Source organism: Grus americana, chromosome 1, assembly GCF_028858705.1.
Source record: "Grus americana isolate bGruAme1 chromosome 1, bGruAme1.mat, whole genome shotgun sequence".
NCBI classification, from domain to species: domain Eukaryota; kingdom Metazoa; phylum Chordata; class Aves; order Gruiformes; family Gruidae; genus Grus; species Grus americana.
In genome coordinates, this window is record NC_072852.1 from 4,477,580 (window position 1) to 4,621,758 (window position 144,179).

A 144,179-nucleotide genomic window follows, 5' to 3' on the forward strand; every position below is an offset into this window, starting at 1 on the left:
GTTTCAGCCTGTTTTAAAATAGACTACATGCAAAAGAGCTTTTACCCTAGGCCACTGATATGGTACAATGAGGTTAATTAATGACTCTATTTCAGATTTGCATATTTGAATAGATCCCCCAAATATCTTCCCCCAAGTTTGTAACCTCTGTGTATCTCCTGCCTCCAGGTTCCCCATAGGTAGGATTAAGTCTCACTCATTTGCAAAGCATCACAAAGACATGTCGGTTTTGATGTACCAAATCACATTGTAGGCATCTCTGTATGATGATGGAGGGGTGACGGAGAAAGGGAGGGACTGAGATGTGTGCAGGAAAACAGGAGAACACGAGGAGTAAGCAGAAAGCAAGTACCTCCTTGGGGTGTGAGATTTCACCCATCTGGTCAAAGAGATTCTCAATATCACCTAAGTGTTTTGATCACCGGGCTGTTAGAGAAAAGGACTTAGGGGAAATGGTGGTAGGAAAGATGGATTCACCTTAATCACAGAGAAAGAGTGCATAATTTCTTAGGTGTCTGGAAAAAGTCTGCAGGAGAATAAGTGTGCAAAGCCTGGGTACGTCCACATAACACACCGTACGCTGATGTGAAGTGATAGCTGGGCAGGGCTCACTACAAGGTCCATAGCCTTTAGGTGCCCCTGCTCAAAGGCACTTCCCCAGGCTCAGCCTGGTGCTGGGGCTCTGTTTCCCCATGCCCTGGCCTCACACCCCACTATCTTCTGCGCTGGAAAAGTACCTCCAGGAAAAAGCCAAGTATGTACCAGCTGGCCAGAAAAGTAATTTCTATCATGTTGTCACCTAGGTGCCTGGTTTTGGACCTAGACCTGCACTTGACATTTGCAAGAGAAACCAGGTGACATTTGGCCAGATTTGAAGCAATGACAGATTTGCTGCTGGTTACAAAATATGTATGTCATAACTGTTGTTTGTGAAAATTGCGAGATTAGAGACCATGGTTTTGAAACAGTGATAAGATTGCCCCTGTACTATTATTTTGTTTGTTATGGGATCTGTTTTAAGGTGTAACTAGGAATTCCCACTTTGGATCAGGTCCCACCGGACATACCTGCACCAGTATAGATACGCACTCCATGTATAGCTATGTAGATAGAAATTGGTCAAGGGTGCTGGGAACATTGTTGGCCACTCTCCATGTTTGTGAAATGTTAGAACATTCCCTGGCACAAATTTGGCCCATTTCTACTAAGTCACCCCCACCCCCGAACCATTCCCACATTTGGCAATTAGTCCAGCCCAGGGACCATTTCCAGCTGGCAGTTTGCTCACAGCCTTACTTTGGCAGTTGCGGGTCAGCAGAGCCAAACCACGACATGCAAGGTGGTCCCAGTCCATGGAAGCATCCCGTGGCATATTTAGATTATTAGTGTGGATGGTTTTAACCCCAGTGCACTGGAAAGATGGGAAGTTTTATAATCCAAATGGAAAACAGGAGAGGAGAGGTTGAAACAGGAACAGGGGAAATGCAAAAACTAGCAGCCCTGTTTTGGGAATGACCTTATATCCATCCTCCTTTCTTTGCATAATTTCAGGCTTTCTAATGTGTCTCTCATTCTTTGCCCAGAAATCTTATCTTATGAGAAACCTGTGATAAACTGATCCATTTTCCTAACGAACGTTTGCTGGTGCAATCTGGTTTCACCACCACATCTGCAGGCAGTTTTGCTCATTGCACCCATGCAGAGTTTTGCCCTGCTTGCAGGCACCTTGCGCGGCAGGGTGGTGATGGGAAACCATGCTTATTTCTGCAGAGCTCACCCACCAAGTAGCAAGGCAAAAATCCCCCCCTCTGATGAGTGGAAAAGAGGTTTTGCAGTTGGAGAGCATTTGTAAACCCCTCTGCTTTCATTCCCAGCCACATGGTTTGGGCACTGGTTTGAAATGACCCTGAATTATTTCTAACCTAGGGACAGGGCAGGTTGCAATTTCACCTCTTTAAAAAAAGGTTTTGCTTCAGCTGAGATTTTTCCAACCTGCTTTGCTGAAGAGCTGCCACCAAATTCCCAGAACAGGGTTAACAACTGTTGGATGAGTTTGGGCCTAATGAAGTTTGGTCTAGTAGAGGGTGTCCCTGCCTGTGGCAGGGGGGTTGGAATCTTGATCTTTGAGGTCCCTTCCAACCCAAACCACTCTATGATTCTATGATTAATGAGGGAATTCAGGGGTGCAAGCTGGGGATGAGCAGATATATCCATGAGGTGTTTGATGTCACAAGGGCCTCAAGGAGAGGGATAAAGGGGTTTGGAAAGTTGTTGAGGGTAATGCTATGTGAACTGGGAAGGATGAGCAGAAAAGGGACTGGCTGCTGGAAGACAAGGGTGCATCCGACCACCTAATGCTGATGGGGCTGGGACTTAGGGCAGTATAGCTAAACTTGAAGGTTTTGCTTCCAACCTGCCCAGTGCCCCTCATTTATCACTAGTCTTACCACTGGCTTGGGCTGAAGCCAGGCTTTCCTGGTCATTTGAAGTCTGCAGGACAGAGATGATAGCCTTTTCCCGTGCTGTGACCCCTGGTGTCGTGCTCACCTGTGATATTAGCAGCTAGGAAAAAGGAGGAAGAGGCAGTGTTTTATGGTCTGGGAGTGTGTGATGTTGCTAGATAGGGCTGTAATATAAATGAATTGTAGTATTCCCCATCCATGCAGTCAGTTGTGGCCCTCCTTTATTAGAGTGCATCATCAGTTCAAAGGGGTGTGAGTACCCGGATGTCCTGCCCTGAGCAGGGGTGGATGCATGATTCCCACACCATGGGACTGAGGAACGATCACCCTGACTCATCCAGCTTCAGGTTTCTCTATGGGGAATGATGTTAGGGTTGGCAATTATTGGTATGGCCTCTCAGCAGCAGGAAATTAGCTATGATTGCCAGCTCATTTTATTTAAACTATCAAATGGGTGTCAGTTGGAAACAACTTTCTGTCACATGCAACCTCAACTGGATTCAGCATCTGTGCAAGTGAAGTGGATGTATATACCAGACTCAGACACCTTCAGTACTCGGGAATCACGGTTCCAGGCATAAAAACTCCCTCAGATTTGCTACATCATGGAAATGACTGTCAAATAAGTACCACGGATATTCACTCTAATTTCAAGACACACTCACAATTGATATTGTTTTGCATTTACCTTCCATGAGTATTTTAGCAAATGAGTTTGCTGGCAGAAAACTCCACTCAAATAGCTAATTAAAGCAACTCATTAGGAAGGTAGATTTACAAGCACAAAATACAGCATGCCGGGAGCATGTCACCCAGGTGGGCACAATTAAAAAATGGTGTGGCCTACCTCAACTAGGCTCACAGTCCCACAAGGATGGCCACCCAGCAATCACAAATCAGCAGGCTTGGTCACCCAGAGCAACAAAATATCCCCTTAACTTCCTCCTTTTCTCAGCAAAAAACTTTGCTAAAAAGCTTTACCGGAAGGTTATGAAGTTAGAGCTATTTCCATCCGAACGGCATCAGATCACAATTCATGTGATCTACGCCTGCAGTCAGCTTGAGTTTGTGACAGTTGGAAAGTGTTGCTTGTGGAAGAACTACAAATGATTCAAGGGAATCAGGCAATAAGTGACCATCAGCTGGGATCCGCGTTTGAAGAAAAATCACCATCTGCTGAGTCCAAGAGCATGGGCAAACAGGGAAAGAAGCCATTTGAGAAGATTATTGGTCACATGTTCTCTGTGTAGCTACTGCTGTCCTCCACATTAGAGCACTTTGCAAAGGACCAGCTTCTTTCAGAAAAGCTCTCCTCTTCCCTCTTCAGTATTCTGTGAACCTTTGAGGCTCTCATTGGCCAAAAGCAGAGATATGGAGTAATCTGGCAATAATACAAATACGCTTATTGACTTACCAGCCCATATTTGCCAGTTGGTTGCTGCAAAACAAAACTTGCCATAGCTGAGCTCATACTGCCTTTGTCATGAGTGGGCACATTTCATCATGTCTGTGTGGCTGTGTCCATACTAAGAAATTAAACAGCTAAAGACCTTCCTGGGCACTGGACTTCAATCTTCAATAGTTCAGTTACTAGAATGATTTTTTTTTTCAATTTTTTAAACCCTTGCTGACTGCCATTCTTCTAGACAACTTCCATCATCCAAAACTTAGCATGGATCAAAGGGTGATTCAAAAGTCAGTATTGATGGGACCTTTCTTGAGGGGGAAAGAGTTGAGCTTGGTGGAGATTAACAGATAGTCTCATGGGTCCTCAGGACCATAAGAAGGGCCCTGACCATGGTGACTTTCCTTGTAGGCACTCTTTTCCTTCTGTCTATTAATTTTGTTTTAAATGGGCCCAGAAGTTGAACGGAGCAAAAAGAAAGAAATAAGGAGAGAAGCAATCAGAGAACAGAACTGTAAGCCTTATTTAGCTAGAAAAGGAGGAGGAAAATGAAGACTGAAATCCTTCCTCTGCTCAAATTGGTTTCAATATAGTATCTGGGGTGCTAATTTTATGGGCACATTTCATTTCATGAAGTCTACCGAACATTTCTGCAAAACCATCCTGTTTAACGATTGGACTTGATGATCTTAAAGGTCTTTTCAAACCTAAATGATTATATGATTATATGAATCTGAGGAGTCCTTAAGTTTGGGCTACATCCTGACTTCAGCTCAGGTGCCTGAACTTTAATTACTTTTTTTCTCTCGACTGCACAGGATGGCAGATTCTGCCAGACTTGTGTTTTAGGTGGCTGTAATCACTTACCAGTGCTTTCACACTGGAAGTATAGAAGTCATGTTAATAGAGTTGGATCACAGTGTTTAATTTTAGAAGATAGGTAATTATCCAAGTGACTGAAGTTAGGCTTGGGATCAGGCTGCTGTCCTGAACTGGAGTCATAGTCCCTGCAAGTCATCATGAGTTTAAGTCTCATGCCTAGCTGGGACTTTTCTATTTCTTTCTGCCTTGCATGGGAGCTGCTATGGGTTGTGCCAGGAGGACTGAAAGCAACAACTTTGTCAAAACTTTGTCTTGTAGATTTATTCTGATAAAGAAGAAATAAACTGGGGGGAGGGGGGGGAAGGAGTTCCCCTTGTGAGTCAGAAAGCAACAGCCTTGAAGGAAAGGACATGATTTGTTTCCTTGGGGAGGTGTGACAGGAGTGCAAAGTAAAAGGTGGCAAACTGAGGCAACACTTGCTCTTTTTCTGTGGGCACATCCCTTGAACCACCAGCATTTGCTGGGCTTGGCCTGTCTCCTCACATCATTTTAAGCACATGTATTGCTTTCTCATCAAAGGGCTTCATCTGGACATTTCAACCTTGTGTGCTGTAACCACACCAATGACCAAGGTGCTTCTTCTTCCCCAAATAAATGGGACCCTCTGGGATTGGAGAGGTGCACTTACAATGGTGTTATATTAGAATTATAATGTGACATCGTGGGCAAAGATCAGCCACCACCCCTGTCCTGGTTGCTATCTGTTGGCCTCTTCTTTGTCATGCAGGCACTGACACAGCAGTGTTTTGAGGAGGAGAAGACAGTAGATGGGTATTGCTGGATCTGTCCTTTTCTATGCAAAGGGGTTAAGAAGGGAGCTGTTCAGAGCCAGTACAGTAGCACCTAATATGGTTGAGATTAGTCTCCTTGAAGACTTCCTCTGAAATTCTACTGAAAATGGATTGATTATGAGCCAACTTTGTCGTGGAGAGCCTTCTTTCATGCCATTGTTTCGTTTTTAACTTGTCTGTTCTTTTTGAATCTGACTCAACTACACCCAAGGGTGATTTACTTGCAATGTGTTTTGTGTTTTTCTGTTTCAGAGAAAAAAATATCTCTGAACTATGAAAAAAAAAAGCTGGTGCCGTTGCCATGTGAAGAAGTATTTGTAGTTATTAGGAAGCAGAGTTCTGAGAAGAGAGGACATTTCTCTGGCACATGAGAACCAGAAAGTTCATAAGAAGTTATCTGCAAGACTAGACTTGAACTGCAGGAACCTTCCTCTGTTTACATTCTTAGACTGACAATGAGCAACTCTCTGCATTTTTAGCTTGTTGAATACTTCTTTTGATTTCATTCTGTTCTCAGTCTGAGGAGAACAACTTCAGGAGAGACAAAGTCCATAGATGAAAGCACACCTGTACCAAGTCTCAAACCACCATCCACCAGAACACTATGCGGAAGCTTACAGTGGACATGAGTCTCAAATTTAGGTTTACTTCTGTGCTCAGGCAGGGCTGTAAATGAAACCAAGTTTTTAATAGCTGAACACTGGGAATTCATTATATGAAGATATAATAGTACATAGTTATTCCTGTAAATGGAGTGTTCCCTTTAACTAGAAGAGTTGTTCAAGTTGCTGGCCAAATAGGGATGCCTAGAAGCCAAGTGGGTTATGGACCCAGAACCAGTGGATGAAGGGAAGATTTACAGTGAGACCACCACCCAACCAGGCTAATAATGTGCAAATGAAGACATCTGTTGCAAAAGAATAGGGTACAGAGATAAATGATGTGATGGCTGCACAAAGCACTCCTCAAATAACTGTGACTGACAAACGAGTTGGTGACAATTAAAAGTCTGCACACAGACAATTCTTGAACAGAAGATGCTGCGGTTTTTTACCTCCACAGTATTTTGATATTTTAACTGGATCCACAGCTCCAACAACCAGATGCTGGACATGTAGCTCTGGAGCTTCTGTCCTTGCATAGGACAGAAGTTACCATGTATGGAAAAGTGAAAAATATTATTTCTTAAGTTCCAGTTATGTCTAGAGAGTGAGTTTTTCTAGATGTACATGGAGACACATTTTGCCATATCATCTAAGGTGTCTTCAGGTTTTCAGCTTCCACTTAAAGGAAATTAAGCATCTCAATATCCTGGAAAAACAAGGAAATGAGTTACAGTCTGAAAGCTAAATTCTACCTAATTCCATGAAACTAGTTTTTCTGACCAGATAGCATCTCTGAAGGCTTTGAAACACCCCTGGGAAACACTAGACACATGGGCCGAAGAGGACTTCAGGCTAATTCTGGCTTGAATGATTCAATCCTATTTTAACCTGGGGGCCTGGGTATCTAGAGAATTCAGTGATGGGTTTTGTAGGTCAGAGGCTCTTCCATTGTCTAAACACTACTGGAATCACAACTGCAACAAGCCAGCCATGCACAGGGAAGGCAAGAGACATGATTCACAAGAAGTCAGATGGCATTCTGAGCCCTCATGTACATTACCTTGGTTGGGTTAAAATCTGGCTGTGCCCTTTTGTGGGTCCATAAGGTGTCTGTCCTATTGCTTTTCCCTCATTGCACATGGTTTTTGCTAGTCTTTGATTTTCTCTGCATCTTCAGAATTTGTTTACAGACATCCACATTTAATGAGAATAAAAGAAAATACTGAATAATTCATTTGAATGAATAATTGAACTGCAGTGACCTTTATGTTAATAAAAGTGCCACTTTCCTCTGTGCAAACACTTTAGCCTTTGCAAAGCAGGGAATTCACTGCATCTGTTGAATTCACAAGTGGCTTTTTTTGTTTCTGTTTGTTTTGTTTTAAATAACTGCATAATAGCTGGAACTGGTATTGTGTTCCTCCTGCTGACTCACTGGTTTCCAAAAGCTCTGCAATGAGTGTGACATCTTTAAACACCACAGAATATACTGTTTCCTTTCAACCGGGCATAATCTGCAATGATTCAACTCACGTAAAAGAACCATGTGGTTACAAGTATCGCAACTGAACACGTCAACCTCCATACCTCCAGCCTCTATGACTTGCACCCAATGTGCTACGCTATTCAAATACTATTTACTATGACAATCCATAAAAAGACTTTGCCTTTGTTTCAAATATCATGTAATGAACGTAGAATTTGGCTGAGGTAAAATAGTCCATGCTCAATAAAGTGAGTAATTCCAGTTCTTGCCTCCATTAGGATATGAAGTGTATTGACAGTAACTATAAAGTAGTTATATCAGGTACCCTGTATAGTGTAGCATTTTGCTTGGAGTTATGAAGGAGTGTAAGGCCAAAAATCCATACAAAAAAGGATGGATTTTAGGGCCAAAAGTCCCTAAATCACTGCCTGGTAAAAAGTATCTAGATCTCAGCATTGTGCAAGGATGGGAATTCAAAAAGAGTCGAGGTTAACTCTGTGATTCTGCCATTTGCTATCTAATTTAGGGCAAACGTCTCCATTGCTGTCAACATCAGTTCCTCGTCTGTAAAACAAGGACAGTATGATGTCATTTTTTGTGCACTTAGACCAAGCTCTTCAGGAAGGAGGTAATTTTTCATGTGTGCATCTAAGGAGTTGAACACAAGAGGGCTTTTCTTCTGGGTGAGATTTCCAGATAGTGCTGCAAAATAAATAATCTGTGAGCGTTCTTGTGTTTATGTGCAAAAGCTTTTTATTTGCTTTTTTGAGACTGTTTGAGTGTTTACTCGTAAGAATGTCTGCAGAAAGTTAAGTTGTTAGGAGAATTGGTGAGAATAAATATTCATGAGAATACTCTCCTTGCAAACACTTTTGTGGCCATCTGTAAAAGCTTTTTATTATTCAAACAACGCTAAGCTTTTTTTCAGATAATTTGCCAAAAAAAAAAAAAAAAGGAAAGTTTTTTTTTCCCCCTCCTTTTTGTTTTTTTAGAGACAGCTGATGCTGTAGTGGCACAGTCATCATTGCTGGTGTGTGATTTAATATCCAACATGTGGCACAAATAGCCAGGAAGGAGTAATGAGAACACCACTGCCCCGCTATCAGAGAGACAAAAATATGTTTACATCAACTACTTTGAATAAAGAACAAATTAGTAGAACTACCACCTGTTTGTGAATAATTAAGGCAAACAAACAAAGGATTCTCAGTTTATCAAATAACTTGTTTATAGCAGCGATTCCCTTTAATGTTGGTGTGATGCCTTAGTGTTGATACACAGCATCCTTCTGCTCAAAAGCAAAATTCTTCATTGCACGAATTTCCCTCTTTTTTGAACATGGATCAGGAGTAACATGACTTAACTTTTCCTCTATTGGTCTTTTCATCTAGATGTCTGTGGTTTTTAACACCATATTAGCAGAGCATGTCCAAAGAGTTATGGCTCTATACTTACACCACCTCCTTTTTAAAGAAGATTTGTCATCTCTGTTTTATAGGAAGGCAAATGTGGTGCAGAAGGAATATTCACCTTTTGTTAAGATCACCCCAGAAATCTCTGGCAAATCTGGGAAATGGAATTTTACCCAAACCCTTCCTGTATTGACATTATCACCAAAAAAACCCCCAAACCCCAAACCAAAAAAAACCCCCCAAAAACCCAAAAAAACTCTCTGTTGATTGTCCAGTTCCTTCTTTACTTTATGCTTTGGAGCTGAAAGGGAGGAAATGTGGTGAGGATCACTCTCTTTTTAGAATTTTTTCCTGCGCAGGGACTTCTCACCATGGTTGGAGAGATTTTTGTGCACCATGAGGGCTATAGATTTGACCCAGCTGTGAGTTTTCTCATTTTTTTTTTCCTATTCCACAAGTGTTTCACCAAAAATGACTAAAACATTTGGTGTGTTGTTAAACTTCTTACTATCCTTCAGCAGTGTGTTCCACAAGTTAGTTATTAATTGCATGCAAAGTTATTTCAAATGTTTTAATTGAATTTTGGTTTTGCTTATGAGAATGTGTAGGAATTTTTGCTTCACTGCACTGATCTGTATTCCAGCTTGTCCTTATCTCAGATTCCTAGGTTGTGGCTTCTGCTTAAAGTCCTGGGTCCAGATATTACCTCTGCATTGAAAGAGTAAATCTGCTTGAACAGGCAGTTTTTGGGATCTCTTTTACTTTTTCTTTAAATGGGGACTTTTCCAAAACACCTTGAATCTGTCAGAAATTTCAGCTGAAAAGATCTCAACAGAATCTATGGTATTTCAGTTTCTCTGAAACCAGTCATTGAAAGGTTTCAAAATGCCATAGGAGCAGAGGATAGACTTTCCTCCTAGGTCTTTGCATCAAGGTGGGAAAAAAGAGGGGTCTTCTTCATGGTGTCCAACCACACATCGTGGATGAAAATCAGGGCTCAGGACAAATGGCTCAGATTGTTCAGCAATTAAGGGAATCCCTTAAGCTTTGAATCCCTGCAGTTGTTTCTGGAGAGATGAAGGCAGTATGATCCCAGCGTATTTCCTTCTGCAGCAGCAGTGATAAACACTTGAGGGAAGCAACATCCTTCTGGAGGAGGCATCTCCAGCATTTCAGGGGGAAGGGCCAGCCCTGCCATCAGTGTGGGTGCATGGGTGCATCTCCATGGGTGCACATCCTTGTGCACCTGCTGGAGCGTCTGTGAACGTGGCTGTGCTGCTGAACCGTCTCTTGGTTATTGGTTGAGCTGGAACTAAAATAGGTTAATGTGAACACAACAGGGAATTGGTCCCTAGGAAAAACCTGTCTTCTCCCAAATACATAGTATGCAAGTCCCCCTTTTTGTAAAAAAATATCCTGTTCCCAACCTTGAGCTATCATTATCATTCTGAACACTCCTCATGGATTGATTCAGTCTCTACAGCAGCCTTTGTCCTGATTCTGACTGATCGGCATAGACGTAAATCAGGAAAGCATTGCATTTACACCAGTGGTAATAGCACCCCAACCTCAAAATCATTTTTCGTTCTCCAAATCTCCTCTTTGTTGCCTAATCTTAAAATTTTAATCTATTTTATACCTAACACCACCATTCGGAGTCATGACCATTTGGAGTGCCCAGGTACTGTGTGGTTAGTGGATGGAGGGACAGAGGGACTTTGAACATGGACTTCACAATGCTCTCAGTTCAGAAGGACTTGACGCATATCAAACTTGAACCAAAACCACTAAGGATACATTTGCTCCGTGGCTTTATACCATGCCCTGCCTTAGACCCCAATTTGAATGTCACACACAACAGAGTGAGTTTGGGCTCAGACTGAATTTATGACAAAAAAATAAATTTCCCTCTCTACACTGAACAAAACTTGCTCTGCAGCTCCTGTCCTCCTGCTCTCTCTCCCTCATCAGTTCTCTTTTCCTTTCACACATCAGCTGCAAACATCTTATTTGGCTGGGATGTTGAAGGCAGGCTCATCTCTAGCAGTTCCAGACTGTTAATTCAATCAGCTCTTATATCAGCAGTAACATAAGTAAGTGAAAAAGGCTCTTGAATTTCATCATCTCATTAAAAACTCGGATAGATTTCTGGAAGGATTATTTTATTTGCTTCACTAGGTTTTATAAAGGTTTGTACACAGCATTTAAACTATTATTATTTACTTTTAACAAGCTATTTATGTCCTACTCTCAACTGCATAATCAATACCGCTCTCCCATCTGTTCAGAGATCCTGACATCAGCAAATTTCAATTCTCCGCTGACTGAGTAAAAAGGAAGGAATAATTTAAACACAGTGAGTGAATGAGGGAAAAAGAGCCCGAGAGAACTAAATCTCCATGTCCAAAGATGGCTTGGCATTCAGGAGTTGTGGATCCAAGTCCTAAACTTGCTGAGGACATCACTGAGAGCATTGAAGGAAGATGCTATGCCTGGGAGTAGATTGAAGTGATTTCTATCCCTGACAAGAATAATATTTTGATAGCCGTTAAAGCTGCTTGAATGAGTTTTCTTTTGAATTAATTTATTGTGACTTCTGGAGCTTTTTTAACTTTGTCCTGGAGCAGACCAAGGGTCCCTCACCTGAGCATTTCCAGCCCCTCTGCTGCATGGCTGGCATAAAGTAACTTCTGAAACTGTTTTGGCTAGATGAAATCACCCCTCTGTATGGCGAAAGGTGAGAGGAGGATGAACATCTGTGTGTGCAGAGAGATGAAGAAGCACAGATGGGAGATGCAAAAAGAAGAGGTCCCGGTCCGTTGCTGCCCCACCATTGTGAATGCCTCAGGTCAGGAGATACCCGAAATTATAGGGACCCAAGGATTCTGGCTTAATTTACAGTGGTATAAATCTGGAATAACAATACTGAAGTTTTTGGATGTCATCACTTGAGGACGGGCTGATTTCTGCTTATTCAGAGATTGCAGGCCTAGGAAGTAAGGGATTGGGGGTGATACCTTCAGCCTGTTGGCATTATCACCAGAAACCTAGCCAGAGATCACAGCAGCTGGGTTTACTTCACAGCATTTTTGGTGGTTGTTATGTAGCTAATAAATACTTAGCACTCTAGGAGGAGGCTTATTCAGTCCACATGGACTGTAAAACGCATGCAATCACTCCGCTGCCTCTACAGCTTACAGTTTAATTAGGGCCAGTTGTGATCTTCTTGTTCTGATCTCACCTGCAAGGGGATCCTTCTAACACAAAGTGACTTGACTTTAGGTGCCTACGCAGGAGACAACTCTCCTCGTCCTGTGATAGTCCATGGAGACTTCCAGCTGATGAAGTTTAGGATACAAATTATGCAGGTTATCTACTTAAAGATTAATTGACTTGTGTTATAAGTCAATATAATTAGTCCTTAGTGACTGTAGAGGGAGCTGAGGTTGTACTTATTCAGGTACAAATATCCTGTAGTGATTTAACTCCAGCTGGCAACTAAGCACCACACAGCAGCGCGCTCACTCCCCCCACGGTGGGATGGGGGAGAGAATCAGAAGGGTAAGAGTGAGAAAACTCGTGGGTTGAGATAAAGACAATTTAATAAGTAAAGCAAAATCCATGCATGCAAGCAAGGCAAAACAAGGAATTCATTCCCCACTTCCCATGGGCAGGGAGGTGTTCAGCCATCCCCAGGAAAGCAGGGCTCCATCACATGTAATGGTTACTTGGGAAGACAAACACCATCACTCTGAGCATCCTCCACTTCCTTCTTTTTCCCTCAGCTTTATATGCTGAGCATGACATCATATGGTATGGAATATCCCTTTGGTCAGTTGGGGTCAGCTGTCCCAGCTGTGTCCCCTCCCAACTCCTTGTGCACCCCCAGCCCACTCACTGGTGGGGTGGTGTGAGGAGCAGAAAAGGCCCTGACCCTGTGTAAGCACTGCTCAGCAGTAACAAAAACATCTCTATATTAACACTGTTTTCAGCACAAATCCAAAACACAGCCCCATGCCAGCTACTCTGAAGAAAATTAACTTTATCCTAGCCAGAACCAGCACACATCTATACTATATACCCTTGTACATGTATAAATCACAGATCTGATTTCTATGGCACCTATTTTCATGTTACCTGGACTGCAAGTGTGTCACAGACGCAGACAGTCTTGCCTAACTCTTGGTGCTCGAAAGACTTTTAGCATCTGTTAGCTTTACAGGAATCTGGAGAGTGTTTCATTCAACTTGTTTGTTGATGCCCCATTTGGGATGGGATAAACCTCCCTCTACATATGCCTCCACTGATCATGGGCAGAACCTATCTGAACTGCCAGACTAGACCATAACATCTGATAGATAAAGCCAGATGAGAGAAATATGGTTTGTGCTGTCATGGAAAATGGATTCCAAGGACATAAAATTAAACTCAGATCTACGGACCCTGAAGAAAAGGGATAAGCAAGGTTTGCATTGCCTGCAGAGTCACACTCAGATAAAATCACTTTCCAGACTGCTCTTCCTCCTTTCTGTTTTAGTGTCTGGCCAAGGTCACTCTGTAGAAGCAATCTCAATTGAAGAAGCATAAGATTAATCCAAAATCTCTAATCAAAGGAAGATGCAGATGTTTGGGTTTGATTCCCTGGTGTAAAACAGCCATTGTACTAGGGACTCTAAGAGCAATACCTGTGGTAAGACATGGTAGAAAGCTGCCTCGTTCTGAATGCTTAGTTATTTCTTCCAAAACTGAAGAGTTTGATCACAGTTTCACCACTATTCAGGGTCAGTGTTTGGTTGAGCACTCAACAACTTTGTTGTTTCTCCATACCAAGAACAAATGCATCTTTCCTCTTGCAATGGTCCTCTGCAGTCCCAGCCTGTATCTTGAACTGTCCTAGTCACCTTCTCAGCTATGTCTAGACCCAACATTTTGGCAGACTTCGGGTGAAAGAGATCTTGTTCTTCTGTATGCTCCTGTGCTGATAAAGAACCACATCACAGTTCTCAAGAGGTCCATCGAAGACCCTCCATTTGGAATATGGGAAGTGGTTCAAGGTGGTTACTGCTGCTAAAAATAGTAGCTTGAGCTGATATAGTTGGTTCCCTTTAGTGGCTAGTCCACATAAGTTTGTGAAAGTGTTGCTGCTTTTCAGCCAAGGCATTTAATTGAAATCCTAAGGCAATGGCTCATATTAGCAGGTTCAAGCCCTGATTTTGGCCCAAAGATGGCTGGTTTTCAGCTAAATCTGCTGTGATGTTTCGTGGAGACTTTCTATTTACTTCTTTCTTTTTATTCCACCCAAAGAAAGAGAAGCAACTGTATGATTTGGTGTGGAGACAGCCCAGCACAAAGAAACAGCTCATGTTCCTCTTCCCATCTGAATTCCAGTGTCAACAGATCTCCTGCAAAACTAAAATGCATTATTAAGAAGTTTTAACATCATCTTTTTCAAGAAAGGTCCCTTTGTGTCACTGCTGACTCCTACCTCACTGTCTCAAAAATGCCACTGTGGTCTGGGATTTATTATCCTCATGATAACAGCATAGTTCATTTTCCCCATTTTGTCAGGTTTATTACTCTTTTCATTATGCCTCAGTATGACCAGAACTGAGTTGATTTGCTGGGTGGATTATTGTTTCTTTTGAATGAGGGTTCCTATTCTGTCCCTTTTTCTCCACTAATTTGGCCCCATGAAATTTTGAGGGTGAAGGAGGGAGGCAGTGAGAGGTTATATCTTGAAGAATTTCACCCTGGTGGAAAATACCAATGATTTAAAATAAATATACTCTCTGAGATACCACATTACCTAGCCGAGCTCATGCACAGCAGAGATAAAATGGCTTTTTTAGAACTGAATTTTCTTTCCTACTAGCTGAATGGAATATCAAAGTACACAATTTAAAGTAACTGTTAGAAAAAAGGTTATACACAATGCTATCAACAGAAAGAACCTGAAAATTAAATGGAAAGGATTACCGGAGAACTCATTTTCTTTGCTACTGGGAGGCTAACAACAATAACAAAAAAGAATTTTGAAGTGAAAACTGAGATTCTCCCTTTGATGTCTGAATATTTTCTGTTTATGTTCCTTTAAAATAAAGGGCTACATCATAAATTAAATGTAATGCTTAATTTTTATTTTCTCTCCACTCAAACAGCATGTTTTTCTCTAGGTAATTACTAAAATAATGGTTCACCTCTCCAGCTGCTGTATACTGGCAGGTTTTTTGTTTAGGCAGTGGCGCAGCATGGGTTGAGTGATAGCTGGGTCCCAGACAGATAGATCCCAGGTGCCTCTTGGAACAGAGATTAAAGGTTTTTTGTTTTTTTTTTTTTTTTTATTTAACGTGTGAAAAAGTAGAATGAGGAAGAGCCTGTGCCCTTAAGCATTCTTGTACGTTCTTCTTAACTGAGCATCTTCTGTCATACCTACGTTATTTAATGAAGCTTTCAACCCACTTGAGCTTTGGAGGCAACATCATTGCTTCAGTGAGAAATCTCAGGCTAAGTGACTGACCATACCTCAGGATGCTACATATCAGTTACACCGGGGTCCTGGATGGCTTTGAAGACCAGTGCATCACCCAAGAGAGTGGAGACCTCAAGCACACTCACCATGTTAGCATAGACCCAGGCTCTGTTCAGGCAAGGCAGATATGGGCAGAGTCTTGCTAGATCCCAACCCACCAGTGGCTGTTGCAGGTCGCAAGTATTCCTAAAAGGGCTTCAGCTTCTCTGCGACAATGGACTGTGGGAAATTTCTGTGGCTTAGTAGCTGGGGCTTTTTAAGCTAAGCTGCAGGGCAGAGCAGTTGATGCTGTTTATCTTCAGTTTAGTGAGACAAAATTATGAAGTCTAGACTAGCTAGGTGGATGGTGAGGTGGACCAGCTCCTTGACTGTTCCTAGTTCTAGTTACCAAACCAGGGTGCCACAACAGAGACCTGAATACCATGACACTCCCAGCATATTCATTCAGCACAAGTCCTGGGAGAACATAGCCTCAGTCACAGCCAGCTGAGGCATTTTTATATTCTCCGTATTTACTCAATGGCACTACTATATCTGCCTGAGAGTAAGGCCCCACTGAATCCTAGAATCATAGAATGGGTTGGAAGGGACCTTAAAGACCATCTAGTTCCAACCCCCTGCCATGGGCAGGGACACCCTCCACTAGACCAGGTTGCCCAAAGCCCCATCCAACCTGGCCTTGAACACTTCCAGGGATGGGGCATCCACAGCTTCTCTGGGCAACCTCTGCCAGGGCCTCACCACCCTCACAGTAAATAATTTCTTCCTAAAATCTAATTTAAATCTACCCTCTTTTAGTTTAAACCATTACCCCTTGTCCTATCACTCCATGCCCTTGTAAACAGTCCCTTTCCAGCTTTCCTGTAGCCACTTTAGGTACTGGAAGGTGCTGTAAGGTCTCCCCGGAGCCTTCTCTTCTCCAGGCTGAACAACCCCAACTCTCTCAGCCTGTCTTGTGATGCACAAGTACACACAGGGCAGGACTTGCCTACTTTTCTAGAAAGTGAAGGGAGAGAAAGTTCAGTGGACAAATCTGGGTATCTGTCTTAGAACGGAATGAATCATACTCTTAGGCTCTTTCCACTGATAATGCAGGAAACCTAGATGATTACTTTGGATGAAGCTAGTTAAATTTTAATGAACTTTAAAGATGACAAACTTTTAGGCAACTCCGGTTAGTTGAGCTTGAATCCCATTTCAAGTGCCTCTGCCCTGAACAACTCAGAGCATCAGAGTATGAACTATGTCCATTCAGAGGAAGAAAAGTCAAAGCCTAGCAAGATAGCTTGCGCCAGGTCACAGGAGATATGTACAGCAGAACTTGGAAATAAATTTATGTTTACAAAGACTTAATAGCACCTTAACCACAGGATTGTCTTCTCCCTAAGACATCTCTCTCTGCAAAGTTGTGTTGAATATTGTTAGTTTAGTTTTGCTCCAACTTAATGCCACTAAGAGATTAGCTAGGCTTTGTTGATCTTTTGAGGAAATCTCAAAAGGTGTTAAGGGTTTGCAATGAGCTTCTGCATGATTTTCATGGAGGTAGACAAAGATCTATGGCAGAGTTTTACTTTGAATTTTTGACTCACCAGATCCTCAGATTCAAAATGAAAATGAAAGTCCTTGTGGAGATTGAAAACAAAGACAGTTCTCAAAAAGACCATAAACAAAAAGACATAAAACAGCTTTATGCCTATATGGTTGTCACTGCTTTAGTGTGGGAGAATGGAAGATGTTTGTCAATGGGAATGCAGTGTCCTCTTGTGCCTCCTTAATAAGGATATACCAGGACGATCAAGAATTTCCTTCATGAAGTTTCTTTAGCAATTACAGAAAACATGTTGATGATTAATTTTTGATGTCTCTTCTTGCAAGGCTCTTCCTCGACAGGGTCGAAACATGATGCCATTGCCAGCCTCTCGTTCAGGCTGTTTCAGTAGCGCAGTGCCAGCAAACGTCTCACAAGCAGCCACCACATGGGTGTAGATCCAGTCTGCTTCCCATGGGGCTCACACTGTTTGCTGCCAGCAGCTGCAGATTTCCTCTGGCTGAGAGACTGGTGAGCACCATGGCAAAGAGTATTTGTTTCTGGTGCTTTTCAGCACATGAGTCAAGGAGATGGTATTTTTGCAAAAGAAAAACAAAAACAAAACCAAAACAGTTGTATGTGTTGAGCTGTTATGTGGTCTCACCACCACAAGAAGTGATGCAGCTGGTTGAGTGCAAGTGCCTGCTGTAGGGTGAACTCAATGATCGGGCTTGATTCAGCTGCTTGTGCAGAGGTGTCCACTGTTATTGGAGATGCTTTGGGGTAATCGGGCTGGGGATATGGGGATATGCCACAGGTTGTAGGAGAAACCCATGTTCAGTGGAAGTCCTCTGGAATACCCCAGGGTGTCTCAGTGATGCTAGATGGTGAAGAGCTAAACTGCATTCCTGTGCTGTAGACAGATGACTCAATTATTTGAATCAGAACCTGAATCCTGATGCAGGACAGAAATACTTGGGATTTCTGGAGGAGATATCAGGGTAGGAGTGGCTGCACTGTGTCACCCAGGAGGCCAGATTAGAGCCATTCATCTGTTCTAGGTTCATGCTGCCCCATCCTCTGAAATATCTGAAAATGCTGTGCTTCAGCTACCAGAACAACTCTAGGATGGTACTGGTGGCTTTGAAGAAAAACAGCAGAGCTGTAATTGAAACCATTGAATGAAGGGAAGTGTTGCATAAGATTATACCAACCTGTATCTCTCTTTTCTTTCCTACTTTCCTTTTCGGTGCTTCATCTTCCTCAACTCAATGATGTTTTTTCATTGTTTTACTTTTATTTTTCAATTATTTCATAACCTTGTGTATATAAACATTAAGGTAATATAGAGGATAAAGGACTCCATTGTTCCTGTTACCAGACAGTAGACTGGACCCTGGAATGTCAGGTATAGTCCTTGAGCTGTACAGAACCACTGGTTTGCAACTAGTGCCAGTCACAGAAGAGCCAGAAATACATGAATGCTTGTATTGCACCAGCTCTGCATGCACTGTCTTGGCTGCTGTGATACAGCAAAGATAAAACTTCTTTGAAAGTAAGGAAGGTAGATAAGATTGATTATGATCTTAGCCGCTGTAGGTGATATGCTAGGTGAGTTGGCATCTCTTGGAGTGAGAGAGCAGTTTAGATCCCAGCTGTGATCTCTCGCTTGGGTTTTAAGTGTCTAAGGTACAAATACAATAGTAAAGGGAGGAGCATACCTACTTGCAGTACTCATTATTTGGAGCTGTACGGGCAGACAGGGACTTTTGGTGATACCTCTCCACTGCAAGATGTGCCTGGTAACCACCGGGCAAAGTTGCCTTTGTTGTCTGCATGGGCAGGAAAAAGCATGGTGGGGTGCAGGATGGTGCTAGGTCTTCCCTATGGGATAGGCAACCATACCCCTGGGCTGCATGCTGAGGGGCTGTGAGACCAACCAACCTCCTCTGGAATAACCTTGGAGGTCTTTGCAGGGCAGCTGCTCACTGGTGACTCCCACTCTTCCTGACCTATTTATCAGACTGAGGTTTAGTTTGGTGAATGCCAACAAGTAGGAATTTGTGCATCTGTTGAGTAAAGCAGCAAGACTGGGGAGGGAGCAGTTGGGTGGTGAGAACTCCCAAAACTTGAGCTGAAGCAGGTGGTGCCAGAGATCAGACCCTGATGTTTGCAGGTGCTATGCTCCTACAGCAGTGCTGTGATGCCATGGGGCTCCTGAACAGGACTGGGCCTTCAGCGAATGAATAACTAAACCTGGTAAGCCCCATCTACTATGCCATAAAATGAACATTTTACGGAGGAGGGGAGAGAAAAAAAAAAAAGAAAGAATAAAAGACAAGATGGGTCTGGAGGTGCCAGGTTTAGCCAAGGCAAAGGAGCATCTCTGAGTACCTGGGCTCATGCTCATTTCCGTGCGGGTGTTTGGCTTTCAACTCTCACCAGCTCCTATCTCTCAATCGCAGCCACCACAGGAAAACGCTTGCTGCTTACCACGTCACTCTTCGCACACCACAGGCACAGCTGGGAGGGTTTTCAGGCTGTGACACTGGTGAGACACAAGGCATGCACGTTCGTGGTGGCTCGTACCCACCTCTCCGTATGTCCCTCCCCCCATCCTCAATGGGTTTACTGCGTTTGTAAGCTGAAGACTCCTCGCAGAGAGAAGCAGGCATTTCTTGTGGTTTGCATCAAAAGCCCTACAGTAAGCCTAACACCGTGTCTGCTCTAGCAGTTACTCAAATGTGCTCTTTTACAAGTCACTCTTACGTTTGGCTGCTTTAGCTACATGGGACCACAGCTGGAGTGCAGAGCCCTGCCTCTGGTCAGAGAGGTGTTAAACCCTGTTGCTCTTCAGACACTTAACCACAAGAGGTGATTCAGCACCCTGCTTCCTTAGTCTACGCTCTTGGGGTGTCCCTGCATTGGTGTCAAGCACAAACCACTGTGTCGTTGCAAAGAAAACATCTGTAACAGTCACTTAGGGTGGGATACTGCTAAGCTTCAAAGGCTTTGAAATGTAATCTCTAGTCTGGATCAGGCCATCCAGACCCCATCCATAGCATGTGGACAGAGTCAGGCCCTTGCAGGACCTGGCTGATCCAGCCTCATTCAGTTGTTAAAGGAAGGTGACCTGAATTGCTCTCTGATAGTAACGACCTCTCCACATCTGGGTCTGCAACCCCTTTGAGATACCAGATGCCATTTACAGCTGTGTCATCTTCCGGTAATGAAAAGGAACGTTTTGCTCTCTTCTTAGATACCTTTGCACAGCACCAAATCTGCGTTTTAGATACTGATCTGTGGAGTAGTTGCAGTTGTTCAAATGCTTGCTGATTATGTGTATTTATGGGTTGAAATTCCCGTGGGGAACATCTCCCAGAAAGTGCAGAGCCATTTTAATGGCTTTTCTAAGCACCTCTGTTCTTTGTCCCTATTTAATCACTTCAATGCCCCTTTTCCAATTGTACACAACATTTTATTAAACTGTACAAACAGCACTGGCATTTAAAAAATTCATGTTAACCATTCTAATTAAACGTGATGACCAGCTGCACAAACTGTGAGCACAGATGCCCCCTGCGTTTCATACAGCACGAACAAGGATTTCATGAGAGTCAGTGGACTGAAACCTTTTTCCGGACACTCTGCTTTTCTTGTTGACCTTACGCACTTCTGCTCTTGGTCCTGCAGGATTCGGTGCCTGCCGTCACTGCCAGCAGTATCCCACCACTGCCTGCAAGGTTGCATTCATCCTGTTGGAAGGTCCGAGTTGACAGCCTGGTCCAGCAGAGCCAGAAAGGCACCTCTGAAGGGAATCTGATTTTGGGATGACTGACCTTCTACAGCTTCTCTTCTCCATGGACTGGAAGGGTTGATGCAATGAAACTCCAAATGTATACAGTTCAATTAAAGCCTAACACCAACTTGGGTGACTGCCTAAGTCTAAGCTGTAACAGAATCTTCTATTTGGGCTTTGACTTAATTTTGACCTGGTATTTAACCGCTGTCTCAATGACAATCAGTAACCGAGTGGTTCTACATCTCTTCAACCTCAGAAAACAGTGCATCGTTATTTAAAAGGATCCCATGATGAAAGGATCACAGAAAAGATTTTTTTTTTAACCCATCTACATTTCCACAGACTGCAGAGGGATAGAGCACACAGAAAAATGTCAGAAGGAGAAAGAGACTACCACCCTCACCCAGTGTGCTCTCCTGCCCTGTGACCGCTGGGTGCAGCTTGTTGACCTATGTCTGCAATGCATGCCAAAGAGTTGGGACATCATTTAGAGCAACAGAAAGTACATCAGCCTTTCCAAAGACTGATTACTACCTCTCAAGCAAAATATGACAATGCTGTGACTGGAAGGTCAGTTTTATGAAGCTTAAACAATGGTTTGAGGAACCTCTTCCACCTTTCTCATGCAGTTTTCGGATAAAACTCCAGAAAGCCCAGTCCAGATTTTGCTCTGAGACCGGCATGTGCGAGGACAGTTAAAGCTTTAGAACAGGGGTTCTTGAGGCTTTCTGCTGGACTGCAACTTCCCATCCTTCCTGCTCAAGTACGAAGTGTAAACCACTGTTTTTCTGTACTGATCTTGACACTTGCCTAAGTCTAGGCAACGATCTTCCTTTGGGGTTGAGTCCTTAGCTCCAGGACCTCTGATTGAGATGTTTGAATGCTGGAATGAGCACCTGCAAAGTTTCTTTGTCCCATTGGAACAAAATTGAATCCTAACACCTGTGAACATTATTTTTAAAGTGTGTAGGGAGTTAAATTACTTCTTCAAAACTCCTGTGCACACATGCACAATTCTATACATGTACAAGTGGAGGTTACCAAAGAACCCAGCCTGAAGTCTTCCCAGATGCCCTCAGGCTTTGAGCAAACCACTTGTCCTTCAGAAGAAGGTGAGCCTAGGTGAGAATTGTAGAAATGGGCACTGACATCACCAGAAACTCAAATATACTTGTTTTTTTTCCTTACAGAGAAACCCGGTGGCTGTGTGTACAAGTAGTGGGGAACAGGTTTTGGCACCTCCTCATTTTCAGATGCTCTCAACTTCAAGAACGTTGGGAAAAGAGAGAAGAGAGACCAAAAGATACCATGAAGAAACTTCATCATTAGTGAAGAGTGGCTGGCATCTGCTGCAGACTGGAATAAGCTGGAAGCCTTCAGGCATGGTAAAAACTCTCACTGAGGTGTTTTTTCTGGTGGGTTCTTGATAAAAATAGCCATGCACGGTCTTCAGTTAACAAAGTGTTACTCAAACCATTACAGACAATTCCTTCAGTAAGGCAGATCTCAGGAAAATATTTTCTCCATTTTAGGGTTCACAAAAGAAAAGTTGCTGAACATATTTTGGTCCATGCTGTTAATCAGTGCTCTGTCAGCACAGGACAGTCTAGGTTTTTCATTTAGAAATTCCTTGTCGAAGTTGCTACAGTCACTCGGAGATTTCTTCAAGAAAAGGAAAAAAAAAGATTGATGTCAAACCACTAATATTCAGATCTTGATTACAACGGTACTGGCCCTGTCAGGCTGCTTCTTATGGGATCAGCTCAACTAGTTGGGAACAAGCTCAGTGGAGCCAGGGAACCCATAATGCATTTGCTCTTGGCCTTTTGCACAATGATTAGTTACTCCAGCCCAAACAATGCACAGTAACGTGTCAAAATGCAGTGAACTGCTGTCTGAGCTCTTAATATCCAGCAGCCAGTGCTAATCACTTGCTTATTACTATCCTGTTGAAGTAGTAATAGGACTAAATATTACATAGAAGGCACTGAGCCTGTGATTCATTAATTCTGCCAGGCAGGGATGTTACAGCTGTGTAACACGGACCCATCAGTTAAATAAGACTTGTGAAGGACTGTAAAATGAAAGTATTATACACTTGTCATATTAAATTATATTATTATTAATAGGATTTTAATAGCTTAATAGGACTGTTAATTGATAGTCAGGAACATCTGACTTAGCTGACTACCTGGTTACCTGAACTGCTTTTCCTTCTTTACCTTCTGCAGGGCAATGAAAGATAATTCCTACAGAATGGGCTGTACTTGTGTGGTTAAGGAAATATGTTTTAAGTGGCATCCAGACCCCTGCTATGGTAACTGAGAAAGTGATGAGCAATTTATGGTTTCTCAGGTCTGGGCATGCCAGACCTGGGCTTATAGCCATCAGAAAGGAGCAGTCATCATGACCAAGCCAGGTAGACCAGCCAACAGAGGTACATAGTTCACAATTATCTTCCCAATGACTGGATGCTGTGGCATATCCAAACTGCAGATAGTTTCAGCTGCTTGTGTCTGATGTACACAACATACCAGACAGCCTGTGAACAATTCAGTCTGCATTTGGACATCTACGTAAGAGTCAGCACTTTCCATTCTGACTGCCCAAGACCAAGGTACTCCATCTACTTTCAGACAGAGAGCCCACATGTGCAGAGCAACTCCAGAAGATAACCCTGAAAGTTTGAGGGCATTTTGAAAGCCTTAACTTGGTGCCTAAAACTGTTATTTCCAGTGTGAAGCAGACATTTATCCACCATATAATGCTGACTCCGTGAATCTAAACAGGATTTGAAGACTCTGACATTAAAGACTCATGTCTGAAGATTTTGGAAAGTGCCCCTAAATAAATGGGTTTATAACATTACTGTGGATCCTGGCTTTGGTTTATTGCTAGCTTGTGCTGGAGGGTTTAAATATTTGGGGAATGAATCATTCAGGAAAGAAAGACATGAGATGGGTGGAATTGAAAGAAGATGCATTCTTACCACTCTTGGTTTGAAAGGAGGCTCCATCCTTCTTTCTTCTAAAGCCTCCCAGTTTATTTCCCGGAAAAAGGCATGCTGGCGGATGTTCCCTTTTGCTCCCAGTCTCCTCTCAGGTTCTCTCACAAAAAGCTAGAATGTTGAAGAAAGAGAAATACCTTAGTCTTTTATCAATAGCAGTGAATTCATTAGGACAGTCCTACCAGATAGGGCCTCAGACTTCAAACTCAAGCATGGTTGGTGAGAGTGTGAAGACTCTTCTAACTTACTAAATTTCTGACTGGGGAACAAGTTTGGATTCTTAGCCTAACATGCCCAAACTGAGAGACCTTGGCCATATTTTTCCTTTGCAGGAGAAAGAGGATAAATTTGCTTCAGCGGCAACAACATACGTGTCTGAGCATACAAATATGCAACTACAGAGGTGAAATATCTGGATCACACTTACAAGCTTCTGTCTGGACAATTTCTTGCTATCAGAAAAATTTTTAGGGCTAAAATATAAGTTGTGAAAATACTAGTCTGGCCTATGTGGGGTTGCATTCGCCTCCTATACTGTTGGACCCTTTATAATTAATGGAAAAAATCAGTCATCTTAGGTGCCAATCATCTGACCTCCTTTACACACTTAAAGATGAGATAAAAGACACCCTGGAGGTGCTTGTTTCTTTCCCCTGACTAGCTTAGATGCTGACAACTGTCTGCTTTGTCAAAAGACTTCCAATTCAGATAGCTTGTGCTTGCTGCACACTGCAGGCTACAACTCCTGCGGATGAATAATTCTGCTGAAGGTAGGAAAAAGCCAGAACTAGGGGCATATCTTTTCACCATCAGCTACGTGCAGGTCTGAGCCCACACTTCAGTTTAATGTAAACATAGCCTGTTTTCTCATAGATGTTTTTATGGTGATGCAGGAGCCATTTGGCTCTAGAAGCAGCTGAAGTGTTTCTGGGGGAGAGTTTCAGGAGCGCTAAACAATTTGGGGCTCCTCTCAATGTCCGTGAGCAGGATGTAGTGCTGAAATATTGCTGTAATGGTGGTTGTGAATAGTTTAAAATTTATCTTTACGTCTGCAGTAAAATGTTGGGAGCCTCCAGGCCAGCTAGCCCATATAGCGCCTGATCCTAGATCCCTCTGAAGTCAACGGAGAGGAATAGTGGCAACACTTGATAGCAGGTGACCTGAATACAGCCGATCTGTCCTACTTCAGAGGTAAGGGCAAAGTTTCAAAAGCACTTTACTGTTGGAGGTCATCTCAAAATGGACTTGGGTTACATATGGTAGAAGTTTCTTGTTACTCTATTTGGCCAACAGGTACAATAGATACCACTCAGCAAAGAACAAATATAAATATCTAAAGCCAAAAGTGGCAGCAAAAAAATCTGAGGTATGGACACTGAGGGCCTGTTTGAAAAAAAAACAGGCATTGGATTTTGGTGAAAAAAACTCCTGAAGTCTCCTACAGACAACTTATTACACAGCAGTGCAGATTCCATAGGTTAAATTCTATGCTGATAAGACGGGCATTAACCAGGGCGGAATATGTAATTATCCAGAGTCAGTGACAATGATTACACAGATGCTAAAATCTCCTGTACTCCAATTTTTTTTTGTAGTGGAATACTGTATATTGCCCTGTCACCTTGTAAATGCAAAAGTAAAGGTGGGGACTGTAGGACAAATATGACCAAAATCTAGGGATGAACAAGTTACCTCACATCAGCTGAGCCATAATAACCCTCTGTACATGTTCTCTCATCATGCTCCCTCTTGAGGTAAAATGCCTTAGCTCAGATCATGTTCAAAGTCAGTCCGAAGCTTGACTGAGGGGAGGTAACTTATTAGACGAGCTGTGACTTCATTGAATTTTTATCTTGCAACTCTAGAATAATTTGCATCCCAAGCCAGAAAGGTTACAAGGCTGAATGGCATGGGGCTGAGAAGGAGGCAATGAAAAAATCAGTGTATTAATGGAAGAGAACCTAAAAGATGAGGAGGATGCCCATTAGAGGGAAACAGAAGAGTGCTCCACTCAGAAAGCACACTATACATTGCTATGTAGGAGATACAAAGGGCCAAAAATTTAGATGACATGGTGCTGCTAGCTTGAGTAGCTCTGTCACTTCAGGACACAAAGCTCAGGCTTTGTTTTTCCAGCTCTTTAGCTCAGTGCAAAGATGCAAAATAGCTTCTACTGAAAATCAAGCTGAACACCAAAGCAATCTACCCTAGATGTCCTCATATCTCCGAGGCACAAGAACGACTTCAAAGTCATAATTTTCAAGGATGTCAATGTAACCCTTACTTTGAAGCCTGGCAGAATATCTTTTCTGGGAGTTAACATGCCTTGTACCTTAGGGATTGCTCTGCAAAGAAACCGATCTCTGCTGGTAGCTCATACCCTGCGATCCTACTTACTGGATGTGAGCAGCCATCATCACAACTCAGGAGAAAGAAGACACAAAGATGGCCTTACGACTTAGGTCAGGTGTGCTTTGAGGTCCACAGACAAGAAAGTGACTCTCTATGGTCCTATCACACTAAACTTGCTTTTCTAAACAACAGATGAAGATGCACAAATCAAATATGACAGTTCTGGCAAGAAAGACTTTCATTCAATGTGTGGTAATTTTTACCTTCACCAAAATGTCCTTTGCATCCTTGTCAAGCCAGCGAGGGTAGAATGGGTTATCCATACGGATAGACTGGAAAAGCTCTTCTTCATCTTGGCCATGGAAAGGAGATTGGCCAATAAGCATCTCATACAGGAGGACGCCAAAGGACCACCAGTCAACAGAGGTGTTGTACTTCTGCCCCAGCAATATCTGCCCAGAGAGAGGAGTGACAAAGACAGACGTAAAATGTCTGACATCAGTATTTCAACTTCAGAAGGATGGCCAGACCCTGACTTTTCAACAGCCACTTTGCACTGAGCAGGACGGTTGAGGTACTTCCCCCTGCCTGCAGCATTATCATTAGCTCCCTTTGTAGTCAAGGAAGAGAATTAGTCTCATTTTAGACATCCAGTTAAATATCTACCTGCTGTAAAATACAACCCCCTATCTGTCTCCGTTGGTTATCAAGGAGCCTAGATAACTTGCTCCAATATAGATATTTACATTTTAGGTGTCTAAAGGTACACGTGATGGCTATGATGTCTAGGATCCTTATCAGGATTTTAGAGCTGGAGAGGAGAATATTTACAATCTTTACTCCTAAGGCACAATCTTTACTCTTGACCCTACAGCTTGCTTGCAGTGTGACCCTCTATATTATTGCTATGGTGTAGGCACCCATGGCAAGCCCTGGAGATGGCTTAACACCAGTGAAAACAACTATCCAGATCAGTACATATGAAACTGCTGATAGTTGAAAAATTATGATTTAGAGAGGTGATCTTTACTGCTGGCTTTGAGGTACAGTAGAAGCGGGTGAGTAATTTCTTTACTGTTTTCATATCTTGTCTTCATTGCTTGCAAATTGCCACTTGGGTCCAGATTCATCTTATTACCTGAAAGTTATGTGTCTTATTAATTCAGTTATCTAGAATCTCTCTATAGTCAATGGAGGGAAAATAGTGATTTAACTGACTTACACACCTAAGATAGGAAGGGATGACTTGTCTTCTGGGATGCTTGTCCTCCTACAACATTATAAAGTGCCATCTAATGTTTCATTTTAAAATGAATTTTCTTACATTAGGTGAGAAGTATCCCCCTCTGATGTACCTGTGGTAGCTAGCAAAGCAAGACCCTAATATCAGAAGTCTAAACCCAAGCTGATGTAGTGTGCTCATGACTAACATATCTGTCTCCAAAAATGCAAAAAGAGGTGACACAAAAAGGACGAAAAAAAAGCTATTTGAATATAAAACAATATATATGATGTGTGTCGCTCAGAGACAAAAAAAAAAAATAAAAGGAATGAGCAAGACTCCCTAATATATTCCTTCTGGATCACTTATAAACAAAATCATCCCAACCTTTCCTTTTGAAAAGACACATTATTTTTGTAGGGCTGTACCTTTTAAAGTGTAAAATAGCTGGAAATTGAAATTAAATGTTTTATGGCAGTCAAAGAAAAGATTTATTAGCTTTGCAATTCTCTGGAAAAGATAAATGAACTCGGCAATTTCATTTCAGGTTAAGTCTTTTTTTTTTTTTTTTGGTCAAATATTTTTTGAAATAAAAAAAAATTGCTCATCTACTGACCCAAAGCCCCCTTATTTGCACGGCTGTAGCCAAGGTGCTGGGCCTGTAACAAATTACAGTGCTAGCAGCTGCACTGAAATACTGACAAAACGTCCAGTGCTCCTGCCTCTGGCGGGAGAAATGATCCATAAACTCTAGCAGTGCCTTCAATTTAGAGGTAAAATGTTTTATATGCATTCGTTGAATCTGTAAAATAAATGATGGTGCAGAAATAAAACTCTGAGCTATTTAATCTTTCTCTTTTCTATGAAGTAAAATCACACATAATGGATTATCACTTGGCGCTCTTTTTTTTTTTAGGATCAGAAAATAGCAAATTTTTTACAATAAAAGCATATTGAAGTGGAATAAAAGCCAATTGCAGCTTGATTGCAGAGCACATTTACACCTGTTCTTAGGCAATACAAACCCAACTGATTTAAAGAGACCAGGCCTTGTGTCAGCAGTGGTGTAACCTAGATCAGAATCGAGCCCTTGGTGCACAGTAAAAGATCAATGAATTATAGTGGAGGGGAAAAAACCCAAAGCTTTAAAAGCTGTTTGGAAAGTACCAATATCCATCATGGAAACACTAAAATCAGGAAATGGCATCTTGAAAGTCAAATAAATGGATTTCAGAGTTATGTTGGACATGATGCATGGATGACTCGTAGGTTCTTGTCTGAGCTGAAAAATGTTTTCTTTGGCCCCAATTTGCCACCTAATTAATCAAAGACTCTCCATAGTAAGATCTATCATTGTGTGAAGTTACCAGGTTAAGAGAACTTTCTCTTTTCTGGAGGGATCTAGTCCAAAATATCTAAATTTACTAGAAAAACAAAAAAAGAACAAGTTTCTGTCTGGGAAAAAAGTGGAAAGAAATAAGGGGAAGGGCAAAGAATCTCACTATGGGCAAGCTGGAGTCTGGTGTGTATGACCACCCAGTTTTACTGCATGGGCACATGGAGGCCAAGTTCAGCTTTTCTCCACCAAGTATCAGTAGATAGCTGCAGAAAGGGAAGAGGAACTGTTGGTGTGTTTTTGCATGGAGCTTGGAGACTGTCTCCATGCAAGCCCCAGCCTTCCTGAGTCAAGGGGACAGAACAGGACCTTAAAACAAGCTACAAGCTCTGCCTTGCCCTTGTCAGCTCAAGCACAGGTTGGCCCTGCTATAACTCTATCAACTCTAGTTTGAGAGCCACCTTCACCAGGAGGCAACTTGTGGAGGCATGTTCTCCAGGGATGGATTCATGCAGCGACATGAGGTGCTCTGGCACCGTGCACAGCCAAAGCAGAGAAGCAGGTAGTCCAGAGCCCAGAGTTAGCAGGTCGGTCCCAGCTGTCCTCCAGACAGCAACACCTCTCCTCTGACTGCTGCCATTTAGAAGGGAAAAATTAGGATGTGTGACCATTCTCATGTTAATTTCTCCATCCCTTTTAGAAAAAGCTATTGGTTGTTTTTTATCTAGACAGACCTTCAAGACTGCTCAGTTTTAAGGTTATGCCTCTGATGGAAGAGCCTTTTCAGAGCACATAGTGCCTTACTCAGCTCTGGCAGGATGCTCGTGATGCAAGCTGTGTTTACAGCCAGCTAAGAACCTGTCTAAGAGAGAAGTCCAAGCTTATGGGTGCTATCCCTATTCAAACATCAGAGCGTATCCCAGAGGGAAGGTGAACCCCAATCTCTCCTTTATTGTGGACACAGCCTCTCTTCTTTATCAAAAAGGTGGTTAATCAGTGAGGAGGGAGAATCAGCTCAAGGTGGGCATTTTGTCCCACCTTTCTCTATTTTCTCTCTTAGGTTGTGATGAACATCATCCCTTAGAAGTGCCCATAGCTCCCTACTAGTGATCAAGGAGCCTGTACAGCCACGGAAGCCTACTGTTAGCTAGCTGGGGAACATGCTTCCCATTCCTCATGCTGTTTCTGTCCCTGAATTGTAGGACCTACCTCTTGGAGCTTCTTCTGTCATGGCCCAACCTGGATTTCCATTAAGCATTCTGTTTCTTGGATAAACTAAGCAACACTTGCTTCCCAGGCCCATATGCACAAATATGAGTTAACCACAAAAATATGCAATGCCAGACAGCAACGCAGACTCTGAGTCAAACTGGAATCCAGTTTCTAGCCTGGAACTGCTCAAAAGCAGGTTATTACTCTTTGCACCCTCCACCACTGACCAACAGTCATGTCTTAAGACACGTTCTGTGTCACACAACAGCTTGCTGACTTCCCTGGATCCCACACCTACCTCAGGAGCGATATAGTCAGGAGTCCCACAGAAAGTACTTGTCTTCGCATCTCCAAACATGTTCTCCTTGCACATCCCAAAGTCAGCAATTTTGATGTGCCCCTCATTGTCCAAGAGGACGTTGTCTAGCTTCAAGTCTCTGTGGAGGAAGAGAAGAAAACCCCTCCTTTAAAGTGTTACAGAGTCACAAAAGTTATTTTAGCAGGGTACAGTTATTAATTTGCTACCTGCCTCTATGTAGCGCCTACATGTTGCAATTACAAAGGAAGACTGAGGGCTGAATGAGGAGCTGCCTTCTTGGACTTCAATACCCCTCCTCCTCATTCCTCCTGTCCCAGCACTGATTCATTTGCTGGAGAAGACTTTACGCAAGACATCTTCTAAAAGCTGCCTCCTTCAGGGATGCAGAATAGTGAAGCTGAAAGGGCTTTGCTGGTGCTTCTGCCCTAACACAGCCTAGAGAAGGTGAGCAAGAAGGGACCAGCTAATGTTCACTTTCCCCTTCCCTGCGAGTCAGTACTCTCTCTGAAGCTGCTGACAGATGTCCCTCCCAGTGCAGGCTCTGCAAATGTTGGAAGAGGTAAGCACCCGCAAGCCCTTCATGGCTTGCAGAGGGTCAGAATAATCCCAGACATCAGCAGAACACCCACCACCTTTTCACTGCTGGGCTGCACTATCTGAGAACCTGGGGATTTACAAAGCCCTTCACAAATAGGTGTCAGGATGTTGTCAGAGGTTTCAGGCTCTGAGCTACTGTGGGAAGCAAAGAGCCCAGAGAGAGAAAAAAAAAAACAAACCCAAGAAACGCACAGAGAAGGAAATAAAAGCAAGTGAGCTGATGAATCATGCCCATTGACAGAGAACAAAGAGGTCCCCACGTGGGAACAACCTCTGAAAGGAAAGAAAAGCATATAAAGAAAGAAAAAAAAAAAGCAGAAAGAAAGGAACGCTAGTATGACTTCTATGTTAAATTTTTAGTATCTTACCTAAAAGTTTTGTTTTTCATTGAAATAATGACTCAAGGAGATATTTGGATCAGCGATGCTGCACTTCACCTGGGATATAGGTAGAATTTGGGTTACCTGGTCTCAGAGCACCCACATTCCTGCACTGCCTATCCTGTGCTATTGCCGCTCCTTCTCAGGGCTCTCAAAGCGTCCAGACACAACATTTGCTTGTGCCCACAGCAGAGGAGACAATTGGTCTTTTCCAACTTCTGCTGATTCACAGCCTACGCACATTTTCCACATCTCAGGCAAGAGTGCTAACCATGAGGCTGCTATATAGCTACCCTCCCAGTGACAACTGTTTTACAATGTGGGGTTTGGTTTTTTTTTTTTTTTCAGAAATGGCTTTGACTCCCTCAAAGAAGGTAATTTCCCATGCATGATGCTCCTGAGATGATCGTCTACAATTGCAGGAAAGATGGCTGTTCAGCCTCCCTCTGTGCAAAGCTCCTCGTCTTGCTTTGGCCAGGTCCCAATCAGGGTGGGGGACCTTGTAGTGTCTACACATTAAATCGTTGTCATGGGGCACTTGTTCGTTGCTGCTAGAATATGGCCCAAGAAAAAGTGGGAGTCATCAATCAAAAAGAAATATAGAGACAACCGAGGCATTTGCTTTCCAAGTGGCAGACACTCATGTTGTCACAATTTCCAGCTGGAATGACTTATTTTAGTTACACCATTGAGATCAATCTCTGGCTGCAAGCACTGCTTTTATTCATCTGGTAGATCGAAGCAAAACAAAAAACCCATCACCTACAGTTCGCTTTCATTATTTTGATGAGTCTCAAACTCATTGGCTCCAGGGACTGGAGTTTCTGCCAAAAACGCCTCAGCTCATTCATTAAAATTTAAGCCAACATTTCCAAACGTGGGTGCATGAGACAGAACAGCTGGATTCATTATTCTTACTACATTGCAAGTGATGTAGTTTCAAAAATGATTTCTATTCACTTTCCTAAGTGCTTAGTTAGCTCCGACTGATCTACGGATGGCTGCGCGTTCTCAACTGACCTCATTGTCATTGTCTTCAATGAAAAATAGGAAAAAGGAGTAGGACTGGTTAAATCTTGTCTCTCAAAGCCTGATACCGAAAGGAATGCTGCACCGAGTACTGGGAATGAGCTATTTCTTCCTATCACCATGCTACCCAATGTCTAGTTATCCCAATTTGCCCATGTTTTCCAAGGCTCCAGACTGTAACCCTCTCTCTCCTTTCTTGGGGAAACAGGTCCCGAACCCTGACGCCATTGGTGTAGCAACTCCAAATAAAAATGTGAATTATAAACAAAATTTCAGCATTAACAGTCCTGCCACAAACTGACAATGTCCTGTGGGTATTTTTTATCAACTTTTCTGAGAAGTCTGAGTAAAAATGACAGATATGGCTAAGTGATTTGGGTACTTCAGAAAATGTTTTCCTTCAGTCATCCAGAACAATAATTAGAGCCATAAACTTGCTGAGACCCCAGAGATCATCTTAGCTTAATGCCATTGATATTGATCTCATGTTTGTGCAATCACCATCATTGGTCAATAAAGACTGTAAATGTCTCCCACATGAGTACTAATAATGAATAATAAGGCAAGTTTATATGAACGAAAGCTTGTGTTTTAATGGGAGAGTGGATTGCAAACAAGCCATTCACTTCTAGCATTTGTTCTAATGTTCACACTACATGACAAACATTGAAATAAGCTCATTTTGGTTTCAGCAAACATCATTGCTTTAGTGAGCTTTCTCATTTGTTTGTGACAAGCTATTTGCTTCCTGCTTTTATAGTAGGCTGCAATGTAGTAACTAACTTTTCCCATGAAGATGAGTCGGACTAGAGCTCCCCAGAACTTCAGTTCCTCCTTTTGGCCATGGGAAAACAGACTGTGGTCTGATTTCTGCAGCCCTTCTTGCTCCCATCTTGACTCTGTCATTTTATATAGGTCTGAAGCACACCACTTGTGCATCAGATCAAAGCATCCATGCATAACTTTGAGACTCCTAGGGAAATCAAGTAGAAGCTGGAACGGGCAATTTTGTAGTAGAGGACTTCTCCTCCTTGGGATTTGATAGATTGATGCATTGTGGCCTAAGTTTATACTAGTAATTTTGGGAGAGGACTCTTCTGTCTGACTGCAGCTACCTGCAGCATCCCATCGAGCCCCCATCAGCTCCCTGTAGAGCCTGCTGGTAGAAATGGGCACTTATACACAGTCTAACACATGTTTGATGAACCTAAAAAAGCCAACTCCTCTCTGCTTACTACAAGAAGAACTTGGGTGGCTAGCTCAGATTCATGGTAGTAGGTGAGATGAATCCCATCTCCCTATGGAACTGTACACAGCAGACCTGTTAATAACCCCAAAATTAAGGTAAATCACTGTTTCTCTGGTATTGTTACTTGAGCTGAGCTTGTCACCACTGTCCTAAGGTAACCAGCACAGCAGATATAGCAAATTTCTCATGGCTAGCTTGACCTTATATACCTTCATACTCAGAAAGCTTAAACTGGGAGCCTGTGCTGGGTGCTATATGAATGACTCGGAGTAAATGAATCAAAGGGCTTGTTTTAACATTAACTGAAATAGGACTGAATTCTCAAAAAGGGCTCAAAACTGCCTTTTCTATACTATCGCTTCAAAATAAAACAGCCAGACTCTATAAAAAGGAAATCTGCATAGAAATGCAATACCAGTAAATACATCCAAGCAACAGTCTCTCAGTTACCATTAGTGCTTGCAGGGAAAGCAGAAAAAGTTTAGCATATCGGACACTAAAGAGTAAAATTACCTGTATATTATGCCTTTGGAATGGAGGAACTGGAGCCCGCATATGATTTCAGCAGCATAAAACCTGAGTGACAGAAGGCACAAGTTAGAACGGATGCTTCCCAATGGCGCTTTCAACTACACCCAAAAAAACGTAAACTTTGTCTCCATGGAGGCCAAAAGTTCATTAAGTTCCCAGAAGACTTGGAGTGTCTCCAGAAGGCTTGGGGTAACTGGATTTTATAGGTAACTGATGGATGATGTGAGATTCCCAAAAGCATGACACACAGTTAGCAGCCCATCTCCAACCAGAACCACTTTGTGAAATGATAGGGATTCGGAGCCTACTCATCTTCAGGGATTTGGAAGCCACACTGCATAGCTAGTTGCATTTTCTTTAATAGGTAACTGACTCTGAGAACATGTCCTTCAGTGGCCAAGGATGTCTCCAGATTAACTGTGGAGCAAAAAACCACCTTCTAGCTCCTCCTGCGTACCCTGCCTCTCCTCAAGATATGGTCCCTGTCACAAGGAAGGCAGACCAGGCAGTGTCCGTGCCTCTCCCTTATTTACATATTTAAAGGAAATCAATGAGTCACAGTGATGCACCAGACTGCAAACTGCAAATTACAGTTAATGCCTCAGACCTCAAAAGTGCCGCTATAATTTGCCATGTTCAGTAACTGCTGTGCAAACAGTGGAGTGGTCCCAGTAGTGGGACGGGTAGGTGGGCATCTGGGTTTGAGGACCACAGACAGCCTCCTGGGCTTGTCAGACATATTCATTGCTCAGATTTATGACTTGCTTTTGAAATTTTTCAAAGATATGAGCTAGCTAGCAGCTTGGTGGCCTTTCTCTGGAGTCTTTTTGAGTTTGAGATCTCTGTTCTCAACACATTTCTGCCTAAAGAACACCACCGCGTCCTGCTGCAAAGAGGCAGCATAAGGCTGAAGCACCATTGCACAGTGAAAGTGCTCTTCCAGAAGGGAACGTAACCGCAGGATGATGTGCCCCTCCAGTATTGTACTCTGTTCCCTCAGTCTTCAATGCATTGGCTCTTAATTCTGAACATTCAAATGCTTTTAAAAAAATAATCAAATTAAACACTGATTTAAATGAGAGGGTTTTTTCTTTAATTACTAAAGAAAAATTAATTCCTATAGCGGTTTCAATATTGACTTTCAAAATACCTTTTGCTTGCAGAAGGATTAAAAGCACCTTTCATTTATTCTAATTCTTCTATTTACTTTAATCAAAGCTAAATAATTTTTTAATTCTCTGTTGGTGTATTAATTTTTTGTTTAAATTTACCTTTTGATAGGTTTTATCTCTTTTTTTCTCCCCTTGAACCTTAAAGGGGAAAAGGGAAAATCCCATTACTTCTAACAAACAATGGCTTCACCTCTGATCAGTGGACCAGGAACCTCAGCTTTAGCAGGTCCTGCAGCTTGGCTACAGGCCACCTAGTGTTGTAAAGAACAAGATGTTTGGTTCCACAGATAGCTGAAAATGCATCTGTAGAATTTCTTTGATGATAATAAATCTGGGGTGGAGGCTGGGTCCACGATGTCATTACAGGGGCCTCCAATTATGGGCTGAACAAGGACTCAATGAGTGCAACAAAGAGCAACCCCAAGGCTGCTGTAATTCACAGTAGACATCTGCAGCTTGCATTAAAATGTTCCTCATCCATGGGCCACGTAAATAAGATCTTAGTCATGCTTGGGGATGTTTATAGCTGGTAAGGTCCCAGTTGGATTGAATGGTCCCTTTGGAGACCTTCTCTGTCTGAGGGACTGCAGTCCTGGGAAGGGGACTAATCCAGCAAGCAGGGCAGCCTAAGGGAGAGCTTCCATCCAGCTCGGCTCTCGCCTCTGAACAAATGTTTGTGGGACTATGCTGAGATTAGCACAAAATATGGGAGCCAGATCACAGGCTAGAAGCAGGTCCCTGGTTTGCAGGCTAAAGTATAAGCCTGCAGGCAGATGCAATGCTGACGAGGGTGTAACAGCATCTGTAACACTTCCAGACAGAAATAGCTTCCCTGGTTGACCAAGAATGCAAAGCAAGGTCACGTCTGACTGAAATCAACTGTGCGGATGAGCTCTAAAAAGCCTTCTGTGGGAGGGCAAAGAGGACAGGGAGAGGAAGTGAGTTGCTCCAAGTCCATCACTGAGTCAGGGTGATGACCGGCATGACTGTTTTGTTCAGTTTGGAGAGAGCTGGGATAGAGAGTGATGCTGCTTCCAGCACAAGCATTATCCCCACTCTGCAGCTGGGTAAGGTGCAGAGAGGTCAAACGATTTGCCCAAGGTTTCCTCTGCAGGACAGTAGCAGAGCTTGGAATAAAATTAAGATCCCTGGTGTCTCCAGCTGCTGCCTTTGCTTCTACCATGCGTGTGACCTGCAGGCCAAAAGGTTATAATAACATCTTACGTTGCTCTGGGAAGGTCGAACTTATGACAGCTCTGGATATGGAACATGAGGTCTCCTCCATTGAGGTACTCCATCACGAAAAAGAGGTTTTCCTAGAGAATACGACAAGATAACAATAAGGGGTAGGGCAGGGCGAGATAAAAGTAAAAAAACACCCCACCCAGCCAGCACTCAAAAAGAGGAAGGAAAAGATTACAATGAGGGTTTTGGAAAGAAAGCAGTTTCTTTTTCAGATTCCTCATTTCTCCTATTTGTTCTCTACACCCATACTCACCCTCTCTGTTCTGATCTGTATAAACAGCATTAGCAAACATCGCAAATTCACTTAATAACCAGCTGGTGTCACTGACTTTTAGCAGCAGACCTCAAGGCGCACTAGAAGGGGATGAGGAACTCTGCAGTGCCTGTATAACAGCAGGACAGATGGACAAGCTTCCTGGGGGACTGGTGGAAGAGGCAGAAGTAAATCGCAGGTCTCCTCTGGTTCCCAGCCCTGTGCATTGTCCATCCAGTGGAGTGATCTTAAGCTGGTGTTACCTACATTCCTGCACATCTTTTGTGGAGGCACACAGGTCTGAATTTTTCATGTTATCAGAGACACTTGCCAGATGCAGCGATCTGTTTTAAGCACATGATTGATTTTAAGCTTGAAAGCTGCTCTGTTAAACAAGGCAAGATGTAACTTGCTAGTGGGAAGATTCATGAATTAATCATATTTCTGGATGCCCACTGAGTGTTTGCATGTCATAGAAGACTGGAAAAAGATCCAGTCCTCGTCCCCAGTTGCATGCAACCATCAGCTGTTCTACAAGGGCAGTGGAAAACTCTCCTCCTAGAACACAGGAAGGATGGGGGGAATGTCTGTATTGAATAATGAGCAGAACAGATCACCAAGGTTTCCTTTCCAGTCCTTGATGTGCACCACATTGATCCCCTCGCTGCTTCATGAACCATAAATTCACCACCAGGCCCTCACAGAAGCTGGAGGCTCATTCACACCAATCTCTCCCACATTGAATTGTACCTACAAAGCAGGAGGGGCACCTTTTCCTGGAAGAAGAGTATCTGTGCAATGAGTTATGCTCCCAGTTTAAATTTCTGTTTCGGGAATCTCAGCTTTTGTGCATAAATGCATGAATAAAATAAAATGGTTACGGTATTTTTTTTCTCAAAAGCCTCTGTCTGTTTTGCACACATCTGAAGTTAGTCATCTCCAGGCTATGCTAAAGTTTATGAATATCTTCCCTTTGTCGCCTATTGCCCATCATAATTTTTTTTGGAGAAAACAGAGTTCTTTTCACTTACATTTTGCGCAGTTGAAGGAAGATTTTTATCTATAAAATCTAATGTAAGCATTTCTGGCAGGAAGCCAAGAGCTGGCTATTTAAAAAAAACCCAACAGTGTTTGTTCCTTTCAAATAACAGCTGTCTGCTCTAATTTGTGCAATTTCTTTAGCCAGATCCTGTTAATTACAGTACTCTTATTTAAATGGACGTCTGGCTGGAAACCCCACCTGCCATCCAACAAGCACAGGGCCAGATCTGGCCTCCCAGGGAAAGAATACAAATTTTGCCAATAAACCAAACGGGTGCAGGTTTTCAGTTTGAAGGTCTTGCATCTGTAGAGTTCTGCGCACATAAGTCAGTTTAAGCAGGTGAGAAGAACAAATGGAGATGGGCAATTTAGTATAGAAATGCGTAAATCTTGGAAGCAATGTGAGCTCAGGAGCCCGTTGAGGAAAACACTTGAACAGATGCTCTTTGTGAAGGTACACAGGGAGGTGATGAGGTTTAGCCAACAACAGACCGGCAGCCACATGTATCACACTGGGACAGAAGAAACCTCATGGGTCTTCAGATGGGCCAGATTCAGCTTCAGTGGACTGGGAAGGAGAAAATCCCTGGGTTTCCCTGGATCACCTTATCACACATCTTTAAACATAACTTGAAGTCCATGTTTATTCAGCAGGACAAGCAGTCATGCTCTGCTTGCTCACAGATTTTGAGCAATCAACTGATACAGCTATTTAATTGAACTGGGGGCTCTAACTGGAAACTGGGGACTTTGGCAGCATCCCTCTGCCATCTGAGGAAAGAAAAAGGTGGATGACGTCTCAGATTAATTGGCATCTAAAGATCATTGTATGAACTCTGTTGCTCACCTGTCTAAAACTATGAAGCTGAAGACTACAAACTTGACTTAGGCATGATTAATACTAAAGTTCATGGTCTAAAAGTGCTATAGAGTGGTACATAAACACTATTGAAAAGAAAGATGGCATCACTCTGACTTTTCTGCTCTGAGACTTGGATGTTGCCCTTGCTTCTTACAAAGGTCAGTTGTCTGAAATGGCCCATGGAGAAAAATTGCTTGAGATCAGCCCTAAGTATGTCATTATGCGTAGCAAGATATAACTGAGGAGCAGAAGCTGCAACAAGTCATTGGAGACATCTTCCTAAGCCCAAGATCTACAGAGCCGTAGAATGTGTTAAAAATGGGAAGCAGTAAAACACACACTTGAAACCACCAAAAATTCAACAGTGTGCTAGAGGTTAAAGGGTTAGAATGGCATGGAGGATGTGTTTGCAGACAGGCTCCAACCTACACTTCCTCTTGTCCTGGGAAAGTTATCTAATGGCTCCTGTCGCTACTGCCAGGCTCTGAAGTCCATCAGCACCTGGAGCAGGTGAGAGTGGGTTAAGTGGGCATTTCTCAAGACGTGGCAGCTGGGATGGCCTGACTTTATCATGCCCTTATCCCTTGTGATGGTCCTAGCTCAGGGATGCTAAGCAAACAAACAGGAATGTTGTTCCTGAGTGATGAGACCTACACATCTCTGAAGGAGGCTTGGAACGAGCCCCTCACCTTCCCCTACCTGTCTGCCTTGCAGACAGATGATAGATGACTTGCTGACCCCCTGTGAGAGCATCCTCAGGTAGCAAACACTCAAGTCAAACTGCTGGTCATGGTTCTAGACTTGCACAACAGAAGAGAACAAGTCTGGTCTTACAGGAGAGTTTGGGGCCCTCTTCTACAACCACAGAGGTCAAGGAGGACTAAAGGCATTTCCTGCACTCAGTGATGGACACTGCCCCAGGATAGGTGGCACTAGTTGTCTTGAGGACATCCATATGTTAGCCATTTCCTAGTTCTAGATCATCTTCCAGGGGCCTTCTCCATTGTAACAGAGGGAACATGTCAAACCCCTCTGCAGGAGGACAAAACGATACTCCTACAGCAGACAGAATCATGCAACTTGATGTTGTACAACACACAGACACATAGGGGTGTGCATCCTGCACATAAAGTAACATGGTTCCCTAGTCGACTCAGTCCTGCCAGGTGCTGAAAGACGTGATTACTGCAAGAATTCAATTTCTTGCCCCATCAGTCCCTCGGTGCCAGTGCTGAGCTCTTCTCTGCAGAGCCACCTGCTCTCTCTGCCTCTCCAGGACATGGCAGGGACGGAGTTAAACCAACCTGCTTCTGTTCTGCATGCAACTGTTGTGAGAATGAATAGTCACTATCAGAGATGCTTTCAACTTTATAAACAATGAGTATAAAGCAGGCAGCATTTAAATTGATCTTTTGAAGGTACATCCTATAACAGGCTCTTAAAAGCCTCAAACCAGCTGGAAGCCCTCCAGAGCACTTTTCTGCAGACATTTTCAGATTTGTTTTCTTTGCATTTGAAAGCACTTGCATACATACGAACACACAATTTAACACCATTTACTGAAGAGCAAAAATTCTTCCTCCCAGGGCTTCCAGGAGCATGAATATCAGAATAATTAATGCTGCAGGTCAGTGTGGCTTTACCCTTATTTAGACCAGTTACCTTAGCAAATGGCTCCACATGGAGATGCATATTAAGTGACCTAACCCCACTGCATGCCCATTGAATTTGGCCGTTGCCAAGAGAAAGGTTTGACACTGTGCAATTCCTGCAGCTGATTCTTGGCTCACATTTTCATGCAGCTGAGCCCAGCCCAGTCTGGATGCTCATCCATGCTTTGGATCTGTTTTATTTCATGGGATAGATGGGAGCCAAAGGCTTCTCAGCCCTTCTCCACCACATCACCCACTGAGTGTTGCAGTCCCATCACAGCATCCCATCCAGTGGAAAAGCAATCAATGCATGCACCTCTCATTGTGTATCCTCCCACGAGGAACAGATAATGCAGGGTCACTCCTTGCTAGTAGGTGGCCATAGGACGTATTAACATTGCTATCTGCACCATCTGGGGGCTAACAAAGCCAATTTGTTACAGATTAAAGCAAGCCTAGGTTTAAGTTGTTCTTTGCTTTAAAGACTTTTTTCCCTCTTGTGTAATATCAGTCTATCTTCTGGAGATGGCAGCATTTCTTAGACCTGTCAAATAATTCAGTCTGGTCCCTGATCTCATGATTTATTTTTTGTTCTAATCTTCGCACTGTCAGCATTTTTGACTGCATGTTAAACTGCTCATTTGGGATGCTTAGATTTGTGTGCCCATCTACTTGGTACAAAGCATATGAATATATTTATACACATATATAGAAAAAAAAAAGTATACATAAAGGTGTAGACATGGCTGGCAATAGCTCCTTTCACTTGAGTTCTGGGATTCCAGGACCCATCCTCACAGCTCACAGCAAGCAGAGTACATCACTCACAGTAGTAAACTGAGTTACTCTCAGTACTGTCAGTATTGGGTGGGATTTGGGAAAATGAGTCATTTTCTCAAGGCTGGTTAAAAACTTCTGTGAAAATTTGCAGATAAAAATAAATAAATAAATCACCAGATGAAAACCTAAACAAGAAGTAGTCAAATTCATGAAACATAAATATTTTATCAGCTGAAAAATAGGGGGGAAAAAGTAACATTTTTATTTTAAGAAGTCAGCTTTTTTTCAGGGCGAAGAACTGAGCAGATACATTGCAGACTTTTAGAAATCCCAGGCAAGGCTGTACATATTTTGGGCCCATTTTCCTCAGAGCTGGACAAGAGGAAGACAATTAGAATATGAGTATTTACTATGTTGATCTTCTATCACTTAAAAAAACCCCCATGCTTGTGAGCTGGCCCACGCTTTTTCCTTGCCAATACACTCCACCTGTTCACACCACATGGGCTGACACCAGCTAGAAGTGTCTTGTAAAGACTTCATATTTTTGATGTTATAATTACAGCTGCTCACACCTTCTCTGGCAGAACCTTGTTGAAATCCCAAAGCTCTGCTGAGATGCTGCTATTTCTACTGAACCACATTGAAATTTGGGCCAGGATTGAACGAGACCTTGCCAGTTTTCCAGCCTGTTGGTTGCAAGAGACAAAATCCTCAAAGCCTCCCTAAACTTCCCAATTCTTCCCCAGCTTTCCCATCAGCTGGTTCAAATTTGGCCAACTAGCCTTGAATGTTGTTTCCAAGCTGATGTATCCCCCTCAAAATACTTCTAGGATGGAGACCTAAAAACATTCAAGATCATGTCTCCCAAATGGCCGAACGCCAAGGCTTGGACAAGGGAAAAATCACTGCGTTGTCCTGTACTCTCTTCTTTGGCCTTCCTTCCTGGTCCATGCCAAAACTAGGATGCTGGCTAGAAAGACATCTGATATGACCTCACAGGACACCTCATTCTGTGACCAGCACACCATGGTCCATCCAATACTTTGCTGTGCTTCAGTGGTTCATCATGCTGGAAGTCAAGGCTTGCAACCTCACCTCCCTGCAGAATGACTTCTCCTGCAATGCGTTGCCACCCTGCAGCCACGCTGTGGTCAGAGAGGATCCTGCACTACCTGGGGAGGGCACGTGGACCTGATGCAGGGCTGCTCAGAAGGTCCATGGCACAGCCAGGCAATGGAGCTGAACAGTGAATGGGTGTGAACCACGCATGTTCCAACCCACGCGCTCAGGTCAAACAGTTCAGCCCTGTCCCCCTAACGGCAAGACAAAGATAGAATAAAATTGAAATTGCCCTTGGAAATTTTTGCAGGAATTGCAATTTTCTCCAAAGAGCTATTTTAATGAGAAATATCCTGAAAATACTTATGGAAAACACTTCAGAATCTAAGAATTTTTAAATTAGGATCACACTCCTTATTTACAATCCTTTTCTCCTTCCTGCCAATGTAAGAGATTTTGAAGTCAGTATTAAGCACATTAAAACAACAGAGCATGTGAAAATGGCTCACCACCAGGACTCTGAAAAGATACAACACATTAGTAAAGCAGAAAATAAATGTTTCTGTAGTATTTGCTTTTAAATTGCAATAAAGATTATTTCTCTTTTGGGTTGAGATAATCTTCTGTGTTGCTATTTTGTGCTAACAACCCAAAATGCCTCAAGACTTAATTTGCATTTAGGTAAAGGGTGTGAATAAAAACTTGGTCAATGAAGTAAAGAAACAGTTAGACACAAAAGTGGCTTTCAAAAAGGGAAAGCCTTTTTTTTTTTTAATCACATATCAGTGAAATGCAAAAAGAAGAATAAAACATAAGCACTGGAATGCTAGTCACTGTTTTGGCATTACTAATTTTGTGATTTCATAGAACTATAAACATGTTTTTCCTCCTCTTTATCATAACAGTGTCCCTTTAAATCTAATAAAACAGAATAGCTCTCTGAGCTTGTTGCTAAAATTCACACCATATAATTATGTCAGCTGAATATCTGGATACAAAGATTACTGCAGTAAAATAAAACAGACAAGTTCAAAAACAGATTGGGAAAAAAAACCCCTATGCGTTTGAATTTATTCTCATGTAGCAAAACATGACAAGTATTCTGAGTTTTGAAAGCACTGATCATTCAGCCTCCGCAAGAATAAAAAGGAGCATTAGGAGCCTCGTGCCTACAAAAACCTGTCTGAAGGGCTGTCAAGCTTTATGTATTTCAGCATTCACTGATTACCTGGGTTGAGGCCAGGAAGAAACTCATCCCAGAGCTCAGAGAACTGTCGATATATTATATGACTTTTTTTTCCCTCTGGAGACATGGGGACTATTGAGGTTCTTGTTTCAGTGTAGGAATATTCCTGGTTTTACTGTCCTTTGCAGAGACGCTCAGTACCTGAAGCAGCTCAGAAATCTTGCAAGCCAAAGCATTAGAGATTCCAAGGCATTCATTGACACATGCATTTCTGTTTAAAACTACTTATCCATCCAGTGAGGCATTAAAAAAAAATAATCAATTTTTCAATTGAAAATTCAAGTTTTCAATACTAAAGTCCAGAGAGGGACTACATAGCAGTGCCCTGGCTTCTAAAATGATTGCTCTAAAAGATATTACGACTGAACCACGCTGTCCTTTGAGCCGTGAAAGACTGCCCATGGCTTGTCACAGCTCCCCTGCTCTGAATGACTTTCACGCATTGAGTGATTGCTGCTTGGCTTGCAAAGGTCAGAGGAGAAAAACATAAGCTAGAAATCAATCACAGCCCAGAGCGGCTTTGGCCTGGGCAGCCACATTCCAGCTTCGGTATCTGTGCACTTGAGGGCAAAATGGAGAGATCGAATAACTTTAAAGTGGCAATGTTGACTTGGGATGAGATGGATGGAGATGCTTTCTTTATGTCAAGAGAGCAATACTGTGGTGCTGCCCATAAGGCAGTGTAGGAAAAGATCTCTTGGGTTTTTGAGCCTAGCACCCATGTATTTTTCAGGCACTCATTGCTTTTCCATCCTGCAGGTTTTCCTTGCCTCAGCCACAGATGGAAGCACCGTCCCACCCTAAATGGTCAGTAAATACAATCTGGCTTCTGGCATGACTCCATTTGGTCTGTCATCTTTTTGTTACGATCTCATGAGGGAAGCGGACACTTGCATTCATACACTGCCTGAAACCAGAACCGCAGGCCGCCACTGCTGTATCCATCCCAAACCTGACCTCCACCTTCCAGACCAGGGTTGGACCAGGGCTGGACCACAGAACAGATGGTTCTGCTGCCGCACACAAGTCAGCCACTGGCATCAGCCAACATCCCCTTGGGCACCTGGAGTTACAGGCAGCACAAGCAGCTCTCCCTGGAGTACAAGCTCCCTTGTAGAGCTGTGACTGTTGTGAATATTTTATCTTATTAATTAAGTCTTGATTTTCATTGCTTTTGGAGTTGGGTCACTTATATTTTCCTCTGAAATCTAACCCCCCCAAAAAAAGGGAATTAATTCCTTTCCTCTCCAGGCAAGGATCCATTCCCAGGACATGCTGCCCTCACTGAGAGTCCTGAAGGGGTTAAACATGAATGCCTGGGCTTAGTGTTGCATCGCCTACGACGGTTCCCAGACATTCCCTGTTATAAATTTAATCTGTCTTTAAACAGGTGCCGCATCCCACGGGTGACTGGGATATACTGCAGAGGTTATATTTGTTTCTCCTGACCCTGCAGAAGCAGCAAGCCTCTTGCTGAGCAGGTCCTAACCTCACAACAAGGAGTACTTTGTATCACTAAATCCTTGGATTGAGTGGGGACTAGGAGCATCCTAACAAAACCCTGCACAGGCAGCCTTTAGAGAGTGATGTTGTTCTGAATTTGAGCTTTGGGATAGCTAACATCTCTCAGGAGTGGTTTGGGTAGGCTGGACAGACAAGACAATCTCAAATTTCCTTCCATCACTGTTTTCTATGCCTTGTGTGTGCTTTAGTGTTAAGAAGATTGGTTGTGGCTGTAGAAATGGCTCTGGTAAGATAATCAGTTGGTGGTTTGTTGCCATGTAGGGCCATGAAGACATATACATTACTTAAATGCCATTTCAATTTTGGTTTGGAGTCCTAAGCGGGATTCCAGGTTAAGATGCTTTGTGCTGCCCCTCTGAACTGCAGCCGTCACCACCAGTAGTCCTGCAAGAGTTAGGAAGAGTCTGGTGCAACTTAACTGTAACTAGGGGAAAAGAAGATTCCTAAAGTGAAAGAGAGCATTTTTATTCTTCATAACCAGTTTCTTGAGTTAGCTCTGATCCAGGCTGGTCGCTGCAGCATAAAGGTACCGCTTCATGGTCCAAGAGGTTCAGGTAACACCAGTGTGGGCACATCTGCACCCTGGCTGTGGATGTGGCCTTTGCACATCCTCAGCCCGGGGTACTTGACACAGATTTTAATAGCGGGTCTCTGCATAGTCACCTCAGTCAGTCTTGAATGCCATAATCCTCAAATGCACCCCCCCAGTTTGATGTGGGGAAGGTAGATGAAATTTCTGGAGCCACCTTCCCAAGTGGTTAATCTGAAGATCCCTTCTCCTGACAACCTCATGTCCAAGCTGTTCCCTAACACCTAGCAGACTTAAGCACTTCACCAAGTATCCGTACCTCAGCAAAGCATCCTCAGCTTGTGGAGGAAGGTGACAGATCCTTGTCTTACCTTGGTCTGGAACGTACAGAAGACGTGAGTCAGGAATGGGTGCTCCCAAGCTAAGGAGAGGACTCTCTTCTCCACCATCGTACATTCAACGTCATCATCCATCAGCACCACATCCTTCTTCAGCGCTTTCACGGCGAAATACTGGTCTGTGCTTTTCAGCTCGGCGAGGAACACCTACGGTGGAAACAGCTGCTCAGACAAGAGCAATGCTCTTCTCTCTGATCTGGCAAGAGCCATGCAAGGATGGAAGCTGAGCTCTGTGGAATTCACTAGGGTAGACCTTAAAAAAGCTGATGTTTAAGGCCCAGTTCTACCACTAAGACTTTGTAGGCTTTGAGTTTGTTCCCCACACCCAGAATAGTTTTATGAAGCTGAACCCCGGGGAAGGATGAGAAGGTCTTGGTGATGACAAGCGCAGGGGCTACATGCCCATATGGACAGGACATGTCAGAGCTCCCAAACACTTCTGATAACAGAAACCATCTTTATGCAAATGCTCCTGAGATACATTTCCTGTTTTCTGACTTTAAATAATAAAACATAGAATATTGCTTTGTCAACATGTGAAATGCAAATGCCCTGCACCAGATCCTCAGCAGGTGTAAACTGATGTCTACCAGTAGTTAGACCAATCTATATCAGATATGACTTTCTCCCCTTCCTCCCAGTCAGCAGGAGGCCTGAGCAGACAGGTCCCCCGTGCTTCTGCAGGACTTCTCTGAGCAGACCAAAACACATCCCAGAGGAGTTAGGACCTCCGTCTATTTTTATGGGCAGGAAAACTGAGACACGCAGCAGCAGAGAAGGGTTTTCCAGAGACCATAAAGCAAAGAAGTCTCCACTGGAAGGCAGTGCCAGTGCTGATCTTTACACTAACAGCTTGTCAACACTGTTTCCCATAGACTGAATAAATATGTAAGATTCATCAAAGAGGTCTTTGAAGTTCTCTACCAGACACTATTTACTGGGTAAGCTCAGACACGTTTTAGCCCTGACACAAGTTTTTTTTACCCTTTTGGCTACTGTTGCATTTCACTTTGTAGCACTAGACAGAGAGTAGAGCCTCGAGCCTCCCTCTGTCTCTGCAGTGAATGACCAGAAATGCTAACACTGCTGATGCTGCAGGCACCCTTTTTACCCCCGTTTTTGTGCAGACCGCTGCTCTCCTGGGGAAACTGGGGAACGTAGTATATTTGTGACTTGTGCTGTGACTTCCGAGGTGCAGGTAGGCAATGCTAGACCTCGTGCAGAGGGGGCTTCCTCATGGGTCTGGCCCTCAACCTCCCTGGTCCATGCAGAGTTGGAAGGACCCCTCAGGCACTGAGATCTGCGTTCCCTATGCCTTCTATGGGAAGTGAACTCACTCCAAGCAATTAAGGGCACCAGAGGCAACACTTACGCAGGAAACTTGTGGGTGACATTTGTTGCAGAAGGGCACAAAATAGCCCATCCTCTCCACACCCACATGGTGCACAGCAGAGAGCTGCAGACGTTTGCAAGCTTGGAGAGTCTGTGTTAACACAGGAGGCTGAAGCAAGGTACAGAATCTGCTTCCATGGAGGTATTCAAGACTTGAGTAGACAATTCCCTGAGCAACCTCATCTGATTAGACCTGCTTTGAGCAGCAGGTTGGATTAGATGACCTCTAGAGGTCCCTTCCTTCCAATTTAAATGTTTCTATGACATCTATGCTCTTGAGTCCAGGTTAGTTTGGGCTGTGGAGTTTGGGGTGTTTGAGCTTAGTTTTAACTCAGATGTCTCGGCTCTGCTTCCCAGGAAAAGCGTAGACATGCTAAGTGTTTTCAGCATATTTCAGCAAATATTTCATCAGTTTAAGAACTGGCTGCAGCAATTCCTCCAGCTTACTTAGCAGACAAAAAGCAGCCCTTGTTTAAGGCACAGTTTCCACCTTGGAAATGTTTGGGATCTGAGCAATGCGATATATAATGATACTCATTCTCCTTATTGGCTGTGAAAACACAATGGTGAGTTCCTCTGAGATTGCTTCATGCCGCTCTGCACTGGCACTGAATAACACGAGTCCCCTTCCAGGGGACATCTGCAAGAAGGAAGAACAATCCCCAATTCATCAAGATTAATGAATCCACAGAAAACAGGTGGTTCTTGTTTCAAAAGCACAAATTCTTGGCTGTTGCAAAATTTGCTTTACGCTCCAGCGCAGATCGGAGCTGGGAAAGAGCAGTTAGTGTTCCCAGCTGGGGACCTGCTGCTCTGGAGAGGAGAGGTGATCCACACTCAACTGTTCAGCTAATACTTCTCTAAGCTTGCTCAGCTAAACTGGCAGGAGTAGCTGCACGAAGGGGGACAGCACAGGGATCTTTCCCACCAGCTCCTTGCGGATGCCCAGGCCCTGTCAACCTGCACAGAAGGGGAAGTTGCAGCTTTACTCAGCTGCTTTCCTCTCCTGATACGGGCACTCATGAGACAGCAACTAATGGGGCAGAGGGAAGGGCAAGGAGGATCTTAGTCTTAAGCAAGAAGAAGCCAGGTTCAAGACTCAGTCATGCCAGAGCAAGAGTTCTTTGAAGGCTTGGAGATGTTCTTTCCTAAGTGGCCTTCAAACCACATGCTATTTAGTGCCATTGTAAGCAATATGCAGATCTGTGCAGTGGTATCTCAGTCCCCTGATGCTTACCTTGCCAAAACTGCCCTTCCCCAGCATCTTGTGCAGGACAAAATCTTCGATGGTTAATTTTAGCTGCACTTGGTGTTCTTGCTGCTCCTGGGGCTGTTCTTTTCCCAAGTCGGAGTCTATTAGAGACTCCCTCTTAATTGTGCCCTCCACTGGACTCTCCCAGGAGATGCCCTGTGGCTCTGCAACACACACCAAAGCATTCAGATAAACTTCTGGAAATGAACAGAAAATCCCCATAACACACACGCAGGTATTATGCTTAGAGTTTTAAAAGGGTATTTCAAATAAATGGAAATGTGGTGGTCAAATCTACTAAGTAGATTGGCTCTGCTCCCACATTGCTTTCTCTCTGGAGGACATTTTACTCCAGTATAACTCCACCTTCTTCAGTGGCATTACTCCCACTTTACAAACCCCTTCATCTCTCTTTCTGTTTTATGTCAACAAAACATGACCAAATCCTTCATTTCTGGCCACCTGTGCTCTTCATCCCTTCTTGCTGGTTGCCATTAAGATGTGGTCCCATTTTTTCAAGGCCTTTTCAAGACTCTTGGCAAAGCTAACATTTGAAACAGGTGGAACAGCATTTTCACATTGGGTCCCTACTCTGAATGTGAACCTCTGATTAAGTACTCAGGTGTCCTGGAGTGGAAATACTCAGAGTTTCTTCAATACTCCATTCACTTGGATGTACGTGAACTTCTAAGAGATCCTGTCCCTTGCTGGATTTATCCCATGCGCTCAAGTGCACATTTGCTCTATTCTCCTAAACTGCTGAACAGCAAGAACACTACTCAGCAGGCAAACAGACCCACATATAAACCAGATGTGAAACCATTTGAGGCTTTACTGATTCATATCAGCATAGCCAGTTCCACTTGTAGAAATGAAAGAAAAGAAGCACAGATGGGGACATCATTTATTTCGCCTTGGGGGCCAAAGGAAACTTAAACCCCTTAGCTCAGATGGTACCAAAACCAACCTCTGAGACTGGATAGCCTGGTGCTGCACACTATCAAACCCAGAGTACTGGTACAATGTGGCTCTGCCATGCTTTAACTAGTGCCTTCTGATATTCTGTTCTAGGTTCATTTTCCAGGATATTATCTCCACACAGGGCAGTATTAACTTTCATTGAGAAAGTAAATGATGGTGGGCCCTGGGCTCTCAGCTTGACCCTTGGTTAGGGTTGGAGTTGAGGACCCACTGTCCCAGTCCTTGCTAGGTTTAAGTATTGATTCACTTGCATTCTTGGTTTTTCCCTCTCCTTTCTGGTAGATGCATTTTAAAGCTTGTGAGAGGCAGAAAAACATTGTGTCAACATTATCATAGGTCTGATGCAGTTACAGTACAATTCTGGGAAGGGCACCACGAGCCATGAAGATGGAGGGGTCTTGAAATGACCTTTTATGTGGGCCACATGAGTCTAATGAAAGATAGGGACATTTTTGCTCCTAATATTCAGAGTTCTCTGACCCAAGCACAAAGCAGAAAAACAAGGGATCTCCCCAGGAGACTGTAATTTTAATTTCAGGCCCCTGAGCCCCCAGTACCTTTGTCCAAGATCTGTTAATCAACGCTCTTCCCCAATTTCTCCTTCACCTTCCTAAATAAACACATTATTGCCAGTGTAGGTACAGGCTGTGCTGAAGTACTGGGTGAGAAAGAGAGTTTAGGGGTTAGCTGAATGCATGGTGGTTGGTGTCTCATGTCACCAGAGGTTGGGATGGCATGGGGGAGATGCAGGTTTATAGGGAAGAAAGGAACCAGGTTGGGATCCAGGGCATCTGCCATGTCCAAGTGATGGGGCTGGGAAAAGTTGTTGAAATCCTGGGATGAGAAAGGATATGTCTTGCTCTAGGATGGAAAGATGCATGAAAGATTCACTGGCTAATAAATTCCCCACCCTTGTCATGTCCACCTAACCACGTACAAAACAAAAAATTATCAAAGCTTGCTGTTCCATGTCAGTAAGTGAAACTACCTTTTTTTCCTGTTGTAGATGCTGGCAATGCCTGAAGTGGTGTCACCTCCTTCACAGGAACTGGGAAGCCAATTTCAAGAGGTCCATCCCTGGAGATCTGTTCAGTGTCACGCTGACAGCGAGCCTGCATTACAGAAAACAGCAAATTACTTTTGAGCCAAATGTTCTGAGCTTATGGACACTGCTGGTTCCTGAGTGTGACTGCCACACAAGCCAAGAGCTAGAAGAGGTCTTTGATTATGAGAAGAGCATCTCTGTACCTAACGTTTAGGGGTTTGGTAACCTAGAGGAAGGCACAGCCATCTGCGAGGTGCGGGTGGGTGTTAACAGGGGTTTGTACTGCCAATATAGAGATCCCCTATTTCGCACAGGGGTCTGAGTCCCTGGTTATCCACACAAAGGGCATTTTAATTCCTCCTAAGTAACAAGCGATAGGACAAGAGGAAATGGCCTCAAGGGGAGGTTTAGATTGGATATTAGAAAAAAATTATTCACTGAAAGAGTTATCAAACATTGGAACAGGCTGCCCAAGGAAGTGGCTGAGTCACCATCCCTGGAGGTATTTAAAACATGCATAGATGTAGTGCTTAGAGACATGGTTTAGCAGTGGACTTGGCAGTGTTAGGTTAACTGTTGGACTTGATGATCTTAAAGGTCTTTTCCAACCTATATGGTTCTATGATTCTATGAGCCAAAAATGTGGAAGACAAATCCTCTGAGGGCTACCAAGCACTAAGATTCCAGCTATGTCTCAAGAAGTCCCCGAAGCCCAACTTTCTGGAGATTAGAAGAGTATTTGGGGGAAAATATCTAGTGCTTTCCCTCTTCACCTCCCAATGGTGACTCAAAGTACACAGTGCAAGGAGCTGTAGAGAGACAGTAGGTAGGAAATAGAGAAGTAAGAGCAGAAAAAACTCTGCTCTTTGGAGGATTGGCAGCACTATCTGTCACATAAAGGTGAGAAATATGCAGGGCTAATCCTGGTAGAAAGCCCCTCAGGAAGGTATAGACAAAAAAACACCTGCTGTATGGATTAAGATGTTGCCTTAGGATACCTGAAGAACCTAAATACGGAGGACTGGGTACTTAGGGACTTTGTCCCTCTCTAAGGTTACTCAAGAGCTGAGAGGTGTCCTAACAATCCTGATTTTGAACTACTATCTCTAAAATATTTTATGGTTTTGGGCTTGTGACAGGCTATTTTTCCTTCTTTTTAATAAAATTTTCTGTGTTCATTCACTGTTTATATGATAGCAGTATCTAGATCCTCTACCCAGGGCCCACGGCTCTTCATAAGAGTTCCTGTTCTGGGGAGTTTCATTCCAAATAGGTCAGAGAGTCATGGGAGAAACTGCTAAAAGTGACAACCATGGAGCAAGGTAGTGAGAGCAAAAGGACCAAACCAAGTTCCTCTCACTCTGCCTTGGACCTTGTTACACAACTTCCACCATGAACATAATGTAACTACAACTGTACTGAATCAGGGCGAGAGTCCATTCAGGTCCTGTCCTGTCTGCAATGGTGGTCAAGTAGGTACCAGGTAAAGATATAAGAAGAGGGCAGGCAGGCAAAGTCATCTCCTCAGAATATTCTCCCTATCTCCAGAGATATGCAGCTCAGAGATTTCCTGATTCAAAAGCAGTGCTTTTCTATTAACAGAATTAATTATTCTATTAATATTGAATAGATTTCTCTTCCATGAACACTGGAGATTGTCACTTGACCCCGTGAAAACTTTTGGCCTCTAGAAATTGCTATCATGAGTTTAACTGCCTATTCCATGAATGACCCATTTCCTACTCTTTGCTTTGAACTTGTTACCCACAGTGCTCCACTCAACGCCCTTATTTCTTGCACTGAAACAGACATTGAATAATTGATCCTCCTTTCTCCAGGTCACTGGCAGCTTGAAAGTATTTACCTGCTGGGTGCTCTCTATCATTGCCAGAGCTTCAGCCATCAGTTTCTGGTTAACTCCACACAGGTTTGCTACTTTTGTCTGGCACTTGTGATGGACATTCATGCCACATGCTGAAAGAAAGAACAAGAGGTGTCAGGACAACAGAGGATAGCTAGGCTGTGAAGGGTTTGACATTAGGTTGGGCAGGAACATGTGCTGCTGTTGGCCAAGGGGAGAGATCAGCCATATGAACAGCTCAAAGTCTGGGCACCATTTATGTCTTATGAGATGGCACTCAGGCTGTTTTTTGTTTCTATATGGAGACGAAGTTTTTTTATATCTTCTTCTGGGCAAAATGTTGTATTTCCACATCCATCAGCCTTTGCAGCTACAAACTACCCAAAACTCCAGTCTGTCAGCTCACAGATAAACCATAATCAGAGAACAGGATCTCCCCATTGGTATAGGATTATGAAGATGGTGAAATGTCTTGGGTCTGTCTGATAAGGGAAACAGAGAATGAAAGTTGATACTAGGAGTGATTTTGGAAGATCAAAGGTGAGCACTGAGATGTTCTTTGCCTCTCCGGGAAGTGACTCTTCAGTCTCATGGACCACATATATTCCTATATGCTGACAGTGGTCCTCCTCCTTGAAGAATGATTCTCCTTGAAGAATGGTCCCCTTGACCTCTCCTTCACCGCCCCAGATGCCATCTCATACAAGTCTCATAGAGAAATGTGATAAATGAGCTTTGTCTCTTTAGATTGCAACTCTGTAAAGACAGCATCCCACTTTCATGCTCAGCTTGTGCCACATAGACTAGGAACTCACCATCACACTTCAATCCTTGCCGTGCAAGGCCCCAGAGGAGTGTGCCGCAGTGCTCACAGAAAGTTGGGCTCTTGTAGTTGTAGACTTTGAAGCGATGCGGCATGTCGATCTTGAACCGCTCTTTATGGAACTGCAAGAGAAAAGCCTTGTTGGCAATTCACTCCTCTCCACCTCAGCTCTGCATGGAAAACCAACAGCCCCCAGGCTTGTACCACAGAAGATGGGATGTCTGCTGCCCTTTTATCCTTCGGTATGACCATCAAGAAAAAACTATAGCTATCATTCAGATATACAAAGCCAAATACCGATATAGATAATATCTGTGCAATTCAGTGGGACCTGGGTAATTTAATCCCTGGGTTTGATTTATCTGACCAGATAGCTGCTTGCATCTCAGCTATGCATCCAGACTCCCTTAATCCTCAATGGAAAAACAGGAGTACTTGTAAAAATTATTCATCCCATCCTGAAATGGATGTCAACATTTGACATGAATGTCAACATTGTCATGAATCACACTTTGGAAGTGCTTATTTTTCTTCTTTCAGTATATAGGGAGTCAAAGGTGATGACAAAGTTGGATACATCTGCCCTGCAGATGTCAGAAGACAGGTGAGATGAATCTCATCTCAAAAGACTGTAAAAGAAGAACAGGAGCCAGGGTGGGACTGGAAACAAACAGAAGCTGTGGGACACAATTACGAAAAAGGGAATAGTTAAAGTTCCACTTTTGCCCACCAAAAAAGAAGGTTTATTATAAAATTATGTGAGAAAAACAAAATAAATAATAGTGGAGATGCTAGATCTTCTACCGACTGTTTGGAAAACTCAGATAACACAGCGTGGGAGGTTAAAGTACTGCTCTGAAAATTCAGCGTGATGTCCTGCCTAACATCAGATAGTGAAGAATTCCCTCCAGTAAATTTCCACTTCATGTCCCTGACTTCCCTCTGAGCTATACTTCATACATTAGAAAAATGTCAGTCCTGATTCAGCAACTGCTTATTCAGCGGCTGCATTTGAATAAATCACAAGTAGGAGGTAATGAAACCACTGGGAACATAAAAAACAAAGGGCACAGATCAGATCACACAGCTTTTAGTTCAGTAGCACCTTTTGCTTCATCAGAAGTTGTTTTACAGCGATGTAGGAGAGATGTGAATAATGCCCAAGTTTTTTAAAAGCAGCCAAATAATAATACATACCATTGTTTCTCTGCTATTGATTGCTGATCCTGTACACTTGGCTATTACTTTATCAATGCACTTCTTATGAATGGCAGCGTTACATTCTGAAAGAACAAGTGTGTCGTGGTGTTAGTAAAAAAATGCCTTAAGAAAAGATCAAGTAAAAATGATAGCAACCAAAAATCAAAAAAAGTTTCTTACGTCTGCATTGATAGCCTTGTTTATTCAGACCCCTGAAATAAACAGAGAAATGGTTATTCTTGAATTTTCTGAAAGCTTCCACAGAAGAAGGGAGAGCAACATTTATGAAAGAAACAGAATAAAGCAGCTTTGCTTTTTATCAGTCTTTATAGAGCTTCTCTAATCTAAATATCTTCATTCAGTCTAACTGTGGAGTGATTCTCTGTGATTTTCACAGACTTTTCGGCATATATTCACATTCTGAATTTCACAATACACAAATAGCAAACTGGGCTGATGAGAAATGTCTGAGCATTTGGCCAAAGACAAAAATATTTATAAAAAATAAACTAAAAAATGAAAGGAATTTTCAAGTTGGAAGTAAAACTGTGAACCACATCCTTGAAGTGATGCAATGACTCTAACATGTAAGATGCCAAGGGTCCAGTCCTGCTGCCTTTACTGACAGCAGGAGCACAGATATTCACTGGAGAAGCAGAGCTGGTCCCTAGAGTTAGAAGGGGAAAACTCGTAGATCTGTTTTCATTTACCATACAAACTCATGACAGACAGAGCAGAAGGTGGGCTGTGGAAAGAAGGTGGCCGTGAACTCGTGACACTTGACATTATGGATTTTGGCCTGTTTGATGGCTCCCCTGCGCTGGTGCAAGGAGAAAAAGCCTTCGGTCTCACAGTCAGCCAGGTCCTTTGCATCTGGGGGGAAAGGAAACAGAAGATTTATTAGGGTACCCTGTGCTGATCAGGCACCTTGAGAAAATGCAGCTGCCAAAATACTAAGTGACTGAAGCTGATGATTCACTCATGGGAATGAATATTTTTAAGAAATACCGTTTTCTGAAACCCACACAAGGCTTGTTTGGTTGGGTTTTATCTGTCATTACTACAGGGACACTAAAATGACTTTAAACTTGGGACTCTGATCTCCCTCAAACAGTCATAAGGCTGCTTTTGAAATGTAGACCAGAAATTTCCCCAGGAGAGATAATTTGCAGTTAAATATAAAATTCTAACTTTGTATAGCACTGAAGAACCATAAATATATGTGTGTGTGTATATATACATATATATATATGGGGGTATTTAACTGAATCCTTTATCTATGCATGTACGTCTGTGTGAGTAAGCACATACGCATGTTCCCAGGGTATTCTTTTTCTTATTTTTCCATGCCAACAATTGCTTTGCCATTTGCTGTGTTCATGCCATTATTCACAGGTCACATTTAAAATTTTTAGAACAGCAAACAAACCAATTCTGACTGCACATGCATATACGCATGTGCACTTATATATGTGCTTGTGTCTACAAATATAGATATGCACACAATATCTCACTCTCAATCTCTGTTTTGTTTTACTCATGTGTTACACAGCAAGTTACACAGGTATTCCATGGAAATTGGCCCCCTGTGTCATCTGATGCTGATCTTGCTATTTGTAATACAAACACAACTTCATTTTCTATGCTTTGGCCTCTCTGATATCTTATATAAGGAGGCAACAATAGTCTATTCTATATTAAAGGTAGGAATGGATGAAGAAAATATCAGTATGAACGTGATATTAGATGCTTTCAGTACTATGTTTCTATAAATGGAAGGTCCTTCTAGATACCTACACCTTAGAACTTCACACCACATCTGAGGGTGTGAGAATTTTGGCATCAAAGACGGGAGAATAAGACTGAGCATTTGGATTGCAACTCATTTTCTTCAACCAAGCAAAATGTATTTCACATAGACATCAAACTCTGCAGGCGGAATTTGGTTCCTAGTAAAGACATGTAAATGATGGTGTGTCCCCTGTCCCTGGAGGTCTTAGCTGGTGCAGGCAATGGAGCCCAGTGAATGACTCAGCTCACTTTGTAGCAGAAACCTGCATTTGATCAGATGAATCACTCTCTAGGTTCCTTTCCTGTTTTGCCTAGATTGCTCTTGATCTTAAAAGCCCTACTAACAAGTACACTTAGGTGTTGTCAACCGTAAATTGTATCCCAACCTTTACATCTGCACTATAATGCACACCACGGCACATGTTATGTGCACACATATGAGTAGAATGATTTCAGAGGGAGCTGGCTCCTTGTGTATCTATTCTGTCTTGCTTAGCGTAGTGAGAAAATCTACCATTTTATTGGTAAAATGGTGAAAAATCTGCCTTTCAAATCACAGAGGAACAGTCAATCTTCATCCCCAACATACAATAAAAATTGCTTTTCTGGAGTGTTCATTTCAAATCATTATGATAGTTCCTATGCATAAATCAGTAATAACATAGGCATAACCACATAACCAAAAATCACATCTATCAATTAACAAATAAAATCACTTGCCACTTATTTCCAGGAAGTATCTTGCATTCATCAGCATTCGCCCTTGAGGTTTCAGTTCTAGCTGGTTGAGATAAGTAAAAAAACAAGAAAAAAAAAGACCGGTGCAATCATTAAACAGTCCTTCAAAGAAGCAATAATCATTCCAGATGACTCAAGCTATCTCCTTTTCCCAGTGGGACCTGACGAATGCCGATGAATGCTAATTTTTGGGTTGCTCATACCTGTGTGGGGCAACAAGGCAGGGTCGGAGCAACTATAGAGAGAGAAGGCTAGATCACTTCTTATCACTTGGAGTGGCATGATAGAAGAGATAAATGTGACTAAACCACAGAAGCTGTAGGCAGGTTTTTAGACACCAGCGCAGGACCAGCACTATCTATAGAGAAAACTTGTCGTTCCCAGTGGATCCAGCAACGGTGAAGTGGGATCATCTCAAAAAACCGAGCCAACTTCAGATAGGTACTTAAAAGATGCTGAAAGCTTCTAGACACTTGGTTCTGCAAGTCTACCTTCCATTACAGTCGATGTGAGTGATGCTACAAGCTTAATCAGGCATTTCTTGGGCCTTCCCACTGGACCTGTAAGTTCCCACCTATCTGAACTTCTGTCCATAGGTGCCTTTGTAAATCTGCATCCACTTGCCTAGGAATAAGAAGACTTACATTCAAGGATTTTTTCAGCCTGAGAACCACAGCAGTGCCTTCCCCACCCACCTCCAGCACTGCCTGAGCAAGGTTACCTCTCTACCTTTCAGGTGAAACAGTGCCCTTGCACAGAAAAGTGAGAGAAATGCTGTTGTCTCTCCTCATGACCCTTGCAGGATGGCGTATCTGGGACCACCCACCCCAGGCTGTAACTTGTATCAGGGAGTGAGCGGAGAGAAGATCTCAGGAGCTGCTACCAGGCTGGGACACAACAGGACCAGGGTGTCCCAACTCCACTGGACCTCATGTCTGTTACCCTCGCTGCAAGCAAGCAGCAGCCCAGACTATGTGCCCCCTCTCCTCCTCACCAGGCTACTGCCTCCCATGGCTTTGAAGCCTGGGGTTGGAGCCATGCTGAGCGGAGCCTTTTGGTTTTCAATTCCACCTCTAAGTATCTCAATTCCTTCCAAGTTATGTGCTAAATGTGCAAATCTCTACCAAATCTTGTTCTTAGGTCTGTTGAGTAACCAAGGCCTTTTTTGACTTTTCTACTCTCTTCTAAACCCAAGCAACTTAGCCTGAGAACTGGCATGAGACATAAAACAAAAAACAAATTCCAGGAAATCAGTGTCTCTCCAAATGTTTTTTTACTTTATTGTTACTCATGGCATGGCTACTGAATGCTACATGTTAAAGATTATTATCAAGAACTTCCTTGCTTGGACTACCAAGGAACACAACCTTACATTTAGCATCCTTATGAAGACTGTTACTTCAAATTTACTCCACTATAACTCCAGTAATTTTAAAGGAGTTCCTCTGACATAAGTCTGAAGTCAGGTAGCTGTGAATCAGTTACTTGATATTAGATTAAATTTTTAAAGCTGTTTCCTCAGAGCACATAAAATAATTCACATTTAGTCACTCATATTACCATTTGTCCCCAGCAAAGATTAATACGTGGGCACGGCTCACCTGAACCAGAATCCTTGCTAACAGAGGTCATATGTTTCAATATAACAGAAGCAGGTAATATAAATGTGCCATGCTCTTTTTTTTTTTTTTTTAATGCATGGAAGTCTTTCCTTCAAGTCATACCCAAGTAGACTCATAACATTATTCCTTGGATGGCAGCCAGTTCCTGCTGCCTTACTGGTTACAGTCACAGCCTGGCACGGACGCAAGGCATTCCCCTGCCCCACAGCAGCCCCCCATCACATTCTGCAAGAGGAGAAAGTGATGCTCACCCATATCTCTGTTTTCCCGTTGCTCTTCTTGCACCTCTCCGCCAGCACCTTGAGTTCCACCGTGGTCTCTGAAACCATTTCGGCACTTTTGTCCTTGACGACGATGTGCATGACCCTGCCGTTGTTGATGTGGGCATCGAAAGTGCTGTTCCAGGGAGGGTACATGGTGGGTTTCTTCTGCACGTACACTTGGCCATTTTCTGTCAACAAGAAGAGGTTTGGATTGACTGGACTTGTTTCTCATCTGCACTAAGGCCACCACTCTGCAGTGCCTGAGACAGATCTCTGTTATTTACCCACTGTAAGGTCTCTCTCCAGGCAGGGTGTGTAACGGGTCACGTTAGAGTGAAACCTAGGATGGGATTCATCTCACTTAACTTTAGGTGTCTACAATGTGTATGCCCATATCTGAGCTGTCTGAACATGGGTCCATTCAGAGCCAGTGAAGAGAATATAATCAATATAAATCAATGGAGTTAGGGTGTGTTCATTTGACCAAATGCAGACACTGCCTTAGAAAAGATAATTTCCACCCTTGACTCTATCAACTCTACTGAGTAGACCTCGAATGTAGACTCTGACACCATAGATACCCACTTCTAATCAGGTGAATCTCATCACAGGTAACCATCCTCATGTATCATCTGTCCCATGGCAATGCAAAATGAAACAGGTTTGCTTTAATTGCTCCAAAAGCTGGATGCACTTTATGATTAAGGTTTAGCCGAAGGGCATGTCCAGCCACTTGCTGCATCTCAGCTAACTCAGGGATGTTAATATATGAACTGTCTGGCAGACCTGCAACCACATCCACAGCAGTGCAGAGTTTTCAACCTAGAAAACTTTGCCTGCACCTCTTCCTCATGCATTAATTCCTCTTCCTTCACAGGAAACACATCTTAAAATGGTGATGGGTATCTCTGAGGCTTAGCATTAGCTTGCAGAGAGTTATGTCTAGTTAATTCTCTCTGAAAAGAGTCTCAGCCAGCTTTATTTATTTCATACAGCCCATTTCATTTGATATAGCCCTGTAAAAGGCTTGGACACTTACTCAAGGTAAATTGTATTTCACAGTTACCCTCTGCAAATTTTCAACCCATCAAATGCTGAAGCTGGTGGAATAAGAGAATAAAAAACAGTCGTGTGAACAGCAGACCTGCGACTCCTGTCTCCTAAAGACCCTGCTCTTATTCCAATAATCCCAGCTGGAAAAGCACATGCAGCCGGTAGCCTGGAACATGGCACATGCTGGAGAAAATCTTTCTCTAGATGGGAGGACTAATTCCTCTGCTCAGCTTTCATTTACACACCTTCAGGAGGGATTAAAACTGGTAAACAAGCTCCGAAGTTATTGGAAGAAGGAGAGAAGGAGAAAAAAGGAAACAGTGATTCCTGATTGTGGAATATTCATCTCCGGAAATGAGAGAATGTTTACTGGGGAGAGAACAAACATCAGGGCTGTGAGTTTATAACAAAAATTTCCTTTCACTACGCTGAACACTGGTTTCCTACGAAAGGAGAAATAACTACCAGAGCCACTAGATAGATCTAGGTCTGAGAGGAGGCCTGCAGGATGCTGCAACCAATACTGACTTGCTGAAATTTCACTCCATGACCCAACACCTGGCTCTCACAAAGCGGTTTTGCACTTGGTTCGGTCACATAAACTTGATTCGAGCTTCAGTCTGCTCTGACCACCAGCACTGGTCTGCATCGCAAAGCTGAGTGGAGATCGGTCCTGCAGTGTAAAATCACTTCTCACACTTTTCCTACCCAGTATGACAAGCAGTTGTGCAGCTAAATCATAGAATCATAGAATCACAGACCGGTTTGGGTTGGAAGGGACCTTAAAGATCATCTGGTTCCAACCCCCCTGCCATGGGCAGGGACACCCTCCACTAGCCCAGGCTGCCCAAAGCCCCATCCAACCTGGCCTTGAACACTGCCAGGGAGCCAGGGGCAGCCACAGCTTCTCTGGGCAACCTGTGCCAGGGCCTCACCGCCCTCACAGGGAAGAATTTCTTTCTAACATGTAAGGTTCAAATCTAAATCTTAGGTTCAAATTCAGTTTCCCCAAAGTTTAGAGCACCTCCATCTAAGGTGAATCCATCTCTATCAGTTAAGCGAAGCTGACTTTTCACATATGCAGATTTAGGCAATCGTATACTGAGCTCATTGTCTGCAGGCTTAATTCATTCCCATCAAGCTTGCAAATATATATTCAACTCACTCTTTAAACAAAAGCAGGCAAAATCAGACATAAAAATGAGACATAAACTTCCCAGCATCATGGAGAAGAGAAATCTTAGTAAGGACCATTATTTCTTTGCTACAGCACTGAAACTCCACGGATGTGAAACACAGCACTTGCAAAACATGTGCTTTCGTTTGCATTGCACTCCAAAACATAAGGCTTAAATAAGCAAACCCTGGAATGTGAATGAACTGGCCAATATACGGGATCAGACAGTCACCCCCGGTGCATCCCTGCTGACGTCTGTGGAATTCTGCCAGGGATTAATCTAACCCTGGGTTCCTGAAAAATAAAATAGCATCTGTCTTTCCCGGGCAGCAGCTTTCACTGTGGCTGGGAGCACTTTTCCTGGAGGATTGCTGAGTTCAAACACGGAGCAGGATCTTTCACGAAGCAAATGTCACCAAGACAGGTGGTGACATGGCACCGGGCCGGGTGGCTTGCGAAGGCAGAAGTCATTTTGAAAGGGCAAGATTTTTTTATACCTCAGAGGCACCTAAGATCTCTGAAATGGTTTGTCTTCAGTAACAAATTGCTATAACACTTCTAACTGTATGGAGGTGGTGTTTTTGTTGTTTATTAAAGATTCTATAATAAAATACTAGAGTCTGTTTTACAAAATAAGCAAGTGGAAAAACAAAAAGGCTGCCCAAGATCTTTCCTGTGCTTCTGAAATTCTTTTGGGTGGCGTTGTTGTGACACCCCTGTGTCCACAGATGTTGTGCATTACTCCCAGATCCCTGGGGACCTCTGTCCCAATGACTTACTCATCATGGCTCGCCAACAAGGGATAACCTTTAGCATGAACCAAAAGCCAGAGTCAAACTCCCTTTTTTGGGGAACAAAACACATTTATCATCTACCACCGCTCTGTTCGCAAAAAAACAAATAAATAAAGATACCCCCTCACATTTTGCTAATGCTAAACACGGTATATATCTGATCCATGATAGGACATTGCAAAAGTTGGAGCAGAGTCATCTACCAAAACGGTTCCAGCACAGAACTTGCAGGGATTTGGGACTCAATCTGTCCTGGGTTTAGACATGTCCTGCCCTGCATTCTGCACTCACCACTATACAGCGATCATTTGCCCTGAAGAAATCTTAATGGCCGTGTGTCAGAGCACAAGGCTGGGAGTCAGGATTGTTGGCATCTCTTACCAGCTTTGCAGCTGATTCACTCCTGCTCCTTGGACATGCCACTTTTAGGCAAATTTTGCATATCAGGGCATCTATATATATATATATATTTAATCCCATTACCATTGAGTAGCAAGTGTTTTGTGAAACCAGGGAGCCAGAGAGCAAACTATGATCAAAAAAATCACAAAGCAGGGATGCAGCTATTTCAAATATACTCAGCTAATGTTTGTCCTGAGATCTTCATTGCCTTTTGCCTCCTCTAAGCCTGTTTGAGCATGACAGCTCCTCAGGATGGTCATGTTGAGAGCACTTCTGCCATTTAGAGTCAGGCTCATCTCACTAAACGTCAGACGTGTACCTCTGAGTGGACTGTCTAAACTGCCCTCAGAGTCAGTGGAGAGCACTGGGCTTTCCTAGGGTGTGACTCATCAGACCCATTCGGGATGTCGTCCTCAAGATGAGACGAATCCCACCACGGAAATCCCCGTGTGTTCCCCTGGGCTATAACGCAAAGGTAGCTGACTTGCTCAGATATGAATATCCTTGCAGAAGACTGGAATTATAGAGGAGATGGATCCCACCATGGCCTCACCTTGTCTTAGTCACCTGAAGGTAAGGTTAGCCATCTACACATCTAGATACCCTCCACCAACAGCAGATTAACACCTCCCAAGGGTGATTCAACCTACCCTAAGGAGGGAGTCTGAGACTAATTAATCTCAGAAGTTTCCTGCTGCTATCACTGACATGATGAGGAGTCGCTCTGGCTGCCCCACCATGTTCTAAGGAACAGCTAGATAAGTGCAATTACACCTTAGCAAACAGAAGTTTTTTAATAGAAGGATGTAATTTTTCCTATTTTCTATTATTATTATTGACTCTCAGGAGCACAAATTATATATCCCTTAGTACAGTTTTGTTTGTTAGATGCCAGAAAACGCTTTCAGCTCTGTGTAAGACAAATAAATATAGGTCTGTGCTGACCAATTTGATTTTATTCACTTTTGAACTGACAAGAGACTTCAACTTGAGTTATGGCTTTCAAAGGCCTCATTAAAGCAAACAGCCAAGCCCTGCACAGAGCTGAAATAGGACATATTTTCAGCAAAAAATGAGATCTTAGGGATATCTGGTCATGCAGTATTTTCTTTCCTTTTGAATTTACCTGTCACCATGTCTTCCAGAATCATTTAAAGTTTCATTTAAGCCAAGCTAAAGTTCAATGTGATAAATTCTCTTAAAACAAACAACCAAACAACCCCCCCCGTGAAATACTGAAGTATTTTAAAATTCTAAAATTTCTTTTTTTAATCTACTTTAACATTCTTTGGAGATTAGTCATGGGGAATCTCAAGGTATAAAAAGGGATTTCTGAGTTGATTTAATTTTTTAAAGAGTCACAGCAGTCAAGTTAGGAATTTATCAAAGATTTAAGAAAAATAACAGCCGATGTGAGGAATTCCCTGACACTGAAGGTCTCGATCTTCATGATTCTTGCAAAGCAGAACTGAAGAACTTTTGGTCCTCTCACTGGGACTATTTTCATGCACAAGATATATAAGAAATGTCTTCCCAATGAGGACTCATCAGCGTTGTTCAATCAGGAAAAGCGTGGAAAAGTCCATATATCCAGACACAGGAAACAGCTTAGCAGGAAGTTTCACTTTCAAACATTTTACATAGTACAGCAATAACACAGAGAAAGTAACTCTCTCTGCAAAGACTGGGATTGTTTGAGAGATATTTTTTTTAAATGGTAGAAGTTGCTGGACCTGTCAGTCTTCAAAAAATGTGATAAACAAAGACAGCCCTCCCAGGATATTTCTAGGACATCCAGATTTCACTGACAACCCATCAACTGTTCATAGAAAAGTGAAACCAAATACAGCTCAGCTCATCTGCTCTGTCGCATGCTGGGACCTGTAATTCAGTTGATAATAACCTCAAATTGAAGACACAGACTTGTTAGGCATCATCTTAAAATCAGATTGCCTTGCAGGCCATGCCAAACCCAAACTTGCCCTGTGCTGAGACACAAACGGCTCTTCACAAGCCAACGTGCTTCCTACACACCAGACACGACACAATAAGGCACACACATGGCTTATAAAAGCTCACATGCATATACAGCACCTCCCCACTTACCTGACTCCACGGCTTCTTTAACCATCACAGCACAGTAAGGGTTAATCACCTCCCCCTGGGATGGCAGGTAAGGGCCACTGTCATAGTTGGATAAACCAATACGCAGAAAGGGAGACATGACAAGTCCTGTGTCAAACAAAAGACAGGCGATATTTGGGAAGAGTCTAAAAATTCCCTCAGTTTTAACCAGCCTCTTATCTCCGTCGGACAGGGGTACGCCGGCCGTTAGCTATCCATCCAGCTGGAGACTCTCTGACTTCCTCCACTGTCTAATAAGATGATGGACTGATTGAGCGCTGCTTAACACACGTAAGGTAGCGTAACTTAGCTGTCAGCTTTACCGCGTCGCTGAACTCATCGCAGGGCTGAACTCATTGCAGGGCTGGAAAGACCCGCAACAGCAGCTTTGAGTATTAGTGACTTGATGCCAGCTGTCAGGAACGAGAATGACAATACACAGAAGCCAAATCGAGACTTTCTTGGCTGGGATAACCTATGTTGTAATTTACGTTGAGTCATGCGTTCAAGAACCCGAATGCTATGAGAATAGAAAGGGTTTCGGGAATACAAGGCTGTTGGGAGCCTGGAAGCTGAACATGAAACTGTGAAATAACTGTGCGCTATTTATATACAGCATGGGCATTCAACTGCCTGGGTGCTGACCCATATTCAAAAGTGAAGCTGTAAACAGAAAATTCAGCTCATATGAACTACGCTGTGTAGAGAGTGGAGGAAAAAAAAAAAGAAAAAAAAAAAGATCATTTTAAGCAGCTGAACACAGAAATATATAAAAGTAAGATACCAGGAAACAGAACAAAGCCTTTGGGTTGGTCTTCTCTGTAGGCTCTTTCAGAGCTTCCAGAGAGGATATTTAGTGAAGCCAGAAATTATTAACTGCTGTAGCTGGTGCCCATCATTGTGCCATCTGGGTGCAAGGACTGGGATTTACCACCCAACCTTTGTGTCAACTTCTGAGCATGTCATTCCTGGCTCCCCGTCTTGTGAATGGGGAGCAACAAGCACTTTGAACTCAGCTGCAGATGTCTCGGTCTTGGACCATCAAAGTTAAAAGACATGAATCCTATCGCTAGCTGATACCTGTCAAATATATTGACAACAATATATTGTTCAACTACAACAGCAAACAGTTGAATGACTTGTGGGGTGGAATGCAGCCCAAGTCTCTTCTCCTTTTTACACATAAAATGCTCTATCCCAAGGGCAGCTCCTTTAGCCTCGCACAGAAGAACATCCAGATTAATTGCTGGGAATGGCATTTTCTTACCTATAAATGCTATTTTCCTGAAAGACAAGTTCAGTCTCTGGCAAGAGTGGCTTCTCTTTTCATCACAGTTGTGGACAACATGGAAGGGATTTTCTCAGCTGAAAGAATGAGGATAACTGCTCTTCTGGCTGGGCCGACTTTAAAACTTGGACTCTCTGTTCAAGGAGACAGGAGGCAAGACCATCAAGGAGAGAGGAAAACTTGAGAAATCTAGATGTAGTCCCCTGCTTGAGTGTCTTCTCTCTTACCCAGCAGTGTGGAGTGATAAGTTTCCATCAGCCCCCTGTGCAAAAGTCTAGGGTGACCATAAAAGTCAGAACAACTTTCTGTTAGTGCATGGCCAGGTCTCAGCAAGTTCTTGTTTTGCTTGTGTCTTGGATATGGTGAGATCTTCTCCTTCTTCCTGTTTTATAAAATGAAGACAAACAGCTACAGTTAGCACTGGGACTGAAACACCAACAATTCTGGACCAAATATTCACAAGTACTGAGCACTTGCTCTACGACACTTTCTGACACTTTTGCAAACAGATGGGCCATGCAGCCAGCTTCAGCTATTCTCTGATTTCGGCAGGGAAGGCTTCCCAGGAGTTTTCCCTAAATTTGTTACCCTACATAAGGCCATTCCATAGAACAGACAGCACAGGAAGACTCTCCTTCCCGTTTGAGGTCCTAGGGAGGTAAGCTAACAACCATGCTGAGTCTTCGGGTAAACAGCAAGGACTCATAAACCCTCTTGGATAGTTAAAAGAGAAGAAAACCAGCAGGTTTCTGGGGAAGACAGGAAAGGACAGAAAGAGAGAAAAAAATCCTGTGATCCATTTCCGCTGTGTATCCCTAGGAATGAGCAGATCAAGGGCCACCAGCAGCTATCAGACCTCCTCTGAAGACTGTCCAAGGACCTCTGCATGTGGCATTGCCCTCAACTGGGAAAACATCAGCACTTTTGCGGTTTTACAGAAGCTAGTGGGAAAGGCAACGCACCACCTACGGCTGGATGCAGGAGATTAGGATAATCCTGTCCTCCTCTGGGTGAGAGCAGCATCTCTCTGAAAGGTATTTCAGATACATGATAGTCAAGTGCCTGATGAACTTGCTCTGGAAAGCCACTTGCATTTAGATATTCAAGCACAGGTAGCTCTGTGAGGAGGGGCATTTGTGGCACTGCACACTAGTACAATGAATAGGTCCATGGCACAAAAAGGCTAAAATTTCTGCCTGGACTCACAGAAACAGAGATACCTGATCAAATAAAGTAGGAAAAATCTCTCTAACAGGAAGAAATATATGTATATATATTTCCCTCCTCTGTTTGATGCAATTATTGAGCCATTTCTGTTGTTTCAAAAAATAAGAAGCCTACTTAGTCTAAAGACAAAAGGAAAAGCAAATCAAAGTGTCTCTGGCAGCAGAAGGGAAATCCAAGTAGTTGCATGTTCTTTCTGTGCAATGTAGCATCACTATGGAAAGCTAATAAAACCCAAAGACTGAGGCTAACAGTCAAAACACCTGCATCAGGCCCCTTTGTGTGAAAGGAGATGTATTCCTCTGACATACTCCACCAATACTTCTGGTGACTGCTGGGCCAAAGACGATTATGTGTCTTCTTCCAAATCACCAGTGCCCATACCCCTGCCTTTAACAGACTATTGTTCCATGGATGGGAGGAGGAGGAAGTGCAGGAAGGGCTGTAAGCACTCCCTTAGCACGACTCTTAAAACTCACTTTGAAAAACTCAGGGTGCTAGACAGAATTGCCAGTCAACATGTTGGGCATCTAAGAACATGAGTGTTGCTAAAGGAAGCCAAAAGTTTTTTAATGACTCCTCAGCACTAAAATGTAGTAACACTATTGGCTCAAGTTCTAAAGAAATAAAATTAGGGCTAAAAGTTTGAGCCGGGCATTCATCACATTTCAATGAAATCAATGTAGTTACAACACAGTTAAAATTGTGAAAGTATCTTGTCCTGCTAAATACTAACACCACTGCTCCAAAAATGACTGGTTTGATGTGCTACAAGACACCTATTCAGATCTGTGGATCTGCTCACTAAACAGTGGCATTTAAGACTAAGAAAAACTAAGCTGGACACCCCCTGCCCTCCCCCCTGGTGTGATACTCCATTTTGGCTCTGCGTCATCAAGTACTTCATGAAGACGTTTCCCAGAGAGGTTATGGAGTCTCTGTCCTTGGAGATATTCAAAAGTCATCTGGACATGGTCCCAGGCAGTGGGCTCCAGGTGGCCCTGCTTGAGCAGTAGAGTTGGACGAGATGACCTCCAGAGGTCCCTTCCAACCTCGACCAGCCTGTGACTCTGTGAAAACAGAGTACCCTCAGATCATGAGCTGGACCCATTTTAGACCCTTCCATTAGCATGTGATGAATCCGTTTCTCTCCTTTGAGAGCAAAAGGGAATGCCTGGGGATGATCTATTCACACGGAGCACCTCCACTGTAGAGATGTAATTTTCAAAAAACCCACTGCATTGTATCAGATCTAAAAGACTTATGCTGGGACTTCACATAAACCAGTGTATTCCATGAGATGTTCTGCAGCCACCAGCAAACAGGCAAGAATTTTCTGCCCAGCTGTAGATTTGTAGGTTTGGCACACCTAGTGTTAGCACTAGCAAACGAACAGCTGCCCATATAAGCCTTGCAAGGGCTGGCTAAAAGCTAGCTAAAATCAGAGTTTACTGTTGTACCAGCCTTGTGTGAGCACTCTGCCCTGGGGTGAATTTCTTCACCCTGTCCAATAAATCAGACAGATAACTGGTTTCCTGCTTCTCTCTCACTATCTTTCCTAAAACCACTTTGGCTTTGGCCCAAACATCTGTTTTCCAGGTCATATCTCCAGCATTTGCCACTACAGGACTGCTACTTGGCTCGAATCCACAGCCATAAACAATTAAGGAACAACACAACTCAGCTCCGGCAACGGCTCACTGTAATAGCAGCAGTTTAATTTAACACTAGAAGCAGCTGCAATGGATATGGAGAGTGTCTGCTTAATTTCCCAGTGGAACGGATACCATAAGGGATCTGAAAACTAAGGATGAAATGCATCTTTATAGAAAGGGTCACCTGCAACCCATCCTCCAATAAAGTCTCAAATACAGTGTAATTGGGGTTCAGCAATACTGCACCCTGCTTTGCAGGCACAGGGGAGCTTTGCCCACTCTGGAGACTAATGCAACATGTGAAAATCATTCCCGGATGATATTAGGAAGTAATAAACTCCTTAATATCCTTAATCAATTGTGGTTAAGGAGAGAGGAAGAAATAGCTCCTGCTCCTAGTCAGCAGAAGAACTGTGCTGAGGACAGATGCCTTTAGTGGGATTTATGCTTTTTGTGTTTTGTTGAATGAAAATGGATGCATGCATGATGCAGTAAAGATGGCAATTTACTGAATGAGGGCCAAGTGAGAGGGCAGGGGAAGTATTTCTGGATTTGAGATGCTGCTTGCCTAATGTTATCAAACCCTTGTTTTCTAGAGGTCAGAGGGAATATTTCCAGCTCTCTCTCCCCTTTTTGAGGCAAAACTGTGCATGCAAAATGAGTTTGTAATCTGAGGATCAGCATCACCAGGAGGGAAAGGAAGCAGGAGTTATAGCTGAAGGGTATGAACTTTCCTTCACCTCCTGAAAGGCATCTCCCAGCCAAAAAGGCAGGTCCTGGCACTGCAAACATCTCTTGATATAGCTGGTGGAGACCTGCACGTGAGCATAACTCAACACACCTCAGGGTCTTCCTGCAGATTTCGTGAGCAACACTGAATGCCAACAGCGATGGCTGGGGTCCCTGTCTCTGCCCCCTGACGACTCATATCCCACAGACCATACAGCAGGGAACAGGGATCTAACCAACTCTCGAGTGACTTTCATTTTGAGTGCCCATCTCGCCTGTTCAATGGAGATCAAACCAGCCTGTTCATAAACGGGGAAGTTCAGAAACCCCCTGGGTGCCACCCAACATTTCTCACATTTTCCATTTACAAGGGTGTGGATCAGAGGAGGAGGAGGTAAAGGAGTTGAATTTGCATAGCCGTTTAATTTTCCCTCTCCCCATAGTCAGTCACCCCACCTGCAACGTCTTGCAAAGGGAGGGAGAGGGCAAGGAAGGCAGGAGCAGCAGTATTTCATGGGATTGGTACAATACCAGACTCCATGCAACAAAAGAGCCTCCCAAATGTCATGGAATGACTTGATTTCAAAGCATAGCTGATGCTCTCCATGTAAACCCTTCCCCATGGCTTGCAGACACGGTGGAGCCAGGCAAAGCATTTCTTCTGTCACGTGGAAATGTGGCTTGCAGACTTTTCTGGGGCCCATGGCAGGGACAGGAACGGGCATTTCTCTGTAAAAGTCTCTGTGCCATCTTGTGATGCTGTGTTTGAGCAAGTCACGTGTATCGATAACAGGACCTGGTCTCTTATACATAGCCTACAAACACGGCTTTTTGGACTCTGCTAAGTTTACACGGTTTCCTCCTGTTGTATTTGTTGTGCACAAGACAAGAGCGGAGCCTCAGGTCTAATTTCAGATCTTATACGTGACTTAACTACGGTGGAGTTAATGCAGGTGAACAGATTTATACCTGTGAAAGGGCTGGTATTCCTCCCAGTGCAGAAATTGCAGAAAATTGCTGCTGGGAATGGCAGTGGTGATTGCACACATCCGCAGACTCTAGGATGGGATCTACAAGCATTCCAGTGGATACATATATAGCTGGGTCTTACAAACAGGGAATTCATGTTTTGCTATCCTTAGGTCTCCACGTAACAATTGCTTTAACCTGACCTAAATGCAGGCTATGTCCGAAGACATGGTTCAGCTTTCCACCCCATCTCACACTGCAGGTTCTCAACCTCTTCCAGGAATTTGGTGTCTGTGTGGGGTATGGGATCAGGGAACAGATTTCTCTAAAAACAACCCTTCCTCTTTTCTTTTCTTGACAAGCGATTCTGCAGCTGCATCCGTTCCCTGATCTGACTGACACGGCATGGATGCAGGGGCCTGCACTAAGCAGGAATGATGACATGGGGGATGGTCTGCAGCAACTGCATTTTGGTTGGGATAAAGAGACTGGGAAATCGTGACCTCGCTGTCGGTGAAGAGATTAAGGGTGGATTCACATGAATGTATGCAGACAACTGCACCGCACATATGAACTACCACCCCAGCTCCCGTCATACACAGTAAAAAGATACAAGTACTTGTAGGGGTGCATCACCCCATCCTAAAGAAGACATTTAAAATACGTTAAGTCAATCCCATCCTGGAATTGCTATTTCCCCACTATGATTATGTTTCCCCCAAAGATGCCTAAAATCAGGCAAATCCTACTAATGATGTTCTGACGTCCAGGGAAAAGGACCCAGATTGTAAGTTTTGATCCGGGAGCAGATGCATTCATGTCTAACAGTTACAATAGCTTGAAAAGATAGTGAAATACAGCTGGGTGAGGACCCCACACGTCCTCCCTGTCCAGAGCCATCTGCTCTGAAAGTCACTAGAAATGGAAAGAGGGTCTAGTGACCAGGGACACTCCTCGACACTTCTTAATTTGCTCATATAGAAGGAGCCAAAGCCTCCCATCAAAAGGAGAACCTTTCAGATATGCCTTTTGTTTTCCAGTAGACAATGTGAATTTACCTCCCTCTGCAGAGGCAAAATTTTGAAAGCTGAAATCCTTGTTATTTCTGCAAACTGGGAAAAGAAGCAGAGCAGACCCACCAAATGTCTACTGGGGATAAATCCCTCCAGGTCCTGTCCCTGAAGCTAGGTCATAACACTTGTTTTCCTCACCTTTAGTGAAAATTTGTCATGTGTGGTCCTGAAAGAAAGCAAACTTGAATCCTCACCTGTCCCACCAAAATGATGCACTATTCCGTTCACTCTCCTTTGTAAATCTTTCCCTTGTGCATTTTTGGGTCCAGATTATTAAAAGCAACTTGTCAGTTTTGCTTTCTTATTTTCCTAGAGAAAATAAGCTTCTGGTAATTTCCTGTATCACTCCATTTCTGCAACATTTGGGCCACACGAACTCGAAAAGAATGTTTTAAAAATAATTATCCCCATTGTACTTATCTATAATTTTTAATACTGACTTATCTTTTCAGGTTTTAGTTGCCTTCTAACAAACACAGGCCAAACTTGAAGCCACAGCGCCTGTTTTTTGAAACACTGCACACAAAATGCTTTCAAAGACCTTTTCAATGTAATGAGGGGAATAAAAATACCTTGAACTGAGATGTAGCTACAATATCTTCTTTCCTTTGGCCTCTTGTTCGTTAGCCCAGCAGTTCCTGTATTTCTGTATGATTTTGGCACTGGCTCACAGACTTCTTACTACATTTTTTTGTTTGTTTTTTTGGTGGGTTTTTTTTTTTTTATTTAAATGACAGGCAGAGTTTGCCTCAAATACTTCACCATCTTGTATCGGATGGTCGTTAATGCATTGAACTTCCTGCCAGTGCCAGCATCTGCACCTATTTTTTATCTTCTTTCCCCTAAAAAAAAAAGTCCTGAGGAGGGGGACAGGACCATAATGGGACATACTAACATCCTTCCTTCTGCAGGCACAGTTTCATGCCTATGGTTAACCTCGTTCAACAGTAGATGTATTTAATGGCTTTAATCTGGAAATTTGCTAAAGATATTTGGACCCAGAATCATGGAAGTGTTGGGCTGGAAAAGAGCGTTTTGCTCATCCCTCTGCCTCCTGGCAGACTATGTCTACGCCATTCTTGACGTATCTGTCTAGCCATCTGTCAGGAATGAAGCTTCTTGTCTGCTTGGTGTTACCACGTACTCCTCAAAAACGTGGCCAAATTTGTCACAGAGGAGCCTCAGGTTGTAACTGGAACCCTTATTGGACATCCACACCTTACTTCTGTGGGACACATAGGACTTCAGAGATGTATTTTAGGAAATTAATTTTGATCTGGGATTGTCTTGTGTTTCTCCAAAGTTTGCACTATTATTTAAGGAGAATTAGTGTTTTCCCCGCATTCCTCTGCAGAACTGGACACTTCCTATCAGGCTCAGCAGATAGGAACTGCAAAAAGATGCCTGACTGCCAGATAACCGCATTTTAGGCACACCAAGAGCACGGGCTCAGCTCTGGTCCACAGCCCTCAGCTGCCTTCTCTTTGCCCTGCAGTCCTCCCAGTAAGTCTGCAGGGACTTACCATTCCCATAAGCACCTGGCCCAGCTCACATTTTACAATGAAAACCACCACAGATATTTCAGATAATTCATCCTTCTCCACACCATTGTAGTTTCATGTTTATTCTTAAACACCTTAAAACCAGAAATAACTACTTTTGCACAGCAGAAGCTTCTGCCTTCATTCTTTTCTCCATCAGCCTTCGCTTTCATGGCTTCACCAAAATGACCCCCAATGAGGTTTTTTTTTTTTATTTCCATCAATCTCAGGGCTCCCTTCTGCAGATGCCACACCAGTGCCCTCTCTTGTCAACACCATTGCAACACCAACCTCTATGTCTTTCTCGCTCCCAATGCCTCTGGACTCCAGCCACCTCCTTTAAATAAACTCTGACATATCTTTCCCTCTTCCTCAGTCAGATCAGAGCTCAATTTAAAACTATATTTCTATTTAAATAAGGAATCTCTGGCTCCAGCTAGGCTGAAAGCCCTCTTCCCACTTACAGTTTGGTGTCCTGTTCTCAGCATCAGAGCCTCAGATGGGTTCCTGAGAGACCGTCCATCTCTGTCTCTTCATATCGTTCCACCCCACTTGCCATTTAGCTCACGCCAACTCTCTGAGAGGTCATTTGTCCACCAGTTTCTTTCTGTGCTTCTGCCCTTGGTTATCTCCCTGACTGGGTGGATACAGGACACACAGTGGGTGGAAGAACGTAATACAAAACACAGTCGAAATTCATTTTAGACCAAAGAATCAGTTTTTTGTTTTGGTTTCGGTTTCAGGTTGGGTTTGGGTTTTTTTCCACATCATCTCCTGCCTGCTTAAGCAAACCTTCATGGGTTCACCTTCACAACGTGTGAAGAGGTAAGTCATGATCATGCAGACAGTATCTGCCTCCCTTCTCCCCAAAACTCACACTTTTTCCCCTACTAACTAGCCCTGGCTTATGCTGTCCCCTGAGCTCAAGAGGTAGCACAGAGCCTCACATAAAGCAAACAAATGTTCAGTCCATCCTACGCTAGCTATCTCGTTATTACTATGGCTCATGAGCCCCAAGAACCATGAAGGGTTCACCTCAGCATCACTCTCCTAGCTCAGCTAGGCAACACAAGGTGCAAGGAAGATGCCTGTCTCTACTGCACAGGCCACTGGCCAGAGAAAAATCTCAGTTACACACTCAGACATCCAGGTGCACTAGTGCAGGTAGTCCCAGTGCACTCACAAAATCCCAAACAGGAACTAGCTCAAAAGCTGTGTCACCTCTGTACAATGGTATGAGTTACAGCCAAAGCAGCATTTGTAAAGATGCAACAGATGATTGTTTATTTTAGACAAATGAGGTCCCTTTTACTATGATCAAAAAAGGAAGGACTGGCCAAAGAAATCAACACAGTGCTTTGCTCTAGAGATGGCAAAGGTTATAATCAGTTACCACCCCCTTCTCACCACTCCCAAGAGGAAGAAAGTCCCTTTTTCTGAGGTGGTAGCATAACTGCTGTCTGACATAGAACTGCAGAGCCAGAGGGGCTGTGCAAGTGGGAGCTGTACCATAAAGAGGCATATTGGTGGCTACAAGGACTTCAGCAAGCACATATGGCATTCCCCAAAAGGACTCATGGTCCAAAGATCAGTTAACGCCACGTCCTCCTTGTCTACCATGCCACTGCCCTCTGCTCAGTCCTCATCCACCACCACAACCTCCCTCTGTGTGATTAGCAAGAGAGGTCCATGAGCATATGGGGCTGTAGCTGGTGATGCTTCTACTGTCAGGGTCCTCTGCCCAAAAGGGACCACAGTCCCCAGTAACCACCCTATGGCAACTTCCCCCCCAGAGATATGGGTCCATCTATTGATGCTGACACACTGGAGGTCCCCTTCCCTACCCTCTTTGCCCAAATAAACCACTGTATGTCTGGGATTCCTGACACCTGACTTTAGAAATTCAGTCTGCTACCTACTCCGTATACATCCGCATATGGACTATTCACCCCAGGCTCCTTTCATAACCAACAGAAAGAAACAGACCTGCTGGGTTTTCAATTTCCATTATCTCCATGTAGCTGACTAAAATGGGTCAAATGCCTGGCGACCTCAAATGCCTCTTTCTCCCCACAGCCGACAGAGACCATGTGGCTAGTTCAGGTGCAGATGTCTGTCTGGCATTTAGGCTTCTGAGACAAGAGGGGACGTATCCCAACCGTGGTGTCTCACCTGCCAGCAGTTAAGCAAATTCAGAGATCAGCTTATGGGTCTTTGTCTGCATCAAGACCCAAATGAACTAACGCAGGTATTGCAGAGAGAGACAAATAAGCTGAACACACAATGATGGCTTTGACTAAGTGCAACAGACTCTGAATCACAACTCACTGAAATCTTTATTTAAATTTCTATGGGGTTTGAATCTGGTCTATAAACAAGGCAGAAGGTCAATGTTAATAACCACGAACTGGAAAAACTGACATAAGATGTATAACTGAATTTCTAATGGCAAGATTTGGTAAAAGCACCTTCCTTTCCAATTTCACTACAAAATACTTTACAGGGAACCACCTTGCTTTGACAGCAGGGCACAGGAAGACACAAAGCCGTTTTGAAGAGATCTTCTTTATCTAATTTGCTCAAATGTTTTAATAACGACGTCTGTAGTTGCCCTGACAAACACCCCCGCCTTGTATGAGGGGGAGGAGGGGACAGGGGAGCTGAAAACGGAAGCCAGAGGATTACTATTTCACCAATGTTATAAACCAAAACATAAATAGCAAGTGTTACTGCAAGGGTGGGAGGGGAAAACCTGGGTAAATTCGGCTCTCAACATGCGCACTGTCCTTCAAGACAAGTAACGGTGATTCCCACATCAGCATTTGTCTCGCTGGTTTCCGTGGATAAGTAGGGTACGACCTTGTCTAAATCCCATTCATAAACCAGAACAAATCTCTATAAGCCTCAGCTGCTCTTTCTGTTCTCAACATGTCAGACCCAAAATGCCTCCTCTTTCACTCAGACTGACTCTTCCCCCACTGCAGCTATTCCTGACTTGTACTGCTGATTTACATCAGAAGAGGAACATGCTCACCAGCACATAAAAACTCCACAGCAAAATCAAACGACCACATCAAAAACCTCCTCAGGCGGCTTGAATCCAAGTGAAAAATTAATCATATGCAAATTCGGTTTTGAAACAAAATAGGAGTAAAGTTTCTGCTGCCAATGCACTTGCAGAAGTCCGGAGCGAGGTTCATGGGGATTTACAGGGCTAGATGACCCCAAAACTTGGTCTCTCCATTAACGTGACAGTCATCCTGCTGCTGGCTGTGGAGTTCCTGAGTAGCTCTGTAGATTTTTATCCGCTATTTACAAATTCACAGGGTCATTAAAAGACCAAGCTGAATTAGTTCTTGACTTGTGCCAAGGCAAAGCTGCAACAAGCCTGCACGTTTCAGGAAAGTTACTCCAGCTTTACATGTGTGTTTTTGCAGATAATCCTGCTACCACTAGAATTTCTCTCTTTTTAAAAAAAAAAAAAAAAAAATTAAAATTAAGGCCACATACCTGAGCAGTCTATTTAGGTTACAGGTGAAATTTGGCCTCTCAGACAGAGACGTTTAGCTCACCATGAGGCTACTGCTGCTGCATGTTTTGTCCCAAGGACAGGACTGGGTCCAAAGTGTTGTTACTGCATCGATGAGGACAGACAGGGACAAAGTATACACCTACCAAACCCAAGAAAACCTTACCGTCAGTCCAAAGTTATGAGTGCATTTGTTAGAGGGGTTCTTCTCCCACAAAACACCAGAATAACTTCACAAAACGACGAGTCAGCCAAAGCCCTAAAACCAGTCTGCTTTGAGAACACATCCTCTTTCACCCTTGATCCCTGCATCCCCGAGATGAGCTACATTAAATCCACCCTCTCAGCAAACGCGTGCATTTATAGTGGTGCAACAGCCCTTCTGCTTATTGTGATGGACTGGGTTTATTTGCTTTTCATGAGGTACAATGCCACTTTCTGGTCTGGCGGCAGGTTCCTGCTCTGCAATGAAATATCCAGATGTGACAACAGAAAAGGAATCTGTGTTTGACTTAGGGCTATTGTTTGGGTTATAAATTGTCTGCTGCACTGCTACTGGATCTTTAAATGCCTCATACTTATCAAGGTAAGAAACAGAGGAGTCCAGATGAGTCTATGCCCTCACAGATGAAGTTTTAGGGCTGTGATTTAGTCCACAACACTTGGCCAAGACATAGCAGTGAGGAGCAGGTCCATGCTGGTGAGAGGCCAGGGAAAGCCATTTCTTCTCACCTTCTCTGAGGTACAAAACTTGCTACATGCAGCACACAAGGACAATTCATTAGGTTCATTACCCCCTTCTGGCTACATTCCTTCCTGAGGGCAAGGGTATATCTCCTTTCTGTCCTGTGACCGGCACATATGCTGTAAGTGATTCTAGGTCATGAAGGTCCTACTAAACCCAAACTAGGCGTTTTGATCTTGTGAAGTCAATACTGTTGGGATCAGCAATGCATGGACACACATGTCCCACGCCGAGTGGACCAAGAGTGGTCCCAAGAGCAAAAGCACATCCATCCCTTAGGTATATCACTCTTCCTTGAAAGATCCTCATCCATCCTGCCTACAGGGAACAGTCCCTATCATACGTGATCGCTCACAGTGTGCCTGCCGGAGAGCTGCTCAAACAGACCACAACTAGACCTGGGACTGTGCTGACACTTAAACGTTCTTGCTGACTGCAGCTCAGTGCTCAGCCCTGTTATTTTATTAACATAGCTGGTAACTCTGGGTACACAATAAAGAACGGGACACGCTTGCTCTCAGAAGAACATCCAGTGGCTCACACCAGCTATCAGGTGGAGCTGCGTGTCCTGCCCAGCAGGAAAGAGTGGGCAGCGGGTCCCAGTCCTTTGCTTAACACCAAAGATGTGCCAGCAAGGAAAAGAAATATCGCTGCGGGAATGTGACCAGGCATTGTTGCTTTAGTTTGGACTGGGACTTGTTTTGGGCTACATAAGATGAATATTTGAGTTCACTAAGTTCGCCTGGATCGCTTGAGACCTCACCTTCCACTCTGAAAATAAACAGCTGTTCCATATTGTCCATAAGGTGGGAGTTTGAGGAAAAGGCAGACTTGCATTATTGCAGAGTCCGAGTGAGTCTGCTCTGGTTCTGGGGCTACGTGGTCTTCTTCCCATAAAGAAGCAACAGGCAGAAAGATCTTGTGCCTTGGATATCACCTAGCAGGAGGTCATTAGCTCAGCCTGTCCCAGGCACGTTTTCTGGAGGTGTCTCTTTCTCACAAGGAACAAGGATGCTCTTGTCTTAGCTGGTCTGGTGAGGTGTGTAAGCATGAATCCTCATGCCCGGGAATGAGGCTAACAAAGCCAAGGAAAGAGCCAAAACTTCAAGAAAACAAAGAGTACTTCCATACAATGTGCTAGACCTAAACACAGGTGAATCTCTAGCTTAAACCTTCACCCTTCTGCAGTAGGGAGGAATGTACTAGCTGCCCACAGCCCCACACTCACCTTTCACCATATACCTATCTATCTTCTACCCACCTTGTGGTAACCAGTGCCTTCTCCTCAAGCTGCCTGTCTACACAGGGTTTTTCCTGCCCCAGATTGCTGTGCTGATGAGTCTGAGGTCTACCGTACCTCCTCCACTCAGTGATCCACTTCTGCAGGCACACTCACATCGTCTCCCATGTTACTGCCAGCGCCTGGAACGACCTTTTCAAACCAGTTTCAAAGGTCATTTTCCTGTCCTTTTAAATGATAAAACCCTCCATGAGCAGCAGGTGGTAAGCTGGTGTTTTCTGTTGTCATAGAAAATTGTCAAACATATTTGATACAGAAACACTTTTTCTAAAAAAATAAACCAAACCAAAAAAAAAAAATTTCTGAAGAGAAGTTGGTTTTTTGCTCTAGGAATCTGAGGTGCAAATTCTGAAATGTTTTGATTCAGTCAACCTATCATAATGCCTCATGGAAACTATAGATAAGGTTCCCCCATATCCTCATTCTTTCTGTAAACCAAGTTAATCAAGTCCACATCTTCCATGAACACTTTTGTCAGGGACACTGGGGATGGAGCCAACACCTTTCTGCACTACATAAAGAAGTCATGGTGCATCCTGGAAGCTCCAGCAATCAACCGAATGGAAAAGCATGTACCATCTCTAACTAAATTATTATGACACACAATAACAGCATTCAGAATCAAAACATTTTTGTTGTGGACCAAAGTATTTCCACTAAAGAGCTAAAACACTCTGAAATTTTTCTGTGTTTTGGAAAGGAAAACACCTTTATTTCTCCCATCCTCTAAAACTAACTGAATCTGTAACCCTGTGTCTTCCAGCTTAGACCCTGCTCTTCTAACACCTTACCTGGGAGCATGTCACTATGCCCACAAACAGCTATGATCCTGCAGCACACAAGGTTGCAAGATTTCCTCCTTCCATTTCCTTCTTTCACCATTTCTACTTCCATATGTACCATGCTTTTGCTACCTTTGCTATAACTCATTCCTACATACCTTGTAAACTCCTTAGGATCAACTTTTTTTATGCGTTCACGCACTATCGCATCCTCAGCTCCTGGTCAGGGCAGTAGTAATTACGGAGACAGTCCTCCTATGGCCATATTTGCCAATAATTATAATGTGCTAAGTATAGAAAGATGTTTATTGCCACCTTTGAATTCCTTTACATAGCATGGAAGATGTTCCAACCATCTCCTATAGGCACCTCTCTTTGATGTCACATCAAATTCTTTCCTTTAACTGTTCATGGTCTGGCAACCCTGAATAAAAACTGTCTGAATTTTTCATCACTGTAGGTGCCTTGTCTATGCTAGGAGATTATTTCAATGCAGCAATACTTTGGGAAACTAATACATATTTCTCGTGAAAAAAACAACACTTCTGGTAATTGCTTTTTCTATTTTTCTAGTTCATAATCAGCGGGGATAAGATGCAGGGCTTTTTTCTTTTTCTAAATGCAGGTATTCAGCAGGCTTTGCAAATAAAGAGATACAAATAAAAAAAAATACGCTGTGAAAGATACAGTTTCTCCATGAATGCCAAGCAAATTAAAAGACATAATAATTAAGGCAGCTAATTACTGAGAAGCAAGCCAGCCCAAAACATGTCAAATGTGTTGTGGAAATGACCATTCACAAAACCCAGAAAAATGTTATGTAGAGCTTATAGTCTGTAAATCTCAGGGCTCTTTACGGCTCAGATAAATATCAAGCAATTCACCTGAGAGATAACTGAACGCTACATCCGCATCACACACAAGGCACTGTGGTCAGAGAGACAAGGTACGGTTACGTGAAAGCTGCACCATTTTCTTTTCATCCCGCCCTGGGTACATCCTATACAAATGTACACTTCTTCCATTCAGCATTTCTGCCCCAAAAGGACCAAACATAGGAAAGTATTCTTACACATAGGTGGAACTAAAAATATCCCACAATGGGATGGCACGCTCCTGCCCCAGCAAGCTGCTCCAGAGCAAAGGTGTTGCTAAAAGTTACGATGCAAACTGGATGAATTATCTGTTGCTAAAACAGCTGTGCATAATTTGAAAAGCAATCTGGGTTCGTTCCATACACATCATCAAAGTTAATAAACGTTATCTCTGCTGCTGGATGCAATCTGGTTGGTGGTGACAAATTAAAAATCTCCATCAGGCCTGATAAATCACAAAATTAACACAATTTTGCAGTGATGCAAAAAGCACTTTGCAATTGGCTACAGAGAAGGGTTTGTAGTTTACGTTGCCTTTGCCAATGCTTTCCTTCCAGCCAGGAGTCAGATGCTCTGGTTAGCATGCAAGTGCAAGCAAACAGAGAACACCACCACGGAATGGAAACAAACCGTCAGGTGAGCTCGCAGGCTAACACAAGCTGCCTTCTGATGTCAATCCCAAACGTGATCTGGTGAACATTTCCATGTGAAAACAGGCAGACAGCACGTGAGCAACCCCGCCAGGGAACTGTGCATGCACACTAAGCTGTAGGTAGCTGTGACTGCGGGATCAAGGCTCTGGTTAATCCTATAGATGATTTCACACATACAGGTTTTGGATGTTCATACTACTGTATTGACTTTCTCTTCCTTTTCTGTTTTGAGAATCACTTTTTCAAAGCACAGGCAAAGAAGAACTCTCAGCTTACACAAACCTTGGCTTCAGCAAAATGGGAAGCAACAGCAGATTTTGCAGCCAAGTGTTTTAACTTAGATCCACAAACATATACATAAAAAGCCAAGAGCAGCTCCTATAGAGCAGTCCTGGAAGGTGGTTAGTACTTCACCTCCAACTCAGGCTGCTGCAGAGCTCCTTGCAATTAAACCCAGACAATAAGAGAAGAAAGCAAAAAGTTGCCATCAGAAGTCATATTCACCGTATCACCTTCTTCAGACACAGTGGGAGGATACACAGAGACTAACCTGGAAAAGATCCCAAGGAGGAAAAATAAAAACTTGTCATGCTGGGAAGCTAAGCTGCTGGGGGTCTCCTTCCTTCCATCCCTCCTTCCTTGCTTTTCCCTCTAAGCCTTTCCTTTGAGGCCCTCCACCTCTGACATGATGATAAGGCACACAGTGCATCCGTGAGAAGCTCTGAGAGTCAACTGACTTTCTTTGAAAGGAAACACACTTGAGGCAGAAAACAAAAAAATAGTTAGCTCCACCCTGGCAGTGTAACAACCCTCTACTCATAGCTCTCCTTAGCATGAAAAAAAAAAAAAAAGAAAGAAAAAAAAAGAAAAGTTTTACCCAGGATAGCAGCGTGATTACAAAAACAGCCTGGGCACAGGAGGGCTGCTGAAAGTAAGATGGAGTTTCAGGACAGGGATCTGAATCCTTGACAGGGTTTTGAAAAAAATTCCAAGGGACATGTAGAAGTGGGGAGAAAGTCTAACTAAACTCTGCATTGCCTATGCCAGTGCAACTGTGGCATCACCTCAAAGCAAGGAGTCTTTCAACTCCGAAACCTCTGCACAGATTGAGCATTACTTGCTCCATTCAGCATGTGTCCTTACAGGCGCTGGCCAAAAAGTCCTGTGAGGAAAATGAGGGGTTCAGCATGGCTCAGGGAGCTTTGGCAAGTGAAGGCTGGTGGCTGTCAAAGTCTCACGTCCAGCCTAGACACCAAAAAAGAGACAGAGGCAACAACCCAGAGCCTAGACTGGAATCCCGATTCAACTCTGATGTCAGGCGTTCAGCCAACGGCAGCTCAGTGGGTCTCTGAGCTCCAGGAAAGCAGCTGTATTAGGAGGCCATCTGATATCTCCAGATGACTGCAGCCCAGCTCCACCAGAACCAGGTGGGACAGGAACCTCCTTGGAGCAGGTACTCCTTGCTGGTCCCTCGACTCAACTCCTAAAACACATTCCCCAAAAACTCAGAAATACCTGGTGGCCTCAACTGGGATGTGGAGTCCTTTCTTCAATCAAAAAAAAAAGGATAAAAAAAAAAAGAAATATAAAAAAGACAGGTCCAGGACCTCAAGGATTTGACTGTTCAAAAATACAAAATCAGAACATTGCCCTATTCACGGCAAATAATTCTGCTTCTCCCGCCCCCCGCTTTTTTTTTTTAATAGCAAGTTCAGTGAAACTTTATCTCTTCCTGCCCTACTAACCCTACTAAATAATCTGCTATTAGCATGACTCAATTGAGTGGCTTTCAGCTGCTGAAGTAATTTTTTTGCTACTGTTGTTTCATCTGTGGAAATGAAAAAAGAGCCCATAAAAACTTTCCACTCCTGCAAAGTATCACATTACTGGACACTAGAGAACAGTACAGCCATTAGTTAGTTGCATTGTAGTTACAATTTAAAGGGTTTATTAGAAAGGATCCGATCACACTAAAGACTAACTTCATTAGCATTCAACGTATATGCAGGGAACATAACCCAAGTCTCAAGACTCAGCAGCCAGGCTGGGTTTTTGAGTCCCCTCCTTCAAAAGGAAATGCAGCTCACAACACTACCCAGCGGAGAAGGGATGGAGACAGTTCATTTCTCTTTACCGCTCAAATCTGCTTTCAAACTTAGCACAGCGCTAGTTTGTAGAATACTACAAATTTGATCCAAAAATGATATACCCAGCTACTGAGATACAGCATCTCCTCTAAAACTAGACTTGTATCTGGCTGTCTTATTACACACTGCTGTAACCAAGAAACACCTACAAAACATCACACAACCTAGCAGGGGAAAGTATTTTCCCTCCATATTTTCCCCAGTTTGTTTACTGTGTTGAATAACACTTTGGTTATAGTCGGCTTTCATTGTTTTTCTCATTTTCCTCTCTTCTTTGCATTGCATGAAGGCACATGGGAGAAAACAACACTTTTTTAAAGGCAGGAAAATGTGACTATGAAACCACAAACACTTGCAAAAGACATCAAGTGTAGAACCTGAAGGTAATTTAAACTCTTATTTAAGAAAAAAAAAAGAAAGAAAGAAGGAAAAAGAAAAAGAAGAGAACTCTCTGGGTAGATTTCAAGGTGACACTTTTAAAATCCCTTAACGAACGAGAGCCGATAGCTGAAGCAGAGTTTCCTGAGCAGCGCCGCAGGTAAAATAAAACGCCAACAGCACCGCAGTGCCCCAAACTTCCTCGCTGTTGCTGCCCCGCTGCGCGCCTCCTGCCTGCGCACAATTTGCGCGCACCGCGCTGCCCTGCGCACCGCCTGCGCCCGGGGGTCTCACCCGTTCCCTCCGCCCCCCCCAGCCCCTGGTACATCGCTCGGCAGCGGGACGCCCTGCCCGGCCCTGCCCGCTCAACCCCCGCCGCCCTCCGCACCGCTCCGCACCGCGCCGCAGGCAGTACCTGCTGCCCGCGCAGCGCCGCGCAGCTTGGCTCAACTCGGCTCGGTTTAGCTCGGATCAGCCCGGTTCGGTTCAGTTCAGTGCGGCTCAGCTCGGCTCGGCACAGCCTGGTTCAGTTCAGTTAGGCTCGGCTCAGTGTAGCCTAGTTCAGCTCGGCGCGGCTCAGCTCGGCTTTGGCACGGCTTTGAGCCCAGTTCAGCCCGGCTCTGCTCAGCTCCTCCCGATACAGTCCGGCTCGGCTCAGCCCGGCTCGGCGCAGCGCTGCCCTCCGCAGCCGCCCCCGCCCCGCCGCCGCGGCCCGCGGGGGAAGCGCACACCGGGTCGCCCGCCGCCACCGCCGGGGCTGCCCTCGCCGCCTCTTCCTCCTCCTCCTCCTCCTTCTCCTCCTCCTCGTCGCCACCCCTCCCCTCCCGCGGAGCCCAAAAGGGCCCGATCCCCGGGGGCTTGGTGCTGCTGGAGCATCGTGTCCAGCCCGGTAAAAGGACCCCGCTTTGGGACTGGGCACACATAACCGGCTTTTGCAGACAGGGAAACCATGGCTGCAATGAAATGCTCACCAAAAAGAATGAAATAATTAGGACAAACTGATTTTTTTTCAAGCTGCAGAGACTTTTTGTTGTGGCTAGCAGGAGAGGTTTGCTGAGGGGCGCAGACAGGAAGCCAACAGAGAAGTCTTTCCTCGTTCATCTGTCCCATCGTGTTATGTTCTTGGCCATGGGTGTTTGAAAAATCTCTCTTCCAGGCAGGCCCAACCTCGGACCAGGTTGTTGTATGAAAGAAGGCCAGGTGGTACCTGTTTGATGCACCCCTTTCAGGGCTTGAGGGTGTTAGAGGTGGGTTTTGCCTGGGAATCCCCTAGGAGACCTTCTCAGCTCCACTGGTCCTGTGGCTTACTCCTGTGCTGTAAGATTAGATGTGATGCTGAAGGTTGTGGACAAGTGGATCTGGTGGGGGAAAGTGGCCTGGAAACCTGGGAGAGGAGCAACAAGAAGGAATGGAAACCTCAGAAATTTGAGGGACAAGGAGTTTTGGAGAAGATCATGCAGAATCCCCACCTTCTGCAGGAGCACACCAGCCCTGTGAGACTAGTGGGCTTTGCTGCCCCTAACGGTCAAACAAAAATGATTACAGCTATAGCAAGGAGACCTACAGGTGTCCTTCGCATTCCTTACATACCCATAGAAGACATGAGGCCATGTTCAGGTACCTTCTGTGGGTCCTAATGCTCTGGTGAAGGATCTCAAATGGTGTTTCCCTAAAAGGGCAAAGCACCATTAGAGTTGCAGAACACGCTACCTGCTGGACCTGTAAAAGAGATGTTTTGTTTGAGATCATCCAAATGAGGTATTAGAAATTTTAGGACCTGTAGTTGCTTGCTTTGAACAAGCTGCAATGGTTCTTTGAATACCGTTGTGATTACTTTGCCCTTGCTGCTGATCCCTAAAATGTGAAGTATGCATTAAAATAAGGAAGGTGGAGGCAAGGCAAAGGGAAAGGCTGCTGGGATTTCGGAAATCGGAGGAAATGAATTGCTTTCAAAGAGTGGTTCTCACCTAATTTCTGGAACAATTTGAGCTGAGTATAATACCTATTCCTGTTACCAGCAGGAGAGAAAAAGACATTTCACGAGGCAGATGATTTTGCATTTTAATTGCTTACACACCATTAACTTACATATCCATCCTTCCTGACTGCATTAGAGTGCATTATATTGGGGAGGCATGGGGTGTGGTGTTGATAGTGCAAGCATGCAGAAGGCGTTCTTTCACCCCAAGTGAAAGGTGAACTGTAGATAATTAAAATCTCATATATTCCATCCCAAGCTTAAGTTTTCAGCTCCACTGGTTACTGATGCTGTTGCTTCAATTTGCACAGGAATGTGATGGTTGGAAGACCATCGTATCCACCTGCACTTAGACCGGATGAGCGTAAGTTTTGGGCAACGTAGTGGCGTCTGCCCAGCTGCGATGCAGCCCCATGGTCTCTCCCCTGTTCCCTGACCCCATTGATATTGCCCCCACACATAGACCAGATCCCACCTGGGGGACAGAGAATGATGCAGCAGCTGGTTACATAAAATCGCTTTGGCTATGGCAAATGTTGCAGATTTGCAAATATTTAGGCTCAGGATTAGTTTCTGTGTATCACACACAAAGCAGTGCATCGGGCCACTTAGCTCCAACATAAGGGCAGAAAAAGGCTTCAGCCTGCGTCCTCTCCCAGCAAAACATTTGGCTATGCAACAACAAGGTCTCAGAGCGGGAAAAATCCTTGGCAGGACATTTTCCAGACCCTGCCCCAAGGAAAAATCCACAGGAGCCCTTTCTAAGGGGACATTCACCCATTCTGTACATCCAGATGTCTGGTGACAGCTCCACGCCTGCCTGCCACAACCTGTCCAAAGCTGTCCTTCACTGCCGGAAAGCATTGCCTTAATGTGTAACCCAAACCCTCCTTGCTGTGATTTAAGCCCACTTCTTTTAAAGAATCATAGAATCATAGACCGGTTTGGGTTGGAAGGGATCTTTAAAGGTCATCTAGTCCAATCCCCTGCAATGAGCAGGGACATCTTCAACTAGATCCTATCCACCAGGGACACGGAGAACAGATTTCCCCCTTCTTTTTCACAGGAGCTTTTTGCATATTTAAAACCAACAGCGCTGTAGTCTGGGAGGCAGCTGCCATATTAATTACCCAGCTGACACAGAACTTCCACTGAAACACGCATCAACTGCTGCATATTATTATTGTCATTTGACTTGACTTGTACAACTAATCAGGCATTGCCTTCTACAACAGACGAGACCACTTCTGTGGGTGTAGGTATTTGGAAACCAAAAGCCCTTAAAGCTGCATCTTTCTGGTGGAAAATATCACCACAAGCCATCGTGTTTTCTTTCCTGTATTTGAAAACCACCCACATTTTCAGTAAGAAAAAAAAAATCAAACTGATTGAGCGTTTTGCCTGGGCAATGGGCCTTTCTGAAGAGTTTCATTCTCAAAATATTTGGTCTCTGTTGTTTGTTTTTTAAGGGTGATTATTTGCAATTTATTGTTAATTTAAAGGAGGTGTGGGGAAAAAATAACAAGGGAACACATTTAATAACTGCTGCGAAAGAAGGTAAAATATTCCTCTTTGTCTTTGCTTTGAATTAATTGAAACTCAGTTAATGAGTCACTGCGCGTGAAAAATAAAGAAAATATAGCAGGTTAGTTAGGTAATTTTCAGTGTTAAAATAGCACTAAAACTGGGCTTTTTTTTTTTTTTCCTCCCTAAAGGTTTCCAATTCTGCTCAAAGTGTGCACTGCATGTTAACAAGAGGTTTGCATTTCAGTCTCTTCTAGCCATCACAAAAAAAGGGCTTGGGAAGGACCAGCAAGCTCACTTCATCCCTTCTACTATATGGCGAGTCCGACGCTCCCCAAACCACCCGTTCCCGAGAGAGGTCTGTCCGCCTGGCTGTTACACACTTCCAGCTCGGGAGCTCCCCGGCCTCCACAGAAAAGGACAGGAAATGCAGTGAGCAAATCAAACCACTTGCAAAATACTGTGTGACGGTGCATATCTCCCAGGCTTCACCAGAAAAGGTTGAGTAATTATGGGAGAATCTTTCTACAGGGTCCAGTCTGATTTTGCTTCCTTGGAACTCCGTGACTGCAGATATGTATTGTTCCTTTCACGCTATAAAGAGAAACAAATCACTCGTGATGCTGGTCTTAACCACTGGTGGTGTTGCAGTACCCTCCAAGAGCTGTTAGTCTCATATGAAGGACCAACCAAACATACGAAGCGAAATGTATTCTGAATCCATAAAGTTTGCTCAACTGTGATTTTGTAAAGGTTCAAAGCTTTTTCTCAGTCCCTACTCAGTTCTTTTGGGCTCAATACTATGGTTTGTCAGCAGCTATGAGCTGGTGGCATTCAAAATCATAAATTTAAGTAGGTGCATAAAAATGCATTTTAGGGCATAGGTTGCGGGAGGCAAAGCTGCTGCCTGCCCTCACCTGCTGGTTCACACACTCTGCCACCCTCCTGCCTGTGTCCTGCCTCCCCACCCCACGTTACGGCTTCCTCACTTTGCTGACTCAACTTATGGCCTCGCTGTGCTCTGAGCCAGAGCAGCAAAACGGCTTGGATTTAAGAAAAACAAGCAAAGCAAAACTGAAAAAATAAATAAAAAAAAAGGTAAAAGAGTTGCCCTTTGCCTGTAACAGGCATCATTTTCACAGGGCATGGCCACACGAAGGGCTGAGTGAACACAGTGGTGGTGGGGAAGAGGTGGGGTGGGTGGCGGATGGGTGGGAATGAGTGAAAACCTCCCCAGCCAGCTCCATAGCCAAAAGGTTCATGGTGTGTGACCACACACTCTAGTTGATACTGCGTGAGAGGTGTGGTGCTCTGAAACTGCTAGAAAAATATAAAGTCATTTGTGAGCAAAAGGTTCTCTCCTTCCCTGGAGAATAGTCCCCTGTTGCTTGTGTGAAAGCAATACCCCTTCACTGACTTCTGCACAAAGACACCATCTCTAGTAAGTCTTCCTGAAATGGAGATCACTGAAAGCTGACTCCAGGCTTGGTCTGTTCTTATGCCTGGGCGCTATCTGTTGACCAGCTTTGGAGGCAAGCTGTTCAGTTTGGGGGTTGTGGGACTGCTGGCACACATATTCTGCCATTCCTAGCTTCTTTGATAACATTAATTAGTTGTATGGGGAAATCTGAAGCAAAATCAACAGGTAGTCATCTTGGAAATCACAGAGTCACAGAATGGTTGAGGTTGGAAAGGACCTCTGGAGGTCATCTTGATCAACCTTCTTGCTCAAGCAAGGCCACATAGAGCTGGTTGCCCAGGACCATGTCCAGACAGCTTTTGAATATCTCCAAGGATGGAGATACCATGACGTCTTTGGGCAACCAAATGACATTGGGCTCTTTTTGTTATGTATTTATATACCCTTTATATTTGCTGTCTTCCCAGTTAAAAGAACTTTAGTTTAAATTCAGTTGTGATTAACACAAGTCATTGCCCAGGGAGGTCACAGAGGTTAAGAGATCAGCAGGATTTCAAGTGTGCTCACATTTATCTTTGTAACTACATTGCTATTCAGCACAGAAATTTGCACCCCTCTAGAGGGTACTCTAAAGACAAGATTTCTGTGAGGTTTATCAACCTCCTTCTGCCGCTCTGCTAACAATATGGGGCTTTTTGTTTTGAACATGAGACCTTTTTTTCAGTTTTAGATCTGGATGTCTGAGTTTTGAGCCTTGCTGCTGACAACTCAAACCATGGTCTCCTCCCATGGCTGATGTCTGTACCAAGATTTAAGCTGCAGCATAACTGAAATCTGAAATAAGCATCATGGCTAGAAGGTGCTTATGATGTTTGCTGAGGTGGGGCAGATGTTCTCCTTGGAGACATAGTCACCTCCTTCAAACTAATGGGCTCCAGTAGTCCAGCTGGTGAGGGCTCTTGCATTTGATCTAGTGACCATGCACTCATAAAAGGTTTGAACCCTCCTCCCAGGAATCCAGAAATGTTTGTGGTTTGGTTGTTTGGGTTTTTTTTTAATTATTATTATTATCTGTGCAGTTTCAGCAGACAGACAGTCACAGATTCCTATTTTTCAAATAAAATACTTTGTCAGAAAGAGCAATAAGACACCATGATGTTAATACAAATTTGGATCTTAAATGAATGCTGTCTCAGGTAATGGTGAGGAGCTGAGCAGTTTTGCCTGATAACTTTGATTCTGGGTTGTGTACTGCAGTAACTCCAAGCAGTTTATCACTAATATTTCAGAAGTTCTGAGTGTCTGACACAGAAACCCCTTGTGCTGCATGCTTTATGAACTCCTAAAAGGCACCAACTCCTAGCAGCAAATAGCCTCCTTCACGCAGGGCAGTCTGGAGGAGAAAAACCCAACAGAACAGGTTGTCTAAGGCAGGACCAAAGTCTCTCACATCCAGTATATTAGCACCTCCTAGTTTTTAATGTATTTATCCTTATTGTGCTCTAAACAGGAACAGCTTTCCTCCTTTTATAGACAGGGGACTGAAGCCTAGGGACACAGAAGGGTGATGTCTAGCTCTTGGGTAACCAGTCACACATCCCCACACTATAAGTCCCCAGACATCCTGTCTCAAGGTATCTTTTGCGCTTGGACCTGTCTGGAAGGCATGTGGTGAGAACTGACAGGTCAGCCCTGGCAGGAGAGAAGATGAAGACTTGTCCCATTGGAGAGGCTTTTCTGAGGCATGACATGAATTAATGCCAGAAGAAGCTCCAGGTGGTGAAGACTTAGCCAAAGGAAGAGCTGATTTAGCATGGGAAAGACTCCAGGAGCTGTGGTATCTAGCAGATGTGCACTCAGCCACTGGTGGAGAAGTAAGCACAAAGCGCACTTTTTCACCAAAGGCATATGCAGATGCTCATTAGCGGTCTTCACGATCTCAGTAGTGCTTTTTCCAAGAACGGCTTTGAAAGAAGTCATCAGTGGTTTAGCAAACGGGGCTGTAAAATTGAGACATGGCTCGAAAGTTGTGGTGGGCTGAGCCTGCTAAACCCTGACTCAGCCCACTCTGCCTCCCTCCCAACCCAGTGTGGGGATGCTGAGCGGTCCCTCGCTCCGCTGCCATCCCACTACCCCACTGTGTGCTGAGGCCATGCTGTCACCTTCTTGGTGCTGCAAAATAAGCACCGATCTACCTCCTGTGCTTGGTTTGCACCAGTGCCACCTCCTAGCTGGGAGCAGCCAGCTGAAAACCATCCCGTTCTGTACTTTTTACCTCTCCTCTGTAAGCTATCCATGAGCAGGTGTGAGCCAAAGATGACCTGTGAAGGTCTTTGTTTTATTTCTCTGAATTCTCCCTGTATTTCTCATGTGAGCTGGCCTGCTAATTATTTTGAATTGGCCTATTCACAAGAAACAAGGACGCCAGCAGACAGCGTTGTTTCCCAGTGAAATTTTGCTAATAATGAGTTGTTCACTTGGGTACTGTGGTGTGCACGCTCCTTCTAAATTTCCCAGAAATCTGTTTTCTCTGCTGCAGAGCTAACGTAAGCTGGGGTGAACAGAGGCTGCTGACGGTAACATTTCAGACCTGACCTCCTTGTGGTGAATATTTTGGGTGAGGAGTGGGTTTGCTGGCTTGCTTTCTTTTAGTGGTTAAGGTGAAAGGTCAAAACTTTTTCTTTTCGGTGCTAATGTCTGATGTGAGTGCATTTACCATCAGTGCTGGCTGATGGAAACATATCAGTCTCTGGTTAAGGGAACCATTGTCACATCCTTTCTATTATGGCCACAAAATTCACAAAATGATGACTTTCCACGGTAGCCTCTGTTCATCGGACGATGTTGGGTGTCCAGTATACATTTTCCATCAATGACCTCAGCTTTGGGACACCCAGCAAGAGACACGATGGACTCAATTTTCAGCAGCATGGAAGAGAATAAGATAAGGTGGTGTTAAACATGTCAGCTTCCCTCTGAAAACCAAGTGCCCTCAGGCCAGCTCTGGCAGCCAGGAGAGCTAGTCCTCAGAGGGAGATGTTACAGAGAACTCAGCTAGGATCAGGAGGAGGTACTTGGAGCAATGTCCTGAGCAATTGCAACATTAGGAAGGTACCTGAAGGTAAGGAAGCAATGATGCTCTCTTTCTGTCACTGGCCACAATCAACAGGTTATAACCCACTTAGGCACCCAAGTGTCTGCAGCATTACTAGCAGGAGTAGAAATGGGATTTCAGTGAGGGAAGAAATAAAAGGGAGAACCCCATGCGTTTCATGGCTTTGGCTTGTCTGTGTACTCACTGTTCATTACTACTTTCCTACCAATGACTGAAGGCAAATCCATGAACCCCTTAGGAACATAATTCTGTGCTTTGTGTGATCCTCATGTCCACTGTAGTCCAGAGGTCTGGCAGGATAGAGAGAAGCACCAAAACCTCCACATTCATGTTAGGACACCAGAGGAGAAAAAAGAAAGAAACTAAGGACAGATGAGTGCTGTAGGTGACCTGCAGAGCCCTGTGTGGGACAATGAGAGAGCTGTGATGGAGGGACAGGAAGAGCACACATACAGTATGGTGATGATTCAGGGCAGCACACCATGAGGACACTTGCTTTGGGTAGGTGTGAACACAGAGGATGTTGCCTCACTCGGGTCGGTTTCGGGGATGCCGGTGCTGCTGCTTGCCTTGCAATACAGCGCGGAAATAATGTGAGCTCATCTGAAACAAGCTCTTGTAGCTATTTCAAGGAGTTGCTCTGTAACATTACAGATGTGGGGGAGGAAGGGCTGATTGATCATATCAAGAAGTCGATATCTGTGCATTAGATCACAGTCTTCTTCATAGATTGTCCTTGTCACTACGGCAGTGAAAATGCAACTTTGGGATAACCTAACAACTGGCTGCAAGTCCTCTGGACCCCTAGCATGCAATAGAGCCTGGGCTGCTGTGTCTTCAGTGCTCTTGTTGCATGTCAGTAAGCAAATGAAAGCCAGGATTCTACTTTGTGATCTAGTCACATCTCTGTTTAGAGAAGGTGAGGATCTGAAGGGTGAAAAGACCTCGGAGCGTCCTTTCCTGTAGGATATCTCCTAGCTATGGTTCTTATGCATTTACTCCAACCACCCAGTCCCGGAGTGTTCGCATATTATTAAAAGTAGGTCATCACGGTACCAGCTCAGGCTATTTTGTCTCTGGCAGATTTGGTTTGAACACTTTGCTTTCCAAACAACGATAAACATGATGGTATATGAATAATTTTTTACCTTTGGCTTCATTTGGTTCTTAGAGAGAGCTCTTAGAAAGGATTAAATGACTGGAAGCCTACTCAGTAATGCCTGCAAATGAGAGGAAAAACAAAAGATGGAAAACAAAAACAAAACTACAATCCCTTTTCTGCTATCTGAACCAAAGCGGTTTATCCTGGCCAGTGATTACCTTCAGGATATGTAAGAAAAAGCTCAAACATACTCTGAAATTAAATGACTGTATCATAGAATGTCCCCCATACAGGAGGCAAGTGCAGCACTCTAGGTGTACTTGAAGTCTATTTTGAAGGCTTAAGTGGGACTTAGGTAATAAGTAGGCTTTGTGTTTTATCTTTCAGTACAGCCTTGCAGATTTGGACTTAATCCAGGCATTGTGAAAGGCATCAAGGTGCTATAACACTAAATGCCTCAAAAGTAACAATCGATACCAGCAATTCTTCTCATTTGTGCCTCTGGTTTGTACTCAAATACTCCTATAATTGCTGAGCACTCTTCCATGCACAGTAGCATTAGTCAGAAGTCCTTTTCCAGGTGAGGGAATCCAGGGCTCCATTTATTATTCATTCTCTTGAAGTCCCAGAACGAATAAGGCTGAAGAACCAGAAGAATCGTGCAGTGCCAAAAATGATTTTAAAAGGTCAACGCACATAACCGAGAAAGGAAAGTCAGGTCCTACCCACAAACCCTAGGAAATGCAGGGGCTTGTTTAATATTCATTGTGGGTTTTCCCTAAAAGTCAGTGCACGCTTAAAAATGTCACCGCACAAACTCTCAATTCATGTTATTTCTTAAGCCATTGCATGTTTGGTAATGGAGAATCAGCTCCGTATTGCAATTGGAAGGTCATGCAGTATTCAGGGCCCCGACTTTTTGTAATGTCGGTACACTTAGCATTGAAGACTATGCATCTGGTTTTGTAATTTCATTCTAGTAATGTCCCTCTCTTGCCCAGGTTCTTTTTGATTTGAATCTTCAAGCTCTTTGGGACAGCAATTGTCACTTCTACAGGTTTGGACAAGTTCTAACATGATAGCTTTTTACCATGGCCGATATCAAGATGCTAGTGAAATATGAATGCTAAATAATAACTGTGATGATAAGGCAGTATATATTTCCTTTAGGAATTATATCTTTGGTTTCTGAAATTCATGTAGAATTTCACTTTCATGAAGAACTGTCAGTTTAATTCAGATCCAACTCATCAAGATGGTAAAGTCAAAGAGAAAACTCTTTGTAAATCAGGAAAAGTTCATTGACTTGAGCAGGATTGTGCTCATTTAAACCACAGTAGGCACACCTCCAATCATTTTAGTATGGATCAATAGAAATAGTTGCATGGTTTCAGTTCAGTGTCAGTGGAAGGGGTTGTTTCTTCTGAGTCTCTGGGAAAAGGAGGAAAGTTCTAGTGGGAGAAAGTGAGGTTGTGAAATGTCTGGAACCAGAAGTTATATGGACTGGTCTGTGTTTGGGGTTTACTAGGAGAGCAACGTGAGATGCAGGCTAAGAGCTTAGTTTAAGAGGAAAAACCATGCTTTTTAAGAGCCAGAAAACTTTGAATAGTGAAAACATTGTGCATTAATCTAAAGGCATACAAACAACAAAAGTAAAGACATTCATACATACAAACCCACATTCATACATATCCATGTGTAATCTGCAGAAATGTCTAGATGCAAGGCTGTAGCAAGGATATCATCTACATAGGATATCGAAAAAGGCTATGTATATATACAACACCCCTAGACACCGCAGAATATCACTGCAGGTGTCTGCATCTAAGACCAAGGAGAAGACCTCGTAATCTGCAGCAGCAGAGCAAATGGGGTGGCAGCAGCTTAGGGTTATGAATAGAGATGCCCAAATGACGAAGGAGAGCTGCAGTAACAGAACACTCTTGTGTCCCATCTGCCTATGTAAGTATTTATACATGTGTATATTTGCATTCTCCACCACTCTCTCACTGTTGATTTTGCAAATATTCTTATCTGGTCCAGATATTGGAAGAGAGGGGTGTCCTGGTTCTGGCAAAACCACATCAAGGGGGCATACTTTGCCATACCAACAACATAACTGAGCCAGGAAAATTGTTTCAGGCTGTTATACCTCTCTAATGTGAAAGAGGCATGGAAGTGGACAGACTGACTCTTCCATGCGTGAACCTTTCATCCTTGCTTGAGTGCCTCAGTACTGTATCTGAGTCACCATCTGTCCCTCAGCTGAGAAGACTTATGGACACAACGGAAATTGAGAAAAGTTGCAGAGATGGGCACAGACATGTGCATCTAGAGACAAGCTTTCAGGAGGTGCACGCCTGTATTTGGGGAGAAAATCTGGAGTACGTGGAGCAGGAGATGGAGAAGATTGGGAACTACAGCACCGTCCCAGGCTGATGTTGCACAGCTATTTACTTGTGACTTAAACAGAGTTAATGCCGAGTCCTTGCTGAGAACTGTGGGGCTGTGGTGGAGGTGGCTGCTCCTGTCTAACCTGCCCAAGTGTCCCCAAATATCACATCTTGTTCTCCAGGTTCCTTGCAGTAGAGAAGGTGCTAGCTCTCCAGCTGACCAAGCAGAGGGCTGTCACCTAAGTGTTGGAGAAGTTGTATAACTGTCTAACTTACTCTGCCAATCCATTCGCTAACCATGTCCTGGATCTCGCCTTCCTCCTGCAACCTGAACTTTGAGGTATCACTTTTATTATTGTACAGGTCTGTTTGTGTGTTCTTCATCAGGCTGCTCCACTGAGCCCATTAGCAAGCATTTGTACCCCCTGCTCAACTAACGTGCTTTCCCTCCCTGTGACCAAGTTGTTCACTTTGTGTAGGAGCTGGTTTTCTGTTTGTGCAATACTCTACAGCATAAAAGGAGAAAGGGGAAGCGATGACTTGTGACCGGGCACTGGGCACTATAATAAGCAGAGGATGACGATATATGTGAGGCTGAAAGGAAGGCAGGAAGCGCTCATTCGTACGAGTTGGTTTTATTCTAATCCATGTGCGATACGACGCATTAGTCTAGTGTCAGGCAGTGGCATCCTAGAGTGATGAGCCCACTGAAGGCCATAGCAGAATAGAGATGGATAACCAGGTTATCTCCATCCAACTTGCCAGAGATGCAGTCAGGTGTCAATCAGTCTTCCAAGGCAGTTTGATGATCAAACTATAGACCACAGAAAAACAAATGGGATTATTTTCATATGTGTGTGCATGCGACTTTCACTTTGAATCCTTCTGTGCTCAATTTGACACAAAGAGAAGAACAGAGCGTCCACTGCTCAATCCAGCAGGGCAGGTGAAGTGAAAAGTCAAGTTCTTCACCTGCAAATTAAAAGATTTAATGATTTCAACAAGGCCAAGTGCAAGGTCCTGCACATGGGTCAGGGCAATCCCAAGCATGAATACAGGCTGGGCAGAGAATGGATTGAGAGCAGCCCTCAGGAGAAGGACTTGGGGGTGTTAGTGGACGAGAAGCTCAACATGAGCTGGCAGTGTGCGCTTGCAGCCCAGAAAGCCAACTGTATCCTGGGCTGCATCAAATGTGACCAGCAGGTCGAGGGAGAGGATTCTCACCCTCTACTCCGCTCTTGTGAGACCCCACCTGGAGTACTGCGTCCAGCTCTGGGGTCCCCAGTACAAGAAGGACATGGAGATGTTGGAGAGAGTCCAGAGGAGGCCACAAAGATAATCAAAGGGCTGGAGCACCTCTCCTATGAAGACAGGCTGAGAGAGTTGGGGTTGTTCAGCCTGGAGAAGAGAAAGCTGTGGGGACACCTAATTGCGTCGTTCCAGTACCTAAAGGGGCCTACAGGAAAGCTGGAGAGGGACTGTTTACAAGGGCATGGAGTGATAGGATGAGGGATAATGGCTTTAAACTGAGGGAGGGGAGATTTAGATTAGATATTAGGAAGAAATTCTTCCCTGTGATGGTGGCGAGGCACTGGCACAGGTTGCCCAGAGAAGCTGTGGAGGCCCTGTCCTGGGAAGTGTTCAATGTCAGGTTGATGGGGCTTTGGGCAACCTGGTCTAGCGGAGGGTGTCCCTGCCCATGGCAAGGGAGGTTGGAACTAGATGGTCTTTAAGGTCCCTTCCAACCCAAACGAGTCTGGGATTCTATGATTCTATGATTCTGTGATGACTGCCTCCTGGTGGAAAGTGTATAAGCCAATTTTTTCATTGGTATTTTTGGTGCCACTGGACAACATAATATTGGACATGCTTGCTTCTGGTAGGTGCCTTAGATTTTATAATAAATCAGGCAATGTCCTTGACATTAGTAAGAACTAATTATCATGCTAGGAGTTTCAGTTTCACTGTGATCGCCTTATCTGAATACAAATCTGAACCCTCCACACATTGTCAGACACGAAAATACCTAGCATACTGTTTATTGCCGTACCACCTAATCATGTTTTTCTAAGATGTTTTTTCACTGGTAGGTTGTTGGTTTACTGCTTCCTAGGGTAGAAGAACAGTGATTTGGGTTGCCCCTTTGCTGTCATGGATTTGGGTGTCAACATAGTCATTAGAGTCACTAGAACATGTGAACAGTCTTGGGTACATCTCCAAGAAGGAACCTTAGACATCCTAAAAGAGTTTTTTCACACTCTCAGCCACTGTAAAGATAAAATAGCAATGCTACGCTTTGTCCTGGGTGAGGCTCTTCCTTTAAAGCATTATTAGCATTTCATTAGTGATATGCTCCTCATTGTGGATTAGGAGCTCATTGTGCTTTAAGTTACGAGAAATTTCTGATTCCAAAATTTGCATGTCAGATGTCTAACTCCAGCTAATCACATGGGGTCACTGGAGACAGACAGGTGTACTATGAGTGGCCTTGCATATATTACGGGTTTGCAACTCAGAATCATCTCTCTTTAGGTTAAATAGACCTTCATGTCTTTCCATAGCTGTTGATCTGAAGAGTGTAAGTCAGAATAGAGATCCTGCAAAATGGATGTTAGTTGAAGAACAGCTGGAAAGTGGCAGGTGGATCACAAACTGGAAAGCTGGCAGCTGCTGAAGCTGAACCTGCAAACTCACAAGTTTCCTGGTGTGCTGGGTTTGCGTGGCAAGGTTTTGGTAGCAGGGGGGGCTACAGGGGTGGCTTCTGTGAGAAGTTGCTAGAAGCTTCCCCTGTGTCTGATAGAGCCAATGCCAGCCGGCTCCAAGATGGATCTGCCCCTGGCCAAGGCCAAGCCAATCAGTGCCTCTGTGATAACATATTTAAGAAGGAAAACAAAACAGTTGGAGGAGCTTTTGCAGCCGGAGAGAGGAGTGAGAAGATGTAAGAAACTCTGCAGACACCCAGGTCAGTGCAGATGGAGGGGGAGGAGGTGCTCCAAGCGCCGGAGCAGAGATCCCCCTGCAGCCTGTGGTGAAGGCCATGGTGAGGCAGGCTGTCCCCCTGCAGCCCATGGAGGAAGGATGAGGGGGTGTAGAGATTCCACCTGCAGCCCGTGGAGGACGCCACACTGGAGCAGGTGGAGGCACCTGAAGGAGGCTGTGGCCTGTGGGAAGCCCACGCTGGAGCAAGTTCCTGGCCGGACCGGTGGACCCGTGAAGAGGGGAGCCCACGCCAGGGCAGGTTTGCTGGCAGGATTTGTGACCCCATGGGGGACCCCACGCTGGAGCAGTCTGCTCCTGAAGGTCTGCACCCTGTGGGAGAGACCACGCTGGAGCAGTTCGTGAAGGACTGTAGCCCATGGGAGAGACTCCATGTTGGAGCAGGGAAGTGATGAGAGGAGTCCTCCCCCTGAGGACAAAGAAGCGGCAGAGACAATGTGTGCTGAACTGACCGCAACCCCCATTCCCTGCCCCCTTGTGCTGCTGAGGTGGGAGGAGGTTGAAGCCAGGAGTGAAGTTGAGCCTGCGAAGATGGGAGGGGTGGGGGGAGGTGTTTTAAGACTTGATTCTATTTTCTCATTCCTCTACTCTGTTTTGCTTAGTAATAAATTAGATGACTTTCCTCTCTAAGTTCAGTCTGTTTTGCTCATGACGATAATTACTGAGTGATCTCTCCCTGTCCTTATCTTGACCCAAGCCTTTTGTTATACTTCTCCTCTCCCATCCCGCTGGGGGAGGGGTGAGTGAGCGGCTGTGTGGCACCCAGCTACTGGCTGGGCCTGAACCACGACACCTGGAAGTAGACTGGATCTGGAAACATTCATGCAATCACAGCTGTAGTAACCTGGGCTTGGTCACTCTCAGCAGCAGGTTAGCCTGATGAAGGAAAGAAATCATCCTCAAACTCTTTCTACTGGATATAGTGGCATATGAACAGTTCCAGCAGAGTTCCCAGTTGTAGGTGAAGTTGAGCTCCAGTATGGAGTCAGATCCTCCCAGTAGGTGCATAGGTGAAGCTGAAGGATTCAGATTTCATCACTGTTGGAGAATTTATTGGGAAGTTTTTTGATCAAACCCTTGTAAAACCCTCGCACTCCCACCACCTGAAAACTTTGAGCAAATAAGTAATCTCTTCTTTGAGCATGGAAAAGCCAACATTTCCATTGGCAATTTGTTATTGGCGTTTGTGGGCATTTTTTTTTGTTTTTAATCCCCCAGGATAGGAAGAAAAAACAACACCACCAAATAGAATAAAGCTATTGACTTTTAAAGTAATCTTTTCTGTCAATATAGGCCAAGCAGGTTTTGACTTCAAACAATTTATAGAGATTTGCACACCTCATTTCAAGTGTCATGCAACGATCTTGACTCCATGCTGCAAGTTGTTTAATTAGCCGCAATAATCCACTAAGTAATGGCAAAATGTTTATTAATGGTGTCTAACTGGGGCATTGCAAGGGAACTTTGTTGTTTAATTAGGAGATAATTAATGATAGTCCAGAGAGTACCGGGTTATAAAAGGCTTTTGCATGTCAATTGGGCTTGTGCTGAGCTCAATACAATAGCTTTAAATGGCCTGTTCAAATTAATTGCCGTTGTTATGGTGCATAGATTTAAGAGGGACCATTATTCATGGAAAAAATTATTTTAGCGTTCCTTTAGATCTAGCTAATTAGATGTAGGGATAATGAAAGGTACATAGAAGGAATGGAGAGATGGTGAATTAGCCATCTGACATGGAATTAGCCATAGTGGTTGCACTGACTGAGGAATCAGCTCCATGAGGCACCTTGGACACAGAACTGTCAAGGCTTCATGTTTCTACTAGTTTTAATGTAGCTATGATTTAGGAGCCTGAATACTCATGTGGATCTGGGCTATGGAATCCAAGTAGGTCCTTGGTCCTGAAGATAGTTGTGTCTTGGCTGAGCCAGTGATGTCTGTCAAAGCCAAGGTCCTCTTCTAGTCATTTCCACCATGGAAGTAATTTTGGGTGAGCCAAGCCTTCCTGAAGTCAATGGCTGTCCCTTCATGGACTTTGAGGGCTTCGGGCTTGGGGCCTAAGGAAGGTCTGAAGGGCAAAACTCAGAAAAGGTACTCAAGACAACTGGTAGAGGAGGTGACCAGGTGTGGATCCCTCAAGTTCCTGTAGGTTTGGGACAGAAGGAAGCATCCTGGTGGGCAAAGACACAGCATTAGACTGTCAATGGGGAAAATATTTGTTACAGGACTCTGCTCAGCACAAAGTAATTCAAGTGATGCTATCCTTTTCCACCATAGTTCATTGTCTTGGCTTCACTTCTCTATGACCTGGCAGAGCACAGCCACTGTTTGCAGTTTCACTACACAGTTTGCAAAGTCAGAAGAATATATGGGAGTTGAGCTAGTATTATGTGTGCTTGGCATCAAAGATGACATAGGAAAAGCAAGTATTTGAAGGCATTAAATCATTGTCATGGCATTTCAGTAGCTTTTAATGATTGATATAGTCTTGCTAAAGCTGCAAGTTTGGCAGTCCTGCTTTGCCTGGATTAACTCAAATGGGTGGGATTCATCTCCTCTAACTTTAGTTATCTCCCTGTGAGGAGGCTGCTGAGGCTCCATGGTTGTCATTGGAGATCTCATCAATAGTCAGTGGAGTTTAAAGTGCAATTTAATTGACTGAACGTGGACATATACTTCAGAGTGGGATAAACTGCACCATGAACATCATTGATTGTCTGCCTTCTTGACACATATGCAATCAAGCTAAATCTTCTTACCATACAATCTATTTCAGCATCTCATTCTCTTTACCATTAGAAAGATGATTTTTCCTTAACATCCAACTCAAATCCACCACAATGCAGCTGAACCCTCTGACTTCTTATCCTGTGATATGACATAGACCTATAAAATCATGAGTGCTGTTGAGACATCATGTAAGACATAATTGACTAGTCTTTTCTAGTACCAGAACATCAGATTATCATCAAATCATGTGAAAGAAATAGGTTCAAGAAAACATGCAAGTGTAGTTCTTCATGCAGCATGCAAGACCTGTAATTAAGTTATGAAACCTCTCCCTGGAGGATGTTGTGTCCACTGAAAAGTGCTTCAAAAAGGACTTAAACAAATACATGGATAAAAACCCCTTCAGGGTTATTAAATTCCAGTAGACTCTCTCTGCTTTAGGAATTCCTGGAAATACAAGTTGCTGGATGCTGGGGATATTGAAGGAAGTATTACTGTGTGTTTGGCTTATTATGATTTTCCTTAGTTCATTTGCCATTAGCAACTCTCAGAGACTGGGCACCCACCTGCTTGCACTGAATCTGTCTTAATGGTACATTGCTCCAATTCAGTCTACTTTTCCTTGTAGATGGTGTTTTCTCAGCCTCTGAGGTCTTTCTTGCCCTCTTCTGTTCCACACCTTTCTCGAAGAACAGGCTCCAGACTGGACCTCATCCTCCATGCTGACAAGTTTACCTCACTTTTTTTTTTTTTTTTTTCCCCAGTCTGTGCTGTCATTTCTACACCCCAAAGTGCCATTCCCTTCAGGTATAAATATCTCTCGTGAACAGACGCAGGCTGGTGTAAATCTATGGTATGCAAATCAATGTGATATAAGAACATCTGCTCTGCCAGCATGCTAATGGGGGAAGGAAAACGAGGGATTTAAAGTCCTGAGAACTTTCCAGGTAAACCCATTCCTGTGAAGATGTGGCTCTCCACCTCTAGTTGTCCTCACCATATTCCACTCCATCCCTGGTAAATGTGGCTGGTATACTGAACAGCTGGGACAGAAATGTCAATTATACGGTTAAAGGACCAGTGGATGGTTATAGTACATCTGCATTTAATTCTTGTAGCTATTAGAGACTTGATGTATGATCTTCCTCTCCTGATTGCCGGATTTATCTGATGCCTGTGCCTCCACACCTGACTTGCCTGTTGGGCTCGTCAGAGACCCTGGGTGCTGGGACCTCTCTGTGCTGCTCTTAGTCTTATTTCTAATTTATTTCTGATGTTTTATTCAGCAAGATCCCAAGCCTGGAGCTCTTGACACTTCATGAGGTGTAAGATCCAGATCCAGACTTGAACTTTTAGGCTTGGGGCCATTTTCCAGTTCTGAGACAGATGTTTTTTGCATATACTTTCTTGCTTCAAAATTGTATGGTCATCTGAATTAGCATAGGTCTAATGAAGAACATTTATTTCAGGACACTTTCTAATAATTCCCAGCTACACCTTATAGCAGATATTATGTTCTAACAAATACCCTTTATATAAGCATTGCCTTCTGGTGCTTCTGAAATCCTTTAGTGGGTGGAATATGATTATAAGGAAAAAATATGTAAAATATGCAAAGGTTAAAGCAGACAGTTGTTGTGAGGTATTTTCAGATTCAAACATCTTGATCTTTGTGATAATTTGTATTCAGACATGCTACATTTGCTAAAGAAAAGCCTAAAATAAAAGTTAGCAAAATACTTTACTTCGAGGACTAGCTGGTTGGCTGTGAAGTGCCAGACTGCTCTTTAATTTTTCTCGGCATTTACAGGCTTATCACTTGCTGGATTGCACTTAAATGTCACATTCTCGGCAGAAACTGGAGCTGATTTTGTAGCAGGGTGCCTGGACTTTGAGGGTGTCAGACAGTTGCTCTGTCGTAGGTGTCTAGTGCCATTTTAGATGTGCCTGAGTATCATGCTATCACGCTATCTTCTACCAGAAAGGCACAGGTCCTACACAGCCAGCCTTGTATGAAAGTCTCAGATAGCCTGGGCATCTCAGATGGCCCCAAGCATCTAAGCTTAGGTAACGGAAACAAGCCCTGACTCTTTCTCGTGGGCATTCAATCGATTAGTCATTGATTTAGTAGCATTCCACTGAAATATAGAAAAATAGGCGGCAATTAAAACATGAGCTGTGTTCCTCATTGAAATTGTTCATCTCCAGGTGTTTCCTCACACTTTTGGACTCTAGCCTGCAGTACCCTGTCATCATTAGTTTTCAGAGTTGACAGTCTATGGAAAGGAGTCACACAAACTCCCTCACTCAAAGGCTGTCTGATGTTCATTGAAAATGCAAGATATAGCTTGGGTTCGTATGTCCCTCCCACTTTCCAATCTTTAACCTGCAGTTAGAAATAAGATTGTTTTTTCAGCTATAAACCAAAATCCTGCAGCACCATTCCCCTGGAAGGCAAAAAATTAATTGACCGATTCACTGACATCCAAACAATGCTCTTAATTGTGTCTTACGGAGATAACATCCCGTCTTCTTTGCTGTTTTCACTGAGGATTTCCACCATGATCTTTTATGAATAGCAACCTCCCACGTTCTAATCAAGTACACTGGTTTCCTCCTCTCCCCAAAACATCGACTGGCCTCCCTCCCCCTCAAGGAAATGAATATTTGTTGGTGGTGGGGGAATTGTTTTAGACTGGGGAAACTGTGGGCTGTCCAGATGCTGGTAGACTATGTGAAAGCTGCCAAAAGGGGTTTTGGGAGCTCCTCCTCTGGAGCCACCCCCTGCAGCCACTGTCCCATGAAGGCAGAGCTGGCAATCGTACGGCTTAAATTGTTGCACAGCCGTGTAATGGAGGGGTAAAGCACCCAGCTCAGGAAATCTGGGGTCGTCTTCGCTTCAACAGCACAGAGCAAGTTCCCTGCCTCAGTTTCCGCCTTTTCCACAGGAGGAGAATGCAGCACTGGGGTGGGTTATTTCCAAGCTGACCATTAAGGAAGGAAGAAGTAATTCCATGAATCACCTGTGGATTTGCTGCAGAGGACCAGTTTCTTTCACTCACCTGCAGGCCCCAAGCAGCAGCACAGAGGTTTCTCCTGTATTAGATATTAGACCTCCAAGTTCTAATAAGGGTTGAGTTTACAACTGCAGCCTTTGTACGTGGGGATGGGTCTCCATCATCTACCATTTGTGTCTTTCTGTGACATGAAGTACTCAGAGCCCTCAGTCTGATCTTCAAACTGTCCCAAAGGTATGGAGCAGGGGACAGACACAAGGCATGGCTCCACAAGCCTTATTGCTGTGTGAAACAAGGCTGAGACATGGCACCGAGCACATACTCCAGAGGAAGTGTTGCTGTGTAAGGCTGGGACACAGCAAAGACACCTCCCTCAGCAACGTGCAGCACTGCAGTAAATCCCACGGATGCCCTTGTAGGCAAACAGCCAGGCAAAATAAGACCATTCTGAGAAATGAAACACTGATTTAATTATTATAATAATTGTTTCCATTGCTGCAGGATTACAGGTCCCCTTAAGGCATTGGGCACAGTGTGCTGGGGATTGAAAGAAAAATCAGCTATACAGGTCCTTTGGTCTGCCTTGAGGAACCAAAGTGTTTGCATAGCCAAAATGTTTTAGCACAGCCAGAGGTGGCTAGAAACAAAGGAGAATAATTGAAAAATAGAGGTGACTTGGACGAAGGAACTGGGAGTCAAATTCACCATCTAAAGGGAGTGTTCAGATCACAGATGGGGCAAGAAATAAAATGTGGTTTTCTGCTGTAGACTGCCCTTACTTGCGCCTCCATGAAGGTCTTGATCAGAATCTGGTCCGTTCTGGCCTTTGGCCTCACTGAGGTTATTGCTGTGTGGGGAAACACCTAAAGATGTTTATTAATCCCTGATCCTGCACCAGTGGCTATATCTGCTAAATCAAAGGCAGGACTGGGACTGGTTCCTGGCTACGTCCACACTATGTTGCACTTGGCCCTGGCTCTTCTCCATGATACATCGTATGTTCCCGTGGTCCTGAGACAGTTCTGTTATCTGCATTGTCTTTATTATCTCCATGCCTTTATTGCCTTGTTTTCAGGTCAAGGTCGCAACCATAAGGCTGCAGTGGAGCCTGCTAGAGTTGTACTTCATAGCAGGAACCTGACAGCAAATGTTTTATACCTTGGGATGTGGCATGAGGATATATTGGTGGGCATTAAGCCTGCAAGCAGCAGCCCACACCTTCAGCTTATTCCATGTCCCTTTTTCATTTTACACCACCTGCAGAGCCACGAGAGCCTCTACGGGAATGCTCCTTGCAGTCTGTCAGCTGATGTCAAACAACAGAAAACCATTTAGGAGAGGGCTACGAGTGTGATAGACCTTTCTCTTAGTCCCTCAGCCATTTCTTCAGCCTGGAAATGAGTCCAAGGTTATTTAACTATTCCTCCTTGGGCTGCTATTCCACACTTTTATCATCTTTGTCATCCTTCTCTGCACCTTTCTTGAGCTGTAAAGAAAAGCTCTCTCTGTCATGTATTTTTACAAGTAAGTAAACACAAGACATGAAAGACATGTTTACAGAGAAATCCTCCTTAATGTATTATTCATTTGACTTTTTAATAGGAGTCTTTCTGCAACCCTGATGTCCTGAGGATATCAGTAACATGAGGTTTGTAGAGAGAGGTAAAGTTTTTATTAGAGCAATGGATAGATTTAGGGAGGAAAAAAAATTACCAAGTTGTGGACATAGAAGCCCAGCTTAAAAGTCTTTTGGAGAAAGGTTTTTGTAAGTAGAAACTTATCTATGTTACAGCTGCTGTCTGGAGTCATACAAGATTTGTCATCTTTCCCCAACATTGCTTTTTCTTTTTTAAGAGAGAAAAGAACATGACTGAGAAGCTCAATGCAAAGGTTAAAAAATGTGCAACGCTGTTGACTACCAAGCTAATTAATCTAATACGGTCTTGTCAATACAAATTGCTGGGAAGATGCACTTCTTTCATTGACAGGCTGATATATTTTGGTTTGCCTTTAACCTGCTTTCATGGACTTAGTCTACAAGAGATTACCTGCCTCAAAATAAGAGTGTCCATTTGAAAATTTGTACTGGTTTTACTCTATTGAGTCTACTTTTCAACTTCAACAGTATCATAGTGGCATTCTCATGCTGATAAACTTTAGGCCTGTGGATGTGAACTATAAACATTTCAGAAGTTAACAGTTCTGTCTGGTTTTACCGCTCTCCCCCACAGCTGACCGGTGGCTTTAACTACAGAGGTTGCTGGAGCAGTTTAAAACATTGCAGAGGGCTGATTTCACAGGATCAGCACCAGTCTTGCCATTCATTCTGCCAGTTCCGCTCCAGGGATGGGAATATCTGGTGGAAACAGAGCAACAAGCAGGAAGAGATGAAACACAGCACAACACACAGCTTGATGCTTTGTGTCAATTCCAGGGCTGCTGCAGCAAATAAATCCTGGTGGCTGCAATCCCCTTGGGTTTCTGAATCATCCTGAGATATTAAATTAAATAAAATAAAACAGGGGGACAGGAACTGAAGAGGAAACCAAAGCATTAGGGAAATGCTTTCAACTAAAGCTTAGTTTATTGCTTGAACAGTAAAAATACAGCCAGACTGGATGCAGTGGACAAGTCCCACTGAACACAGACTCCATGTGAAGGGAAAATCTGATGGTTTAGTGCAGCCTGGGAAGCCTGTATTTAAAGGCTGGACCATCTAGAGGTTATCTTCTCTGCTGTGGGTGCCAGGTGGGCTCCGAGGTTTTTGGGGAGGAGGCCAGAGGATGGTAACAAGGATCAGGGTGTAGAGGACATGGCCATGTCAAAGGATGGAAGCCATTGAGGGATGTTTAGATCAAGAGAAGTGAGCAGCAAAACACGATGTGGCAACAGCCTTTGAATACACCAATAGTACTGGCAAAGAAAGAGGTGTATCTCTTCTCTGTGTCTCCTGAGGACAAGACATTCTACCCTGAAATTGCAGGAATGGCTGGTTGGGTTAGACTTTTGGATGTACTTTGTGATCCCTCTCTGAATCATTGCTTTTTAAGAAAGATCTCCCCAGTGGCTTCCTGGGCTGACCTTGCCTTTGGTTGTGTAGGGTATTCCAAGGTCAGATTGGTTGGGTTTGGCTGATGGCTGCAATTTGACTGATGGTTTGAACTGATGGCTTGATCAGTTTTGTCCTGACCCTAACTGAGAACTTTAGATTTCACTGCAATTGAAACAATCTTAGTATAATAATAATAATAATAATAATAATAATAATAATAATAATAATATACTTTAGTGCTAATATTTACAGAGAAACATCTGTAGAGTTTGTGACTAAGAAATCATATTGAACTTTTCATCACATGTTATTAGTTTAGACACTGAAAAAGCTTTTTAATCCTAGGACTAGGGATACATTGGAATAGCTCTCATGGGGAAAGGATGGGAACTCCGTTATTTCTTTTTGTTTCCAAAATAACTTAGACAAACATTTACTGAAAAGGTCTTGGGTAGGTTTGACCTTGCCTTGTGATAGAGGGATGGAGAGGATAATCTATTAGACTTCTGTAAACTCTGTCTCTTTTAAAGGTGCCTTCCTCTTTCCAGCCTTCTGGATATCATGCTTTTAATGAGAAACAGCTGCCTTTTGGGACTGCTAAAATGAAACTAAAGATCCGTGTATATTTTGGTTTGTGTTCTTGGGTAGCGATTTCCTGTGTCTGCTGTGCAATGTATCTGAACTGAAATGAGATGGAAGGGCTGCAGCTGTCCAGCCCCAGCTCTCACATCTCCTTCGCTCAGCTTGGATGCTTATCCTGGGAGTGAGCTCCTGAGGGGCACCAAGCCTTGGCTTCACGACTGCCAGATGTATATGTCACAAGGTTGTCAAAAGATTTTTTAATTTCATCCACCAGTTAAGCCTGACCTGCAGTTCTGGATGTGCCTAGGTCTCATTCCAGCTCTTCTTTCCACTTTTTTTTTGCAACTAGTATCAGCTGGTCCATATATGTTGAGGTGACGATGTTGATGTGGACCATGGGTGGAGTGTGATGGGTAATTGAGGATAGGGTGAAAGATGATAGAGCCATCATGATGTCATCACAATGAGTGCTAGAAGGATCTTTGCAGCTACATGGCAAAGGTTTGTGTGATAACCTATTCTCCCTGATTTACCCTTATGTGGTGCTGCAAATGGTGCACGCAGTGGGCATATCTCAGCCACACAAGAAAAACCTTAAATGATGCAGGGATGTAACTGGAGGAATGTGACAGTGGTCATTTTGAGAACTGCCACCGTGCAAAGTAACAACACAGTGCTCAGACTGAGCTGGGCTCTGGGTATCTTGTGGCTGCTTGGGCTGCCATGGGCTGCGTTGGATCCAAACAGGCTGGAGAAAGGAGAGCTGGGCTTATGTGTAGATACGGCTCCCAGATCCTTCAGGATGTGGGGCCAACAAGTCCATAAAATTGATCTTAAGGGTAAACAACCATAGATGCTTACAGCAAATGCAAATCATTCACAATTTGGGGGTGGGGTTTTTTTTTTCATGCCTCAGGTGATAAGATTAGATCAATATTGCTTATATTCCCTGTCACACAAAATACAATCAAGTTGAAAACCAATGTCAAATCAATCACTCTTGTGAGAAATCTTTGAGGAGCACATTTTCTGTGAGAAAGTCCAGGGCTACAGATGTTACAATGGAAAAAGAAAGCCTGACTTTCAAAAGAATAGAGGAGATTTTATAGCAGCTTCAAGTTACACCATATGAAGTTGAAAAAATAATAGTGTTCCCAGCTGAAAAGCCTGGGAATAAATGAAACTAAAATAAACCTCTTCAGCTTCATGCACAGAGGAATATTATTCTTCTCTCAGTCACTCTACTTTCATGCTGGTGTAACTCCAAATAATTCATTTGGGTTACTTCTTCTGTTTGTGCCAGCTTTGGGGAGAAGAGATTCAGGCCCAAGCACTGGGTAAGTGATTGACTCATCTTTTCCATTACAGAGAGAAAAACAGTGAATAGAGTTCTTATGGCTAAATCTGGTTTTCAAACTGCAAAAATTTTATATATATATATATATATGCGCACACATATATGTGTGTATGCATATATATGCATGTGTACATTCTTTTGAACTTTGCTAGAACCTATTGGACCCTGTTTTTTTAACAGGCTGCTGAAATGCACAACTTAAAGAGAATTTGTGTTTGAGGCAGATCTCAAATGTGAATTTTTTGAAGATTATTTGACAGCATGACGTGCCAAAATAAAACAGATGATGTAATCTCTAAAATTGGCTGGACAATGGCATATCCTGGTAACCTGTTACTCATGCAGGTTTTTGAGTAAATATGAATATAATTCTTATTTTTTGTATGCAATAATTCAAGGGAAAGTTGTTTTCTAGCATATTTATACAGAAATATGAGGATCAATTCAGACTTCAGTTGTTTGGGCTTATAAATCAGGCCTGGAGCCCATGAACAGCCCATAAAATTTAAGAAGGAAGAAAGATGTTTCTACGAATGAATGTTGCCAATATTTATGTGTCCACAAGCTTACTGGAATAAAATTGTTCAAGTGTTTTCAGGATAGAGCTATTAAATAAGACATAATATGTGGTAGTGTGTAGTACACTACCTTGCTGTCTTTCAGAGTTCTGGCGTTCTTGGAGTATCACTTTTTCTCTCCCTCCTTTCCCTTTTTGATAGTAAGCATTTATGGGGAAGAAGTGTTGCCTTATCATATAGTCTTCCTTTGTAAAAAAGGATCCACACTGAGGGCAATTATAACCCTAAAACTCTGAAGGGCATGTGCTGTGATATGTATTCACCGATTCCAATGATAGGAACAGGACCGCCAATAATGGGTTTAAACTGCAACAATGGGGAATTATTGCAGACACTGGGGGCAATGCTTCATCGGCCGCGACTGAGAAGCTCTGAATAGGTTGCCGCAGGTGCGTTGCAGACACTCCATCACCTGAGATTGTAAGAACACTCACGTGAACTTGCACATGCACAAAATCTTGAGATTTTAATGAGGAATTAAGCAAGCATATAGAGAACTGAAATAGGTAGAGTTGATCCCACCCTGGGATGGATGATGGAGGAGGTAGACCTTGAGATCCTATTTTGCTGTGATTCTATGATTTCTCTGAACACACACTTACACCACCTATGAGTCTTGGCTTATATTTTTCTGTAAATATTTTTGTACAGCACAAACAAGAGCAATTACCGTAGATGAGAAAGACAGTTCATTTCAGTGGGCTACGTAAGGTTTCAACCCACGTTGCATTTAATGGAAATTATGCATCTGAGTCACAGACCAAACAACGGCATAGAAAACAAAGGTGTTAGAAGACTGTACATTTGGATATTGTAGAAAACAAGTTTTAATTACGGCTAGCTTAGCAAAAGTTTGCTGTTAGCCTGTGGGGAGTTAATCCTGAGTTCAAAATCCCAAGACTGGTTACAATATGCATTTTCCACAGTGCAATAAGAAAAAGGGGCAGTGCATGTAAAACCTTTCAGTGTTTAAGCGACTCATTTGCTTACTGAACTTTTTATAAAATTTCCCTCCTAATGGTAGGAAGGAGTTTCTCCTGTTTGATCTTAATATCATGGGTGATGTTCTATTTCAGAAAGATGGGCACTAGAGAGGAAGTAGCAACATCAAATGATCACCAACACCGAGGTCATATTTAAATTGGCATTGAAACAGATTGGCCGTGAAATGTCGGAGACATGTTCACCTGAAGTCAAATTAATTCATGCTGAACATGTCTGGAGAACCAGAGTTCAAACGCTGGGTATTCAAGACAAGAAGAAGGAAAAACCAAGCACTCCTCTTAGGACAGGACCTCCAGAAATCCTTTGAGCTGCTGATGGGGTTTTGTGCCCACATGCAAACATGATAGGGGAAAACTTCATGAAAGGCTGAGTGTCATGCCCTGAAAGTGAGGCTTTATTAGGATTCCTATGCTAAGTACCCAAAAATGAAGCTTCCCAAAACACTGGCAGCTTATCTGGTCTTGGACAAGGTGCTGGAGATGAATCCTTGTGCAGATTAACTCTGCAGGCATTGAGGAATTGGAAGATGCCTGAAGGAATGAAACTTTCCTCAGCTTTGCAAGCTTTCTAGAACCTTTCAGGCCTTGATTTATTTGCTGACAGGGCTGGCAGGCAGCTTAAACATTATTCCAGTGGCAATCTCATGTACATGTGTATTATACATAGCAACAGAAGTCAGGCCATGAATCTCATTTCACAAAACAGTAACAAGCTAATCAATATGTCAAGTGACTTTTACACATTTTTTTACCAACAACGGGAACCATCATCCTGGAAGTGATATTCTTTGCTTCCTAGCATGAAAATGGAGATGTAGCCACGTCACATTTACTGAAAACCACCAGGTATGAGCAAGACACCTCAGGTAGCTTTGTTTAGCTTATCCCTAAATAAAGGGAACAAAGAACTTTGCACTTGACAAGCTCTTGTATGGCAAGCTACCATGAACTGAAAAACATAGAAACACAGACAATTAATCAGGAGCAGCTAATGTATGATAACGCCACTGCACAGTAATTCTCATGTGTGAAAGTACCCTAGTTGCACCATGTGAAACAGCTGAAACTCAGACCCTGAAAAAGTGGGGCCCTGGCACACTCCTTGGGAGTGATTAATGAACATTTCAGGGTATAAAGAGTAAACTAAACTAATGAGAAGTAATACACTGCTTGGAAGATGAGCCCAGTTATGAACCCTAAACGAACTGCAATTTTAGTGAGAGAGGAGAGGCACTGCTTCATATTGTATCACCACGTTAATTGTGCCGCAGAAATGAAAACAGTCAGAAGGTTGCTTGAATTCTGACAGCAGCTGGCTGTAAACCACTTTATGCTTTTAATGTTTTTCAGCTAACTCAGGCAGAGGAAGTTAACTGCGAAAGCGTGCAGCAGGAATGGAAGGAGTACTGCACTACACATCAAGATGAGACATGTGAGAGCGATGCTTTAAAACAGCTATTATCAAAAGAAGCTGAAAACATAGAAGACTTTATGACCCATCTAAGATTGAAGAGAAATTCTTGCTTTGTGGGAGGCTAGATCCCTTGATAGGAGATCAGAGTGTGATGGTAATCAGGAACTAAAAAGTCAGAAAGAAAGTATCAGCAGATTAAGAATTAACTCTTGACAAAGTGATTAGGATGCATCGAGAAAAAACTGGGACACAATTCCCTCAGAGCACAGCCAGGACTGTGACACCTGAACTTGACATCATGAAGTGCCATGCACAACTGAGGATGTAGTAAGGGGTTTCCAGTGCCATCAACACTAGTGGCAACTGGTGTTTCCATGCCTGCCTGCAGTTTTGGGTTGTCTATGGGGCCAAGGACGACCTAGAAGCATCCCATGTAAGTGTACCACAGAGTTTATGTAGATTGCTATTTGATTTCAAGAGTATAGCACATACCTACATAAATTCTGTGGAACAGTAATATTAGATTAGGTGAACACCTGTGAAAAATAAGTGTGCCAGTAAATCACCTCATTCTCAAGGCCATATCTAAATGTCTCCACGGGCATGATATGGCAGCTGAAATAGCCAACTAGAAAGTAACCCTGTAATGGTATCTACCCAAGATGGGATGCAAGCCTTCGCAAAACTTTTCAAAAGTTGAACAGATTCATTATAAAGCCCCAGTATTACTTGCCCAGAAGTAATACAGATAAGACACGCATAAATACTTCCAAGAAGGTGCATGAAAGCAAGAGCACGACAAACCAGTAGAAGGTCAGAGCAAGACTTGCTGTTCATAGACTTCCTGTAGTAGTGGCTTTATATTCAATATCTCTTCATGGATTTTTATTCCACCAGTTTATCTGGTTGCTTTTTGCATACCAGCAACCTTTCAATATGCACCACATCCCACAAGAACTATGTGCATTAGCCTCCTGCAATACAAGTATTCACCAACATCACCACCACCACCAGTGCAATTATTGCAGAGGAGATCTGAAAGGCCAGTGACTCCAGAATCTCACTCAACTGTTTAACCAAACCTTGATAGTTAATGAATACTTTTCATCATTTAAAGTTCTGCTTTCTGTTAGTGCTGACTTTTGTTACTGTTATCACTCTACTGTTGTTATTACAGACATATGGGTCTGGGAAAGGAATATGTGCAGAACTGTGTTTCTAAGAGGTTTTGTTATGAGCCTGGTGGACCCAGGCATGCAGCTGTAACCAGGGCCTGAAGTGGGTAGATCTTTGCTGGATTACTTAGCTCTGAGTCACTACTGAACAAACGTCTTCCGAAGACCTCTCAGAGCTATCTTGTCTCTGGCTCTTTCTGATTGCTGTACGTAAGACATATCTCTTCTGCACAATAACCTGATTTCCAAAGTCATGACCTCTGCCAAAGCACCCCAGGCTAACCCTGTGACTCTCCAAAGCTTCTCCTTATTGCATGGCTTGTGGTGACATGGTGCAACAGTGAGGAGTAGGGCTTTGCACACTGAACAAAACCACAACCAACCCCAGCTTTCCCTCCACTCAAGGAAGTGGGATACCGTGTTGGTGGTACTGGGGGCAGCTCCCCCATCCGCACTTTCTGAGAACCAAGGCTGGAGTGCAGGGGAGCTTTCACTTTGCAGATACTCTCCTGCCTCCCCAGCAGCAAGGAAAAGGAGCTCGAATTAAGATGTGGACAGAGCTAGGGCAGTCATTAATTTCTGGCCTCGGTAGCTGAAATTAATAAAAGTGAGAGGATTTCAGAGGAGGAAGGCGTTGAGGGGTATTCTCTGGAAGTCAACAAAGCGACCCAGAGTTGCTTTAAGTCAGGCTGAAATGTTTTGTTCCTCCCCAGGTTCAGTGGTTTCCTTTATTTCCCCTGTATTTAACCCCCTGCCTGTTAGTGTTTGCAGTTAGCTCCACTTTTCAGAGGAAACAGGCTGCTTGAAGTCCCAATGTGTCATTTTGGAAAAGCAGAAATACTGTATCTTACCTTTTTTTTTTTTTGGGGGGGGGGAGTTTCTTTGCTGACTACTTCTGGCCATTCCAGCTTTTCATTTCATTGTCTTCCTCACAAACTCCCACTCATCAACCAGAGCCCATGTCTCCATCTTCTGCTAACCCACCAGCCAGCCTTGGTCACCATCTCTCATCCTATTCAGCATTAGACTGAACCGGCACCACCTGGTACGGTGACTGCAAAGGTCTGGAGGGACCCGAGCCGGAGGCTGAGAGTAAATTTCCCTCCTGTGATGGTGACCTCTCATTTCCACTCTGCAAGACTCCCTTGGAAGCAAGATTCTCAGAACCAAATGAAATATTTGACGCCTCTGTGCAAGGAACATTCAAGAGCTGGTTGTGTGATATGGCCACAGCCGAATTGGGCATGACAGCTTGAGTCCTTGCATGTAATAAATGATCTGGGCTGCTTTGTTTGCTGTTTTGTTTCTCTCTATGGAAGACTTTGAGATGGGATGCTGTGATGCAGTCCAGCATCGGGTGCAGGAGCAGGAAGGCATTCTGCCCCTCATCCCATATGTTGCTTGTAGCCTAATGGGGCAGTGCGTCTCCTGGATATCTGGAGCAATGGATTTGGATCTCCACAGGTCTGAGGGAGGCTCTGAAACACAGACTTTTCCACAGGGTTGAAATCCTCTGACCAGGCCTCCATGAGGCTGGTTCTTCTTTAGCTTCCTCATCAACAAGTACCATAATCTTTGATTTTCCTTCTAGGAAAAGCAAAAGATCATGAATCACAAAATGCATTGGTTATGAGAGCAGATCTGTTTCACCTTTCACTCTGGCTGCCTCAGAACAGCCCTTTGATGCCTGTTTCCTGTGGCAAGTAAAAAAAAGACTAGATGTACGGGTACACACTTTTATTGTTTTTTCTTTTACCCTGTTTTTGATGATTCAGTAGCACCTGTCAGACCCCAATACCTTTCCCTGCTCTGTGTTTCCTTTCCCTGGGGTAAAGGCATGGGAGAGAAGATGGAAACCAGCAGGTAGACCCCAGATGTGAGTTCACTGGCACTTGGGGCAGCTGCGCATGGGAATACTGCAGACCCCCAAGGACCAAGGCCCCACAATGTAGCTGGGACTGGTTGGGAGACCACAGACTAACTGCTCGGGAGGTTTCTGCTCTAGTTTATTTTCCTGTTGCCCAGGCATCTCTGAGGGTGAATGAGTCAGGGGAGGTGAGGGAATAGTGAGAAACCCTCCAGCCTCTGCCTCCCCACGGAGCCCAGAGGAAGAAGATATTGTCTCTGTGGTTAGAAAACCAGACACGTATCAAACGTTTACATTCGAGTCCTCAGAAGAAAAAATTGTCACACGAGCTGTATCATAGCTTGTGGCAAAGCTTTATCTGCTGGGCCCACCAAGGGTTGGTTTGAGGCGGAAAAATGTGACACCCAAATGCAGCTGTTTTCCTCCTGCAGAAGGACACTTACAAGCTTTTCCATCTTGGGGGATTCTGCCCTTGATCACAGCAGAGCAGGGGCTGAGCATCAACCTCCCCTGATGTGTGGCTTGCAGCTCTGGAAGAGAAGACAGACAACAGGAACAAAGCAACTCCCTGAAACTCATAGCTTCTGTTTGTATCTTGAAGAAAAAGGAATGTTCAGTCTTTTTTTTCTTTCTTTTTTCTTTTCATGGGTGAAATTCAGCTCCTTGATGAATGGCTGGCATACAATCACTTTTCATCACAGGGAAGAGGCACACAGGCATGGTGTCTGTAATTATTACAGCATATAGACTAGAAGATCATCCTTCCCACCACACTCCCTAACCATCCGCTCTGCGTAGACCTGTTCACTGTCCCAAACACAACTTCTCCACGCTGGCTTAGGATGTGAGAGGTTGGTCTGTCTTTGTGTGTCTGTCTTGGCTTACACACCAGACAGGCAATGCCACTGGGCTTGGGGACAGAGAAGGTGCACTGACTCAACTCACTACTGCAGAAATAGCTTGGCTTTCTAAGGACTCTTTTAGGTCATTCCCTGTACTTGGTTCCTTATTGAGACTCTACATGACAGAGGTCGCGGAGGGAAGAACAGTTCCTATCCTCAGAGTTTTCTTTAGACAGCAAATGGTGGTCACTGGTTGAGATGCCTGATGTGCAGACAAGGTTTGCTCCTAAATATGTCAATGAAAACAAAATTAGTAATTTAATTTAGTTATTTCCACCCAGACTTACTGTTGGGTCTCTGAAACAAAAGCTCCAGGACAGAGCACGCAGTGTTTGAAGTGGGCACGAATTGTCACGTTTTACCTCAGCAGACGGTTGCTTTACAGGAAGCAGCCACAATTTTTGTTCTGTAGCCGAACAGATCATGAAAACCCTCCCCGCTGCCGCCTCACTCATCCACGTCAGCGAGAAAAGTTAAAGGAACCATTTTCTTCAGCTCTTTGGGGGCTTGAAAGTTTGGCAGGGACCATTTTGTAAGTCCCTGCTGCATTTCCCCTTTTCTGATGCAGCATGCTCGCACATCGCAGAGCAAAACCTGAGACATGAGTATTTGTGACACTGGGGGTTGTCACCACTATCATGGGACGCAGCAAAGCTGCAAATCCATTCTGGCTATTTGTAACGGAAACATCAACGTTTTAGTGGCTGGACAGTTACAGACTCTCCAAAGTCACTGAGTCACTTTGCAAGTTCTTTTCTTTTCCTTTGGTGGAAATGACACCAGATGTCCTAACCATCTGGTTGGTTTTGTATCATCTTTCTACCAAACTGTGGTTGTCACAATGTCATGGTGTGAGACTCGGGCTGCAAGGCTGAGCAGTGATGGTTGGAGGTTATTAGTGCTGTTTCTTTTTTTTTTTTTCTTTTACCAGGGAACTAATTCAAATTGTTCTTTAGTAACAGCTGCTCAGATAGGAAATGTTATGTAAAATCGAATGACCGCAACTGCCCAGGCCATGGGCAAACCTGGCAGTTGCTTCCCACAGGTCAATAACTTGTGTTTAGAGGGAAGGAAGTGGATCGGCATATAGAGATCAGGCATGGGATCATCATTTCCATCTGGACATCAGTTAGAAGACGGGAGTATGAGCAAAAGAAACACAAAATCTGATCAAGTCACTGTCAAACTGAGGAGAGACACTTGGATGTTTGTGGAAATAAATTAACATATGTTATGTGTGAAGAGTGCAGTCATTCTTTAAAAGACTCAGTGACAAAAAGCTAATCAAATGACAGTTATAATGACTTGAGCCCGATGGGAGCTGTTATAATAATTATACAACATGCAGAGGATTGTAATAGCAGGGCCTAACCCTCTGAAAGATGAAAGGATCATGTCAAACGGAAGCATTTGAATTCTAAAAGATGCTACGGAGGCACAAAGAAGAGAGCAGAGTAAGGCAGTGTCAGGAACCGATTTACCTTAAGTAGTTTTGGCCCCAGGGGCTGCATAGCTTCAGCAGTTATTTGAGTTGAACATGGATTGCTCGGTGCAGTGTGGGAACTGGAAAAGCAGCTCCAGCCTCAAACCAGAAGTACTTGTGGAAGGTGATCCAGGTCTGCAGCTGGGGTGGCTGATGGTCTGAGTCACCATCTGTGATCGTCAGGGTAAAAGATTAAAGTTTCTTAGAACATTATTCAGTGAATGACATCTCCTTTTATCCTCACATAGATCATCTTTGTTTTGCTTAAGGTGGTACTTGCAATGTCCCTGAGTGACGTTTCCAAAGAAAAGAAGGCTCAAACTGCACAGTGGAGCGTGGAACTAATCTGAGCATTAGCATAAAGAGGGTTTTTCCTAACATAATGCTTGTTTCTTAAGACAACCTTCTTGATTTTTCTCTATCTATTCAAGTCCGTTGCCTGAACTCACTGGTGCAGCAAAAAATATGTATTGTGGCAAGAGAGCATAGGTAAAATCCTTGATGCAGACTCATGTTTTCTTATATAGAAAGCAAAAGTAGATAGCATGAAGTAGGGATCCATGTGCTTAAGGCAAGGCCTGTGATAAGTTTAAAGGTGTTGTGCCTCGTGTATGACCATATATTTAATTACAATATGAACAGGCCTGTGGAATATTAGTGATCATCATATAAATTGAGAACTTTGTAGAGAAGGCTGTGCCACAAATCTGATGTGCTGCATTTCACAAATCAAATAATTCCACCATCAAAATCTGAAGACACCTACTCTTCATATTGGGAAAAAGAGAACATGTTCTTCCTAGGCACTTTCTAATTTTCTTAAGTACATGCTAGCTTTGTTTTTTCTTCAATTTAATACTACTAATACATGTGGTTTTCTTTCCCTTAAACACTGATTTTCCTCGTAGCAGATAGGAACACTTTACTCCAGTGTTTGATCCTTTAGTTTATCATCTTCGTCTTAATCTGGGTGGATGATCCTCCCTAACAGCTGGGACTCCCAGTCTTGTTCCTAGATTTCTAAGAAGAAATGAAATAGCTGTTGAACAGCCAACAGATAATGGAAATAAGTCTGAGATGTTGACTTCAAGCTTCAGCAAAATGGAAAAGGACAATTTCATAACGGAACATCAGCGACACTGGAGCCAGAACCACATGTTGGATCTGTGTATTGCTTAAGGTGTACATGCTCTTATCCTTTTATCCTCCATAGTAAATTTGTGGTAGTTTAGCCCACTTCTCTGAGTAATGCATCTGTTTTTCCCTCTGTAGCTCACAAACATTGAAAAACCCTTGTACTGAAAGGGTCTGACTCACTCCTAACTAGTACTGTGTCAGAACTAGTTTGGTGTGTGTGTATATATATATCTGTCAGTGGATAAGAGCCAGTGGCTAAAGGCTGGTTCAAGGAGGGATTGATGTCAAGTCCTGCTTGGATTGGTTCTGGATTGCATATCCTAGAGTAAAAAAAAAAAAAAAAAAGCTGAAAATGCCATTAAAATCTCAGTCTGCTTTTTGTCTCTGTGGTTTCCTTTAACATTTCTTACTCCAAGCACTATTAATTCTGCTAATTTCCAGCTGTTGCTTTTTGAGAAGTATGTACTGTGATCAAGAAACAAATGTTTATTCTCTCTCGGCCATAGTGCCTAGGTATTAATGGATAGTTTCATTAATGCTCTACACCAAGGCTTTACCACTACTTGACATATGGTGTAATTTATCTATGTTGACAAAAGGAACTGAAATCAGCACATTCATTTTATAACCTAATCCTGTACTTTGTATTAATGTGTAAACAGTGACACATGAGAATTTTACTGTGTGACATAAAGCATCAGCATTGAGAGGATGTGTCTGTGTGTTGGAGGGAAGCATTTTTTTTCTTCAGGGAAGTCTGTTTTCTTCACATAGAGATCTTGATGAAATAAGATCAAACCACCCATGCTGGAAAAGCAAACAAATGTAACATGGAGAGTAAAAGGAGATAATGCATATCTCTTTGGTACCCTGAGAGATGCAGATGTTCAACTTTAGGGATCTATAGTGCAAGTACCAACCTATGAGTTTGATGGATGCTTAGCATCCACTATAGTCCATGGAGATTTAGTGCTGGTAGTCAGCAGAACGTAGAGAGTGACTCAACATAACTCTAAAGTAGATTTTAAAGGTCACACATGGCCTGTGCCATTTTAGACACATCCCATCTGGCCTCCAGCTATTGCTTTGGATGGGTACAGGTCTCTTCCAGGTCCTGTATTATATTTACCAGTGCTGTGCCGACATCTTGGATAACTTAGGGCATCTCCAATGCCCTAGATACCTCTATTTAGACAATTAGCTTGCATGCCCAGCTGGTCACTATTGACTATATTGTCTCCTGGTCTCAACCCAGTTACCTAAACACAGTGACCCAGTCAGTAAGATAACCTAGGGCATTTGTGGCATCTGCATTAAGATTCCTTCACACTTCTGGATCAGCAGCTGGAGTCCAGGTGAGTCCCACAACTGAGCTGTGCCCCATATCCTTCTTATCTACAGAAGTAGTTTAGCAATGTAATGCATGCACGGGCCTTCACATCTCTATAGTCTGGGGAAGATTCAGCTCCAGATTTGTTATGGGTTTAGCTGAGAGGGTTGATTTTCTTCATAGTAGCTAGTATGAGGATATGTTTTGTATTTGTGCTGGAGACAGTGTTGATAATATAGAGATGTTTTTGTTCTATGGACTTATTGTTGAGCAGTGTTTACACGGGGCCAAGGCCTTTTCTGCTTCTTGCACTGCCCTGCCAGCGGGATGGCTGGGGGTGCACAAGAAGTTGGGAGGAGACACAGACAGGACAGGTGACCCAAACTGACCAAAGGGATATTCCATACCATATGACGTCATGCTCAGTTTATAAGGAGCTTGGGGGAAGAGAGGAGGGGGGGCGGCAGCATTCGGAGCGATGGCGTTTGTCTTCCCAAGTAACCGTTACGTGTGATGGAGCCCTGCTTTCCTGGAGATGGCTGAGCACCTGCCTGCCCATGGGAAGTGGTGAATGAATTCCTTGCTTTGCTTTGCTTGTGCGCACGGCTTTTGCTTTACCTATTAAAATGTCTTTATCTCAACCCACGAGTTTTCTCACTTTAACTTTTCCAATTCTCTCCCCCATCCCGATGGGGGGTAGTGAGTGAGCGGCTGCGTGGTGCTCAGCTGCCGGCTGGGGTAAAACCATGACAAGATTCAAGCATTTAGATTTGAGTGTCTGGAGTTGAATCTGTCATGGATTTTTATTATTGTATGCTTATATGGGGCCTACAACAAAGACCTGCTCATGAATCAGCTTGATTCTAGAGTAAAGACTTCTAACAGTCTTGTTATGGTGACCATTTTTGGTGTAAATACTTACAGTTCACATGCTGCAGAACTAATTGAACTAAATCAAGCATCCAAGAAACTTAGCATTAAGCCTAACTTAGAGCTGCTGTAACTTATATGGAAAAATCTGGACCAAACCTAGAATTTCTAGGGTCCATTTAGCCCATTAACAGCTGAATGTAGACTGTGAATTCTACTTAGTTGTCTGAAACTTTGTGTAGATTTTACCTTGGAGAAATGGGAAGATCTTTCTTCTTCTGCCTTGGTTCACATATGCTCTAAATTCTTGCCACCTGATTTAGCACAGATCCCCACCTTTCATACAAAGTTGCCTGAATGCTAGACATCACCATCTCTACAGGCAGAAAAAAGCACAATGACCAAGTTCCTTTGCCTTCTTTGTCTTGAACCTAGGCAACACTAAGCCCGCATTCATGAGCTGGCTGCTCCTGGAAAAGAGTATCAAATCCATCTAAGGTGTCCTTAAAATAACACAAAAGCAGGTGAATTTCTCCTGGTTTAAGTTTTCTTGAGACTCCAGATACCATTTGGGAGGCTAACATGGATAGGGATGTTGGGCATGAAGGATGGGATTTGTCTGATCAAATTTAGATTTTTATTCTGAGAGAAACAGGCACTTCCAGAACACATTCAACTCAGACTTACGTAGATGTGTAAAACAGGTCAGATGAATCACATCTTAAAAATGACCACATTTTTCTTTAATTGTAAATGGGGAAAGGGGGACTAACACCTACACAGGTGACATTAAGTAGGATGAATCCTACCCTCAGTGTCTCTGAAAATGAAGCAGTTTTAGCTGATGAGACACAATATCGATGTCCCAGACGTATGGGGCCATATGATGAAAGGGGCTGTCTGAAAAATTTGAGTCCTTCAGGATTTACAAAATCCAGAGAACCACAGCATCACTGTCTTGTGTATATCTGTGTCTACGTATTAAAATGTGTTCCTCTGAACTTCTAGTGCTTTGCTCTTCTGCATACTGTCTTGATTTTTTTCTAAAGCAAATTTTTTTTTTAATTAGAAAGAGATTTTTTACTACCTTTAGAAGGGAGGGAAGGCAGGCTCCAGAGCTGCACTGGCCTGAGGACTTCTCTGTGACCTGAATTCTCGCTGTCGGAGGGAGTAAGACATCTGTCTCCCTGACTAGTGAGATCCATGGACAATCATAGGTGTCTGCCTACAAACTATCGCTCATCTGCAATGTCCCGGATGGATGAGATGATAGGCATCTGTTTGTGGTACAAATCATCGTGGTCAAGAAAAGGGCCATTTGTGTTCTTTTATATAGCCTTTGCTAATATAAAAATAGCAGAAAACATCATTACACTACTATATAAATCTTTCCAGGACCTTCAGCTGATATTATTTATGTTGCTGTCCTGTCTCCCCATCTGAGAGCACAATATCCAGGGACTGAAAAAAGTGGGAGAGTGACAGAATACTAAACTGCAGATTTTTTTCTTTATGATGAACAATTACATGCAGTAGGACTTTTTGGTCTGGAAAACAGGTATCTGAGAGGGCATCCAATACAGATCAATGAGTGACTTAGAGATGGAGAACAGGGAATAACTTGTATCTAATTTTCTTAATACTAAAACCCAGGGGAGCATCAAATAGCATTACTGTCTGGTTGGTTCAGAAAATTAAGACAACATATTTCTTCTAGCAGTTTGAAATGCAGCTGTGAAATGTTTTGCCAAAAGACAAGGGGATACTAACACTTAAATGCTTTCAAAAAGTGATAGAACATATCCAGGGAAGAAAACTCCATTAAGGGCTTTCTGTACAAAATCATCCTGGTAGCTGATGAAGGTCCAGAGCCGCAAGTTGTCAGGATGTTCTTTGTTTTCCTCTTCTTTATACATTTTGACCATTGCTGGATACAGAATGTGACTAATGAGACCTTTACTCTGATCTCATACAGCTTCATGCTACTTCATCACATATAGTCTGTCTCCACAGCAGCCTCGTGCAGATGATGTTTATGCACTTTCAAGGAGTCCTCTTGAAGCAATGGTGTCTACCAAGTGCTTTACCCTGACCTGCAGCAGTAGCTGGCTAAGGTCTTTCACAACCATTGATTCTGATCCTGCAGAAGAAAGCTACATCGAGAAGACCATATCAAAGTCCTCATGATACAAAACCCCAAAGAGCTTCAGGAAGCCTGATGTTTGGAGTAGTCTTGGTGAGGCATTGATTAAGTACTCAAATGTGTTATTAGCTTTAAGTACACAGAGACTTCACCAAGCATTTAATCATAAACATGTTTGAAGAACTTCTCTCTACAAGGCACTACAGTGATACTGGAAGTCCAAAAGTCCACAAGATGCAGAAGATACCCCCTGGCTGAAGGTGCCCCAAAATGGGGTTTATCAGGATCCCACACTCAGCAGCTCTGTCCATCTTTGCGGCTTTGGAGTACTCCACATAATGAAGTCAGTGCCACCTAGTGTTGCTCTCCTTCAGGACAAAGGAGCTGGATCTTCACGGACATTGAAGGGGACAGGAATAATTTTGTCTCTGCTTAAGAATAGCTGTATTGGAGTTGCCCAATTGGCCGTGACTGGGCACAGGAGAGCCCCATTTTGTTTTGCTGAGGGAAGCTCTAACTAATTGCAGACCTATGAAGCATGTCACAGGCACGGAGCATCACACATGGACAGCTTCATGACTCTTGTGGCAACCTCTCTGCTCTGTGACACTCTGTGCCTGGCACCAAGACTCATCCTGACCTACGTGTCTCCAACCTAATGCACTGGATCCTTATAGTCATGCCATAGGAGAGAGGTCAGGTCATGGCACTGCAGGCAGGACAATGGCGCATGGTGGCGTAAGAAACCTTCTAGATATCCCCTCCTCAGCTGCTGTCTGTTACCATGCTCCTTCCACTACCACAACAGCTTTAAACCTGATGTGTTGCCCTCATGAGCCTGACAAATTCAGCACTCAAGGTGAAATCACAGGTGAAGTCAACACCTAACTGCTTTATCAGAGGGTTGTCCTGCCCATGCTGTGGGAGCTGGTTGCTTTTGAAAGCAGAGAAACAAGAGCAGGAGCCCAGCCTTGCTGAGTTGATTTGGTTTTCCGCATAAAAAATGGCCTAGAAATAAATTTAGATGTTTCTGGCTTGTGATTCCTTCCTTTCCTCCTCCCAACCACTTCTTTTGACAAACTGTTCAAATGTTTCCCGTGTACAAGGAAAGCATGGGGAGCAGAAATGTTTCTGACCAGGCAGCTAGCTGAAGTGTTGAAGGTCTGAGGAATGAAGGTTTATGGTCCAGCAGGTCAGCTAACAGTGTCTCTCGCAGAGAAACAAACTAGAGGAATTCAACCCCTTTAAGCTGTTTATTTCTGACAGAAATGTGGTTGAGAGCATATTCTGCCTGTCAGAGTGCAGATCTGCTGTCAGTCCTCCCCTGCTAACATCTGAGCCCATCAGCAAGGTGGACTGAAGTTTAGCACCAGGATGGCAGCCTCAGAGCTGTTACCCGTGAGCCCTGCAAGCGTTCACAGTTGGGTGCAGAGAAGGTACCCAACAGACAGCACGAAGAACCCAAGTCCTTTGTATTATCTGTTGTGATTACATCTCCAGATCTACACACTCACTCTCTACAGCCCGTAGCTAAATAGCTGGTGGACATGAGAATAGCTGTGATATATCAGAGCAAGGGCATTGTGACACAGAAAGAAAATGAAGATACCATATGGTGGGCAAGAGAATTTTGCCAAGTGAGACTTATAGAGGACTGGGCAGAAAATAGAGGTGACTGTGGAAAAGGAGTTTGTGAGGCCAATGACACAAACCTGAAAGAAATCAGACTTCATTAACAAGAATAATCATCCCTGAAAGGATCCTGATTGCTCTTCTGTCATACATCACGTTTACCTAGTAATTCAGGAGCAAATAAGAGCCCATGGGATACTTTTTCTCGTGATATTTTCTTTAGCTAGGGACAGTTTAGCACTGGTGTTCATCCCTTGCAAAACAGTCTTGAATTCCTCCTTTCTTGATGTATGAGACAATTGTCCTGTGGTGCTCTCAAAATATGTGCTAGAAGATGCTCTAGATGTTGGGTGGTCTCACTGCCTCTGGCAGACTGGCAGTCAGAAGGTTGGGACCGGGGGTTTATGACTCTGGGTCCCAATGTGTGACAATCCCTCCTGCTGCAGCAATGGCCAACTGTTTCTGGTCACAAGACCAGAGAAAAGATGGGGCAGAGATAAGGCCTGGCTGAGTCCACGAAGGAGCAGGGTGAAGCCCCATCACACTAGCTCTGTCCTCAGCAAGTGAGACATTGCTGCCTTGCAAATGAATCATGTGAAAGGGACACCAAAGCTTTAGCTGAAAAGCACATACAAATAAGGCTGGTAGCTTTCATCCCACTACTGTGGGAAAGGAAAAGGTCCCAGCTCAGGCTCCCTGGGCTCAACATCCCCACAGGCAGGGATGGTCAGCAGAGGCGCATCACAGGGGACAACCACAGTTGGGGCAGAGCATTAACTGGGAGTGTAATGAAAGAAGGTGCCACAAAGGAGGAGGAGACAGACTGTGACAAGAAGGCTTCACAAACTCAGTGGAGGGGGCAGATACCATAGAAGAATGATTTAAAGCACTTTTGGAGGTAACTAGCACCCCTTTGGCCAGGGAGTGATCTACAGGTGACTATGCTTGTAAGTTTACTGTCCTGGTTATCTGACAAAAGTTAGATAGCAGTTGCCATGCCTTTCTGGTTGAAAACCAGATAGTGTAACCTTTCTCTTTTCAAACAAATTACCACGGCTGTTGTGACAAGCTGTTTAGTTACTACTGTAGTGCTGCTGCTTCTCTTTCTGGACCATGTCCCTTCTGTTCAACTGGAAAGATACAAAGTTCACCCCTGTCAAGCCCTGGCTAAGCAATATTAACACAGCATCTGCCAAGCTGTTTTGAATAGCCGCTAATATCTATGCTGCTTTAAGTGAAAAGAAAAGCCTTTTCAAATGTTGCATACATTACCAGGAACAGTGGGGAAGGATGTTAATAATTCATTCATGCTCTCAGACTCTGGAGTGTGCTAGATCTTTCAACTTATAACAATAGACATCACCCTGCAGACTGTCATGTCCTGCTTTTAACAAAGGAAAAGAAAAGAAAGGGTGTGAAAAGGAGGAAGATTCCCCGGGTGGAAAATCTGAAGCTTGATGAAGAATTAAAGCCTGTTAAATGTCTGCTTGAGCCAGCCATTGAGCAATAAAATCTATTTGCAACTGGTTGTTAGAAGAAAGATCTCCGTGTGTAGGAAAAGGCATTTGTTGAGAAGATGCTGGCATTGCTTTCTATTGGTTGTGGAATATATCACCCCCCAGGGCTCCTGTTTTGTGGGTTTTTTCTCATTCATGCCAGAGAAGAGATAGAAAGGGAAGGAGTTACCCTGAGAAAATGTAGGATTGTTTTCATGTGACTGTGCCATCTACTGAGTATCTCAATAGCCTCCAACTACAACCTACCCCCATAGGCTGTTCCCAGTGGATGTGATAGAGTCCCATACACCTATTTTCAGCTCTGCCAAAAGTAAAGGGATCCAGAAGTGATGAATGTTAAGAGGACTGGTTTGGGCCAGAGGGCAAAGCAGGCAGGAAAGCAGCACTGCTGAAGGCACAGGCAGGATCTTTGGGCTGGTGACCATTGCTGAAGTGTGGCCACACCCAGCAGCAGTCATTGTGCCCATCACACAGGGGCACGGAGAGAAGTCACCCATTTCTTCAGCATTCGTCCTGGGTCTATATTGCTGTCTATCCCTGCTCCCTCTTCTTCCATGAGTGGAACAACCTGGCCCATCCCTGCTCCATCACTCCCAAAGTGGTAAAATCCTACCTGTCACGGTGAGAAACCCCACACCAGTCCAAGGGTCAAGCAGTGTCTTGTCTTGGTGCAAAGACATTTTTAAAGGAAAGATTTATGTCCTTTACGTAGTGGGTGCTAAACAACACCCAAAAATATCAAAAGGTCCTTCCAGCAAAGAGTGGGCCATCTGAATAGGCAAGAAAGGGAGGCAGAACTGAAGTGTTTCCTTCCCAGGTAGGCAGCAGATAAAGAAATACAATTTAATCCCTCTTATATCCAACCAACTTCCTTATTTCTGCAGCCATGTCAACGGTTTTGAGCTGTTTAAAAATTCCTCATGTCAGTCCACTCATTCCCATTCAGAATTATCCCAAATTAATTGACAAATGGAGAAGAGAGCTTAAGTCCTATCACCACTTCTAATGTCTTGATGGAAAACTTTGGTTTGCATTGCATATGCTGGCCCACTGAATGCAGTATTTTACTCCCTGGAGTTCATTTGCTGCTATTTCCCAAGGAAGACTTCCCATGGACATTTTTCTGTACTTGAGAGAAGAAAAGCAATGCTTTAATTCTTCCCTTGAACAAGTCTGCATATCAAGTACAGAACAGTTTTCCAGCAGACGGACAAGTTCCCTCAAAGCGGAATTGTAATCTGAGCACTGCTGCACATAAAAACAAATTGGAAATTTCAGGCTTGCTTCACTCAGTTGTACTCCAAGTCCAATACAGGCAGATTCTGCTGAAAATACATTTACACCTGTGTGCAAAGATGCTAGGCTCCTCTGAACAGTAGAGTGGAAACGCTGGTGCCTTGGAGAGAAATCCAAGGGGAAAGCATTTCACAAGGCAAGGAGCAAGTGGTGTTATCTAAATAAGGTATTGTTGGACATTTCTCTCCATTTCTCTAAGGTAATGTCCAACAAAATTTTGCTCATGCATTTCTTTTTTATAGATATGAGTGGAAAATCCATCTGGATGGCTTGCGCCTTGCATGGTTGTAATTTGAGTTCTCCCTATGGTTGGGACTGAGTTCAGTTTTTGTTATTCCCACCACTCCAAATGCTCTTTTATGTTTCCTGCTTAGACTGACTCCTGTTTTAAGAGGTGGGTGCTGAAGTTGGTTTTCACCCAGCATTTCATATCCATGGGAAAACTTCTCTCTTACTCTGTGAGCCAACGAAGAGACCACAGAAGGCAGAGGTTAAGGCTGACAGAGTGAAGTAGCCTGTCCAAAATCACCCAGAAAGGGAATGGTAGGGCCAGCCTCACATGCACCTCTCCGTATGTGCACTAAGGCTGTGGGAGGATGACCATAGGAATCATGACCTCTGTCCCCATCACAGTTTTCTCTAGTTTTTGTGCCTTTGTGCAGTGATGACATACAAGACATAAGGTGACATACAAGTTACCATCAAGTTGGGAATTCAGATAATGGACTGTGATACAGGAGTTTCTGAAGGACTATGACCATAAGAAGATGATAGTAGATCAAACATGTCCTATCTTCTCTCTGTCCCCTCCCCTGCTACATGCTTCCAAAAAGGTCTTTAGCAACCTGGTAACCTGTAGACAACTCCAAGTCCAAATTCAAATGAACCCTCTAAGGACACAAAGCCTCTCAATGGGCATTGTTCTGCTGACTTCCATGGAAAAAGACTTATTTACACTATTTGCAAAAAGACTAATTTATACTATTTGCGTGCCTGTGGTACAATCATTTTTTGTTCATGCTACAAACAAAAGCTCTGTCAGAACAACGCTACCAGCTGGGTTCATCTCGTAGTGAAGGCAGTCCATCAGCTGGCAGTTGCTGTTGAAATTTTTCCAAGAGATGCTGCTCACAGGGCTGGTTTGCAGCCAGTGGTGAGGTGTGTTAGAAGTCCTACTATACATGAGAAAGTTAATGTTTTTCTCTGGTGAGGTGAAGAAAGGGGATTTTTACATGGGCAGGGTTGTACAACATATAAATAAGGTCTAATTTAAGGACATTGGGACCTCTAAGCTAAGACTTATGCCACAATAGACTGTGACAAACATCTTTTTGACAGATAATGATTCCTCCAGTTAACACATCCACAAGTGTGTGAGACCACCTTGCGTCCAGAGATGTGTCAAGGAAGCGATGGAGGGTCCCTAAGGCTACCCTACATGGTACATAGCAGAACTTTCAGGACACATGACAGGGCATGGAACAGTGGCAGAAGGCAGAAGCCTGGCCGCCTTCTTGGTGCAATGCAACCCTTGCAGCTACCAGCTTACTAGCCTGCCATGTGAGGTGCCTGGTGGAGTGACAAAGCGAAGAGAGAAGCTGTGGACAGGAGAGCACCAGGGCTCAGGAGAGTGTAGGTGAGATGACAGCTCCTTAGAGGAATCCTCTAAGATGCTGGGCTTGGTCTTTCAGAGCTAAAACCATCTCAGGAAGGATATGTCAGTTGTGGTGGGACCTCAGTTCGGCTGGAGACTTCAGCCCTGTAATTATGTGTTGAACACCAACTTCCCAGGGAGCTTTAAATGAGTACGTGGGATTTGTCTCTTTGACCCCTTGTTGGCCAGCCTTCCAAGCCCTCTAAAGTCCTTTTCACGGGGCTCAGGTCTTCTGAGGTAGAGGCGATCCCTGACAGTTCTGAGCCCACTGAGGTGTCATCATGTCTTTTGGGGACATGTTAGGGACCAAGGGATGGAGATAGCCTGAGGAACTGGCCTGCCCTTTTGCTCTCATGCAGGGGGGGTACACTTCAGGCTTTTTCACAGCTCATCCTCACACCCCACCATGTACATGAGGATCTTGGTGAAGGAGACAGGCACTGCCATGCCTTCCCTTGGTCCCTCCATTCACCCATCTCCTCCCTGTTACCCTTGACATCTCCTCTGCAGAGGTGCCAGTACGATGTGACAAGACTGCAAATAGGCTTGGCACAAGAGTCCTGCTTTCTTTTTTCCTTCCCTCTGCAGGGACACGCAGCCAAGAAAGTGTCAACTGCATAACTCTGCCCCAGCAGAGCCCTGCAAACTCACCCAGCCAAAGCAGCTGAATAGGAAATGTGATGGAGCTGGAAACTTGTCTTTGTCAGCTGGGTTCTCCATCCAACAACCCATAAAAAACCCAACGCGAAAGCAGCCGGGACCATTATAGCTTAGTCCTATCTGAGAAATGGCATTCAATGCCCTGACTGTTTATTTAACTCTACACAACAGTTGTGTAATGTCATGCTGCTCTGTCCTGATCTAATTCCACAGAGTGGCTTTTTGGCTAAGGAAATTCATGGGTCAAACTGCCAGATCTTGGTGTTTTGCAGAGCTCTGCCATGCAAGTGATTATTTTAAAAAGGAAAGCTGTCTAACCCAGGGCTTTGGAGACCTGGGTGGGGGGGAGGGGATGGAAAGCAAGTTTAGTTTTATTTTCATTTTAGATACATTTTTGATGAAACCCTTGCATTGAGCCTAACCAGGCGGGAATAAGCAGGAAAACCTGGGCCCCTAGATGTAGTGGGTTTTTTACCAGTCATCCTTGTTAAGGTCATTTGGGGACTGTTGAATTCTTGCACTGGGCTATTATTTGTCCCTGATTACACCTGTATGACTTGATTTCCTATTGAAATCACTCAGCTGAAGCCAAGGAGGGCGGCACAGCCGAGAACAAGATTTGGTCTCACGCTGCCCAGACAGTATCTTGAGAACTAATGCTTCAAAACCTTCTCACTTTCCAAAGCTGAAACCATGCAGAAGGGAGCTGTCTTGAATAAAATAAATTCCCCACGGGTTTGGTACACAAAAGGGAGAAGTTTGATTCTCTACAAAGGGTGGACAGAAGAGATTTGTTTTGCATACAGTACTGCAACATTTGGGGGGTGTCTGTGTTTATTCTCATTTTCCACTTTTGTCAGAAAGTAAGCAAGGAAAATTTAAACCTAGGAAATTTGCTTGCATTGAGTTACAAGTACATTAATACAGAAATATTCACTTAGTTTGTAGTGAGTTTATTCTGCTGTGCTCCAAAATCCTTTTGCTTAGATTGTTTGTTGTGTAGTAAGACATTAATTTTTAACAATAATTACAAGAGGCACAGATGTAGATTTGATAAAAGCAACTTGCATAGCGACTGACAGTGACATTTAAATGTAATAACTGATGTGATGAAGAAATGCAGAAAGTCAATACGTAGCATAGATTAAATACAGTCTAAAAGGTGTCCATGAGGTTAGGTTTGGCATTTTCCATGGCATAGTGTTTCTGGATCTCATGTTATTTTCTTATGCCAAGCAGGGCTAAGAGCAGTATGCCAAGTTCTCACCATAGAAATTCTAACCCTACATCTTGATTGGTGCTCAGGTAAGCATGCAACTTTGTGCAATAATTCTCACAGTCAGAAATGAACACACAAAGCATTCAGTTTTCATTTAATTGTGTTGTGAACAAAATCATAGACAAATCTCAGGGAAGAAGGTTGAGGGTCAGTGATCCTCTAAACTATCTGCTGCCCCATGGGAGGATGAACTCCATTTAAGCAGTTACAGAAAATATGAATTGAAGACATTTTTTAAAATACATCCGCAGTCGTGGAGAGCCCAAGACTTCCTTGGGCAGCTGATTTCTTTGCTTTATCAGTCTCCCAATTGAAATTTCTACCCGTTCCCCCAATGTTACATGCAGGGAGTGAGCCACAACACAGGTCTGTCTGGCCAACTCGGAGGCTGTCGGTGCTGGCTCCGAACCGATTCGTCTTGTGGCTGCTCTCGCAGTGCACGATCAAGGAACAGCCTTCCACCCACAGCCCTTTTCCCCACTGCACACATGGAGCAACAAATGGTATCTAAATATATGACGAGCAATGAATACAACAAGCAGATGGTGGGAGAACAAGGGCCCAGATCCATTAGCAGAAATCTGGATCAACTCACGGATGATTCACCAATGCAAATCAGGGGTAAATACATAACAGGCACTCCACGCCAGCCATTCCCCCAGGAGCTGAATGTCTTGAGAGACAAATCCAGGGCTTTTGCATCTTTACATTTGTCTTTTTGCAGTTGTACACAGGAGGGCAGCAAACATTTACTCAGCGTTTGGCACCGTATCTCTTCCTAACCCCTGCCGTAAATAGATGCTGTTGGGATAGCATAAACTGTCCGTCATCACGAGCGGATGCTTGCTAAATAGCCCCATAAAAAAACCTAAAGTGACTGTAATTAGACAGAGTGCACATTTCACTGTTATGACTAAGACAAAGGTTTTCTTGGATTTTTGCTTGCTGTTGGGCTAAATTCACCCCCCACCAAATTATCTCTGGATATTCCTTTCTTCTCTGTACTTCAGTTTTATAGGGTGTTTGCTATCATTTGTGTAAGTTTTTGCAGCGACTTTAAGTCTCCGGGGAAATTACACTTTTACTCTTCCCATCGAGGTGCTGACACAGGCATTTCAAACGTGTCCGTTCCCCTTGTTTCCTGATAGAGAGTATATTTGGGAATGGGGAAGAGGAGAGCATGTTAGAAATATTCTCTAATTCCAGCTAATGAAACTTGTCAGTCAATATGAAAATCATTATTTAGGTTTTGAAAATAAAGTCCTGCAAGAGAATTTCTCAGCAATGATTCTCTTTTTTTTTTTTTTAAGTGGGTATAATTAAAGCAATTATCTTTAGCCTGCAAATATACCCACTGCCTCCTTCCTGCTCTCTGCCCATCTCCATCCTTGCTTTGAATTTAGCTTCTCCGTAGCTTTGCCCATTATCCATCACAAGCAATACTGCACATCTATATTGATGCCTATTCAGATTGAAGCTTTTTGGGCAGAGCAGTGTATTTTACATATGAATTTGTTCTGGATGATGCTAATTAAGTATTAATTACCATGTAGTTGGCTTCTCTTCAGCTGCCTAAAAGGAGCCCAGTATGGGTGTCTCAGGTGAGATGAGCTATCATCAAGTCTCCTCATTGACTACAAGAGGAGCTGAGGGTGGCTAGCCACCTTCAGACACCCCATTTCAGACATCTAAAATTAGGGAAGATGAATTCTGACAGAAAGGCCCATTTTCTTTCCATTTAACTTTATGTACCAGACTGAGGGTGCACGTCTGGGGTACAAAGCACCTCTACAGACCAAGGATACAGCAAGCATAGTTTGCCCTGCCCTCTGAAATTAGCTGTTTTCTTCTGCACTAGAGAGGGATCTTAGGAAATCACAGCCTTAAAATTACATAGGGTGATCTGTGCCCAAAAGCCAAATTTTATGTTGTTTTTTGAGCACTGAAATGAATGGGATTTAGGAACTTCAGTGCTGGGAAAAAAAATGTAGCTGATTCATCTGCCGGTGGTCATGTCAGTAAATGTGTGATATGAATTGAACATGGATCTGTGTCCTGGTCTAATCCACTAAGAATAATCATTCACCCTGTGAGATTCAATAGCCTTACACACACAAAGCAAGCCCATCACAAACAAAATGCATCAGAAACCATGGTGGGAAAATGACTGAAAGTGTATGAAACAGTAATGTTGCCTGTTGCTATAATCTTTAACACGATAATGTCATTGGGGACTGGGATTATGAGAGATGCTGTGTGGAATGAGGCTGTTTTATATCACAGGAGTCCACTAAGACAAAACATACAATACAAAAAAGCCTGACCAAGCAAAACCCAGACATTGTCCAGCTGTGATTTCATGGCAACAAATATGATTGGGGATTTTGCTTATCTAAAAGTTTTATCCTGTCTTTTGTCACAGAATTACAGCTTAAACCATGAACTCTGATTTGGGGGACTTCACTTCCTGAAACAGAAGTGCAGGGTCTGGGGGTGCCAGAAATACAGGAACAGTCTCAGTATGTTAAAATAAATTCCCTGGCATGGTTTACTCTAGTGGTTGTATTGGGAATATAATGTTAATTGCTGGACTAGGCTTTGGGCAGCTAATGAGTAAAGAATCCTCAATGGATTGGGGTCTTAATTACCTGATTTCCTTTAACCTGATTTCTTCTAACCCACCAGGTCAGTGGGACTAATCCCAGAAGAAGACACTATGCTATGTGAGATCTTCAAACAGGTCCAAGGATTTCCAAAGATGAAAAAGGAAGTGAGAAAATGTGCTAATCTCAGTGGAAATTATGCACCTGTGCCTAATATAATGATCTAGAAATAATCCTTTGCTAACCACTTACCAGCTTGAAAACCTGAAGACACATCAGATCTTGCCCCCCTCCAAATTATTTTGGTGCCTAGACTTCTGCTCCTGCTCCCAGCCAAGCTAAGGAGGCACTGTGGAATGCATCTTACCTGATTTTGGAGGCTTTCACTGTCAGCACAACTCACCTCCCCTTCCCAAAACTTCTCTCTGTGATGTGCATCAAGTCCTACAGTTTGCTGTTTCTCTCAGATGGAAACCAAAAAAGTTATAAATTAAGAACTCTCCATCAAGGCACAGAGGGAAGGCATGTGTCTGAATCAGTAGACACATGGTAAGTCAGGCTTGGTAAGACCAGCACTTGAGTTGACTGCATGAGCTCTAGAGCTGTATTACTTTCTCTACCTGATGCTTGCTGTTCTTTACACCTTAGGTGGCACCGGTCCCAGAAAGTGAAGTTTGCCCTAGATGCAACTTCTTTGAAGTGATTTGTATAACTCTGCTCATTTCTTTCCCAGGAGATTCTAGGCCTCATTGTGGTTACACTCTGCACCAGGTTTATCCAGTCAAGTATCTGGTTTTGCTCTTCACTTATCCTTTAAGGAGTAATGTGGGGGTAACACTTAGTGGTGAAAATCAGGTTAGAATGAGGTCTCTGAACTAGTGGACAAAGTCCTTGCTGGGCTCTGTGATGAAGATGATAAACTCTGCTATCATCTAGGGAGGTCATCTCTCTTCTCACCCTGCGTTATTACGACAGCAGGATGGTCAAAAGAATTTCCACTTGTCGCTCAATATCAGAACCTGAAACTACATAGAGATGGCTCCAATTAAATGAAATATTCATCTAAAATAGCCCTGTTTCTGAGTTAAGGGTCTTTTATAGTTCTTTGTTTGGTTTTTTGGGGCTTTAGCTTGTATTCTGTGCTCCTCATTTGGTGTTTTCAGTTCTTGTTTCATTAAGATATGACAAAAAAGAAAAAAAAATGAAGGAGAATCAGCAGATTATCCATGAAAACTTCAAAGTAAAAATGAGTTGGAAATGCTCACCAATTTGTAGGCTAAGTTTCAGATTCATTTCACTGTTTTATTGGTCCAAGAGTTAGGCATTTAGTCTAGACTACCTCTATCTTTAATAGACATAGACACAGGAAAAACACAGACCTCACCAGAGATTGCTGTCTAAGATGATTTATCATTAACTGAATGGTCTCACTGGGCCATAAACTGAGCACGTGTGCTTGAAGTGACACGTATGCCTAAATGACTGATTAGGAACTACAATTATTAGCAATGGAAGTTGATATTCCTTGGGTTATGATGACATGCAAAGCCTTTTTATGCTAGAGAATCTGAGTCAAGTTTCACTGTAGAAGTCTGCACCCACACATTTACAGTAGAAACAAGGTCTCTTCTGAAACTACTCTTGAAAGCTGTTTACTTTGCCTGTTCTTAAAATCTCCAGTAATCGTGAATCTGTCACCCATGTGGGTGACAATGCCATGCCTACCATAATTTTGTACTAAGCTATTCAGAAGAGTAGAGTATCTCAGTACCTTTCTCTTTTAGCAGAATTTGTTATGTTTTTAATTGATGCAGAAAATTATTTCGCAACTTTAAAGCCCAGAATGAACATTTGATAACCTTGTTTGATCTCCTGACACAGAATTACATCTAGACAGTGAATTTAGCATTCAAACACAATGCGTGCATGTCATAAGGACAACCAACCTTGAATAAGGTGAAGAAGTGAAATCCAATCACGCTCCTGATTTATATGCTGATTGCTTTTTTTACAAATACAGAAAATTTGAAGAAAAGTTAATTTAAAATTAAGAAGTGCACTCTTTCCCCCCCCAGAATAATGTAAACAAGATTGTTCAACTCTGTTGCTTCTCAGCTACTGATCTGCTGCTCTGACCTTGTAATCAGAGAAGACTGTGAGCCCTGCATTTGTCTTTGAAGACTGCTAATAATTAAATCCTATTGTTTCATTGAAACAGAACATGACTCTCACAATTTGTAACCAGAAGCAGTATAGCTGCAAAGAACAATGTTGGATAAACATGCCCTTCAAAGATCAAAGGATGGAGGGCTTTGTCAATTAAAAAAAAAAAAAAATCAGCATAGCTAAACTGCTGTTTCTCAGCAACTTAAAGCGGGTACAGATCTGAGGCTGCCTAGATTGCTTTGCTTTCATTTCACCGTCTCAAGGGCATTCTTATTCCCCAAAAGTGCATGGGGAATCTGGCACACCCAGATGTGAGTTGTGAGTCTGCAGGCAGAGGGAGAGAGTACCCCCCTCATCACTAATTAAACGTTCAAAGGATTCATGCTCTCTCCAAGCAGCACATCTTTGTGACATTAAATAAAAATTGGCCTCAAAGAGAAAACACACATACAATATGTTCAACAAGGCAATGGGCAAGAGGATAACAAGAGGATTTGGCTTTGTAGTGACACTGTTTGCTTTCATTTCTTCCCTGTGAGAGCCCTTCCCTTCTCCACAGATTTCCATCAAAGAGTTTGTCCTTCTTACCAATCAGAATCTCACCTCTGATGCCACTTTGTCCATGAAACTGCAAGAGGAGATAAGAGAAGCCACAGTTGCTTAAGGAGTTTACCCCTTCACCTAAACGGACGTGTGACTAACAGCCAGCAAAGCCTTCTGAAAATAATGTAACTATCACTAGCTGTTTCCTGGTGGCCCAGAAAGGGGGGAAAATTTGCAGCAAATGAGTCACAGCTAAACCTTGGCATGTCTGTTCCATATTTTGTAGTTTTTCCTCTCTCTATTGAACAATTTCCTTGGACATGAAGACTCCCTTGCTGAAATGTCTCTACTTGTGCAAGGACAGGTCACTGCTGAAAAGGACAGATTGCATTCTCCATGGCCTGGCCCTTCTGGCCAGAGTTGTGGGGTACGGTCCATCTGTATCCATCTCATAAACTTCTCAAGTGTCTCTTGTCCCAGTGCATGTGTGTATGGACCTGCTCGCAGCACATGTAGGTCATTGGCTAGGGGGTTGAGAGACAATGTGTAGGCTTCTTGTCTAGATGGAGGTCCACGTAGATCACCTAGCTATGGCATATGGGTCCCAAGGCAAAAGAGAGGTTATCCTGCAGAGAGAGCCTTGTTGAAGGTCAGGATGAGGTAGGAACAGATTCTATGAGACAGAGGTGAAACCAGGCGGGTCACAGACCTTCAGTGAGGACCTCATCCACTCAATTTTATGCTAGCGCATTCTGGAAGAGAATGAGAATTTGGAGGACACTTAGTACTGCTTTCACCCATCCATCCAAAGAGCAATCAAACAGCCCTTTGGAGGGCGCTTAGCATGGTGCAGGATAAAATCTGCTCTCATGGGATTTTCACACAAATAGTCCATGCGTGGGTGTTCTTTCTGATGTCACTTGTCTTTGCAGAATCAGCTACCACAAGTGTCAGTCATGGTCCTTCACACTCCTTTGCTGTGATGAGTTTTCCTTGCTGCCCTCTCCCAGCACTAAGCCAAATTTCTGAAGCAGACAGAGAGGGAAGAGATGAGAAGAGACTCGTTAAGGCCCACCCAGACCATCTTATTCTCTGCTGTACTATTCTTCTCTGAACTCCTGGAGTAATCCTGGTCTTGCTTGGGTAATAAGGTTAATGATATGTCTTAATGCAAAAGTTAATTTGACCCATTTTCATTTTAGAGAAGGGGGAATTGAGGAACATATAAAACAAAATGAACAAAATCATGCTGAAATCTTGCAGCAGACCTGTCTCATGCATAGCTCTGTGCTTTCTGCTGTAGATTATGGTACCTCAGCTTGAGAGGGAATGAATGAACTTCTGCTCTAGTTTTTTAAATCGAGGAATCAGAGTTTATTAGCAGGTTATTGCAATACAAATGCAGCACAGAGGAAAAAAAATACTTATTTTCCCAGTGATTAGGAAAAAAGGAAGTCTTTGTAACTGAACCACTCTCCTTTTGCTCGTCATTAAGTTACAGGGTGGATCTTCATCTCGCGTTGATCTGTCATGCTTCACTCTTCATGGCATTGGGTTTGCAGTGGACATGCAACCAAATCTACTGAGGCTACGTCTGCCAGTGAGCTACGTCTTCAAATCCGTCCTTTCCCTTGCAGATGGGGAGCAAACATCTGGTGGAGAGTGGGGATTGTCTCTTTTTTGAACTTAGATACGACCATAAGGTTTTCATCTGAAGTAGGGGAGGAAAAAGCTGGTTTATTCTGAGAATGGGGATAATATTTGTTCACCTTAACGCTTCTCTTGACCTTCTGGGCTCCAATGCTGCTATTATGTGTGCCTGAACTTAGATTAACAAATACAATCAGAGGAATGTAAAGCATGTATTGTTGAACCCATGTGCAAGAGAGCTATCCAACCCAAGACCCTGCTAAAGAATTACAGATATTTGTTGTTTGTTTGCTATACATTTTGATAAAGCAGAGCTAGTCCATTCTGCTTCCTGTTTATACTCCATTTTTATTTCCCAGTTCTTAGAGTTATCATTCCACTTTGGAGAATGTTTTATGGTTTCCTTGAAATAAATCTCTTTCCACACCTTCCTGTCTACTAAAGACAAAATCTTATTTTAATGAGTTAAATTCTAATATAACTTAAACTGAGGAAAGAAACTGGCCCATAAAGTTTGACAAATGATGATCATTTTAAAAAATAAAATGTACACATTTTGTCTAAACACAATTGACCTCATTCCCCTTGGCTGTCCTGATGTTCAGCTGCTTGGAAAGTTTCCTCCAGGGAAAACCTTTATTAAATGATTTGTGCTTCTTTTACATTTTGTTCCAAATTATCTCACTCCTTCATTTTATTTCTTCTTCGGGCTGGCTGCTTGCTACAGCTAATTTGGTTGTCCTTGCTGGGACTACCATAAATACTCTTTCCCAGTAGTACTTTGTAAGCTGAATTAGTCAAGTGATCTTGGCTATAACATTCAAGAAAACAGTCGATAAGATTAAAGACTGAGAGAACTTTATGGTTGGAGACACAGTTTTAAAGTCACCCATAAAGGCGCATGAGCAAAAAGTGCTGACAAGGCCAAAACATTTCATAGATGCTAAAATTGTGACCTTCAGCGTTGTATTAGAAGGGATAATTGTTCACTCACTTCTCTCCCTACAACGACTGTATTAAAGCACGACACTCTCTTTGGAACTCTTAACAAGGGCCCTTCCACACAAATGGATGAAATATCAGATTAAAAACAAGAACATAAAGCCTGACCTACAAAATGAAAGACAGAGCACTGAAGCCTGCATGAGCCTCCAGGTATCCTGGGTCCTGCTCTTCTCTGACTGTGAAATAGAGAGGGTGACATCCCACCTGGGATAAGTGGTACCAGAGTCACCCAAAGCAACAGAAAAGTTTTTTCTTCATCTGTCTTTGCTCTCCAGGTTTTTCCCTGGAGTACCTAGAGCTTTAACCTGTGCAGGGCCATGGCTCTTGGATGGGAGTCATAGTTGGATAAATCTGCTGTTGGCTTCAAGGTGGCACAGATTTACCATTCCCCCCAGAATTAGTGGTGATCACTATGGCATGTGGTCCTGCACTGCTCCAGGCAGACTGGGTCTATAGTTGCCCTTACAATGGTCTCATGTCTTTCTCTCATGAGGTTGAAGCACTTGCTTTTATTTTAAAGCTGGATGAATACTTCAGCTGCCCAGAGAGGTTGTGTCAGCCACATCCCTGGAAGTGTTCAAGGCCAGGTTGGATGGGGCTTTGGGCAACCTGGTCTAGTGGAGGGTGTCCCTGCCCATGGCAACGGAGTCTGAACTAGATGATCTTCGAGGTCCCTTCCAACCCAAACCATTCTATGATTCTATGATTCATTCACCAAACCCTAATTCTGGGGTAGTGGAGGGAATTATTTGTGACTGGGTGGAATCAATGAAAAGGTTTCTAACAAAAATTCCTTTTTTTATTTTTTTTATTTTTTTATTTTATTTTTGCAGCCAAGCACCAGTTGGAACATTTCATTTCAGCATTTTTGAATGTGAATGTTCATCCTTTTCAGTTGTAAAGTAACTGTTTTCAAGTCTGAAATTATCAATACTTCATTTGAAAGGGTTAGAAAAATAATTAAAAATGTGCATCAGCCACACAAAATGTTTTTACTTGAAATATCTCTCTTTAATTAATTTTAAAAAATATATTACATTTTTTCCCCCTAGTTTGACTAATATGCCTCTCCTCCCTTCATCCCCCCAGAAAAGAGTTTGCAAAATCAATTATTCCCACAGTTTGCTTAAATCTTTTGAGATGGAGTGGACAGAGCCACTCTCATGTCAAGGCTAGCTTTAAATAAAGAAGTTTTCTAATAAGAAATTGAAAAGGCTCAGACTTTATTTTAATGAAAAAGGTGAACTATTTTCATTTTTATATCTAAATTACAATGAGAAAAGTATTAAAATTCAGTATTGTATAATGAAAAGTCCGTATTTCGTTAACACTCCTGTGCCACACACAGGATAGATAGGTTTTTATCTTTACAAGAGCTTGCTTGTTGTTAAAAGGTAAGTCTATTCATGTTACAATAAACCTAGAAAATTACAGGGTGAAAAAATGCATGGCACAGTGTAAACATAATCTGAGACATTTTGGGTAAAAGCAACAATTCTACTTTTCTTGTAACAGATGACACTGCTTGAGGTTAGAACAAGAAGTACCTGTTGCCTGTGCTGTAACGTCTCCTGCAAATAGCTCCTTATTTGTGGTACTGATATAAATCTGTGTTTTATGGAGCTTACCCAACCAGCTTTTCTATGTCAGGTTATCACAGATACATTTTTTTCCAATTCATTTTGAGACCAACTGCTGTTAAGAGGCTGTAACAAGGGATGTAACTTGCTCCTTTCACTTCCATTCATATAGTTTGAATAAACCTACATTTCAGCCTTTTATGGTTCCTCTTTCCATTATACTTATTTTATTTTATTTTTCTCCATGGGGATTGAGCCACTTTATTCAGGTCATTTTCTGCAATATCATGTTAACCCATTAAAATGTCAAATAATTTATTGTCCATTCAGTCCAGCATTTTCCCCTAAAAAGCACAGTCATTTCTGTAAGCTCTCCATTCCCCTGCATGTTCAAAGGGCCTCATGGATCTCCTCATTTTCTCATTAAATCTTGCTGAAGAACAGTTGCCTTGGAAACAAGGGAGCTGATCCAGCAAAGGGGCTGAGCATCTTCACCTTGCCTTGACTTTGGTGGGAGGTGAAGCCATTCAGCACTTCTGAAAGGACACTTAGCACCTGGACAGGAGAGAAACCATTAGGCACTAACTACTGTTTTGCTCTAGTTTCAGGATGATGTGAAATGATGCTGGTCCTTATACGCCCTCCTATTCTCCCCATGAAGAACAGAAGATATAAAGAGGTTGAAACAGCTGATGCTTTTCTGGCACCTGTGAACTCATTTGTAATTGCAGAGACTTTGGAAATGTGAATGCATTCTAAATACTATTCAAAAGAACAAAACTTTTCTGAAAGCATAACTTTCTAACCTTCTTTCCAGGTTGTTTACAATGTGTCAGTGCATTTGTGAGGGAGATATGAGGGTTGCTACAGATTGAGTAAGAAACCAGCTTGGATTAAAAAGAAAGGAAAACCAAATAAACAGCAAATCTTAGATGTTCTTTTAGATAAGAGACAGCATCCTTCCAAGAACTCAGCCAATGTAAGCACCAAATCTTAGCATTTCCAAGAAAAAGACCCCAGGCTTTGGGGATTTGCCAGTGTAGAAATGAAATATAGATTGCAGTGATAATCACAGCAAGAGATATCTTATGTAGATAAACTATACTCTAAGAACAGAGCTGGCTCTGCTCAGGCCACCTGAGTCCATCAGGTTCATTATCTCAAGGCAGAGCCATGCACATGCAGAGTTTTCTTCCAGTGCCAGCTCTTATCTCCTTTCACAAGGCCTTCAGACCTCCCCACAAGTTCTTCCCAGGCTCACCTGGCTCCATACAGAGCCATTTCTTGGATCTGCACCTTGGTATAGGTACCAGCAGCATTGTTCAAGGTCCAGAAGACCTTTGCAGCTGAAGCAGCATTGCACAAGCTCAGCACAGGGACTTCAACCCTAAGCATCTACATGCATTCTTGTGGGGCTGACTGTGAGTTAAGCAACTCTTCTGAAATAGGGAGTCATGACCATGATTACCGAAATACTTCCATTCTTAGGCTACCTGAGACTGTTCTGGACCATGGAGAGTTACATGTCATAATGTCACCTGGCCAAATCCTGAGAAAACTGCGACTAGCTACAGGAATGTCTTTGGCAATGTGACAGTACTCTGAGTATGTTAAACCTGCCCACTGCTGTCTTCATTGGCTTTCTACAGGTGATTTTAAGGTTTTGGCCTCTGCTGAATAAAGAGCCAAGGACTGCATCCCTTCTCCATTCAGTCACCATTTAAAAGTAGGTGGGGGCTATGACTGTGCTTTACAGACAGCCCGCCACTATCAGGATGTGTTAGGTGGCTCTGAGAACTTTTATTGAGTTTAGAGCTCTTTCAAGCACACAGAGAAGCAAAGGAACCTTCACATCAAGCCTAAGCAACCCCAGTGGAAAAGAGAGTTTTGCAGGATCACAGCCTAATGTAGATGACAAATTCTGCCTTGCTCTTAGTTGAAGGTCTCAAATGCTTCATTGGAGCTTGTTCCTGGTCCTTATGTGCTGGCCTGAAAAGCTCCATGTGGTGCACATCTGGGAGGATGCTTCCCTTCTGACTGAAGGTCATATTGGGCTTTTCTCCTCCTCAGACACCATAGAGGTTTTTACCCCCCAAACCAAGGTTTGCTTGAGGTTAAAAATCTTTCTCTGGTCTGTCCCCACAAGGGACGTCACCTTCTTCTCATCCAGACACAACTTACAGTGATTTGACTTGCTTTCCTTGACGGCAACCCAGAGTGGCAAATGCTCAAATAACTTCTGCTAATCCCAAATTGTTTCAGATACCCAAGCTGGTCAAGATATTTTGCAGAACATCTCCAGGAATATTTTTTCAGACTCCTTCTCTTGATATTTTTGGTGTTCATTCTCAAATAAGTTTGTTTTTCTTTCTTTCTTTCTTTCTTTCTTTCTTTCTTTCTTTCTTTCTTTCTCTCTCTCTCTTTCTCTCTCTCTTTCTCTCTCTCTCTCTTTTCCTTCAATATATTCATTTGTGCTATGTAACAGAAAATAAATTCCTTAAGGTTAAAAGGATTTATTTTGCTTTTAGATGGAAAGGAATTTTTAAATTTGAGGAGATGAGCACTGGAGAGAAGTCAGACCTCAGAACTGATTTGAGAAGTTAACTTTTCTTCTTTTACACCAGTCCATCTGAAAGCCTTTCTACCTTACCTTACAAAATACTGCACTACAAACAGGCAGAACTTCCCACAGAACGACGCAAGGACAAAAAAGAAATTTTCCATGTCACTTTATGCATTTCTTTAGTTTCTCATGACTTTGTTTCCATGTTGAAAATATCAAACTGATATTTTTAAAGAGAGATACAAATGAATTGAAAATTATATTTTGGTCATGTCTAGAGGTGCTAAATTACATTAGAGCTAATGACTAATAGGTGCTATAGAAAGACTTTCCTTGCCCTGAAATATTTGCCATTGGGACACAAGACAGCAGAAAAGATTCAATATCTTGGTTTTCCCAAGTTCACCTGTGGCATGAGGAACGAAGAATGACTCTCCGAGCATCACCTAGAATTGTGTAAGACAGAAAAGCAGCTTCAAATGACACAATGGGATGGACAAGAGTTTGTAGAAGGGTTATTACAGAGTGGTTGATGTGCAATAACTTGCTCCTGTACAAGGAAACCCATGAGCATCTGAACATCTCTGAGAGCATGGAGTAGGAGGGGAATTGGGCATGGACAGGACGGTGCTGATGGGCAGGAGAACATGGCACTGAAGTCTTGGTCTGGGGCATGAGCTATGTCGAGCTACCTACATCAAAGCTGTGGTCTTCTGAAAATCCAGCCAAGAACAGTGGAAAGAAAAGACTAAACTAAAATACAAACACAATACAAATACAAACTAAAATACACTGTTCCCTACCTTACAGCATTACTTGGTGCTAAATGTCTCTCTCCTCTACCCTTTTCCCCATCATTTACATTTCCAAGTTTGTTTCAGAGACTGTTCCTTGGAAGAAAGCAAAGAAACATATCTGCAGTGGCTGAAAGAATAGGCAGTGGAGGGTAGCTTTCTAACACTCACAGAGAGGACAGAATAAAGTCGGGGCAGTCTCACCCAGAAAGAAGGATTCACTGTTACCATCCCAATGCTGCAGCATTGGCATCATACCTGGTATTGACTTCACACAATAACAGGGGATTTTCAGGACCGTGCTGGTCCTTAGGGATCATGGATCTGAAATCCTTGCTGGGCTGTACACTGATTTTCTCTCTGATCTTGGGCAAGCTGAGATTGGACCAAGTGCCCATTTTTTCCTTGAAAATAATTGTAAATGCATTTCTGAAGTGCAAAATGTTTGGACAAAAGTTTCTCGCTTACAGTAGATGGCACTGGGGAGGAGGCAGGTCAGGATCCCTGTGTTGCAGGGATTTACACCTCCAAAAGAGGCTTTTTGTACTGACAAATAATATGCTTCTAATTAAAGCTGCTGCTGTAAAATCTCTAATCTGATAACACGTTGTGCGGGAAGCAAGGCGACATCTGTTCACATGAACACATCAATATTAAGGTGGATTCTGAATGCAAAATTTTCCTCACACTGTTTAATAATGCCACTGGCAGAAGAGATCTCCCGCATTAATATCTGGCAGCAAATGTTTTGCAGCAGG

General features: G+C 43.4%; 1 protein-coding gene across 5 annotated transcripts; it reads right to left on the reverse strand.

Moving 5' to 3' along the window:
* Nucleotides 1-20,308: 20,308 nt before the first annotated feature.
* Nucleotides 20,309-84,053, reverse strand: PRKCQ (protein kinase C theta). 5 transcript variants are annotated; one of them, XM_054822879.1, is made up of 20 exons: nt 83,722-84,053; nt 65,934-66,088; nt 65,686-65,840; nt 64,401-64,526; nt 58,857-59,056; nt 56,966-57,026; nt 55,165-55,327; nt 54,635-54,666; nt 54,452-54,537; nt 53,247-53,376; nt 52,435-52,544; nt 50,514-50,637; nt 48,530-48,708; nt 45,874-46,047; nt 36,533-36,624; nt 34,119-34,181; nt 30,330-30,468; nt 26,525-26,713; nt 23,892-24,020; nt 20,309-22,564 (listed from the first exon to the last, which is right to left on the reverse strand). In XM_054822879.1, the coding sequence occupies exons 4-20, from the start codon at nt 64,516-64,518 to the stop codon at nt 22,409-22,411; spliced, it is 2,145 nt and encodes a 714-aa protein (XP_054678854.1). In that variant the 5' UTR covers nt 64,519-64,526; nt 65,686-65,840; nt 65,934-66,088; nt 83,722-84,053; the 3' UTR covers nt 20,309-22,408. The 5 variants fall into 5 exon arrangements, with proteins under 5 accessions (XP_054678854.1, XP_054678837.1, XP_054678844.1 ...); XM_054822862.1 differs by having other exon boundaries at nt 65,686-66,088; XM_054822869.1 differs by lacking the exon at nt 83,722-84,053 and adding an exon at nt 81,332-81,491 and having other exon boundaries at nt 65,686-66,088.
* Between the last annotated feature and the right edge of the window lie 60,126 nt (nt 84,054-144,179).

Excerpts from the sequence above, each read along its gene's own strand:
- PRKCQ (XM_054822879.1), bottom strand. The coding sequence starts at position 64,518 with ATGTCTCCCTTTCTGCGTATTGGTTTATCCAACTATGACAGTGGCCCT. Across the intron at positions 57,027-58,856 it reads ACGGGAAAACAGAGATATGG|CTAGAACTGAAACCTCAAGG; the intron begins GTGAGCATCACT and ends TATCTCAACCAG. Across the intron at positions 36,625-45,873 it reads TCTGTACGTTCCAGACCAAG|GAAAACCTCTTTTTCGTGAT; the intron begins GTAAGACAAGGA and ends CGTATTCTCTAG.